Source organism: Schistocerca gregaria, chromosome 2 (assembly GCF_023897955.1).
Source record: "Schistocerca gregaria isolate iqSchGreg1 chromosome 2, iqSchGreg1.2, whole genome shotgun sequence".
Classification (NCBI taxonomy): Eukaryota; Metazoa; Arthropoda; class Insecta; order Orthoptera; family Acrididae; genus Schistocerca; species Schistocerca gregaria.
This window is the reverse complement of record NC_064921.1, coordinates 517,658,353-517,802,531: the sequence shown is the minus strand read 5'-3', so window position 1 is coordinate 517,802,531 and position 144,179 is coordinate 517,658,353. Positions and strand designations below refer to the sequence as shown.

Sequence of the window (144,179 nt, the reverse complement as noted above, 5' to 3'; positions counted from 1 at the left end):
ACCATGCTCATTTGTTCTTCCTAGTGTAAACAATGACATCACGGTTAAGTTGCACAAGTTCAAACAAAGAATGCACCAATACTCTTATTGTTTATTATTTAACTTCCAGATGTTGATATGCGGCGCCTTTCATGTTGCTACCTCTGCTTTCTCCTTCCCCCTGTCCTCCACTCATCTAGGATAGCTGGGTGCTGTATAAATATTGGGTGGCTGAATTACTATGATTTATGATGTCACACACTTTGACAGCAGAGTGTATGTGAGAAAAACGATGGAGCGTTATCCTATTGCTAAATTACTAAAATTACTATGATTTACGAGCCAGTTAGCTTATCACTATGAATTATTACGCAGTACGCTATTCCACTTGTCTTAATATAATCTACGGCCGCCATCAAAACGTGGTCATCTCTATATTTATGCCACTGTTATGTTAATTATTATAATTTATAACCCAAAAGCGACTTCATGGCTGCCAAATGACATTTTCTACAATGTACGACCGCCTTCTACATCTGCATTAACAGTTTTGGGGCACTTAGTTACAGTTTTGGTGCAATTTGTTGAAATTTTTCCGATTTTCTCCGGTACTCCAATGTGAGATCACCTTCCATTTCTATATCTACAGTTTTGGGGCAAGTGACTACAGGGGGCTATTTGTTGCAGTATTGTCAGTTTTCTCCCAGTACTCCAAATAGCCATATTTCAAAATTATCTTCGAAAGACTCGCACAAGTACAAGAATTTTAGTGTTAAACTATTACTCACGTTTTTTTTTTAATGCCCACAGTTATACTACCACTGGAACACTATAGGAATAATAACATCTTTCTTATAAACAACCAGAATTGAAGGAGAGTTTCTTCGGAAGTCAGTGACATGTATTCTTGGTGCACACTGCTGCAACCGGCCTGCCCCACAGTCATCATTGTCCTGCGACAAGCTCTCCTAAATGCTTGCTAGTGCAAGCGCAAGCAGTTCGAGAGGCCATTGCCGGTACACACACAGAAAAATGTCTCACCTCACTCAACACAGCAGTAGCAAGAACAGATTTCACATTGTTCAAGCCTACAGCACCATCCAAGGCAACATCTAAATGAAGGCTGGTACTTCCAGAATGACGAAACCATCTACGATTATAAAACTCATTCGAAGACAGCACTTGTGTGAAACTTATAGCAGCTTTTAGTGTGGTCTGCATTCTGCTTATACTATGTGATCAACAGTATCTGGAACCGAGCTAGGTGGCGCAGTGGTTAGCACACTGGACTCGCATTCGGGAAGACGACGGTTCAATCCCGTCTCCAGCCATCCTGATTTAGGTTTTCCGTGATTTCCCTAAATCGTTTCAGGCAAATGCCGGTATGGTTCCTTTGAAAGGGCACGGCCGATTTCCTTCCCAATCCTTCCCTAACCCGAGCTTGCGCTCCGTCTCTAATGACCTCGTTGTCGACGGGACGTTAAACACTAACCACCACCACCAACAGTATCTGGACATCTATAGCGTGCTGTGCTCTTGCTGCAACTATGAGAAAGCAGCCCTGTGTGTGAGGGGTATGGGCGAGGTACGGCGGTCTTTCTTTTTCTCAGAACACATTTAATTTTAACAGTCAGAATTTCGTGACAATATTCATCATCATGTCTTGTCCATGTCCTATTTTTGTACGTAGTCTCCATCACGTTCGATGGCTGTACGCCAACGTTGTGGAGGAGCATGTATTCCCTGCTGGTAAAACCTCTTGTCCTGTAGGCATAGCCATGTTTTCACTGCATGACTGACGCTCTCGTCATTCTCAAAATAGAGAATCTTTAATCTCCAACAAGTCAGATGAAATGGCCTTTCTTTGAAACTTGTGGTCTTCTGTGAGCATTCGTGGATCCCATCGTGAGCACCTCTTTGAATATCGGAGAGTCTCGACCATTGCAGACGCACTCCCAATGCTGACCGACAACTGTAGCGCCAATTGTCGAGTTGTGATGCGCCGGTCGGCACGAATAATGGCATCCGAACGACTCAGCATGACTGGAGCAGTGGCTGTGACAGCACGTCCCGAGCGTGGCTGATCATAGGGCTCTGGTTTTGCATTTCCTGAGGCTCTAACTTTCTTTACGCATCTCCCAGTTGTACTTCTATCAACTGCATCATCACCATACACTACACACAAACGTTTATGGGTGTTCACCACTGTTTCTTTATCTGCACTCAAGAATTCAATAACAGCACGCTGCTTGTAACGTGAGTCGTTTGTAGACGCAATTTTGCCAGAACGGCTCAAACCTTCGCCGGCGTATAGAACAAACATCAGGTGTGAAGCACCAGAAAGGACGTTTGTCTATGTCTAATAATGGCTTTTTAAAAAATGTGGGTCATTACTTATTGAACGACTCTCGTACAATGTGTGCACAAACAATTAATCCCACACTCCAAACCCAGAGAACAGATAACTCTTGTCTCTCCATACTGGCCACTAGCCATGAGTCAGTGTCTGACCTGAACACCACATGTAGTTAGTGGTCATCAGTCTTAAACACGTTTAGTTTTATAACTTGTCTTCTTAATCACTGGGGATATTTCCAGAAATGAGACATGACCTTGATGTATTATCTTTGTAGCAAGACTCGTACAATGACCATTTTTACGTTGGCTGTGCCATATTTAAATGGGTAATAATCGCCATGCGAGTGTCATTGCGATAGCTCATTGCATGCAGCCAGGGATGCTCTGAGTTCGAAACCTGTCATGAGTAAGTCTCTTAAAATTCATCTTTTCTCAACACACGCACACACACACACACACACACACACACACACACACACACACACACACTGTGGTTGCAAACTTTGAAAAAATATTGGAGGTCCTGTAGAATGATGACGTAGGGACTGTAATGATCACCACCAAGTTCATAGGTCTCCAGTGGAGACGCAATTAGGTTTCCCTCACTGGTTAAACATATCTTATATTATCCCCAAGCGTTGCAAGAAAATTATGTAATCAATAAGTCCCTTACTTATATTATGTTCCAAATACAGAACTTATGTTGTTACTGTCTTATAACAGCAATTTCTGTTCCATTCGCAAATGGTGTCCGGAAAGAATATCTGTAGGTAGACCACCGTATTAACTCTACTTTCCCAATGTTGTCATTTTGCGAGGTGTGTGTAGGAGGAAGTAATATAAAGTTACTTCATAAACAAGTCGATCAGTTACACTTCTTTCTCAAGACACTGTTGTTGTGAGCAGAGTGTAATCTCTTAGAGGTGTACAAACCTAATGCCAGAAAGAGGACATTTGTACTTGGCTTTACAGAGTAGACTCCAACGATACATAGAACAGCCAATACTCAAGAAGCATCGCATTTTGCCCCCCTTTTAGCTGCCCTTAGTGCACAGTGTGATCTACGCTGTGCATACACTGTATAATCAAATGTATCTGAACATCCATTAGTGGACACTCATACAGTAAGTGTCTGCCAGCCAGAATGCAGAAAATGTTTAGGTCTGTTACGGAAAAAACTTAAATTGCTCTAAATTATCCAGAGTTTGATTATCTGATCAATGATCAAGTGCATCAATAGATAATAGAACATTAAAACTTCAGCGAGCGCAGAGAACCACATGGCCAACCTACAAAAAACGACCTTTCTCAGTAAATGCTAAATTTCAACATTACTCCTCCGTCGTTAAAGCGGAAGCAAGCAACATATGCAAGTGAATCACTGTTCAGACTAAATACTCAGGCGACAACTGACAAATTGCCGAAAGTTGATAGAAGAATACTCCGAACAATGATCAGTAAGAAGCACCAAGTTAATGGGCAGTGGAGACTTTTGCCCAATTCAGTAGTGTATAAAGAAAGTGAATCCATTACTGATACAATGCGGAAAAGAAGGATTGCATTTTTCGGCCAGATATCTCACCTACCACATACTAGAATCCTGAAGCAACATCTTGACTACTTCTGGAACAGTAAAACCAAAAACATCTGCTTTAAAGAAGTACAAATTGATCTGGATAAACTGAACATCACGACACACCAAATTCAACACAGAGAAGAGAAACTGCTTCTGAAGAACAAATACATTCGACTGACATTCAAACCATCAGAACGGAAGAAGTATGTCGAATCTGCAGAAGAACGAGCAGCTAGATCACAGCGAATGAAGAAGTTTTGGGAAACGAAGAAACTGCTGACTGTTAAGACTTAAACTTAATTATTGTAGACTCTGTTATATTATGTTTGGTTTTTTTGCTCTAATGTGGGCGTAAACGATGTAAATAAATAAATATCCAGAGTTGCTATGGGGCGTAAATCGGTAGATTAACATGTACAGACAACCAAATTATTACAATTTCAGCAAAACTGGATGGTCTATTGATTGGAAAGAGCTTCGCAAACTGAGCGAGTCAATAATCCGTTCCTCTGGTGCTTACGCAAACAGGTATTCAGATTGGCATTAATTGACAGAGTTGTCAACGAGTTCTCCTCCCACTCGGATAATTCCATCGCGGTGCGTCTTTCTTTTTATCTTCGAGTGTACATAAGTCACCGTTCTACTGATTAATTAGCGATAATCACAGCAGAATCGATATTTCCTCTTTGGTGCATTGACGACAGCAGCTCTGCAGGGATTAGTTGCCCTCTCCATTATTCCATTGTTCCATTGTAGTGTGATAAACTCTTCCACAATACGTTGGAAGTTATGATGGACTCCGTATGTTTTTGATACACATATGGTTTATCTCCAGTCGGAATTCTGTGTTGTGTTTGGGTATCACCAGTAATGTGCCATGGTAATTAAATAGGTCCTCGAACTCCAACAGCAGCTTCTCCATAACCACTCTCTCTGTTTCCTCCCACGTTTATGTAGTTATTGCTGTGTGATATAGAGTACTTTAACCATTGCCCGCTCTCCAAGGGCGATGGAAGTAAATCCTCCTTATTAGCTGTAATTCCTTATTGTGGTCCTTTCAAAACATGGACGTGGGAAGATGTAACATACTATCCTGGATTTCTTTGGTCATTTCAAAACATGTACGTGGGAAGATGTAACATACTATCCTGGATTTCTTTTCTCAACAGTAAAACCCTCTACATAATGCACAGCACCTTTCTTGTAGCTTCTACGACAGAACTTGGTTGTTGAATATCCTCAAAATATTCTCGTGCTGGATAAACGATCTTGTTACAAAACACGCAACTCTCTATTGGCTCTTCTATAAGTCCAATCGGCGAGAATGTAGGTAAAGGAAGGGTAATAATTCTCTAGAGCGACGATCAGATAGGCCTTGGTGCTGCACATTTGATTGTATGCTGCTTAGTGTAACATGCACAGCTCTATATCTCCAGCCTCTGTGTACCGATATCATAATGGGGGAAAATACACTGCCCTTCTTGTACCATATACCACAGGAGTCGCGCCAACTAAACGCTTGCTCTGCATCGGATCATCCATTAATCGACGCTGACGAGCAATGACCTCCACTCCATCACATTTACATACATTGTAACCATCTTCTCTCAAGCGAATCCAAATGAGAATAGATCTTTACAAACAATTTCTTGCATTCTTTAATATTACTACATTAGTGTATTACTACATCCATAGATCTACTGATCTCTGCTAGTACTCCAACGATTGGTCATTTTCCGTTGGTATTAATTATCAACGCTGACACTATTTATTCTTCAATCGTAGCGAAAATTTTCCATACACTGCCTTTAAAGTAACAGGTAAGCCATGCTCACAAACCTGCAATGGTCTGCTCTCCTTCCCGTAGCAGTTGCTATTGCCTGCTCTTGCAGTGTACTCCATATTTCGTTCTCTCCTCCATTTCTAGTTTTCTTTAACATATAAAACACACTTAAAGAAGCGCTTTCTTTGACTGGGAATGGTTCAAGTCCATGTGACATATTCGTCCTTTTCCTAAGAGCTGTTTGTGGGAACCAGTTATAATTCGGTAATATCTACATTTGACTATACTACGGAGGGTAGTTCCTAAAACGATGTTGGTCTGTTGTTGTGGTCTTCAGTTCGATGAATGGTTTGATGCAGCTCTTCATGCTACTCTATCCTGTGCGAGCCTCTTCATCTCCAAATAACGTCTGCAACCTACTGCAACTTCTGAATCCACTTACTGTGATCATCTCTTGGCCTCCCTCTACCATTTTTACCCCACATACTTCCCTCCAGTACCAAACTTGTTATCCGTTGATGTCTCAGAATGTATCCTATCAACCGATTCCTTCTTCTAGTCAATTTGTGCCACGAATTTCTTTTCTCATCAGTTCTGTTCAGTACCTTCTCATTCGTTACGTTATCTATGCATCTCATCTTCATCATTCTTCTCTAGCACTACATTTCAAAATGTTCTATTCTCTTCTTCTCTGATCTGTTTATTGTCCACGTTTCACTTCTATACGTGGCTAAACTTCAGGCAAATAGCTTAAGAAAAGAATACTTGACACTTAAAACTTTATTCGATGTTAAAAAATTTCTCTTCTTCAGAAACGTTTTTCATACCTTTACCAGTCCACACTTTATATCCTCCCTACTTCGGCCATCATAAGTTATTTTTCCATCCATATAGCAAAACTCATCTATTACTTTTAGTATTTCATTTCCTGGTCTAATACTCTCAGCATCACCTGTTTTAATTCGACTACATTCCATTATCCTTGTTTTGCTTCTGTTGATGTTCATCTTACATTCTCCTTTTAAGACACTATCCATTCTTTTCAGTTGCTCTTCCAAGAGCTTTGCTGCCTCTGACAGAATTACGTCATCGACAAACCTCAAGGTATTTATTTCTTTTCCCTGAACTTTATTTCCTACTCGAAATCTTTCTTTGGTTTCCTTTGCTGCTTGCTCAACGTACATATTGAATAAAATGAGGGATAGGCTACAACCCTGTATCACTCTCTTCCCAATCTCTGCTCCCCTTTTATGCCCCTCGACTCTTCTAACTGCTGTCTCGTTTCTGTACAAGTTGTAAATAGCCTTTCGCTTCCCGTATTTTACCCCTGTTACCTTCATAATTTTAAAGAGAGTATACCAGCCAATTTGTCAAGTGTACAAATGTTTTGCCTTTCCTTAACCTATCTTCTAAAAGTAGTCGTACTGTCAGTAATGCCTCGCGTGTTCCTACACTATGTGATCAAAAGTATCCGGACACTCCCAAAAACATACATTTTTCGCATTAGTTGCATTGTGCTGCCACCTACTGCCAGATGCTCCACATCAGCGACCTCAGTAGTCATTAGAAGGGACACGTACAGCACAAAAGCGTACAGGCCGGCTGACTTCGTCTGTTGACTGACAGAGGCCGCCGACAGTTGAAGAGGGTCGTAATATGTAATAGGCAGACATCTATCCAGACCATCATACAGGTATTCCAAACTGCATCAGGATCCATTGAAAGCACTGTGGCAGTTTGGTGGGAGGTGAGAAAAATTGGATTTCATGGTCGAGCGGCTGCTCACAAGGCACATATCATGCCGGTAAATGCCAAACGACGCCTCGCTTGTAAGGAGCGTTAACATTGGACGATGGAACAGTGGAAAAACGTTGTGTGGATAGTCGAGTCACGGTACACAATGTGGCGATCCGATGGCAGGGTGTGGTGGGTATGGCGAATGCCCGGTGAACGTCATCTGCCAGCGTGTGTAGTGCCGACAGTACAAATTTTGGAGGCGGTGGTATTATGGTGTGGTCGTGTTTTTTATGGAGGGGGCTTTCACCCGATATTGTTTTGGGTGGCACTATCACAGCACAGCCCTACATTGATGTTTTAAGCATCTTCTTCCTTCCCATTGTTGAAGAGTAATTCGGGGATGGCGACTGCATCTTTCAACACGATCGAGCACCTGTTCATAGTGCACGGTCTCTGGCGGAATGTTTACACAACAATAACATCCCTGTAAGGGACTGGCCTGCGCAGAGTCCTGATCTGAATCCTACAGAACACCTTTGGGATGTTTTGGAACGCCGACTTCGTGCTAGGCCTCACCGACCGTCATCGATACGTCTCCTCAGCACAGCACTCCGTGAAGAATGGGCTTCCATTACCCCAGAAACGTTCCAGCATCTGATTGAACGTATGACTGCGAAAGTGGAAGTTGTAATCAAGGCTAAGGGTGGGCCAACACAATGTTGAATTCCAGCACTACCGATGGAGGGCGCCACGAACTTGTAAGTCATTTTCAGCCAGGTGTCCGGATACTTTTGATCACATACTGTATATTTGCCCGGAATCCAAACCGATTTTCTCAGAGGTCGGCTTCTACCAGTTTTTCCATTCTTCTGTGAGAATTCGTATTAGTATTTTGCAACCATGACTTATTAAAATGATAGTTCGGTACTTTCCACGCTTGTCAGCATTTGCTTTCTTTGGAGTTGCAATTATTACATTCTTCTTGAAGTCTGAGGGCATTTCTCGTGTCTCACACATCTTGCGCACCAGGTGGAATAATGCTGTCATGGATGACTCTCCCAAGGCTATCAGTAGTTCTGACGGAATGTCGTAAACTCCCGGGGCTTTGTTTCGACTTAGGTCTTTCACTAATCTGCCAAATTCTTCTTACAGTATCAGATATCCCACCCTATCCTTATCTACGTCCTCTTCTCTTTCTATAGTATAGCTTTCAAGTTCATTTCACTTTATATACCCTGGATATAATCTTTCCACATTGCAGCAATCCCTTCTTTGCTTAGGACTGGTTCTGCATCTGAGCTCTACATATTCATACAGATGCTTCTCTTTTTTCCAAAGGCCTCCTGTAGGCGGTATGTATCCTTCCCCGAGTGAGGTATGCTTCTAAATCCTTACATTTGTCCTCTGGCCATTTCTGCTTAGCCATTTTGTACTTCCCGTCAATGTTTAGACGTCTGTATTTCCCTTCTTAAATTTTCTCCTTTCGTCAATTAAATTCAATATCTTCTGTGTTATTCAAGTATTTGTACCAGGCCTGGTCTTTTTATCTGTTTGATTCTCGTCTGCCTTCACTATTTCAACTCTTAAAGCTACCCATTCTTCTTCTGCTGTGTTCCTTTTCCCTGTTCTAGACATCTGCTGTCTAATGTCCCTCCGTGACTCTCAACAATCCCTTGTTCATTCAACTTATCCGTGTGCCATATCCTTATTTTCCCACCTTTTTCCAAGTTATTCAGTTTTACTCTACAGTTCGTAACTAATAGATTGTGATCAGAGGCAACATCTGCCCATAGAAATGCCCTAAAATTTAAAATCTGGTTCCGAAATCTCTGTGTTAGCATTATATAAGCAATCTGAAACCTTCTGGTGTCTCCAGGTCTCTTCCACATATGCAGCCTATTTTCACGAGTCTTAACACAATTGTTTGTTGTGATTAAATCATGCTCTGTACGAAATTTTACCAGGCACCTTCTTTTTCCATTCCTTTCCCTCGATTCCATACTCACCTACTATTTTTCCTTCTTTTCTTTTTCCTGATGTCGAATTCCAGTCCACCATCAAAATTAAAACTTCATCTCTCTTAACTATCTCAATAATTTCTATTATGTCCTCTTACATTCCTCCAATCTCTTCATCATCTGCGGAGCTAGTTGGCATGTAAACTCTTGCTACTGTCGTGGATGTTGATTTTGTGTTTATCTTGCCTACAATTATGCGTTCACTATGCTGACCATAGTAGCTTATGCGCATTCCTACTTTCTTATTCACTGTATTCACTTGAGTAGGAGTCCTGTTCCCCCTGCCGCCGAACATCACTAATCCTCACTATATTTAACTTCAATAAATCTACTTCTCCTTCTAGATTTTCGAACCTAGCCCTCCGTTAAGAGATCTAGTATTCTACGCTACGATCCGTAGATCGCCAATTTTGTTTCTCCCCGCCCGGAGATCCGAATGGGGGACTATTTTAGCTCCGCAATATTCTATCCAAGAGGATGGCATTCTCATTTAACCATACAGTAGACCTGCATGTCCTCAGGAATAATTACTCTTGTAGTTCCCCCTTGCTTTCAGACGTTCGCAGTACCCGAACAGCAAGGCCGTTTTGGTTGATGTTACAAGGCCTGGTCAATCATCCAGACTGTTGCCCCTGCAACTACTGAAAAGACCTCTGCGCATCTTCAGGAACCACATATTTGTCTGCTCTCTCAACAGATACCCCTCCGTTGTAGTTTCACCTACTGTACGGCTATCTGTATTACTGAGGCACGCAAGCCTCCCCACCGACGTCGAGGTCCATGCTCCATGGGAGGGGGGGGGCTAAATCGATGAACATTGCAAACTCCTAATCTGTTTGTGTTTTGTTTATGATGATCCACTAGTAGTGATCTGCTCCTCAACTGGAGCGACAGTAAAAAAAGATCATAACACTAAGGAGGAGTTATGCGACAGGAACGAAACTTGGTAGGCGTGTTCCTACAACTGAAAGATCATGTCTTTTCAAACTTCGCGCCGGTTACTTAAGAGAGGCGCTAGTAGCACCACTATAAGGATGAAAATCATGACTGCGTTAAATACATACTGTAGCGGTCGTAATTGTTAGTTACCTTTGAGGTTGGACGTGCCTTTACGATGACAGAAACGCTGTACCAGTACCACACTAAGTTTGAACGTAGCCATGTAATACAGCTACGAGAAACTAGATGTTCCTTCTGCGATACCACAGAAAGAGTTAGCAAGAATGTAGCCACTGTACATGATTGCTGGCAGCAGTTTTCACGAGAATGCACAGTCGCAGGAAGACCGAGCTCGGAAAGGGCACGTGGCACCAACGAGAGGGGAAACTGTCGTGTTTGGCCTACGGCTCTGGTGCATCGTACTGCATCTGCAGCAGCAATTTGAACAGCAATTCGCACAACAGTGACACAACCAACTCTTCGATAACTTCAAGGACAGCTCCGAGGCAGTCGCCCTGTAGCGTGCATTCCAGTGACTCCAAACCACCGCCATTTGCGACTCCAGTGGTGTTAAGCGAGAGGTCATTGGAGGGCAGGATGGAGATCTGTTCTGTTTTCTCATGCAAGTTGATTTTGCGTCAGTGCTAGAGATAGCCGTGAGTTGGTAAGAAGGAGGGCAGTTGATGGCCTGCAAACAACCTGTCTGCGTGCTACACACGCTGGACCTGCACTTGGAGTTATGGTCTGGGATGCAATTTCGTAAGACAGTAGGAGAACTTTCGTAGTTATTCCAAGTACGTCAGTCTGCTGATTCGACCTGTTGTGTTGCCACTCTTTAACAGCATTCCCTACAGGATAACTCTCGCCCACAACCAACGTTAACATCCGTGTATTGGCCGAGCAAGTGTAACAGTCCTGAAACTGCATCCCACAAACTGATATACGGCATCTGTACATCACAGTGCATGCCTGTTCGCATGCTTGATGTCAGCAGTCTGTCGGTTATACCGGTTGTTAATGTACCAACATTCCACCTTTGCAATGGTTTTACGTTTACATAAGCTGTGATCCTGCAGTGTTAATCACTTAAATGTGTTACCTAGGCAAATGTATTCCGAAAATTTAATTACTCTACATTTTTTATTATTTGGTACTGCGATGTTTTTCCGTCACTGTATGTTTTAGAAAATGTCATCCTAGAATGGCAGATAGAAATGAACCACTCAAGGGTACAAAATGGAATATGTATATAAATCTTACCATCGATGGTCTAATCTTTTACGATGATCTATTGATCTTCTCAGATACAGCAGCAGAATCACCTGAAGAGACACGAAACGAAAACTGGGCTGTAAATCTCCTTGGAGAAGAAGTACTTCGTGACAAACGTAAAATCAGAGCCAAGGGAACTGGAGGTCAGAGTAAAAAAAATTAAGAAAATGGGAAATTTGAAATACTTGCCGGCAGGAGTGGTCGAACGGTTCTAGGCGCTACAGTCTGGAACCGCACGACCGCTACGGTCGCAGGTTCGAATCCTGCCTCGAGCATGGATGTGTATGATGTCCTTAGGTTAGTTAGGTTTAATTAGTTCTAAGTTCTAGGCGACCGATGACCTCAGAAGTTAAGTCCCATAGTGCTCAGAGCCATTTGAACCTTTTTTTTAAAAATACCTACGTGAATGGATAGAGCCTAACCTATCAAAGAAAGCGGGCATCGTGTCACGCATGTACAAATGGATATGACCTACCAACTACCTAAATGAATCTACAATAAGAGATCGAAAGCCTTACCAGAATAAGACGCTACTGCACTGCTATTGGGCCATAGGCTGTAAATACTGCAGACTCTCTTAGCGTGAACAAGAAAGATATCATGAGGGACTATAGGCTAACGAAAGAAAAAAATTACGAAAAATCACGGTCCCATCGGAGAAAACTGTGAGTATAGAAGGCGTCACAACCATGAACTGTTTAGGCACATGAAGAAGATAAGTGACACAATTCGGAAAGGAAGAATTTTGTGACAACATGACAGGAATGAGGTTAGGAAGGATATTAAAAAGAATATTAACCAGCTTTTGAGATAAGGGAACCGTAGGACATACTTCATCGAAGCTGATAAAGTTCTAATAGAACTGGAAATATCTCGTGCTTGATCCGTTTAAGAAAACGTTACGAAGACACAAAGATTTCCAGAAAAAACCTAAATGAAATTAGGAAAGATGTGAACCCAAAGGAGAAAAGAACAGCACTCGAAATGGATGTAGGAATACTGGGCAGCAGTAAAGGCTCGGAAAAAAAGAATGTTGAGTTAACGTGCTCCTTATTTCGCCGAAACGAAGAGTATGATAACAATAATAACGTTATAGCAGTCTACGTAGTTACTGCAATAACATGAATCCTATTATTATTCTGACACATGGTTAACAGCTCTCACAAAGTTTCTGCCAAAAGGCAGTAATAGGGCAATAAAAAGGATGACATTGGCTGTACTGAATGGAATAAACCTGGAGCAGAAGTTAATTATGCCAGGAAAGATTGGGAAATAATAGAAGTCTTCAAGAGAAGAGACACTGAAAAAATTCCACAGGATATGTAAGAAAAGGAGCAGAGCTGGGACACAAAAGAGCCTGCTGGTCTCAGGCGACGCGAACAATGGAGATTGCAGTGAACTGTCGCGCATATTATTGTGATAAAACAAATGCGCATTTTGTCGCATAACTTAAGGCAGTGGTGATTACAAAATACGGAAAACAGTTTCGCTCCTTAGGACGTATGAGAGTCTATAGTTTACAAACACCGCTAGCAGTCTTCTGCTGGAGTACACACTGAACAGCTCAGGAACACTAGTGTTTTGGCAATGAAAACCACATGTGAAGCAGTCGATCGTCCTCTTGCATTCCGGACGCAGTAAACTACACTTTGACTGCATTTTTACATTTTTCTACCGCTCATTTCTGCATCTGACATTAACAAAACAAACTGAACACTTTACTTAAAGTATATTCGCTAAGCTTGTTCGTATAACATTCTATACCTTCAATACAACACCGAATTTTGCTAAACAGGGACTAGAGCCACAGCTACATACATGACTCATGTCGTGGGAGGAGGTAGTATGGACCAAAACAAGAAAAAATTTCCGGTGAATACCTTAAGATCTATGAGCACTTGTTCAGTAGTCTCACTGTATCGAAGCTGAACTAGTGCTCATAGATCTTCAGGTACACAATTAAGGGCCCGTGTTTACTTGGCAGGTTTTGGTCGATAATACTATCTCTGAAAGTTTGTAGATTGAGTTCTGGTTACCCCTGTCTATATGTGCCATGTATGTAACTAATAATAATGTTTGATCTTGAAATAATGTAAATAACGTCAGTTTTTTAATGATTCGCCGCCAAAGTGAGGAAAAAGCAACCGCTTTTCTGGCTTGTGTCTGCTTACTATGGTTGTTATCAGTACAAAAATATCGAATGACATTTTTTGTTTTTCGTCTGCCGTTGATGATAAATGAGACTGAATAGGAGAAGAGGTACGATGGCGTGATGGAAAGTAATGCCTCCGATTTTTTTTTTTTTTTAGAAAACTCTTGAAGCTTTTTAAATTAAACAGACGTTATTAACATTGTACACCTTCATTCTTCACGCCTACATATTTATTTATCAACAAAGTCGTCCTGGCGACGGACATGTTTCTCCCAACGAGAGACCAGTGTTGATACCGTCACTGTAGAGTGGTTGACTTTGTTGAAGCCTCGACCTCACCTCTGCTTGCCCCGCTTCATCGCTAAAAATAAAGTCCTCGAAAGCATTCTTTAAGTTAGATGAAATTCGGATGGGTCCTAGACGGTATTGTTCGGAGGATGATGGCGACAGTGAATCCAAGGCGTCGGGTTGTCGTAGATGCCACAGCACTCGTGTGTCGTCTGGCATTGTCATGTTGAAGGAGAGGGTGGTTCATGTGCGGTCGAACTCTTCGAATTCGAAACTCGATTACAGCACGCTGTTTCTTACGCAGAGACATAGTTAATGACATATGGCCACGTTACACACTACTATTCGTATATCTCTAACGGCAGAGGACTGAAAATACGTAACCTACAGATATAAAGATAGAGAACGTTGATTACGATTGTTCTACTGAAAAAGCTTTAAGAATTCTCACATAAAAAGTTGGGAGGAATTACTTTCCAGCACGCTCTCGTACACACACACACACACACACACACACACACACACATACACGACAACGCACTACGATGGAAATTATCAAATTATCAGAATGGGGCAGAAATCGGCAGATGTGATGTATATGTACAGACAAACAAAGTATTACAATTTCAGAAACAATGAGTGATCTATTCAAGAGCAACAGCTTCAAAAATTGAGCGTTGTACGCCTCTGGCTTTTATGCAAGCACATATTCTTCTTGGCATTGATTGTCAGAGTTGTTCAATGGCCTGCTGAGAGGTATCGTGACGGATTCTGTTCAATTGGAGTATTACGTCGTCAAAATCCCGAGATCGTTGGAGAACCCAGCCTATAACGTATCAAACGTTTTCAGTTCTGGACAGATTCGCCCTCTTTGCTGATTAAGCTAGCGTTTGACATGCACTAAGGCAACCAGCAGAAACTCTCACCGTGTGCTGGAGTGCATTAGTTGCTGAAATGTAAGCCTAGGATGGCATGCCTTGAATGACAGCGTAATGGGACACATGATATCGTTGACGTACCGCTGTGCTGTAAGGGTAACGCGGATGATAACCAATGGGATTCTGCTTTGAAATCAAGTGGCAGCCCAGACCATGATTACTGGTTGTCGGGCCGTATGGCGTGCGACAGTCAGGTTGGCATCCCACCGTTGTGTAGGCCGTCATCGGCATGAAGTCTCATTGACTCGAGTTGAACTGTCTTCAGTGATGAATCCAGGTTAGAACAGAGCCCCCATACGCTGCGAAGACGTGTCTGAAGACTCTCCAAATGGTGGTGAGATACCAACCCGACGGTCACCTATCATATGGCCTTACGGCCTAGAGCGATTGTCTGGAGTACCATTTCTTCCCATGGCAGTACCCCTTTGGTTGTCATCTTCAGCATCTCTACAACACAGCGGTACGCCGAAGATATTCTACGCTCGATTTTGTCGGGTAGCAGGGTCGCTGGATCTCTCCCAAACTGAGACCGTTTGGAGCATTATGGGCAGGGCTCTCGCACCAGCTCGAGATTTTGAAGATGTAACCTGTCAATTTGACAGAATTTGGCACGATATCCCTCAGGAGCGCATACAACAACTCTGTCAATCAACTACTTGCATAAGATCCAGAGGTGGACCAACACGTTATTGACTTGCGCAATTTGTGAAACTCTTTCTCTTGAATAAATTATCCCATTTTCCTGGAATGATAGTCGTTTGTGTTGTAACCCTCCACCCGTCACGTATCTGGTTTTGGTGTGTGTTCACCCCAGCTAATTGACTAACAGATCAACAGAGAGTGCAAAACTGCCGCAAGATCAGATAACGCAAAAAAGTAATATGGCCCTGTGACTCCTGATTGAACTGCAGTGGCAGTGTTGACATTAATTCATTCAGAATTGATCACTTTTAATTAAAAAGGGGTGCATATTGATGTTATATTCAGCTGTTGAACACCAGATACAAATGTTGAACATACAGTTAATTAACAAAGTGACTTGGGATTTCAACTACTTGATTGAAAACAGATGCAGTCGATTAGCACAAATTTATTTTAACTCCCGACCTTCAGTCATCACATTACATGATTCTCCTGTCAGGCAGTGGTAATAAATTGCCTTTAGGTGGAGTAAACCGCGATAAATCAAAATTAATTCCTATCGACTGACACAGGCGTAATGAGAAGTGCGAGAAGAATTTCCCAATACACGGCCCATGAAACCCTCGTGGAAACTTTGTCGACGTGATCCAACAAATTGATCAGTGGCCTAATTCAAGCAAGAGTGGGTGCAATATCACTGAATTCACCATGGCGGAGCGTCGTCGTTGTGAGGACGTCAGCCGGCCTCGTGGTGCTGCAAGGCTGTGCTCGTCTATTCACTCCTCGTTATCTTGCTCAGTACATAGCTGAACCAAAACTTTCTATCTGCAAGCTCAATCGTTCCATTTGCTAAGCTCTAAACTGCAGAGATGCTCACTCTTTCTCAGGCAAGCTCAGTAAAGAACGCCACGTCCACACTATAGGCAAGCTGGGAACGGAAGACCACTACTGAGACTTCTGCCAGTCCGCTCTTCACCTCGGTTTCCTCTCCAGCAAAATCACTTACGCCAATTGCAGCGCCAGTCGCGTTAATTATGTTTCGCTTCCCAGCGTCGACCAATGCCTGCTCTGGGAAGTGAACAAATTCCCACAAAATTTCCCTTCCTTTCAACTTCTGCTATTCAGCTCCTCCTAGGCCACCCATCAAGGTTAGCGTTTGCACAAAACACCAACTTTTCCGGAATTCTGATTCCCTGGAGAATACTTCAAATTCCGAGGTCTTCATTCCCATCGGAGGCCGGCGTATTTCATTCTGTCGCTCTTCACCTGATTTACTTGACACTCTGCGGGCCGCGAATTCAGTGTGAAGTTGCTATAGTCACGAACACACATATTTTGCTCTCTGCTGACCGCTCCACCGTAGCTTTGCGCGGCTTTCTCACAAGTTTCACTGAAAACGGGACGACGGACATTTATCAACAGGCGTACAAGTTCTGCGTCTGTTTCCTGGTACACCAGCATGGGGTCAACCACCCACTCACTGTCACTCATTGTAAGGCAGCTGGAGGCCGCTTTCTCAGAGCTTGAGCCGCCCTAAGCTGCCTATTGTCGCTTCCCTCCTCCGCTCCCCAGCCGACCACTGTCAACTGTGAATACTTCCCTGGGATAAACTTGCCTCCAGTAAATCGACGCGTTTCCACAAAGTTTTCATGTCGCGTGAATTACTTTAAAACCATCACCCGACATTAATTATTCCAATACGTCCATACTATACCCTCTAAAAGATGTATTGTGCCTTGTCAGTCATTTTTGTTCAGCCCTACTGTTCGCTCAACGTGAATTAGGTGATCTTTAATGACTTCATGTAAGGGGCATAGTTCTTGCCATACTACAGTGTGCCTGTATATATACATCACATCTACCTAGTTCTGTCCTGTTCAGATAATTCCTTTGTGGTGCGTTATTTTTTTCTTTCTTTTTTCTTTTTTTGTCTCAGAGTGTTTTTTCTCAAGTGGTCGCCTAATCGATAAGAAGAGAAACATAAAAGAAAAAAGCGTAATAAAAACAGTTGCTATATTACGTCCACGAGAATTATTTTGCAGCCGGGTGAGATGTGAAACAATGCACCACCCAGATGTCCACCCGCACGGCTGAGTAGGGCATATGACGTTGACAATACGATAAGAGAATAGCTCTTTACAGTGAAGTAGTAGTTCAGTTAACACAACAAACGCGTAATAAATTGCAGTGTGAGTTGGCGTGAATCAACAGGACGCGGCGGCGATTAGAGGGCGGCGGTGAGCGAGTACAGTGGCGGCGCGGCGGTCCGTTGTTTACTCACAGAGAGACGCCGGAAGGGAAGGGTGGCTGCGGCTATCTGCAGATACCCGACAGCCGGCGGCCGCTTCCTCCCGCCGTATCGCCCGGCGTAGGTTCACTTGCTGCGACCTCCGCCCGCGGTGGCTGCCGCTCCAGCACAGCGCCGTCCGGGAACTCTTTGAGTGATTAAAAACAAGTGCATTGTTTTCCTGCTACGTCGAGACACTTGTACCAAGGTCAAAATTGTAGGGAGCAGGAGAAAAAACTGCAGAGAATCGACGCTGTTGGTAGCTCATCCTCAAAATAAATGTAACGAATTGAGCGTGAGTAAAACAAGGAACCCATTACTGTGTGACGAGGCGATTTCTGACCAGTAACAGCCTTGTAATATTTCAAAGTATGAGTGCAGCACAGAATTATTTTTCTTTTCCCTGACGTGATACGTCGCAGCCTAAGTTCTTAGCGTTTTTGTTTTGCATGTTCGTATGACTGTCATTTTTTTTATTGCCGCCCGAGGTGGCCGAGCGGTTCTAGACGCTTTACTTTGGAACCGCGCTGCTGCTACGGTCGCAGGTTCGAATCCTGCCTCGGGCATGGATGTGTGTGATGTCCTTAGGTTAGTTAGGTTTAAGTACGCTATTGGCCATTAAAATTAGTACACCAAGAAGAAATGCAGATGATAACTGGGTATTCATTGGACAAATATATTATACTAGAACTGACATGTGATTACATTTTCACGCAATTTGGATGCATAGATCCTGAGAAATCAGTTCCCAGAACAACCACCTCTGGCCGTAATAACGGCCTTGATACGCCTGGGCATTGAGTCAAACAGAGCTTGGATGGCGTGTACAGGTACAGCTGCACATGCAGCTTCAACACGATACTACAGTTCATCAAGATTAGTGAAAGGCCCGTACAGGACCTGCAACATGCGGTCGTGCATTATCCTGCTGAAATGTAGAGTTTCGCAGGGATCGAATGAAGGGTAGAGCCACGGGTCGTAACACAACTGAAATGTAACGTCCACTGTTCAAAGTGCCGTCAATGCGAACAAGAGGTGACCGCGACGTGTAACCAATGGCACCCCATACCATCACGCCGGGTGATACGCCAGTATGGCGAGAACGAATACACGCTTCCAATTTGCGTTCACCGCGATGTCGCCAAAGACGGATGAGACCATCATGATGCTGTAAACAGAACATGGATTCATCCGAAAAAATGATGTTTTGCCATTCGTGCACCCAGGTTCGTCGTTGAGTACACCATCGCAGGCGCTCCTGTCTGTGATGCAGCGTCAAGGATAACCGCAGCCGTGGTCTCCGATCTGATAGTCCATGCTGCTGCAAACGTCGTCGAACTGTTCGTGCAGATGGTTGTTGTCTTGCAAACGTCCCCATCTGTTGACTCAGCGATCGAGACGTGGCTGCACGATCCGTTACAGCCATGTGATAAGATGCCTGTCATGTCGACTGCTAATGATACGAGGCCGTTGGGATCCAGCACGGCGTTCCGTATTACCCTCCTGAAGCCACCAATTCCATATTCTGCTAACAGTCATTGGATCTCGACCAACTCGAGCAGCAATGTCGCCATACGATAAACCGCAATCGCGATAGGCTACAATCCGACCTTTATCAAAGTCGGAAACGTGATGGTACGCTTTTCTCCTCCTTACACGAGGCATCACAACAACGTTTCACCACTCAACGCCGGTCAACTGCTGTTAGTGTTTGAGAAATCGGTTGGAAACTTTCCTCATGTCAGCACGTTGAAGGTGTCACCACCGGCGCCTACCTTGTGTGAAAGCTCTGAAACGCTAATCATTTGCATATCACAGCATCTTCTTCTTGTCGGTTAAATTTCGCGTCTGTAGCACGTCATCTTCGTTGTGTAGCAACTTTAATGGCCTGTAGTGTAGCTTCCAGTCGTCCAGTAGTGTAGTTCTAAGGCTACGGGACTGATGACCCCAGATGTTAATAAGTCCCATTGTACTTTGAGCCACTTGAACCATTTTTAGTTTGTATTTCATTGTTGCTATTTGAGATTTCACATTGTCGTGTTGTCATTTGGGGATGGTGAGTGGAGCAATGGACGATAGAAATGGAGTGCCAAGTGGAGAAATCGGATCATTTCCAACATATTTTTCTTAATTTTCTGTTTGAGATCAATAGAGGGGTGACGCCAGCGAGGGCAGCCAGAAACATTGCGCCATGTATTTGAATAATGCTACTGGACCGATCACGGCAAAAATGTGTGTTGCTACTTTTAAGGAGGATCCTATTGACATTATTTACTCTCCACGTTCAGGTTCACTTGCTGAAGGTCATTTAAATGCATTAGTTCTCAATGATCCATATCAGCACAACCGAAAACTGGCAAATGTGCTGATCTGTGATCATTCCACCATCGTGCCACATTTATATGCTTTGGGGAAGTACCGCATGCTCTAAGCGAAAATGACAGAAATCTGCGGGTGGCCATATGTGCATCTCAGTTTGCTCGTCAGCAATTGGCTCCTGAACAACACCGACTATTCCTATCCTGCAGCGTTACTGGTGACGAGAAATAGTGTCTTATATTAACATAAGGAAAAGAAAGAAATGGCTGAGCCCAAACAAAGAAAAAGTATTTCTCCGTACATAGACCTGCGTTCATCCGCAAAAGATAATGTTATGCATCTGCTAGAACAGCCAGGGCGTGCTATATTGCGAATTTCTTCCTCGAGGTGTAACCGTTATTACTGGCGTTTATTGGCAGCACCTGAGCTACTTGCAGACGCAGTCCAAAGGCAACGACCGAGAAGACTACGTGAAGTGGTGCTACTCAACGATAACGCCCGCCCGCATCCTGACAGAGTGACAAATAGCACTATACAGGAGTTGGGTTGCGAAGACATTCTGCACTCACCTTATTCACCTGATCTTGCTCTCACATTTTTTACTTGTTCCAGTCCCTATCGAACAACCTTCAAGGAACTTCTTTTCCGGATGAAAATGCGCTTCGAACATGGCTTGATGGGTCCTGCACCTCAGAATCACGTGATTTCTACAATTGCGGAATCTAAAAGTTAACCCAGCGCTGGCAGACTATTAAACGGTGAAGAACATATTACTGATGATTAAAATCTCTGTTATGTGTGTCTGTTGTGTTTATTAAACTTATGGAAAAACACTACGAATTTGCTCACCAACCGAATATATCTCGTTTAGTAAGCGGTATGCTTTTTCAGAATTTGGGAAATTGTAATTTTGTCGTGTAACTACGCGGTTGGGTGCTCATCGTGGCACCACAGTCGTGAAGTTAACGTCAGGGAAGGAAGTCATGTGTGCCACCTACCTCTGCATCGTTTATACTTCTGTGTGGTATCGTAATTTACTTGAAAAAGCTTTAGATCGGTTTCTCGACAGCTGAAACTGTGTCCTTCTGATCTTCAAAAAGTTTTGGTTATAAATCATGTTCCATTATGCGTTTATCATTGATGCTATGTCGTCATCCCTGGGAAACGGGCGTGTTCACGCACATAGCTCTCTACCGAGGCGTGTCAGTTATTCCAATGCACGATGTGAAGAAAGAATGGTCATTTGAACAAATGTTTATTGTGCATCGTGCATTGTACGAACTAACAAGGCTGAGTAGAGTGCTTCGTCAGTAAAGATGCCCATTTGCACAAGGTGCTCTTTATCCGCGTACACTTCTACTTTCGAAAAACCTACGTATTATGTGCTGTATATTCTCCACGATAATAACGAGACTACATGAGTGATAAACCCATAATGGAACGTGTTTTATAACCAACATTTTTTGAAGATCAGAAGATGACAGTTTCAACTGTCGAAACTGATCGTCAATGATAAGTACACTCCTGGAAATGGAAAAAAGAACATATTGACACCGGTGTGTCAGACCCACCATACTTGCTCCGGACACTGCGAGAGGGCTGTACAAGCAATGATCACACACACGGCACAGCGGACACCCCAGGAACCGCGGTGTTGGCCGTCCAATGGCGCTAGCTGCGCAGCATTTGTGCACCGCCGCCGTCAGTGTCAGCCAGTTTGCCGCGGCATACGGAGCTCCATCGCAGTCTTTAACACTGGTAGCATGCCGCGACAGCGTGGACGTGAACCGTATGTGCAGTTGACGGACTTTGAGCGAGGGTGTATAGTGGGCATGCGGGAGGCCGGGTGGACGTACCGCCGAATTGCTCAACACGTGGGGCCTGAGGTCTCCACAGTACATCGATGTTGTCGCCAGTGGTCGGCGGAAGGTGCACGTGCCCGTCGACCTGGGACCGGACCGCAGCGACGCACGGATGCACGCCAAGACCGTAGGATCCTACGCAGTGCCGTTGGGGACCGCACCGCCACTTCCCAGCAAATTAGGGACACTGTTGCTCCTGGGGTGTCGGCGAGGACCATTCGCAACCGTCTCCATGAAGCTGGGCTACGGTCCCGCACACCGTTAGGCCGTCTTCCGCTCACGCCCTAACATCGTGCAGCCCGCCTCCAGTGGTGTCGCGACAGGCGTGAATGGAGGGACGAATGGAGACGTGTCGTCTTCAGCGATGAGAGTCGCTTCTGCCTTGGTGCCAATGATAGTCTTATGCGTGTTTAGCGCCGTGCAGGTGAGCGCCACAATCAGGACTGCATACGACCAAGGCACACAGGGCCAACACCCGGCATCATGGTGTGGGGAGCGATCTCCCACACTGGCCGTACACCTCTGGTGATCGTCGAGGGGACACTGAATAGTGCACCGTACATCCAAACCGTCATCGAACCCATCGTTCTACCATTCCTAGACCGGCAAGGGAACTTGCTGTTACAACAGGACAATGCACGTCCGCATGTATTCCGTGCCACCCAACTTGCTCTAGAAGGTGTAAGTCAACTACCCTGGCCAACAAGATCTCCGGATCTGTCCCCCATTGAGCATGTTTGGGACTGGATGAAGCGTCGTCTCACGCGGTCTGCACGTCCAGCACGAACGCTGGTCCAACTGAGGCGCCAGGAGGAAATGGCATGGCAAGCCGTTCCACAGGACTATATCCAGCATCTCTACGATCGTCTCCATGGGAGAATAGCAGCCTGCATTGCTGCGAAAGGTGGATATACACTGTACTAGTGCCGAAATTGTGCATGCTCTGTTGCCTGTGTCTATGTGCCTGTGGTTCTGTCAGTGTGATCATGCGATGTATCTGACCCCAGGAATGTGTCAATAAAGTTTCCCCTTCCTGGGACAATTAATTCACGGTGTTCTTATTTCAATTTCCAGGAGTGTATTAATACAATAATATGATCTCGGCTCGAAAAAGTTCTTCCAAATTAATTACTGATCAAATCTTCCGTTTTATCAATATAAGGAACTTTAATCTTATCGTATTTTAATTGTTTGCATGTCATATTCTCTGAGGCAACCACCTGGATAGCCGAGCGTGTTGACACCCCGCTTCCGGCATACGGGAGACGGGCCTGCCCCGGATTGTGTCCAGCTTGCGGGTTAATGACGAGGGCTGGTGAGCTGGCCAGAGTGGATGTGGTTTTTAGGCATTTTCCCTCACACAGCTATGTAAATATCGAGCTGATACCTACTTCCCGCTTCAGATACACACTAAGCAAAAATTTAGAAATATGCTCTTGCACTTGATCTTGAGACTATTCTAGGCACAGGCAGATGATGTAAAAGAATTGCGTCGCGGGGGGAGTAGTGGTTTCAGGAAACGCAAAGCAAGAAGGAGATTCTCTGAGGTGGAAGTTGGGAACCGTGGCAGCGCTTGGCAGAGCGAACGTCGAAAACCGCCTAAAAACAGCACGCTCACTGGCCGGTGCACCGTTAATCCGCCAATCGGATTTCATCCGCGTCTGACCGACCTCCTTGTCTAGCACGCTTGCGCGCTGCGCTTTGCGTTACATGGGCAAGTCAACGACGAGATGAAACTTAAAGCCGGAGATTTAGATGTCAGACTGAGATTCACTGGAAGAACTCTCAGGAAGTGTAGCCCATGACACGAAGGAGGTACCAAACAACGTGTCGCAGTCGTAAGAAGCCGTAACTGTCCTGTCAAGGAAGTCGGTTCAAAGTCCCATCTTGTCATTCAAATTTAGGTTCTCCGTGATGCGGCTCAATCACCTGAGGTGAAAGCTGAACTGGTGACTTTATTAACATTCTACATTTTTGTTCTCCATGTCCACATACTTATTTCTCATCATAGTCACTTCGTCATAGTCTCTGCCAACGAGAGACCAGTTTGTTGATACCGTCACTGTAGAATGTCTGTTGACTGAATCATAACCACACATCTGTTGGGAGAGCTTCATCACTTTGCGAGTGAAGTTCTCGAAGATGTTCTTAAAAGTTTGGAAACAGATGAAAATCGGACGGGACCGAGTCGTGACTGTATGTAGGATGATCGATGACAGTGAACCCTAGACGTCGGATTGCAGCAGATGTTGCAGCGCTCCTGTTTGGTACCTGGCTCTCTCATACTGAAGCAGAGCGCGCTCCGTGAGTGGACTATCTGTTAGAATTCGTGCTTACAGTTTTCTGAGAGCTTCTCACGCACCGACTTATTAATTACGTTACGCACCGCCACGTTACACGCTGCTATTCGGATACCTCTAGCAGCAGAGGATTGCTACCTGCATCGGCAAAGCAGCGAAGTCGACCGCGTGAAATTCATGATATGTAACGCTCAGACTAATATTGGTAACAGAACAGAAAATTCGAAGGCATTACTTTTCAGCATGCCCTCGTATCTGTACGCAGCATCCTTCTTTTACAGTTTCCCGCCACGTTTCATTTTATTATACCTCCACCATCAGATGGATGCACAAGTTTGAAACACCTCGTGAAATAAGTCACCAGATGGTCATTCTTGTATGCGATGGCCTCGAGCTTTACCTTCGGGAGCTGCAAAGTGCTGTATCTAATTCGAAGAGTGCCGCATTGCCTCTAGGCTAATAGTTAGCATCAATGAAGAAATACTTTTATGTCGTTAATGAAGAAACATTAATTTCAAAACTACAAGCTAATAAATAAGAATGGCTGAAAATCGGTGTACGCAGTTTGCACAAGTTTAGTTAAGGGGGTATTCCTCTTTGACAATTTAAAAAATTCGATTTTTTTGCTTAAATTGTTCCCTGGAATGTCTGTTGCAGTGTTCATCGAAAGTTCCCCAGAAACTCCGTTATCGATTTCTAAGGCTATTTGTGAAAAAGTGTCTCCGATAACCATTCACAGCGGAGAAAAATAGTCGACACGTAAGTTCAACGACGGCCTAACAGGCATTATGAAAATCACGAACTTGCTCGAATTGGAGGTCGCGCCAGCCTGTTATAACTTCTGCACAAAAACGGACGAAAAGCGTATGAAGTGAGCAGAGTAGTGGATGACAGAAGCTGACAAAGAGGCCCGCGCGACCAAGACCACGGAGAAGATGTAAGAGGAACTCCTTTTGGATCTGGTAGGATTGCTGTGTGGTCCAGGGATAGCTTACTAATGTTATGTTTAAATTAACTGCAGAAAAGTAATCAAAGATTTTTAACGCTTTACTCTCGAAACCCTATTTCCCAAATTTGCACCGGCCGTTGTGGCCGAGCGGTTCTAGACGCTTCAGTCTGGTTCGAATGCTGCCTCGGGCATGGATATTTGTGATGTCCTTAGCTTAGTTAGGTTTAAGTAGTTCTAGGGGACTGATGACCTCTGCTGTTACGTCCCATAGTGCTCGGAGTCATTTTTCAACCAAATTGGCGGGAAACATAGCCAGATAACGGTACATACGATTTGCTCGGAACTTGATGCCGGCATTCTCAATTGAATTCTCTATCAGCGTACATAGCCGTTTTGTGATATCTTCAAAAGTCAGTTATCGGTGCACGCTTTTATCTCGATTTTGTGGGCGAAGAAAATGACATTCGTCACCATCTTATTAGAACTTAATATTTTGCAATTATCCTAAGTATTCTGATAGAAAGTGCATTGGAAATGACTTATTCGAAATTATTTTGTTACAGATCAAACTGAAAGACTTCGGGAATTTCCGCTGATGATCAATGTTCCAGCTGTAAGTCGTCTATCCAGCTGGTGCAACAGTTACAGGGAGCATCCGATGTGGACACAGAAACGATTTCTTGAAGACAAAAGTGTAAGAAAAAAGCAATATCATCAGATTTAGCATTACTTAATTTTACTTGAAAAAAATCACGAAAATCATTTATTTTTCATGCTTTCAAAGACGGCTACCCCCTTGAATGCGTTTCATGCGTGAGGAGAATATTCCTGGTCTTCTCGCCTTGTATTATACTTGTCTAATATTGTCTTCACAACCACTACCGGAGCGATGCGTAGGGTTCTTGAAGAATATTTGTAGATTTTGCTTTCAAACCTGAATGTGAGTTTTACCAGTATTTAATACTTGGTAGTAAATAATTTTGAACAAAATGTAGTTACGTTACGGTTGTGCTGCTGTGTAGTGTTGTGTTGTGTTCTCTCAACTCATGGCGGAAGTTATTTGAATTGTTCACGTGCTGCGATTGAGAGACAGTACTTCGAAACAGCAATTCACTTCGATATTTAGATTTGATGAACTTCAGTGTTGAATGTAGCTATTCACTCACAGATACTATGTCCTTTATGATTGGCTGTGAAATGGGACATCCCGGGTTCGATTCCCGGCGGGGTCAGGGATTTTCTCTGCCTCGTGATGGCTGGGTGTTGTTTGTTGTCCTTAGGTTAGTTAGGTTTAAGTAGTTCTAAGTTCTAGGGGACTGATGACCATAGATGTTAAGTCCCATAGTGCTCAGAGCCATTTGAACCATTTTTTGAAATGGGACAACAATTCCCACAACACCAAAAGCAAACAGAGTTTCCAGGAATTTCTTCAAATCACTAAATCTGCCGTTTATTTCTTCAGCGATGCTAAATGTTTAAGATACGTAGATTTCCGTTTGTACCTGAACTTCAGGAAGGGTTTCACGGAGTTTCTTCAGACATTTTAAATTAGTAATTGATTTAGTCTCAGTGTTTCCGAAACAGTCTTTACTTGTTATGAAAGATAAACATACACTGAGCTAAATCAGAAATAAGTTGCCCTTGTAATCATACGTCAAATGTTTGCAAATTCTGAATAACATTCGCAGTAAAAGTCTTGTCTAACAGCCACCGTCGGTCATAAAATTGAAGGAAAGAGTTCTCATTCGAGACGGACCATTCGCTCAGTTGGAAAACATGAAAGCAGCCTTTCCGGAATTAGCCTCAAGTGAAACTATGGAAAACTTTAGTCTGTTTCAGGAGTGGTCACACCTGGCTCGGGAACTGTATGCGACTCTTGCCCCATTCAGATGGGGCTCTTTCCGGCTTCTCAGTGCTGTTCACGGCCAAGATGCAACATTTCTGTCACCTTTACACATTGTACGCGCCGCATGTTTTCGTTATCGATATGTTACGGCAGTAGTTCTAAAAATTCTCAACAACATCCGTCCCAGTACCAAAAAGACACCCACAATCTAAGTCCTTAATGAAAAAAAGTACAAAGACGAGCTTTATAATGTATACTGGTATTGCTTATTGAGATGGCCATCACTAGGGAGATTTTTCCAATTATTGGACCCAACGGAACAACTTCTACAGGAGAAAGGGAACTCTTTGGCTCAAATGGCTCTGAGCACTATGGGATTTAACATCTGAGGTCATCAGTCCCCTAGAACTTAGAACTGCTTAAACCTAACTAACCTAAGGACATCACACACATCTATGCCCGAGGCAGGATTCGAACCTGCGACCGTAGTGGTCGCGCAGTTCCAGAGTGAAGCGCCTAGAGCCCCTCGGCCACACCGGCCGGCGCTCAAAGTCTGGAAGAATTCCTATCATTTAACTGTTATTACGTCACTACATATTATGCGGCAGAGATATTCATGACTGAATGCTGAAAATGGCACCTTATCGCGTCATATGACTTCAAATTTCCAATCCGCTGGACTAACATTTTTTGGCCAAGTAAAACTCTTTCTCCGCTATGTAGACTCGAAATGGATAATTCCAGGTCGATCGACACCCATTCGCCACTGTGAGCTGGTTGCAACTAAGGATAGATGCCGTATGCCTTTCACAGACTTTCGTCTTTTTGTCACAACTTTTGTTTTATCCCGAGCCGCTTCTCCTTTACATTATGCTCCTCTTTATCTCGATGCCTTTGTTTTTGGTTGTGAATGATGGAACTTTCTCCAGCAGTCTAGCGTATATGAACATTCATCCCTCTGTCTCTCTCGGGTTTTGTGTCCTGTGTGTGTTTGTGTGTGTGTGTGTGTGTGTGTGTGTGTGAGAGAGAGAGAGAGAGAGAGAGAGAGAGGAGTCGGGGATGGCTTGTTCACGTCAGCACTTTCGCGCTGAAACTTTAGTTCTCTCCTGCCCACTGCGGTAACTTGAGTTTTTGCTCGCTGCGTAACGTGCATCGAACAGCGCGAGTTGTTTCGCGGGAGTATGACACGGAACAGGTCACAGGCGGCAGTAAACCGCCATGTTTATGCACCTTGCTGCTGCTCTTAGAGTTCAGTGCCCACCGACTCTCTTATTTTCGGGACATAAACAAGACCGCGTGCGTAGTATTTCTTCTGCTGGGATTAGCTTCAATAAATCCTTGCATAAAAAGAAAATATTGCGGGAACGAAACTCTTCACCGAAGGTTTAGACGAAAGTAATGTTTTGCGAGAAAGGCAGACAGCAAACCTTGAGCAATAAGCTTTTACCTGACGAATTTACAGCCAATATCTTCTGGGTTTCTGACACAGCTCTTTCTGCAACTTAACCCGACTGTCGCACAAAAATTAAACAACTTTAAAGTATTCTACTGCCTTTATTGTAAGTTAAGCCGATGACAGAAAATAAGAACAGTTTAGTGAACAAATCTAGAGCATATGTGCCGTGCATTGGAATTTGAGCCCCAATCCTTTTCTTTGGCGCATAGTGAGCTGCCAGTCACACCATTTAAGCAAAATTCGCGAACACTCTCAAAGCCTCACACTCTTCCCCCCCCCCCCCCCCTCCCACCCCATACGCGTGTATAAAGGGTGTTACAAAACTTTCAGGAAACATTCCTCACACACAAAGAAAGAAAATATGTTATGTAGACATGTGTCCGGAAACGCTTACTTTCCATGTTAGAGCTCATTTTATTACTTCTCTTCAAATCACATTAATCATGGAATGGAAACACACAACAACAGAACGTAACAGCGTGACATCAAACACTTTGTTGCAGGAAATGTTCAAAATCTCCTCCGTTAGCGAGGATACATGCTTCCACCCTCCGTCGCATAGAATCCCTGATGCGCTGATGCAGCCCTGGAGAATGGCGTATTGTATCTCAGCCGTCCACAATACGAGCACGAAGAGTCTCTACATTTGGTACCGGGGTTGTGTAGACAAGAGCTTTCAAATGCCCCCATAAATGAAAGTCAAGAGGGTTGACGTCAGGAGAGCGTGGAGGCCATGGAATTGGTCCGCATCAACCAATCCATCGGTCAGTGAATCTACTGTTGAGAACCGTACGAACACTTCGACTGAAATGTGCAGGAGCTCCATCGCGCATGAACCACATGTTGTGTCGTACTTGTAAAGGCACATGTTCTAGCAGCACAGGTAGACTATCCCGTATGAAATCATGATAACGTGCTCCACTGAGCGTAGGTGGACGAAGCTAAAATGAGGTCTAACACGGAAATTAAGCGTTTCCGGTCACATGTCCACATAACATCTTTTCTTTATTTGTGTGTGAGTAATGTTTCCTGAAAGTTTGGCCGTACCTTTTTGTAACACCCTATATATATATATATATATATATATATATATATATATATATATATATATAGTCTTGAGTCCGAATATGGTCTTCAGTCCGAAGACTGGTTTCATGCAGCTCTCTATGGTACTCTATCCTGTGCAAGTCTCTTACTATCCGAATAACGAGTAATTACTGCAGCCTTTAGAACCTACTTATTATATTCATGTCTAGGTCTCCATATAAAATTTTTACCCACTTCTCACTCTTCCCTCCAGTACTAGACTGGTCATTGTTAGATGTCTCAATATGTGTCCTATCATCTGATCCCTTCTTTTAGTGAAGTTATGCCACAAGTTTATTTTTTGTCCGGTTCTATTCGTTACCTCCTCATTAGCCAAATGATCTACCCATCTAATGTTCAGTACTCTTCTGGAGCATCACATTTCAGAATCTTCTAGTCTCCTTTTGTTTGAATTGTTTATTGTCGACATTCCGCTTCCTTAGAACGCTACACTCGAGACGAATACTTTCAGAAAACAATTCCTAACACTTAAATCTATATTCGCTGTTAGCAACTTTCTCTTCTTCAGAAACGATTTTCTTGTCATTGCCGCCCTGCATTTTATATCCTCCATACTTTGCTGATCATTATTTTCTGTCCAAACAGCAAAACTCATCTACAAATTTTAGTGTCTCGTTTTCTAATCTCATACCCACAGCATGTAGCTACATGTATATATACTGACTGGTTATAATGAAAGTGCACTTATTCACGGAAGTCCAGTGTCGGCTGTAATTATTGTACGGCAGCTATGCACATACACCATCATACCTATACATGACTTATAGCATACCAAGCTCGTGACAGTCCGTACTGTTCCTGTAACTGAGGCAACAGGAACTCACTCTCAGCAAAATTGTTCAAATAGCTCTGAGCACTATGGGACTCAACATCTATGGTCATCAGTGCCCTAGAACTTAGAACTACTTAAACCTGACTAACCTAAGGACATCACACAACACCCAGTCATCACGAGGCAGAGAAAATCCCTGACCCCGTCACTCTTAGCAAGACAGCAGTTACGGGTATGTGGGGCGAGCGTACACCAATTGTACAAAAGCATCCTGGTACCACTACGCAACGAGGAGTTGACCAGTAGATGCAACGAAAGGCATATCCGCAGCTATAGAAGGAGAGGTGGGGAGTGTTGTGGAGACAGTAGAGAAGCGCCAACAGCAGATGGGCCTCTCAGGTGAGCTAAGTGACTGCGAGCGCGGGCTTGTCATTGGAACTTACCTCAATAACAAATCCATCAGGGACATTCCATGTTTGTAAAGCTATCCATTACGACTGTTCGCGATATGACTGTGAGGTGGAAACTCGAAGAAACGACTACAGCTACACCAAGACCACGCAGGCGTCACGTACTGACGGACAGGGAGTGTCGAGTATCGCACAGGGTGGGTGGCAATAATCGCATGGAATTAGCTGAAGGGATCACTTTACAGTTCCATAGTGCCGCCAGCGGACCAGCTAGCACATAATGACTGTGTGTAGGGAGTTTAAAAAAAATAGGGTACAGTGGTTGATCGTCTGCTTGTTAGCCACACAATTCTGTAGTAAATGGTGAGCGATGGTTGGCGTGGTGCAAAGAACGATGCTACTGGATACTGAATATTAGTTATTTAGTTAGTTTCATTTTCCATGGCTTATTTGCATGATAAATCGTAGTGATGTGGAAGGAGTCATTTTATATTCACATCCCAAATTATTATCTAGATATGCCATCATGCTAATCATTCACAATATTATTATTATTATTAAATATACAGACGTGAGTTAGTAATTTTTACACGAGCTTTTACACATTAAAGTTATATACACGCGTCAAAAAAATTTTGCATCACCTCGGTTCCGGGAGTCCCGCAACCTGTACAAAAATTTGGAATAGAGATCAACATAAACACCATTTCCGCCCTTTGTATTGCTCATGAAAACCACACATTGCATGTTGTACCACAATATAGCGAGACATTCAGATTGCTATACACACTGGTACCTCTAATACCCAGTAGAACGTCCTCTTGCATTGATGCATGCCTGTATCCCTCGTGCCATACTATCCACAACTTCATCAAGGCACTGTTGGTCCAAATTGCCCCACTCCTCAACGGCGATTCGGTATAGATCCCTCAGAGTGATTGGTGGGTCATGTCGTCCATAAACAGCCCTTTTCGATATATCCCACGCATTTTCAGTAGGGTTCATGGCTGGACAACATGCTAGCCCCGCTAGTCGAGCGATGTCGTTATACTGAAGGAAATCATTCACAAGATGTGCATGATGGGGGCGCGAATTGTCGTCCATGAAGACGAATGTCTCGCCAATATTCTGCTAATATGTTTGCACTATCGGTAGGAGGATGGCACTGACGTATCATACAGGCTTTACGGCACCTTCCATGTCCAACAGCGGCGTACGTCGGCCCCACGTAATGCCACCCCAAAAACATCAGGGAACCTCCACCTTGCTGCACTCGCTGGACAGTGTGTCTAAGGCGTCCAACATGTCCGGGTTGCCTCCAAACACGTCCCCGACGATTGTCTGGTTGAAGGCATATACACCACTCGTTGGTGAAGAGAACGTGATGCAAATCCTGAGCGATCCATTTGGCATGTTGTTGGGCCCAGCTCTAGCGCGCTGCATTGTGTGGTGGTTGCAAAGATGTACCTCGCCACGGACGTCGGGAGTGAAGTTGCGCGTCATGCAGCCTATTGCGCACAGTTTGAGTCGTAACACGACGACCTGAGGCTGCAAAGAAAGCATTATTCAACATGGGGCGTTGCTGTCAGGGTTCCTCCGAGCCATAATCCTTAGGTAGCGGTCATCCACTGCAGTAGTAACCCTTGGGCGGCCTGAGTGAGGCTTGTAATCGACAGTTCCTGTCTCTCTGTATCTACTCCATGTCCGAACAACATGGCTTTGCTTCACTCTGAGACACCTGGACACTTCCTTTGTTGAGAGCCCTTCCTGGCACAAAGTAACAATGCGGACGCGATCGGACGGCGGTATTGACCGTCTAGGCATGGTTGAACTATAGACAGCACGAGCTGTGTACCTTCTTCCTGGTGGAAAGACTGGAACTGATTGGCTGTCGGACCCCCCTCCGTCTAATAGGCGCTCCTCATGCATGGTTGCTTACATCTTTGGGCGGGTTTAGTGACATCTCTGAACAGTCAGAGGGACTGTGTCTGGTACAATAACCACAGTCAACGTCTATCTTCAGGAGTTCTGGGAACCGAGGTGATGGAATACTTTTTTGATGTGTGTAAATTCTTCTACGGAGCAGAAAGAGATGTCAAGGAGAAACGTTATCAGTTTGGTTTCAAGTTTTACTTTGCCATCTGTCAGACTGTTTATATCACTGGGTAAGTGATCAAAAATTTTAGTTGCAAACATTATGCACCCCTATATATATGTTTTTGGATAGGGTCCGCCTTCAGCAAAAACACAGTTTTGTTTTATAACCCAAACATGTTTCACTACAGTTGCAGCATCCTCAGTGGGCTTTTATTTTCCATCTGTTAAAGATAAAGAACGTTCTTTGTTGTTTTGTATACATGTAGCTATTAGTTTTAAAAAAATGTAATTATAGATATTTGAAAAAACACATAAATTATGAAAATCCATACCTTTTTACCACATGGTGTGGTTTTTCTGACGTCTTGTGTTTCTACAATGACCGACAGTTTGTCATCTGCAACCACTTATACCTTAAAGTAGATAAATTGTTTAAGCCAAAATTACGATTTGAAGAACTATGTTATTATTATGCCTGAAATTATTTAATTCTATGTGTGTGTGTGTGTGTGTGTGTGTGTGTGTGTAAAAGGGGGAGACAGAGAGAGAAAGAGAGGGAGAGAGAAAGGGAGGGAGAGAGAGGTTTTAGGTTTCAGGATTTTTTTTTTCCTGGTGTGTGGTGGAGGGGGTTTAAGATCTCTATAGGTTGGTTTTGTCTGTTAATTCTTTGAGGGCAGAGAACAGAGTGCCATTGCAGAGAGCTGTGTATTCATTTATTATTTGTTTGCCTTCTACTATGGCTTTTTGTATCTGGTAATTTTCTTCGATTATCAGTTTTTGTGAGGGGCTGTTGCTGCATTTGAGAATTTTCAAATCCGTGTTGATGTTTGTTGGGCTATGTTTCTTGTCCATGAGGTGTTCAGCAAATGTGGAATGACAGCTGTTACTTTTTAATGCTCTTTTGTGTTCTGTATATCTGGTATTAAAGTTTCTGGTTGTCTGTCCTATATAAACTGCTTTGCAATCCTGGCATGTTAATTGGTAAATACCAGATGTGTTGTGCTTGTCTGTGCTTGTGTTGGTTGTCCTTAGTTTTTTCTATGTTGAGTTGTCTGTCCTGTAGGCTATTTTTATCCCTTGTTTTTTGAGTATGTTGCCTATTCTGTGTACTGTTTTGTTGTTATAGGTGAGAGTGAACCATCTGTTTGTCATTGTGGGTGTTTCCTGTTCATGTGTGTTCATTGGTGGGTTCTGTGTGTTTGTAGGTTGAGGCTTTTGTTTTTGATTTTGTGTGTTGGGTGTCCTTTTTAATTTTGCTTTAATTTTGTGGTTTAGTTTATCTATAGTGTTTGTGTCATATCCATTCTCCACTGCTATTTGTCTGATTGTCTGCAATTCATTCTTGTAGTTGTTATCAGTGAGTGGGGTTTTGTTTAGTCTGTGTAGCATATATTGGAAGCTGGCTAGTTTGTGCGTAATTGGATGATTAGAGTCTTTGTGAAAAAAAAAAAAATCCTGAAACCTAAAACCTCTCTCTCCCTCCCTTTCTCTCTCCCTCTCTTTCTCTCTCTGTCTCCCCCTTTTACACACACACACACACACACACACACACACACACACACACACACACACACACAAAAATATCTCTGTCACCTCTGAAAAGGTTCAAAACAGCCGCCAGGAACACCTTCAACTGTTCCACTGTCAGCCATCTTGTTTTTACACCTCCAGCTGTTCCACTGCCAGCCATGTTTTGTTTTTATAGCTGATAAACAGTGAAACAGTGAGTGACAGTGACAGTGGCAGTGGCAACTCAATATTCAGTGTTTGACAGTGATGAAGACGAAAAAAGAGTAAGTGAAACACCTTGTAAATAGACACTCACTCACACACACACACACACACACACACACACACATAGAATTAAATAATTTCAGGCATAATAATAACATAGTTCTTCAAATCGTAATTTTGGCTTAAACAATTTATCTACTTTAAGGTATAAGTGGTTGCAGATGACAAACTGTCGGTCATTGTAGAAACACAAGACGTCAGAAAAACCACACCATGTGGTAAAAAGGTATGGATTTTCATAATTTATGTGTTTTTTCAAATATCTATAATTACATTTTTTTAAAACTAATAGCTACATGTCTACAAAACAACAAAGAACGTTCTTTATCTTTAACAGATGGAAAATAAAAGCCCACTGAGGATGCTGCAACTGTAGTGAAACATGTTTGGGTTATAAAACAAAACTGTGTTTTTGCTAAAGGCGGACCCTATCCAAAAACATATATATTGTTAAAGCAAACACGGAAAAAAAGAGCTTCAATACCAAGATGATTATCATGCACCCCTTTTTGACAATCTTAACGTGGAGTAATGAATGCCCTGTTTCTTTGTGGTATTGTAATTATGCACACCGTCGTTGCTTTTGAACTGCTGTGGATTATTTACTATAAACTTCACGAGAGTAGAAATATACTGTGAAGCAGTAGTCAGAATGCACAACTCCTTAAACAGATGTGTAAAAGAAGATCGTGGTGAGCAACACATATTATTCTTACAGTACGTTTTTGAACAATAAAGTTTTTATTCCTTAATGGTGAGTTACACCAGGACATTATTTCAGATGACAGTTACTGAATGAATATGTGCAAAATTTGTCCACTTACTGATTTGTCTCTCCCGAGCATTTGCAATGATTCTAAACGATAACGTGACTGAACTAAGCTTTTTAGAAGTTCTAGATTGAGCTTTTTCCAGTTTAAATTCTTATCGATATGGACACCTAAGATTTTTAAGTTTCCACATTATTTATTATTTTCTTACCAGGTCTTAAACTTGTCATTGGTGTCGTATCCCTAGATGTGCAGAACTGAATATGTTGTCTTCTTAAATTGAAAGCTGATACTATTTGCAGAAAACCTGTCAATTATACTTTTAAGAACCTTGTTTACCATTTCTTCTGTTGATGTATGTGTGCTTCGACTGCTTACAATACTAGTATTATCTGCAAAAAGATTTAATTCTGCTTTCTGCATATTAGATGGAAAAACGTTTACACATACGAGGAACAATAGGGGACCTAAGATTCAGCCCTGGGAAATCTCCACTGATTACGTTGACATCGTTGCAAAATAGAGCTTTCTACAGTCTTATTGTTAGATAAGACATTATCCATTTCTAGGCTATACCATCAATCGCATAAAACTTCAGTTTATCAACGAGAATATTGTGAATCATGCAGTCAAATGTCATAGATAGGTAGCAGTAAATACTAACCGTCATTTTTTTATTGTTTAATGCTTGTAAAATCTGACGATTGAACATGTAAATAGTAGAACAACTTTTCTGAAGTCCGGACAGTGATTTGCTGAAAATGGTATTGTCGCTTAGGCGACATACTACGCTAGGATACATCACCTTCTCAAAAACTTTGGAAAATTATGTCAGCAGTGAGAGAGGTCGGTAATAATTTATATCTCTATCTCCTTTCTTAAATAACTTATTTCAATCTCTATGAAAAAATGCATTGAGTTAGTAATGTATTACATGTGTCAGATAATGCAAGACTTATTATGTAGGGACAAATCTTTAGTACTCTATAGGTACCACAATAAGATTCAGGCGAACTTTTATTTTTGGGAGAATATAGTAATTTTCTTAATTCCAGAAGGAGAAATTGGTGATAAAGTCATATGACTGAATTTTATGAGGGTTCCTTTTCAACATACCACTGTGATTTTTCTCTTCAACTTTGTCAAAAAAAAAAAAAATGGTTCAAATGGCTCTGAGCACTATGGGACTTAACATCTGTGGTCATCAGTCCCCTAGATCTTAGAACTACTTAAACCTAACTAACCTAAGGACATCACACGCATCCATGCCCGAGGCAGGATTCGAACCTGCGACCGTAGCAGTCGCGCGGTTCCGGACTGAGCGCCTAGAACCGCGAGACCACCGCGGCCGGCCAACTTTGTTCCTATACTTTCTGCTGTGTTTAGGAAGTGCTTATTAAATATATTTGCTACACGTGACTCATCATTTACAGCCCTTCAATTCAGCTCAATATTGATGTTATCCTGTTCTGTGCCGGCCAGAGTGCCCGAGCGGATCTAGGCGCTACAGTCTGGAACCGCGCTACCGCTATGGTCGCAGGTTCGAATCCTGCCTCGGGTATAAATGTGTGTGAGGTTCTTAGTTTAGTTAGGTTTAAGTAGTTCTAAGTTCTAGGGGACTGATGACCTCAGCAGCTAAGTCCCATAGTGCTCAGAGCGATTTGAATCTGTTCTGTGGCTGGTTGTCCTGTCTCTCATTTCACTATCCAAGCTAATATTATAACTGCGAAAGTAACTCTGTTACGTTTTCACGATAAAAACGATGATCCGATTTTGATGCAATTTGGTATGGAAAGATATAGGCTACCTTAGAAAGTATACCGTCCCATACATTTATTGATTTGAAGAATATAACGCCTAATATGGAGCAATAAGTACTCTTTGAAAAAGCTATTTACTCTTAGGCGTTTGAACTTTATCATAGTCGTGAAAATGCATTTATTGTTTGATATGTTCTACATAATAAGATTCAACGTAATGAATACAATTCTTATGCAGTCCTTTACGTGTTTAATTCATATTTCCGTACAAACATCAGCGAAAAGCCGAATTTTAATCTCTCTGCGTCTTGCGTCTGTTGTACACTACTGGCCATTAAAATTGCTACATCAATAAGAAATGCAGATGATAAACGGGTATTCATTGGACAGACATGTTATACTAGAACTGACATGTGATTACATTTTCACGTAATTTTTCATGCATAGATCCTGAGAAATCAGTACCCAGAACAACCACCTCTGGCCGTAATAACCGCCTTGATACGCCTGGGCATTGAGTCAAACAGAGCTTGGATGGCGTGTACAGGTACAGCTGCCCATGCAGCTTCAACACGATACCACAGTTCATCAATGTAGTTACTGGCGTATTGTGACGAGACAGTTGCTCGGCCACCATTGACCAGACGTTTTCACTTGATGAGAGATCTGGAGAATGTGCTGGATAGGGCAGCAGTCGAACATTTTCTGTATCCAGAAAGGCCCGTACAGGACGTGTAACATGCGGTCGTGCAGTATCCTGCTGAAATGTAGGTTTTCGCTGGGATCGAATGAAGGGCAGAATCACGGGTCGTAACACATCTTAAATGTAAAGTCCACTGTTCAAAGTGCCGTCAATGCGAATAAGAGGTGACCGAGACGTGTAACCAATGGCACCCCATAACATTACGCCAGGTGATACGCGAGTAAGGCGAGGACGAATACACGCTTCCAATTTGCGTTCACCGCGATGACGCCAAACATGGATGCGACCAACATGAGGCTGTAAACAGAACCTGAATTTATCAGAAAAAATGACGTTTTGGCATTCGTGCACCCAGGTTCGTCGTTGAGTACACCATCGCAGGCGCTCCTGTCTGTGATGCAGCGTCAAGGATAACCGCAGCCATGGCCTCCGAGCTATAGTCCATGCTGCTGCAAACGTCGTCGAACTGTTCGTGCAGATGGTTGTTGTGTTGCAAACGTCCCCATCTGTTGACTCAGGGATCGAGACGTGGCTGCACGATCCGTTACAACCATGCGGATAAGGTGCCTGTCATCTCGACTGCTTGTGATACGAGGCCGTTGGGATCCAGCACGGCGTTCCGTATTACCCACCTGAACCCACCGATTCCATATTCTGCTAACAGTCATTGGATCTCGACCAACGCGAGTAGCAATGTCGCGATACGATAAACCGCAATCGCAATAGGCTACAATCCGACCTTTATCAAAGTCGGAAGCGTGATGGTACGCATTTCTCCTCCTTACACGAGGCATCACAACAACGTTTCACCAGGCAACGTCCGTCAACTGCTGTTTGTGTATGAAAAATCGGTTGGAAACTTTCGTCATGTGAGCATGTTGTAGGTGTCGCCACCGACGCCAACCTTGTGTGAATGCTCTGAAAAGCTTATCATTTGGATATCACAGCATCTTCTTCCTGTCGGTTAAATTTCGCGTCTGTAGCACGTCATCTTCGTGGTGCAGCAATTTTAATGGCCAGTAGTGTAAGTCCTGAGACGCGTGTGGTCATGTGACTAGCGTTGTTGATTTTCAGTCCTACGGTACCGGATTCGGTTCCCGGCGGGGCCGTTTTTTTTCCCTTTTTGACTGAATGGACAAGTGTTGGATTCATCTTCATTTTATCATCATCGACGCACATGTAACCGAAGTGGCGTGAAATAAAGACTTGCAGCATGCGCCCAGAAGGAAGTGGGAAGACATTTCTTATTTGCTGTTAGCCCAAATTCGTAAAAATAAGAATTGTTGCTGCAGTAGCCTCCTCTGAAATAGCTGCCACGCCCCTCAGTTGTGTTCGAATTCCCGCATTCAGTACTTAAGCTGCCGCTGGACTCAGCGCACGTAGGTGTACCTATTTGTAACATCAAGGAAAAGAAAGATACTGGACGACTGTACAGCGCTTTGACAGACTCTGCCCTTAATAACTAAAGAAACACCGCAAAATCAAATAAACGCACGTTTAAAGGCGTCGGTGAGGGATGTCTTTCTGAAAATCGGGGTAGATCGTATTGATTACGTTACACCGTGAATTCTGTAATATTGTTCACAGTGCGTAGGGGTTGGGTAGCAATGTTTATCCTGCAAACAAATATGGGAAATAACGAATGACTGTGTGAAAGGGCAATTATGGAGCCGGCTAATGAATTTATACGATGGCTGAATGAAAAATTTGTCAGAAGTAGAAGGAAATGTTGACGAGTATCTCTCTTTCGATAATATTATAGACACTGAACAGACCACCACTTACTCTATAGAGCTTCTTCACACTTTAGAATTATCAGGAGTACCTTCTCATAAACTGCGGTTAAAGGATGGTGTTCCAGTCCTCTTAATGAAAAATCTGTGTGCGACAAGAATGCGTAACGTTACGCGCTTCCAATTTACACATCTAAGCCAACATACTGTTAGGGCTGCTTTAATTATTCGCTCAGCTCAAGGAGAAAGTGTTTTGATTTCCCGGATCTCTGTTTTTTTGCCGGATTGGCCTTTTCGGTTTACAAGATGGCAATTCCCAATAAGACCTGATTTTGGAATGACCACAGGTAAAGCCAAACAGAACGCTGTCAATGTTTCTGCTTGCTTTCAGAAAAAATGTGTTTTTCTCCCAGACAACTCTGTGTGGCGTACTCACGTGTATCCAGCCCACAAAATCTGTGAGTCCTTGCAAAAGAAGGCAAGACCAAAAACATTGATTATAGGCCTACAACTTTGTTACATTTTTGAAATAAATAATTTATAAGAAAGAAAAGTAACTGTAGTTTTTAATATTTTAATTAAGATTCAACATATGGCAAAAAATAAAAAGACACTCATTATGTACCTATATATAAGCACTACAAATATTTGTTCCTACACAAATACATTTCTACACCACTATAACCCCAGATATTTATACATTATTGGCATACTTCCTCATGATAACTCATCATAACATGACTACTGATATGCGAGCGAAGCTGCGGGTGACAGCTAATATCCCGTATAGCCTTAAGTCTGTTGTGGGTATTATCAATTTCTCACATTACGTGCATATAACTTCATTTTTTAATAACATTTTCTAGTAGTTTTGTAGCGTGCAACTACTGCAGGATCTGTGCCTGTTATTGTCAGCATGGCAGGAAACGAGAGATCTGGAGTGAGAATCACTCCGTACCCTGTGCCAATCCGATGAAAGGCTTTAGGTTTGGCGAACGCCTGGATAATATTACCTGCCTTCATGTGAAGTCCCAACAGTTAAGTTAGGAGGTGGTACTGTTATGGTGTGGGGGTGTTTTTCGTTCTTGGTGTGTTAGCCCCGTTACTGCGCTAAATAAAACGCTAAATGTGTAGGAATATGAACACATTTTCCAGAGTTGTGTTCTGTCTACACTACAGAAACAATTCATAGACAATGACTGTTTGTATCAGCATGACAATGCACCATCTCATAACGCAGCTCGTGTAAGGCAATGGTTTGTGGACAATAACACTCCTGGCATCAGCTGGCCTGCCCTAAGTCAGAACGTCGACTTCGCTATGCACGCCGGCGTCCAACATCAGTGCCTTCTCTGGTTTCGGCTCTGGAAGAATAATGGGCTGTTATTCTTCCATAGACATTCAGACACCTCACTGAAAGTGTTCCCAGTAGAGTTCAAGCTGTCATGAAGGCGGACGGTGCACGCACGCCAACTTAATGTCCACCAATAGTTACCCAGATGCTGTCGATCAGAGCGTGTGTACCAGTGTGGAGTAGTCAACTGGACTGCAGGTCAATGAAGGGTCACTGCTTTCTCTGTCAAGTCAGCGGTTCTAGGCGCTCAGTCTGGAACCGCGCGACCGTTATGGTCGCATGTTCGAATCCTGCCTCTGGCATGGATGTGTGTGATGTCCTTAGGTTAGTTAGGTTTAAGTAATTCTAAGTTCTAGGGGACTGATGACCTCAGATGTTAAGTCCCATAGTGCTTAGAGCCTTTTGAACCATTTTGTCAAGTCACAGTGTAGCTGAATGACTTATGTAAGTCATGCTTTTACTTTGTAGTCAGTCATTCGTCGTCCAGCAGATTTCTTCTCCTTCTTCTCTACACTACAGCTTTTGATGAACTTTGGTCTCCCAACAATCTGACACCATGTATCTGTGTTCTCTGATTTTCTCTTCCATCCTCAGATGTGCATTTTGTAAAGTCAACCATTATATTGCCTAGTCATATAGTTCTTGATCGGGCCTTCTTCCTGCTGGAATACAATTTGCCTTTTATTATTCATCTCCCATCATCTCTACATGTCGTAACAAATGTATGCTTTGCTGTTTAATAAATTTTACTATATCATTACGTTGTATAAGTTTTCGTATGTCATCGCTGTACCTTCCTCTCGAACACTCTGCCTCTCTCATAGGCCCATAAATTACTTGCAGTATTTCTCTATGCAATGCTATTATGTTGTGTTACGGCGTAAAGTCGAACGGCGGCACGCCAGTCGGATACGATAGAGCAGAGATGGCTGTGAGAAGACGTCAGCCAATCGTACGCTGACCGACCCGTCTCCAGGACGATAGCGTTACAGCAGCGGCCCCTATGCGAAGAGGACATAAGCACGGAGCCTGACTGGTCGCGGTCAGTTGAACAGAAACTTCAAGGTTAGCGAGTTCCATAGCAGCATCGACACTAGTTATTTTGCTTGCACAATCTATGTAACACGGACTTGGGAATTGTTTATACTGAAGATATTTCTTATTTTGTCTGTCGCCCTTTGCTTGCGACACATCTGTGTAACACAAAGATAAGTATCGTATTTTTTTCATTTTATAATAAAACGCATTAATACGATTTGCTTGAATGTTGTCCAGCGATCCAGAAAGCAGGTTTCCTAGACACCCCATCTTTGACGACTAGGATGGATTTAACAGCTTGTTTGTATGCGCTTGTCTCATCGTCAACATTTCTGACCAGTGTGTAACAACTGCTCGAACAAGGGAATAGGGATGTATGTTATTTTCTGGACACGAGTAAAAAAAAATTACTGTAATTACAGAATTCTAAGTCTGTATCTTGTCACAGATGCCTATTCTTTTAGTGTTTCATGCAATGCTGGCAACATTTTCCCCATTTTTTTTTTAAGAACAACTGGTCGGAAGTGTCTGTAATTGGCCGGAAACCACATTGGTCCACTTCTGTGGAAGCTATTTCTCTGGATGATATTGTGTCCATGAATCAGGTGGTACATGTTAAAATTTACTCATAGATTTGCCAAGTTTTCTTGTAGCTCTGTGGCCGTGTGGTTCAATTGACATGATAGTATGTGTAATGTACATGCGATATTGTTTGGCAGAAAGTCGAGGGCCACGGTAAGAGGAAATTGCCCTGGGTACAAGCTCAATACGAGCAACAGAGTCCTAGCCGCACACATTGTAAGTAGGCTGTTTGGGTCTTTATGTTGGTAACGTCACGTAGTGCTCTGTATGAAAATCACTGGCTGTGCTGTGTGCAGTCTATGGCCAGTTGGCATTGTTGGAATATTCGCTATTGTAGTGTTGGGAAGTTGGTTGTGAACAGCGCGTAGCGTTGCGCAGTTGGAGGTGAGCCGCCAGCAGTGGAGGATGTGGGGAGAGAGATGGCAGAATTTTGAGAGCGGACGATGTGGACGTATGTCCATCAGAAAGAATAAATTTGTAATACTATATATACACTCCTGGAAATGGAAAAAAGAACACATTGACACCGGTATGTCAGACCCACCATACATGCTCGGGACACTGCGAGAGGGCTGTACACGCAATGATCACACGCACGGCACAGCGGACACACCAGGAACCGCGGTGTTGGCCGTCGAATGGCGCTAGCTGCGCAGCATTTGTGCACCGCCGCCGTCAGTGTCAGCCAGTTTGCCGTGGCATACGGAGCTCCATCGCAGTCTTTAACACTGGTAGCATGCCGCGACAGCGTGGACGTGAACCGTATGTGCAGTTGACGGACTTTGAGCGAGGGCGTATAGTGGGCATGCGGGAGGCCGGGTGGACGTACCGCCGAATTGCTCAACACGTGGGGCCTCAGGTCTCCACAGTACATCGATGTTGTCGCCAGTGGTCGGCGGAAGGTGCACGTGCCCGTCGACCTGGGACCGGACCGCAGCGACGCACGGATGCACGCCAAGACCGTAGGATCCTACGCAGTGCCGTAGGGGACCCCACCGCCACTTCCCAGCAAATTAGGGACACTGTTGCTCCTGGGGTATCGGCGAGGACCATTCGCAACCGTCTCCATGAAGCTGGGCTACGGTCCCGCACACCGTTAGGCCGTCTTCCGCTCACGCCCCAACATCGTGCAGCCCGCCTCCAGTGGTGTCGCGACAGGCGTGAATGGAGGGACGAATGGAGACGTGTCGTCTTCAGCGATGAGAGTCGCCTCTGCCTTGGTGCCAATGATGGTCGTATGCGTGTTTGGCGCCGTGCAGGTGAGCGCCACAATTAGGACTGCATACGACTGAGGCACACAGGGCCAACACCCGGCATCATGGTGTGGGGAGCGATCTACACTGGCCGTACACCTCTGGTGATCGTCGAGGGGACACTGAATAGTGCACGGTACATCCAAACCGTCATCGAACCCATCGTTCTACCATTCCTAGACCGGCAAGGGAACTTGCTGTTCCAACAGGACAATGCACGTCCGCACGTATCCCGTGCCACCCAACGGGCTCTAGAAGGTGTAAGTCAACTACCCTGGCCAGCAAGATCTCCGGATCTGTCCCCCATAGAGCATGTTTGGGACTTGATGAAGCGTCGTCTCGCGCGGTCTGCACGTCCAGCACTAACGCTGGTCCAACTGTGGCTCCAGGTGGAAATGGCATGGCAAGCCGTTCCACAGGTCTATATCCAGCATCTCTATGATCGTCTCCATGGGAGAATAGCAGCCTGCATTGCTGCGAAAGGTGGATATACACTGTACTAGTGCCGACATTGTGCATGCTCTGTTGCCTGTGTCTATGTGCCTGTGGTTCTGTCAGTGTGATCATGTGATGTATCTGACCCCAGGAATGTGTCAATAAAGTTTCCCCTTCCTGGGACAATGAATTCACGGTGTTCTTATTTCAATTTCCAGGAGTGTATATGATGACTTTGGAATATTATTAAGGTAAATGCATTGTTTATTCTCTGTCAAAATCATTTGCTAACTATGCCTTCAGTAGTTAGAATATTTTATTTAGCTGGCAGTATTGGCGCTCGCTGGGTATTGCAGTAGTTTGAGTAACAAAGACTTTTGTGAGGTAAGTGATTCATGAAAGGTATAGGTTATTGTTAGTCAGGGCCATTCTTTTGTAGGGATTATTGAAAGTCAGATTGCGTTGCGCTAAAAAATACATATTGAGTGTCAGTTTAGTGTTGATCAGAATAAGTAAAGAGAGAAATGTGTGAGTACTTTCATTTCTGCTCAGCTGTTTGAAAATCAAATAAAGTAAGGGGTTAACCAGCACAGTAAGTGGTAAATTTTTCTAAGGGGATGTTTCGACATCAGCAACCTCACTGTTAGGCGGTAACTGGGCCAGCGATGCTAATGCAGGCCGTAATGTCGGCGCCATCTGACGCACGTAGAAGCTGCTGTGACTCCTCCTGGTCAGGCGACAATACATATTTCCCTACTTTATCCCAAGAGGCAACAACGCTCGACCAACCAGGACAAGAGATGTTAGTTCTTTTTAGCCGCGTATTTAGATCAGGAATGAGTTCGATTAGGAGGCGTGAGAGCGTTATAGAGATGCTCATCGGACTCTAGTGGCATACGCAAGGGAGGTTTTGAACATCACAGAGAGATTTACTGTAAAATTTCTGGTGAGTGTACGTTCCAAGAATATTCAGGTAGCATATTACTTCCTGCCACTTACAATTCGCAGAATCACCGAGATGGGAACACCAGAGAAATTCCACTTCATATGAAGGCCTACCGACAGTCTTTCAACCTGTGAATTATTCGCAATCGAAAAGGAAAGCAAGAAAATGGTACCATAAATTATCTCCGCTGCACACCAAAATATGGCTTGCAATGTGTAGAAAGGTATTCACACCTAAATATGGCTTGCAATGTGTAGAAAGGCATTCGCCTTCAGTGGATCGTATACAAACCATCATTATGATCATCACTTATCGTTGTAGGTACTGTCATATCCCTTGGTGCGACCTAGGTACAATCTTCTATAATGTTAGGCACATTATTTTCCTCTTCAATTTCTTCTAAGCGGTCTTCGCTTGAACCGCTCTGCTGGGATCATCTTCAGGACACCAGAGTCGCGTTCACTTATAAAAGGGAGTTTTCCCGCGCTTACGCGGAAAACGTGGGGTTTCTTTGTAAAATTCTTCCTGCTACTGTTGGTAGGTCATCGTCAATGGATAGCGAGCGAAACAAGCAAAGCAAGGGCAGGAGAATGTTTATCAAAATGTTATTGCAGTGTCACAGAGATGGTTTCCTGGTCATTATTTGTATTCCTCGCTCACTGTGGCTGTGCATTTACTTCCTTGATGGCGGGAAGCGCCGATACTGAAAGACGGTTTCCCGACTGAAGTTATTCGTTCTTGGAAATCTCTATCGCTTCTAGCATCTTTTTCTTCTATAAATGTTGGTTTCCTTCCCAGAACACGTACGACGTTGGAACCAGTGCCTGTTGTTCCGCTGCCGCAGATATCACGCTTTTTTAATCTCATGTGGCGTTCCTGATCCTCAACACGTTCTTTCAGAGTCCTTCCCTTTTCGCCTAAGCGGATGCATTATCTCCACTCTGCGGGAGTTTATGAAGTGGCATGCAACTGTGGCAGAGTGTATACAGGGTGTTCAGAAACTTGTCAGGGTGTTGTAGGGTAGTTTGTACTGAGAAATAATTGAAAGAAAAAAATTCGGTACGTTTCCGAGTTAGCTGTCAGTGAAGTTAGCCAGACAGGGCGTCGCGAGCGCAAATGCAAGCGGTGCGTTAGATACAAATGCTGTGTCTTGTGCTCTTAGCGTAGGTGATAGAGCACGAGAATGCTCAGACTTTGGCTCAGGTTCTTTCCCTACTACCGTCCCACGTCCAATTTTTATATCGCTCTCTTTTTCGGTTTCCGGAAACCAAACGAAGAACACGTTTGGCGCCACAGTCTCTTGCGGGCCGCTTGTAACGTGCAATGGCCTGATTTGCCAACTGAAGTATAATTAACTCGGAAACGATGCAACGTATCAAATTTTTGTTAGCAATTATTTATCAGCACAAGATGCTCTGCATAACCGTTACGAGCATTTCAACCTTTTTTTTTAACCACCGTGTATACTCTGTCACAGCCGCACAACACTTCGTGAACTCCCGCACAGTGGAGGTAATCAGATGCATCCGATTTGCGTCGAAAAAAGTCTTTTATGTTGTTCTGAATGAAAAACTTGGTCTGCATGACATTTTTCCGTAGAATACTGCCGATGCGGTCAATAACTGTAGACACGAACGAAAACCTAACGGAGTGAGAAGTCGGTTCCTCTTCCTTATTAGCATAGTTAATGTATTTCGTTGGAACGTTCTGTGTACGAACAAACCATCCTAGCCGTTGGCGTTCATTATCTTCTATAAGAAATGCAACTCCGATTCCAAACTGTTACTGTCACTGATACGAAAGACATGTGAAGACAGTATTGAGCACTGTTTGCTTCTGCGCTGGGTTGTGGTGCGAAGTAGCACTTAAATACCTAATTATATTTGTAGGATTTCTACACACTGTGTTGACAGATCTTCTATAGACCAAGGCATCTAGGAACGGGCACCGCCTTCACTCTGCTTCCAAGACGTTGATATCTGGATAAATCTCATTCAAGAAAATGTGGAAAATGCGAAGCTCTTCTTTCCAAGGTGAAGTTGACTTTGGGATAAATCTCATTCAAGAAATTGTGGAAAATATGAAGCTCTTCTTTACTGTGGGGCCTTATCACAAATGTGTTATTCATATCGCAGAGTCTGTTTAGGCGAGACTGAGAGCACCGTAAAGCAACGCATAAAGGAGCAGGAACGCAGCGTGTTGTTAAAACAACGTGTGAAATCTGCGGTACTGGAATATCAGGAGAAATGCGCCCAGTACGTCGATTCCAACAAAATATCGACATTTGTTGATGAAAAGTCTGATGAACGATTGACCTTTCTAATGAAGCAATGTAACTTCAGTAGAGGAGACGGCTGTAGGCTTGCAACTTCGTGCTTCCCGACATCAAGGAAGTAAACGCGTAGCCACGGTGCGCGAGGAATACAAACAACGACCAGGAAGCCTGCTCTACCGCACGACAACACTAGCGGGGGACTATAATTAAACTCTCCCTATTTAACACATTATAACACTGGAACTAATTACTGTACGAGGATCAAACTTGTTAACATTAACGTCAGGGATATGAGGAAGATAAAACTGCAGAATCAATTCAACTGAAACACTTTCAATTTGCTGCTGCGGTACATCATACCATTACATACCGGTACCATTACTGCTACAAAAGGGGCTCAATATGGCGCCCATCACTGACCAAAAGAGTCTTAAAGAGCAGGATTGCATTTTGCACAGCAGAACGAAGCATGTACATAGGTATGCTGTCTGTCTCTCTTGAAATGCTGCGCTTCGGATCAGCACATGTGTGAATGTTGGCCTGGTAAACACTGTTCTTCAGGTAGCAACACAACCAGAAATCACAGGGAGTGAGATTAGGTGATCGTGCCGGCAAAGGATTTGGAAACGATCAGCTGATAATTCGATCGTTTCCAAATGTGTTTCGGAGAAGCAGGTGAACTTCACGGGTGATGAGCGGTGGGGCCCCATCTTGCGTGAAAACTGTTGTGTCCAATGCGTCTGTAGGGCGGGTATGGCATGCGGGCGAAGCATATCCAGTCAGATCGTACGTCTTTGGTCCTTGAGTGCCAGCCAGTTCAAAAAAGAATACGCCAATGATGAACGTAGCCGTGAAGCCACACCATACGGTGACAAGTCCACCATACACAGGAATTTCATGCGCCGTGACTGGAGGTGAAGATCTCCACACTCGGTAATTCTGTATGTGAAACTCATCCGTCACAGAAAAATGAGCTTCCTCTGCCCATAGGATAGTCCAGGGCCAGCCCTCGTCAACTTCAATCCTTACGACAAAGTGGAGAGCGAACTCAACTCGTCGTCGCGCGTACTGTGGTGAAAGCTGTTGTATGATATGGATCTTACACGGACACCATTTGAGAATGGTTCCAAGTTACCTCCGTACAGTGGACCGCGGGATGTTCAACTATAGTGACACAGCACTCGCACTGCCTGACGATCGGGACTCGTGCGCAGCGTTGTCTGCCGTAGCAACAGAGATTTCATCAACCACCTGTGGTGCAACCGGCCATCGGCCTCTTCCCGGAGCGACGCCCAGTTCACCAGTTGATTCAAACTTCTTCATCATGCTGCGCACATCGGGTGGAGAAAGCCGGCGATGTTCTCGAAGTGCAGCTACAGCGTTACTGTTGTTTTGATAATAGAGCTTCACTAGTAATGCCCAGCTCGTTTTGTCCAAGCTTATGTTGACACTTCAATAAGTGCACTGAAACTGGTAAGGTGTGAGAGACTATAAATCACGATGACCGACCGAGCGAGGTGGCGCAGTTTTTAGACACTGGACTCGTATATGGGAGGACGACGGTTCAATCCCGCGTCCGGCCATCCTGATTTAGGTTATCCGTGATTTCGCTAAATCGCTCCAGGCAAATGCCGGGATGGCTCCTTTGAAAGGGCGCGGCCGACTTCCTTCCCCGTACTTCCCTAATCCGATGAGACCGATGACCTCAGTGTCTGGTCTCCTCCCCCAAACAACCCCCCCCCCCCCCCCCCCCACGATGACCGATAACGACACCTGTTGGCCAAATTGGAACTGGACGGTGGCGTTGTGACGCTTGGAAACCAGGCACCCCATGCTCTGGACATTAATGCTACCAAATATGGTACTCGTACGGTTATTAGTTTACGTGCTATAACGTGTTAAATAAGGAAAGTTTAATTACAACCACTCTTGCTGTGCCTGTTTCGCTTTCTGTCCAGTGACGATGGTCCATCGAGACTAGCCGGAAGAATTTTATCCAGTAACTCGACTTCTTCAGCAAAAGCGCGAGTAAATTCTTTTTTACAAGTGAACAAGACAGTAGTGCTTCGGCTAACGGTGAACGCAAGAAGATCCCAGAGGAGGGGTCGAAATGTCAATCGTGTAGAAGAGAGTGAAGTGTAACAAGACTCGGCTTGACAGCATAAAAGATTTTACCTTCACTGAAAGCGGCCACATAAGCCTGTAGACTTTTATTGATATTAACTGTTCACACTTTGAAAACATCTCACAAATTCAGTTACAAATTCTTGATCTGCAGCTTCGTTGTTCTTTTAATTTCTCATTTACGTCCAAGCACATTAGACGCAATTGTTTAGTTTGTATTTTCAGGTTTCCTCTTCGTTTACGGGTACTACGTTGTGTAAGAATCACCATTTACATGGTTAAATAACGAAAAACGTTGTCATTTATAATTCTTCCGTAGGGAATGACGCAAAATATACAAGCAAGCCAAATGGTTCAAATGGCTCTGAGCACTATGGGACTCAACTGCCGTGGTCATCAGTCCCCTAGAACTTAGAACTACTTAAACCTAACTAACCTAAGGACATCACACACATCTATGCCCGAGTCAGGATTCGAACCTGCGACTGTAGCAGTCGCACGGTTCCGGACTGCGCGCCTAGAACCGCGAGACCACCGCGGCCGGCACAAGCAAGTCAAATTTGTGATTTATGACGGTACCACATTTCTATACGACCCCATTTCGACATGATCGAAAGCATCACGATTGCCTGTGCAGAGGAAGCAATTTTTTAATAGTTTTGTTTCCTTTGACATCTAGGTAGTAAATATTAGGTTATCCAAAATTCTGCAAAACACTGCTTGGTCTCCACTGCTTATGGCGAAGGGTAGAGCACTTTCCTACGATTTGTTTCCATCGTATATGAACTAAAGAAGTGTGTCATCTCTTCTTTGTTTCTAGACTGGGTATTTATAATCTTCTGTAGCAGATTTCAATGATTTGCGACAGGAAACAATTGATGATTATTTAGAATGTGGCAACTTTCATGTTTTACACTGATAGACATGGTCCAGTCACATTAGTGTGACCACCTGTCAAAAGCCTCAATCATCACCTTTTGCAGCCCGGACTGCTGCAAGACGTGCGAGAGAGTGTCAGTGAGGTTCTGGAAGGTATCGACAGCGGTGTGGAGCTATGGCAACTCTAGTGCTGTGGCCAGCTGCGTTGGATTTCTCGATTGAGGATCCATGGCACGAACAGCCTGATCTAGGTGGTCCCACAGATTCTTTATGCAGTTTAAATCCGGGGAGTTTGGTGGCCAGGAGGGGGGGGGGGGGGGGTACGGTAAACTGATCCCACTGTTTTCCACCCAAGCGCGCACACTACGAGCTGTGTGGCACGTTGTATTGTTCTGCTGGTAGATGTCATCGAGCAGAGGAAAATCAAGTTGTAAGTAGGGGTGGACATGGTTCCGAAGGATAGACGCGTACTCGTGTTGACCCACTGTGTCTTCTAGAACGACGAAATCACCCAGGGAATGTCACGAATTCATTTCCCGAACTAAAACGCTCCCTCCTTCCGACGATTGTTCCAGGGCGTTTGCCATCTGTCCGACGGAGTATAATGTGCATCACTCAGTGGATGTCCAGTACGTCCAGTTGCGGTATTGGCGCGCAAATTCGAGCCTTCGTCACCGGCGAACATCAGTCAGCATGGGTGAATTAACCAGGAATATGTTGCGGAGACCCATACGCAGTAACATTCGCGGAATGGCTGTCGAGGCGTCGCTGTCGGTAGTCCCTTAGTTCATCTCGGCCGTCAGTCGCTCAGCAGTTGTACGTGTATTCGTCTGTACACATCTCTGCATCCATTTTTTTTGTTATTGAGTCTCGATTCCCCCCGAAGGGGGCGGGCTGGCAGCAGCTTAGTATGCCGCTCTTCAGCCTACAGAATTTGTTTTAAAAAGATGAAGATAATAACTAATAAAAACAGGCGATAAAATCGGAGACTTAAATGGTAACATGGCGGAAAGTCGTGGAACTTAAAACATAGAACAAATGGTTGATGATGCTAATAAAATACATATGAAGCAGACAGGTAAAATAATAGGCAGACAATTAAAAAACACGGCGACAGTCGCAAAAGATATAAACTTCAAACCGAGCGACAGCATGATTTCTGTTCGCAACACTTTGAAAAGACAAACAACACTGAACATTCACTTGAGCACTGCACTAAATGTTGGCTCAAATATGTCATACCACAGCCGAGGGCAGATGGGGGGGGGGGGGTCCTGGACAGATGATGGGAAAGAAAAGAGGGAAGGGGAGGAAAAACGAAGGGGGAGGGGAAGGAGCCAATGGATGACGAGGACCCATAAGAGGGGGGGGGGGGGCTGGGCAGACATGACAGGGAGTGGGGAAAGAAGGTTAGGAAACAGGATGGAAGGGGGGGGGGGGGAAGAGGGAGCCCAGAGAAAGGACAGAGGAAATGAGGGGGGGGGGGGTGAGGATCACAGTTGATAGGAGCAATAAATGGAGGGAGACAGGGCATCATCTGGGAGGGGGAGTTGACGGAAGGCACCTTCGGAAACGAGAAGAAGGGTGTAGAGATGGAGGATAGGGGGGACACAATAGTGAAGGCGCAGCAGAGGGCGGGGATCGGAGAGGAGCAACCAGGGGATGAGGGGGATCAAGGCGGCGGAAGTTGTAGAGTATGCAGATATGTTTGAGGAATAGGAGCAGATGGGGAAAAGGAATGAGGTCGTGGAGGATCCACGTTCTGCACTCGTTGTTCACCCCTGTCACTTATCGCTCGCAGTGCGCCACAATCTTCGTGGCACCACTTTTGGATAACGCTATTTTGTCATACATGGTGTACTTTAACCACGGCAGCACGCGAAGTTTACAAATTTAGACATTTCGGAAATGGTTCCAGCCTTGGCCCAGAAGTCAATGATCTTGCCATTTTAGATGTCAGATAAATCGCTTCGTTTCTGCGTTACGACAACTGCACTGTTTTCCTCGGTCTCCCGACCTGCTTTACATACCCTCCACCGCTAGTGCTGCCACCCGCCGCCTGCAAGTACAGATGCATGCAGTTAACTTTTCCTGGTATGAAATGAACACGGTTGTTTTCCAACACTTTCTTCTTTTCTAATTGCATGTTGACGTCGATCGTAGACGGTGTTCACTTTAAAGCGACTGGACAGCGTAGATTTCACTTTACTGTTCAATCTTTTGATCTTCGATTTTTGTGCAGATTTTACGGCGTTTCTGTATATTATAACGTAGGATGCATGCACCTACAGTTTTCGCCACTCGGGTTTTAATTTCTCATTCTACGACGCCTAGCTTCGTAGCGACGCTCCAATGCTCCAAAGCGACTTATGAGTTTACTTATTCTACTGTAGTTCCAGGAGCGTTTCAACCATGGTAACTCTCGACTTCTTAAACTTGTTTGTGCTGATATTCAGTCTCGCGGCGATGTCTCCTCTTTCTCCCCTTGACGCCTACGTTGCTGACTCCTGACTAAAACCGGAGAAGCAGGCTCATGTTCTTAGGAAGCAAGAGACGCAAATTCGTGCTGGATTTTTATCACACCTGGTCACGCGGTAACTGCGGTGTATATTAAATGTCACGCTATTAACGTCGCCAGACAGATATACAGTTCCATTTCGTTTGAAATGAGCACAAACGTACAAACAGGATAGCTCTGCGACAGGTACTCCTTATCTCACATCTGAACGCAAACGTTGGAGCTGTCTCGGACAACTGAGGTCCGGAGTTGGAAGATTCGATTAAACTTAGTGCGCCGTTTCTCCTTCCTGCAAGTACAAATCCATGCAGTTACTTTCTCCGGTTAAGAAATGAACGCGGTCGTTTCCCGACACTTTCATTTTTTCTAATTACCCCGGGCGGCTACGCAGCTTGGACCGTCGATAGGTATCTCGAGGCGGGCAGTACGGGAACCGCGCCAGCTGCCGTAACGAATGGCTGCTCAGCACACGGCGCTGCGTTCCACACTGCTGATCGACACACGGATTGCAGTGACAGCCAGCCGTAGTGCTGATGCCACGACACTGCAGCAGTGCGTACTGACCTTGTATCAACGAAGTTCGTGCCGCAACACGTCATGCCTGAAGCTACACGAACACCACTCATGTGGCCTTAATCCCATTGCTGCCTGTTGGTCCGGTGTAGTGTGCGAAGGGATATTGCGTGGCTCAGTAGTGAATAGTCTTAAGATCCGCACTGTTTTCAGACGGCTTAAGGGAGTGCCACACAGACCGAGTATTGTTAGATGTAACTTTGGACTCTTTTTCGGCCTTTTAAGTGAAAGCCTAGAAAATGACACGTTTCGCATTTCACGTCTAATTTTCTTTTGCATGCAGATTCACTAATAAAGATTTGGCGAAGCCACTTTAATCTACAACGGATCTGAGCAAATCATCCCTGCCATTAACATAAATATCTCACTTTAACTTTTCCGTAATTCATATTCCAATAAAAAAAAAAAAAAAACATGTTGTTGTTGTTATTGTCTTCAGACCAGAGACTGGTTTGATGCAGCTCTCCATGATACTCTATCCTGTCCAAACTTCTTCAAGTAACTGCTAAATCTACATCCTTATGAATCTACTTTTTAAGCATTGCTAAGGAGGGAAATGTAGTGGTTTATATTTGTTAAAATGTTGTTGTTGTTGTTGTGGTCTTCAGTCCTGAGACTAGTTTGATGCAGCTCTCCATACTACACTATCCTGTGAATGCTGCTTCATCTCCCAGTACCTATTCATCTCTTGGTCTCCCTCTGCGGTATTTACCCTCCACGCTGCCCTCTAATATTAAATTGGTGAACTCTTGATGCCTCACAACATGTCCTACCAACCGATCCCTTCTTCTAGTCAAGTTGTGCCACAAATTCCTCTTCTCCCCAATTCCTCTTCTCCCCAATCCTCATTAGTTACGTGTTCTACCCATCTGATCTTCAGCATTCTTCTGTAGCACCTCATTTAGAAAGCTTCTATTCTCTTCTTGTCTAAACTATTTATTGTCCACGTTTCACTTCCATACAAGGCTACACTCCATAAAAATACTTTCTGAAACGACGTCCTGACACTTAAATCTATACTCGATGTTAACAAATTTTTCTGCTTCAGGAACGCTTTCCTTGCCATAGCCAGTCTTCATTTTATATCTTCTCTATTTCGACCGTCAACAGTTATTTTGCTCCCCTAACAGGAAAGTCATCTACTACTTTAAGAGTCTCATTTCCTAATCTAATTCCCTCAGCATCACCTGATTCAATTCGACCACGTTCCATTATCCTCGTTTCGTTTTTGTTGATGTTCATCTTATATCCTTCTTTCAAGACACTGTCCATTCTGTTCAACTGCTCTTCCACGTCCTTTGCTGTCTCTGACAGAATTACCATGTCATCGGCAAACATCAAAGTTTTTATTTGTTCTCCATGGATTTTATTTGCTACTTCAAATTCTTTTTTTGTTTTCTTTTTTACTAAAAATCATAACCTATGCAAATTGTTGCCGTTCTGTTACTTAATTTCTCTAATTTAGAACTGAAAGCAGTTCGAAAATATTTCAACATAGTACGCAGAAAATGTAGAGCAATTATGTGGATAAAAAATTATATTCTTGCAGGTCAAAAAAGTACAATGGTATTGTCTTCTTTATTTTTCTTTATTTGTTAATTTGTTTAAAAAGTAATTACTTCCATCCTTAATGTAAATAATTTGAAGGATGTACTGATGATGTTTAAACTTTGCGTTGCAACTTATTGTATTTCAGCTCATTAAATGATTTTAATTTTAATAAATGGTGACTTGCTGATTTAGAACTAAAAGCAGTTCGAAAATATTTCAACATAGTGCACAAAAAATGTAGATCAATTATGTGGAATTGCTAGCTTGTAGATCCAAAGTCTTGGGTTCGATCCCCAACCAGTCCTAGGATTTTACTTCTTGAAATGGTTGCCAATGAGAAAAATGTCGAGTTGCGTCGTAGCTCTAATCCATGTTCGATTGTCGATCCCCTTTTAATTAATTGGACGAGTTACTTGTAACTATGCCTTGTCAAACACCGCTTTTCAAAACAAGTCATGGGTTGATTACACGTTCATCCTTATTATTTTCATGTTCCATGGACCATATTCGCAATATTTTACTTTGATATGGGGCATACCTGCTAGCATACAAATATTACAGTTTCCTACAGCAGTATGTGTACCTGTTTACTATTTACATGGGAGATTTTCAGTTTGCGTTTACGAATACATTGGCATATTTCCGGCGGCTAAGGCAGTTTTCTATTACTTTAACATTTCAGTCCTTCCACACCACCACCTAGGCACACACTCTTTAACACTGTCATCTTATCATTATGAATGCTTAATCAAGGAAGTTATTTTTCTTCCATATAGAAAATCATTTATGTATTAAGTTTGGTTGCCTTCCCTATACCGAGACGCATTCCTACGAATGCTAGGGGTGTGCTAGCTAACAGCACTTTTTCTAGATAGTAACTCATATTTGTACCAAATTTGGCTGAAATTAATTCAAGCATACCACAGTTATACGTTACATCCTTCTCCTCTTTCCAATCACCGCCTCACTTTAGATGTTGACCGTCGCAGTTCGGACCAGTGACCTCGAAAACTATATTCGATACTTATTGCAGTTCTCGATTTTCTTTACAAGTCACCGCTTTCACAGGCGCACACACACACACACACACACACACACACACACACACACACACACACACATATATATATATATATATATATATATATATATATATATATATTGTCCCATTTTTTTACAGTCGTTAATACAGGAAAAGGAGCATTTAGTTACTTAAAATATGACATTTCTTCTACACATGCACGAAGTTTCGAAAAATTCCGAAAGATAGCAGAGCCGTAGTTAACCATCAAAGTGGCCCCCTAGCAAAAACACTCTTTACAAGCAACGTGCTGTATTTAAATTCCTGGTTACGGAAAAAGAAAGTGTGGCGAACATTCATGTACGTTTGTTTGCAGTGTACGGTAATGATGCAGTTGACAAGAGTGGTTTTGGGCGTTGGGTGAAAAGTGGTAAAACGTCAGGAAGCTTTGAAACTGGTCTTCATGATTCGCAACGTTCGTGGCGTCGAATCAGCGCTACACAGAGTTCATCATTTTGATTTCCTCTTTCTAATAACGTCATTATACATTCATGAACTGAGCTCCAAATAATCCAAACATGTGAGATTCATAGTAAGCACTTCATAAAGTCACCAAAATTAGCACAATAATCAATCTACTCTTTGTTGAAACTAAGCATATACTACCGTAATGAACATATAAAACTACAATACAGAACACAAGAAATCCCTAACTGAGCATCAGGGTAATATCATTTCAATCCATGTCTTCTTATCATTGCAAAATATATCACTAAACTTAATTTTATCCATTGTTTGCAGGGTTTCTTTCCTGACTGTATTACTTTCGTAGTAATAAAGAATAACAGTCTTCAGGAACAAATCGTGATTTTATTAAAACGTTCGATGCATTTCGAGCCCTGGGGGTTCATTCTCAAGTGCTCTGACAGTCTACAGCAATTTTACATTTCTTTTAATTCTGGGCCTGTCAAGGTCACGTTGTGGTGTTACAAAATGCCACATTGTGACATATAAGTTTAAAAAGCTATGATAAATCTAAAAGTTACTTACTGTTGGTAGTATGAGGTGTATGGTTCTGTAGAATGTTTAGGTACAAATACACACTTTCTAATAAACAACACATTTGCAGAAATATTTTAACACAATACATTATCAAACACCATTTAAAGGAAGTTAAAGAATTTCGATGGTGAAGACCATGCAATTAACGAATGCGCAGATATTTGCAAGGTGTTACATTATTATTTACATAGCTGTCCTTAATAATACAAATATTTGTGAACGTGGTAGATGCGCCTATATTTTATTAAATGGTTACATTATTAAATACTTGTTTCTTTAAGGCAAAAATAAACTTTTAAAATTACTGAAAAAATAGTGTCTGCTGTTACACTGTAATTTATATACTCCACTTTCCTCTGTCACTGTAGCGTCTATATTTACTGCGTGAGGTAAGTGGTGTCGCATTTTGTTGTTTGTGGGGAAAGAGATTTTAATATTGATGTTTCTACATAAGTTAGCAATGTTTTGAGATGATATGCCTAAATAGGTAATACTTGTGGATAAATGTACAGTGTTAGATTCTTTTCCTGTAGTGCTTCTATTACTGATGTACGCCTGTATTTTGTTTGATAGTTTGTCAATTGATTTTTCAGAATATCCATTATTTCTTGCAGTTGTCTAGTTGATATCAATTTCTTTAATGGTAATCTATGTGCCCTGTTCAGCATAGATCTAAATGTAGCACACTTGTGTGTGTTTGGATGATGTGATGATTCGTGCATTGTGATATAAGTGTAAGATGATTTTCTATAAATTTAAGGTAGACACTAAAATGGCATCACCTAGTCACCGAAAAGGAGATATTCAAGGCAGTTTTCTGTCCTGGAAAAGTTATGATGTCACCATTTTCGGATAGTGATCGAGTCATCCCGTAGATGCGTTGCCATCAATTCCAAGGCATATGCAAAGTCTCTGAAGAAAATCAAGAACCATACCCCACGTGTTCAGTCTGACAAAAATCCAAAATTGCTTCAACACGACAATGTAAGCTCACACACAAGTCTCAGGAACCGAAAACACGTTCCCAGTTTGAACTGAACATCATTGCCTAATCCACCCCACAGCCCAGATCTGGCGCTTTCGGACTTCCATCTGTTTGAGCCAACTAACGACTCTTTTCGTTTTGCGCACTTTCAAGATGATGAGAACGGTATTCGTGCAGTGAAAATACGGATACAAGTAGAGGAAAAGAGATTTGTCAATAGGGTATGCATACTCTCACACAATATTGGCGTACGCAAAAGAACGTAGAACAACGTAGAAAATTAGTAGATGTAAAATAAGTGTTGACCGACGTTGTGACCAAATTCTAGGTCTTGAGAGTGAACAACTTCTGAGAGGAAATTGTGGAGGATTATTCACTGAACAACCGACATGGATTTAATATGGGAAAAAGTATGCAGAAACTGTTGTTAGTATGATTAACTGCTTAAATAGTTTCGAACAGGAGGTCTTCAAACACAATTAATATTTAATAATTGTTTCAGATTATTGTAGAGTGAATAATTTATAAGCGCGAAATCGTTCCAGAATGTTATTTCATACGGCGTTAACGGATAGGAGCGGGAGTAGTGAGCTAACTTTCGGTTCTAATTACCTAACTTAACAATCGCAGTCAGAAAGAAATTTGAACAATTACATAACTTAAAGGTATGTATAAACGGTAATTTTGAATTTTCTGTTAGCCTATACTTATTACCTCCCCTTTATATTTTGCGCTTATTGCCGAAGTCCATATTATCTCTCTTTTATATTTTGCGCTTATTGTTGAAGTTACGCTCTGATCCGCACAGAAGAGCATAAAAGCTTTTTTAGTGTATTAACTGGTAGTCCACTTAAAGAAGACTTATCAATGTTTGATAACCTTCGATGCACCACTGCGCATCAATGGTGGGCTGCATACGAAATTTGCCGATAAGTGTATTTAGGGCATAGAGATATAGAACGGAACGGAATAGGCTGAACAGGAAATAAGAGATTGAGAGAAGTAGGAGACCAATGAATTGTAATCGACATTTCTGTAGAAAGGGGAAGGCAAACAAAAGACTGCGTTTTATTGACAGGACACTTAGAAAATGTAACAGACCTACTAAGGAGACTGCCTACACTACTCTTGTCCGTCCTCTTTTAGAATACTGCTGCGCGGTGTGGGATCCTTACCGGATAGGACTGGCTGAGTACATTGTAAAAGTTCAAAGAAAGGCAGCACGTTTTGTATTATCCCGAAATACGGGAGAGAGTGTCACAGAAATGACACAGTATTTGGGCTGGAAATCATTACAAGAAAGGCGTTTCTCGTTGCGACGGAATCTTGTCACGAAATTCCAATCACCAACTTTCTCCTCCGAATGCGAAAATATTTTGTTGACACCGACCTACATAGGGAGGAACGATCACCACGATAAAATAAGGGAAATCAGAAATCGTACGGAAAGATATAAGTGCTCATTCTTTCCGCGCGCTGTACGAGATTGGAATAATGGAGAATTGTGAAGGTGGTTCGATGAACCCTCTGCCAGGAACTTAAATGTGATTTGCAGAGTATCCATGTAGATGTAGATGAAACCACAGACTGCACTGCAGACTAAGTGCTGACGTAGGAGTTAGTTGCAAGACTCTAGGCAGGTTGGTTGCAAGATCAGAGGGCAACGGAAGAAACGAGACGATGAAGAGCTATTGGTAAGGGTGTAAATGTGATCAACAAGTTAGTCGTGATCCCGATGGGTCAAAATGAACCAAAATACAGCGGTAAATAAAGGCTCGTTGCTTGTCTGTACTACGTGTATTTTAAATTTGTGGAGGCAGGAAGGAAAGAAGATAATTTGCTACCGGATGTCGCTATCAAAAATCGTAATAAAAGTTCCTTCAAGGTACGACAGTGAAAGTAACCAGACCTTCCTAAACTAGAATTCGTCGAGGATGTGAATTCTGTAGTGCTGTAGCGACCAGTGCAATACATACGGACGTCTCTCTCTCTCTCTCTCTGTGTGTGTGTGTGTGTGTGTGTGTGTGTGTGTGTCCCTGAGCCCATGCATGCGGATTATCTTCTATCAATTTGTGTTAGCATTTATATGGACTCATTTTAAAAATTTTAACCATCCTGTAATTATAAACGTGGGAGCTGTAATAAGCGGGCTTATAGTGTATACAGCGTGCACACGGGCGCATGAGAGGCTGCAGACTAAAAAGGCAGGGTGAAAAATTTTAGTAGCTCGCTCTGTCCAGTTTCCAAACTGTTGTATACCACAATAGATTCATGTTGTTGTGGTCTTCAGTCCTGAAACTGGTTTGATGCAGCTCTCCATGCTACTCTATCCTGTGCAAGCTTCTTCATCTCCCAGTACCTACTGCAACCTACGTCCTTCTGAATCTGCTTAGTGTAGTCATCTCTTGGTCTCCCTCTACGATTTTTACCCTCCACGCTGCCCTCCAATACTAAATTGGTGATCCATTGATGCCTCAGAACATGTCCTACCAACCGATCCCTTCTTCTGGTCAAGTTGTGCCACAAACTTATCTTCTCCCCAATCCGATTCAATACTTCCTCATTAGTTATGTGATCTACCCATCTAATCTTCAGCATTCTTCTGTAGCACCGCATTTCGAAAGCTTCTATTCTCTTCTTGTCCAAACTATTTATCGTCCATGATTCACTTCCATACATGGCTACACTCCATACAAATACTTTCAGAAATGACTTCCTGACACTTAAATCTATACTCGATGTTAACAAACTTCTCTTCTTCAGAAACGCTTTTCTTGCCATTGCCAGTCAACATTTTATATCCTCTCTACTTCGACCATCATCAGTTATTTTGCTCCCCAAATAGCAAAATTCCTTTACTACTTTAAGTGTCTCACTTCCTAATCTAATTCCCTCAGCATCACCCGACTTAATTCGACTACATTCCATTATCCTCGTTTTGCTTTTGTTGATGGTCATCTTATATCCTTCTTTCAAGATTCATAAGTCTGGTAAACGTCTATGAAATTTACAGGAACTGCGGCAGAGTTGATAATAACGACTACCTAATGCTTTCCTTGTTGGTTCCATTGTGAGAGAGGGTGCAATTGTTTGGTTCCAGTCGTCTGAACTTAGTGTGACGTGGTGTGAAAGTGGCGAATAACTAGTTTCGTATTTTCTTTAAATTGTAAAACGAAAAAGATTTGACAGCGGCTAACAACGAGACGTACTGCATCCTGTGGATTCGAAACTGACATGTTTAGCTTTTTATTTCCGGGTAATGAGTTTAGCCAGGACTGAAGAAGCACAGACGTTGAAGCACGCTCCTATCGACTAACTGAAATCATTACACAGGAAACCAGTGAGTAATGCGATAATACCGGAGTGAAAGAAGAACGTGCGCGAAACCGCTGATATTGTAGGCTTCTTAAATGGACGAGCGCACTACGCTGTTAACAGAAACCTGGAATGAAAAGTAACTGTGTCCGCTGGAAGCCACAATTTCTGGCTTTTGAGAAAGAATGGCTACGAATAACTTTTGTATACACAATATGGTGACATTAACGCAGAATTCGTAGGGCGCGTGCCTGTGGATGAATCATTACATTTCCAGCTACAATTGACCACGGAGATTTCACTGAAAAAGGCGAAGATTTTATGGAGTGCAAAAGTGATGGCGACTGTTTTTTGGGATTGCACTATTGCTGGATCTCTTTAAACAGGAGTTGAATACAAAGGTTTGCAAAAGGCAAAATAGACAACGCTCTTTTGCATGGAAGCGCTTTAGGCAATCAGGTAAAAGTTACAGTGGTAAAAACATATTATCTGAAGTCTGATTTTCTTTTCCACGTTACTCTCTTCATTTACTCCCATGTGATTTTTTTGTATTCTTTATTTTGAAAATTTCGTTTGATCGGAAGAAATTTTATCGAACATGTCAATGACCACCTCCACAGCGCAGGATTTGTAAACTTTGAAGACGCTATGTTTTTAGAAAAGGCGAAAACGGTCCAACCTTGCTGAGCCAAGTGCACAGTCTTCAAATAAGACTACGTTCACAAATAATGTTTTATTTTCGAATATTTTTATCATGTTTTCCTTAGACACGGCTATTTTAGAGCGTAATCTTGCGTATATTGAGAATTTCAGATATTTTATGAACAAAAATCCGCCGACTGCTCATATTTCTGTTTTTTGAGTTTTTATTTTCGATACATATTTCGGAACACAAAATCAATTGTTGGGATTTCCAGGATTAAATAGTCCATGGCGAAATTTCTCGAAGTCGCTTAATTTCCATTGCACACATATCAGCAACAAACTAAAGTATGAATGCACTGAAAATAAACATGTTACGTAATCAAAGATAATGGGTTAAAGCAATTCTGTTGTATAGATATGATACATTGGGGAAACAAGATTACTGTCAAAGAGAATAATTTTTTATTACTACGAGAAATTGTGTAAATTATAATGAAAAGGAAGTAATTGTTTCTGTAGGCAGAGAAACAACGGATAGAATCATTAGAGAATTTGGCTTGAAAGGGAAATCAGCAAACATAATTCGCAGTAGAAGTCTAACGCACATGACATTTTAGAGAAGTATCTCACCCATTTGAAACAAAAACTGATGTTAGAGAAGTGCACATCTTTATCACCTCTAATGTTTAACTGCATTTAAAAAGATAAAAGGATCTAAATTTTAGAGCAAAAAATGAGAAAACTGAACCATTAACTCTTGGAAGAAATTCAAACAGAATTAAGGTAAATTGACTGGATTTTGAAGACGATTCTGTAATACTTTCAGAATATCTGACAGAAGCAGTTACTCAAATAAATCTTCTGAAAAAAAAATGATAAGAAATCGTCTCAGAATTTCTGCTGACAAAACGAAAATCGTGGTGAATAAAAAATGCACCAAACTCCATATAAACACAAATAGATAAAACAGAAAGAGTCAGTAAATTTAAAATCTTTTGGAGAAATAATGCAGCAAAATGAAAAATTCTAGAAAAATTTGTAATATATGTAAAAACTGAAGAGGTGGAAAGAGCGTATGGTTTGACAAAAAAATCAGCGACAAGAAATGTATATCCATAAAAACGTGACTGCAACACTGAATCACAGTGGAATGACTACATTGCTTGCACTGATGTGAATGGTTAACGATGAAATGTAAGATGCACAGAATAGAGGCAGCTGAGAGACGGATTATTAAATATTTAACGCGTTCAGTAGGAACACTATACGTTGTGGGAACTGAGAAGTGACGAGGAGATTTACAAAAATGTAGAGGAAATATCACAAATAATGGCAATGAGAACATTAGTCTTCTTTGCACACCTATGCCGAATGGATGAGAAAAACAAATTGCCAAGGGCATAGCTTGTGCAACTAAGGAAACAATTAGAACATAACGACAACAAATAATTGGAAAAACAGAAAGTCTTTTGAAGAATAAGATATACTATGTTTAGAAGGCTTTCAAGGCAAAAGAAATAAGAAATCGGGAACAGCATGGAGAGAAGAAAAGACAACATAGGGAGAAGTTGTAGGAGTATAGGAAACCAGAACAAATAAAGAAGGGGAAATGAAGTTGGTCAATACTTTTCGAATGCATAGAAGAATATCAGGTGAAATAAGACTCTAGAATGGTGGAATACCTTAAGCCAAATTACATTGAAAGTGTTGGTAGTTCAGCGTATTCGCTGTCTATCTTCTCTTCAAGTATGTGATTTTGTTGCGTAATTCTGTGCCCCGAGCAGTTCTAGGCGCTTCAGTCCGGAACCACGCAGCTGCTACGGTCGCAGGTTCGAATCCTGCCTCGGGAATGGATGTGTGTGATGTCCTTAGGTTAGTTAGGTTTAAATAGTTCTAAGTCTAGGGGACTGATGACCTTAGATGTTAAGTCCTACAGTGCTTAGAGCCATTTTTTTTAAATTCTTCGCCTGAAAATTTCTAAATCTTTTAGGATATCTAATTCTCGGCTTTTATTTCATATATGTAGGAGCTTTTTCTGTCTTTAATATTGTCCAGTTTCAAGCAATGGGCAACTACTGCCGATTTATTTGACTGGAAGCTGTTGTTAACTAAAGCTAACACACAAAATTTCTGGCGCTATGGTACACATAGAAATGGTCGCAGTTATGACACCTGATCTTGTATACTAAGAAAACGTCTGTCTGCCCGCGTTATTTGATTTGTTGCGTGTCTGGAATAATAGCTTACTTTTTGTACTAAAGCTGATATTAATTCTAAATTGTTTGAATGTATTTCGCATTTTAGATGAGAGTTAGAAAAAACAAATTCTAGGCTGTGTAAGCGTTGTAATTTATTCATAAAATATGCATCTTGCACTGTCTCTGTATTCCACGTGGAATCATTATAAAATGTTTAAAAAAACTTCTAATTTTCTGCAGCTCCTTACTTGATGATAATGGTTAACATATCCGTTGAATAATATCAATCGCAAAACAGTAGTAACCTCGAAAGAAGGAAGCTGTCTAGACGGGGACTTATCCTAAGGTACCCTGAGTGCAGCCGGAGAGTGCCACGGTACTGTGGGGTAGGAGACCTAATGATATTGACGGCGATCGGCTGCGAGCCGCCAGGGCAATAGCGGACGCGTGCTTCGGCTGGTCAATAACCGTTGGAGCGTAACACTGCCATATCGAGCACCTAAGCCCCTAGCAGCGCCGCTGAAATTGCCTGTCAGTCAATGCACACCGTGTTAGACAACATGATCCTCAGATTTCACACACTGACACGTAGTCAGCTTCCACAAATCACATCGCACCGAATGATTTTCATATATATATATATATATATATATATATATATATATATATATATATATATATATATATATATATATATATATATAAACCAGAAGATACGTCCTATTGAAACGTCCCCTTAGAAAAATTATACACGACTGTGCTTAAACTGACACACAGTAATTTTAGCGCAACGCAATCTGACTTTCAAAAATCCCTACGAAAGAATGGCCCTGACTAACAATAACCTATACGTTTCACAAATCACTTACCTCACAAAAATCTTCGTTACTCAAGCTACTGCAATACAGCGAGCGCCACTACTGCCAGCTAAATAAAAGATTCAAACTGCTGAAGGCACTAACTACTGATAGGCATTGTTAGCAAATGAAAGATTTTGATAGAGAGCAAACAATGTATTTACCTTAATAGTCATATATATCAGTTCGTGACACCAATTCTTACAAATTTCAAAACTCCGCCATCTCTCTCCCCACGTCCACCACTGCTGGCGGCTCACCTCCAACTGCGCAACGCAACGCGCTGTTCACATCCAGCTGCCGCTGCCTGACACTACAATGGCGAGTGTTACAACAATGCCAACCAGCCACAGACTGAACACAGCACAGCCAGTGATTTTCATACGGAGCGCTACGTGGCGGCGGCGTTACCAATAAAAAAACCTAAACAGCCTACTTACACTATGTCCTCAGTAATGTGACACGAATTATACGAAAACGGTAAACTTTCATAGCCGGCCGCGGTGGTCTCGCGGTTCTAGGCGCGCAGTCCGGAACCGTGCGACTGCTACGGTCGCAGGTTCGAATCCTGCCTCGGGCATGGATGTGTGTGATGTCCTTAGGTTAGTTAGGTTTAAGTAGTTCTAAGTTCTAGGGGACTAATGACCACAGCAGTTGAGTCCCATAGTGCTCAGAGCCATTTGAACCAAACTTTCATAAATCGTAAAGCGTGTTGTTCTTGATGTATGAGATAAGTCAAAAATTATCTTCAATATTTCCATAACTTACATTGTTACTACTGACCTCTGTCCTCGTTTAATTTATTGTTATTGGCTGTCATGAATCTGCTATGAAATTTTGATGGTATTTCCTCCATTTGCCTTCCTTTTCTTGCAGACACACCATGACTGCTCCATTAGAAGTTTGCACCAAAGAGAAACAACGAGCGTTGATCCGGTTTTTGTGGTCAGTTTTCCGGTTTTTGTGGTCAAAAGATGTATCGGGGGCCCAAATCCATCAGCCGGCCGGGGTGGCCGAGGGGTTATAGGCGCTAGAGTATGGAACCGCGCGACCGCTACGGTCGTAGGTTCGAATCCTGCCTCGGGCATGGACGTGTGTGTTGTCCTTAGGTTAGTTAGGTTTACGTAGTTCTAAGTTCTAGGGGACTTATGACCTTGGAAGTTAAATCCCATACTGCTGAGAGCCATTTGAACCATTTGAACCCAAATCCATCAAAGATTTTTGTCACAACACGGGACCAGTGTCTTGACTCAACGGAAGTGTCTACGAATGATCTGAAAAATTCAGAAATGGTCGCACAAGCGTTACGCGTGTGAAGGAGCCGGACGTTCATCTACGGCCGCAAATGACGCACTTGGCATGGTTCAGCAACCTCGGAATGTTTCGTTCGCAGTTCGTTCGCTTCACGGACAGAACGGCGCCTATCCAAACTGAAACTTCTAAGTATACTGATAGACTGGATAACAAAGAAGTGAGGTGTAAAATCTGTTTCCAAGAAATTGACGTCTTCGGAAAGGCTTTTTCAAACATACGAAAACATTTCAGAGCAGACCCCACAACGACAGCAAGGTTAAATTATTTACTTAAAAAGATGATAAGAGAGCTTTACATATGAATTAGTATTAATTTCCAAATATTTAAAAATGGTGATCTGTAATGAAAACAAAAACATTGCTTGATTTAACTCTTGCAATGTTATATTTAAAAATCGTGAAAATCGACTACGTCTCTCTATTATAGATCTTAAAAACAGATGCAGGTATCGATACTTTTCTGGCAATAGGACTCCTACCAATACCTTTCCATTCGATACCGTAGCCTCAGACACACCTACATCGGCTTAGAGGACAGACTTTCGCACGCGCCTAACTCAATGGTATCGTCCCGACCTATGCGTATTTGGACAGTTTGGCTGGAATCAGTGTTCCCAATTGTTATCAGGTTATACGCTGACGATCTACAGCTGTATCTAACTGCAAACCTAAGAAACTTGTGCACGGCCAACCAGAATATAAATGCTGCTTTACTTGCGTCGTCACACCGGGCGTAAAATTAGGTTTGAAACTTAACCCATTTAAAACACAAGCAATTTTAGTGGCTTATAAAAGACTGATTACACTTCAATACAGAGAGTCTCTTCCACTATTAATCCTAAACGGTACGGGAATAACCTTTTCTTCTTCTGAAAAGAACTTGGGCATAATTCTGGACGATCACCTACACTGAACACACAATTGCAGTCTGTAAGAAGGTGTCAGCGTCACTTCACTCATTACAGAAATATAAAAAAGTGTTTCCTTTTGGGCTTAAAAATAAGATTTTAGAATCACTTATACTCCCTATATTCAACTATGGTGATGCTATTCTCCAAGGACTTTCATACGAAAGGTCCCGCAGGTTGGAACTCGTGATGAATGCTTGTGAACCATACATTTGTGACATTCGCATTTTCGACCATATCACTCCTTCCTACAGAAAACTATCACGGCTATGTGCCAATAAGCGTAGAGAATACGATACCCTATGCTTGCTTTATCGTCATCTCAATCAATGCACTCCTTCTTACTTATCGTCAACTTTTACACTACTATCTGAATAGCACAGTAGAAAACCTCGCTCTCAACCCACTAATATCCTCTCTGTACCAGCACATGACTCTGTCACATTCTCTACATCATTCTCCGTATCAGACTCTGCAATAATCTTCCACAAAATATCGGAGAAACCAAATCCGTTCCAAGCTTCAAAGACCAGCTAATTGCCTACCTTCTATCACAATAGCCATCTATCCCATATTTACATCCACAGCTTAGTCCTCAAATGCCTTCTCCACCACAACTCCCGCCCCCCTACCCCCCCTACCCTCCCCCCTCTTGTCATCAGAGTTCTCAGATTATATTTTATTGTTTCCTACCTTCTACTGTCACTGTCATTTCGACGGCCGGAGTGGCCGTGCTGTTCTAGGCGCTACAGTCTGGAACCGAGCGACCGCTACGGTCGCAGGTTCGAATCCTGCCTCGGGCATGCATGTGTAAGATGTCCTTAGGTTAGGTAGGTTTAATTAGTTCTAAGTTCTAGGCGACTGATGACCTTAGAAGTTAAGTCGCATAGTGCTCAGAGCCATTTGAACCACTGTCATTTCAATCTTCTCCTTCGTCTAAATCCTTTTCCCTCCTGATAACTCTAATCACACACTCAAATGTACTAATTTATATAATTCTTTATACCATTCACTATTATTACACTATGTGATCAAAAGTATCCGGACACCTGGCTGAAAATAACTTACAAGCTCGTGGCGCCCTCCATCGGTAATGCTGAAATTCACTGTGGTTTGGGCCCACCCTAGCCTTGATGACAGCTTCCACTTTCGCCAACATACTTTCAATCTGGTGCTGGAAGGTTTCTTGAGGAATGGCAGCCCATTCTTCACGGAGTGCTGCACTGAGGAGAGGTATCGATGTCGGTCGGTGGGGGATAGCACGAAATCAGCGTTCCAGAAAACGTCCTAGATTCAGGTCAGGACTTTGTGCATGCCAGTCCATTACAGGAATGCTACTGTCGTGTAACCACTCTGCCACAGGTCGTTCATTATGAACAGGTGCTCGATCAGAATTGCTCTTCAACAGCGGGAAGCAAGAAGGTGCTTAAATCATCAATGTAGGCCTGTGCTGTGATAGTGACACGCAAAACAACAAGGGGTGCAAGACCCCTCCACGAAAAACACGACCACACCATAACACCACCGCCTCCGAATTTTACTGTTGGCACTAAACACGGTGGCAGATGACGTTCACCGGGCATTCGCCATACCCACACCCTGCCATCGGATCGTCACATTATGTGCCCTGATTCGTCACTCCACACAATGTTTTTCCACTATTTAATTGTCCAATGTTTACGCTCCTTACTCCAAGAGAGACGTCGTTTGTCATTTACCGGCGTGATGTGTGGCTTATGAGCACCCGCTCGACCATGAAATTCAATTTTACTCACCTCCTGCGTAACTGTTATAGTATTTGCAGTGCATCCGATGCAGTCTGGAATTCCTGTGTGATGGTCTGGATAGATGTTTGCCTATTACACATTACGACCCTCTTCAACTGTCGGCGGTGTCTGTCAGTCAACAGACGAGTTTGACCTGTACGCTTTTGTGTTGTACGTGTCCCTTCACGTTTCCACTTCACTATCGCATCAGAAACAGTGAACCTAGGGATGTTTAGGAGTGTGGAAATCTCGCGTACAGACCTATGACACAAGTGACACACAAATCACCTGACCACGTTCGAAGTACGTGAGTTCTGCGGAGCGCGGATGTGGAGTATCTTGGCAGTAGGTGGCAGCACAACGCTCCAAATATGAAAAACGTATATTATTATCACTATCATTATTATTATTATTATTTTTATTGGTGTCAACTATGACTATTACCGCTGTTAATATTATTATGACTATTATTACTGTGAACTTCTCTGTGAAATCTTTTGTATGTGTTGTTCCTAGTCAGAAGAAAGAGAGGGCCTTAAGGCGCTAATCTGGTCACGGTAAATGAGCAATAAATAAAAAGTTTTCTCTGCTCTGTAAAGTATAAGGAAGCAAAGACTAAGCTGTGAGTGGTAAGTTAAGGTATTTGTTCTCTACGAGAAATGACCCTAAAAGGCTTCTTGATAAAGCACCTGACAAAAAAAAAGTGAAGTCCGCAGAACATATGGTCGGATGCCACTGTAACTTCGTACACGTGCACAACATTGGCTAATATGTAAATGTAATACAACTGCAATTCTCTGCGACAGCAGAACGGTCAAATGGTTCTGAGCACTATGGGAGTTAACATTTGAGGTCATCAGTCCAGAACGGTCACCAGAGTGTATTACTGTTGTTCGTGTTAAATATTGTTACCAGACCTGGTAGGGTATATAAGTAACGTAAACAGCGCCATATGTTTAGTGATCATCCGAAGGACACGGAGACGGCGCTTACTCATTTGAGACAGCGTTATCAGCATCTGACAGAGTTTGAAAGAGGACTCATTGTGGGTCTCCATTTGGCCATTATGTCGAATCGTGCTACATCCAGACTTGTGAGGCATTCGCATGTGACAGCTGATGCTGGACTGCATGGACACTTCAGGTCAGGCATACCCGACGTCAAAGTTCCAGTCAACCACGTCCGACAACAGCAAGGGAGGATTGCCATATTGTGCACCAAGCACATCGTAACCCCTTCACATCCGCACCTGGCATCCGATATCAGATAACGAACTCCCTCCGACATTCTGTGTCATCCCCCACCATTGATCAGAGACATTCAGCAGTCGGACTAGGAAGTTACCACACATATGTAGACTACCGTTAACAACACGACACCAACGGCTGCCTTTGGAGTGGTGCGTGACTGTTAATAAACGACTGTACAATCTGTTCCGCCATCAGTCGCGGTTCTGCGCTACCGCGGATGACATCATCAGGGAGTGTGCCCAGTCTTCCAATGATTACGCGAAGCACAGCAGCGACAGTTGTGGCGCCACAGTGTGGGAAGCCGTCGAGTACGACTTCAGGTCACGGTTTGTAGTGACTTTGGTGCTGGTGGTGGGGACTGATGACGCAGCGCCACATCAGCGACATCATGCGTCCTCATGTGTTACTGCTCATGCGACAGTCTCATTGTGCCAATTTTCAACAGGACGTTGCCCGTCCACAAATGATACGCGTATTTATGAACTGTCTGTGAGATGAGGTATTCCCCTTGCCACCAAGATTACATGCCCCCGACGGACCACATGTGGGACCAGCTCGGATGTCAGTTCCGTTCCTGTGGCAGTCTAAGCAGAATCAAGGACCAGTTAGCACAACTGTAGGCGAGCTTGTCTCAAGAGAGGATACAGCGGCTTTATGACACCCTTCTCAGCGGAATAAGTGCATACGATGTGTTATGAACAAAGTAATGAGACCGACAACACTACGAACGATCTGGCAACTCTCTGTTGTTCTGCCTGTGTAGACCTGTGTCTTCATCCGTTACAGATGTCCAGTCAGAGTTTCAGCCACCACGTTATCTATGAAAGCGTCATCAGCGAAGTTGCGTCGTTTTTTGTGTGTGTTGCGAAAATGAAACAGCACAATTTAGAATGTGATTCTTGAGTTTCTCCCGGCGTATTTGATAATCAAAATATCCACGGGTGTACTGCCGGTCTACAGTGTCCAACGGGCACAATATTTCGGCGATCATACTTGTCGCCATCATCAGGCGAACTGACGGACTGAGCTCCTGTGAACGTGCCGGTACGGAGATCAGTACGCTATGGCTGCTCAGGGGGAACTGGCTTCGGTCGCGGCATGCTATGTTATGCTATCAAATTTGTAGAGTGCCTACTCGCTTGTTGGTACCTACACTGAAGAGGCAAAGAAACTAGTATACCTGCCTACCATCGTGTAGGGTCCCCGCGAGAGCGTGTAAGTACCGCAACATGACGTGGCATAGACTCGACTAATGTCTGAAGTAGTGCTGGAGGGAATTGACACCACGATACCTGTACCTTCAGGACTGTCCATAAGGGTACGAGGGGGTGGAGATTTCTTCTGAAAAGCACGCTCCAAGGCATCCCATATATGTTCAATGATAATGTCTGGGGAGTTTGTTGGCCAGTGAAAGAGCCACGCTGTAGCAATTCTGGGTGTGTCTGGTGTCGCATTGACCTGCTGTAATTGTCCAAGTCCGACGGAATGCACATCGGATATGAATAGATTCAGGTGATGAGACAGGATGCTTACGTACGTGTCACCTGTCAGTGTCGAATCCAGACGTCCCAGGGGTCCCATGTCATTCCAGCTGCACACACTACACACCATTACAGCGCCTCCACCAGCTTGAACAGTCCCCTGGCGACATGCAGGATCCAAGCATTCATGGTGTTGTCTCCATACCCCTAGACGTCCATCCACGCGATACAATTTGAAACGAGACTTGTCCGATCAGGTGACATGTTTCCAGTCATCAACAGTGCAATCTCGGGGCCAGACGAGGCGTAAAGCTTTGTATCGTGGAGTTATCAAGGGTACACGATTGAGCCTTCGGCTCCGAAAGCCCATATCGATGATGTTTCGTTGAATGATTCGCACGCTGACACTCGCTGACGGCTCAGCATTGAAATCTGCTGCAATTTGCGGAAAGGGTGCACTTCTGTAATGTTGAACGATTCTCTTTAGTCGTCATTGTTCCCGTTCTTGCAGGATCTTTTCCTGACGGCAGCGATATCGGAGATCTGATGTTTTACCGGATTCCTGATATTCACAGTTCACTTGTGAAATGGTCGTACGGGAAAATCTCCACTTCATCGCTACCTCGGAGATGCTGTGTCCCATCGCTCGTGCGCCGACTATAACACCATGTTGAAACTCTCTTAAATCTTGATAATCTGCCATTGTGGCAGCAGCAACGGATCCAACAACTGCGCCAGACACTTGTTTTCTTATATAGGCGTTGTCAACCGAAGCCCGTTATCTCTATATTTGAATACGCATGCGTATACCAGTTTCTTTGGCGCTTCAGTGTAACACGACCAACTTTCTCTCGAAAACCAGCTGTGTTGATATAACCACTTCGTTCGGGCCAATGTTTATGCTGCACAGTTTAGCTTGGGCACCCGAAGACTAAAAATGGGACATTGTGCCTAACGGTACATGCCATATCAGAGTCACCACACTTGCCATTAAAAATTTTCACAGTCAATTACTTCTAAGAGATACGAAAACGATTCTAAAGGAGACACAGACTTCATAGAACTGAAAGATTAATAGTTTCTGGTACAAGGCACGGTACATGTTCCTACTCTTATTTCGGTTTGTTGAAACATGGACGATAAATAGTTTAGACACGAAGAGAATAGAACCTTTGAAATGTGGTGCTACAGAAGAATGCTGAAGATTAGATGGGTAGATCACATAACTAATGGTTCAAATGGCTCTGAGCACTATGGGACTCAACTGCTGTGGTCATCAGTCCCCTAGAGCTTAGAACTACTTAAACCTAACTAACCTAAGGACATCACACACATCCATGCCCGAGGCAGGATTCGAAGCTGCGACCGTAGAGTCGCACGGTTCCGGACTGTAGCGCCTAGAACCGCGAGACCACCGCGGCCGGCACAACTAATGAGGAGGAATTGAATAGATATGGGGAGAAGAGAAATTTGTGGCACAACGGACTAGGACAAAGGATCGGTTTATGGGACATATTCTGAGGCATCAAGGGATCACCAGTATAGTGCTGGAGGGCAGCGTGGAGGGTAAAAATCGTAGAGGGAGACCAAGACATGAATATACTAAGCAGATTCAGAATGATGTAGGTTGCAATAGGTACTGGGAGATGAAGAAGCTTGCACAGGATAGAGTAGCATGGAGAGCTGCATCAAAAAGTCTCAGGACTGAAGACCACAATAACATTGCTTTTCTGAGGTAACCATTGCTTATACCTGTCTTTGCTAACGACTCGCTTCTAGTGTTGATGGATTCTCAATGCCGTCCACGAACATCACAACAGTAACGTATTTATCGAAATCTTCACGGGACGCGGCCATGTATCGTCCAGCCACGTCTGACATCGAGCTACGACACCCCACTACCCATTGACTTGCTCACCACTCCGTAACGGTTGGCACCAAACCGAGCTTTTCGATCACTGGGGGTTCCCTTGGCGGCAGTGCTGCTGCACTAGGCTGCTACGTGTAAGCTACGGATGTCGGTACTGAGAGAATAACTACACATGTAACCTTTAAAGTTTTGTGGGAAATTTGGGGAATCTGCGAGAGTGGTGTTTGAATAGTTGAAACAGGCCTGTGGGGAACATTCCTTATCAAGAACACAAGTTTTTCGCTGGCAAAAATCATTTTTGGAAGGTCGAGAGCACGTTGAAGATGATCCTCGCTCAAGGAGAACTTGAACTTCAAAAATTACGAAATCGTCGAATGTGTGCGTGCTCTTGTGAGGTTGTTACTGCAGGACCAATTGTCAACCACATGTTTTACAAGGATGTCCTTGAAAGGCTCAGGAAGAGGGTGAACCGAGTGAGACTGTACGTCGCAGACAAATGGATGCTGCATCGTGTGAACGCCCCATATCAAATGGTTCAAAAGGCTCTGAGCACTATGGGACTCAACGTCTGAGGTCATCAGTCCCCTAGACTTAGAGCTGCTTAAACCTAACTAACCTAAGGACATCACACACATCCATGCCCGAGGCAGGATTCGAACCTGCGACCGTAGCGGTCGCTCGGTTCCAGACTGTAGTGCCTAGAACCACATGGCCACTCCGGCCGGCTATTATAGATTAAAATAAACCCTTTAAGTACAATTGCCTATATTTCCTAACTAAAATTATTAATCAATTGCCCAACTCTGCCCCTAATTATGACTGCGCAGTTTAATATCACTAACGTCAAAGACTGACACCATCTACGCACCAAACACTAGAAGATGCTACTTTCAAAGATGATCTACGATGGTGTGGAATCTCTGTGGAAATAAACTAACATGATCACAGCTGTTTAGATTTATAGCCCTAATAAGCCGAAGCAATTAGCAAAATCAGCGTATGTACTGCGTCCGGTTTGTCGAAGTGATGGTTCTCGTACTCGTCTGCGACAATTGAAGTACTTCAGCCAGAAACAAACGCTTTCAAACACTAGGTTGCAGAAGGCGGTCCTGTGACTAATATACTCTAATACTGTCTTCTCCCCTCTGCGTTGTACAAACGATAAATGCGAACTCCCAGCCACAAGAATGGAGTTCAGATAACGTCTCAACGTACGTATATGCAGAAGTGCTCTCCATTACTGAAAGCTGCGTACTCAACGACGATTTCCAACCCGGAGGTGAACTCCAGAATCGTAAAGGTTCGCAACAGTACAGTGCCTAACTGTTCTCACTATAAACTCTCCTGAGAGCAAAGACAGTAATTCCGTTTGTACCAACAAAGCTGATACCGAGCGATCGTCACCAACGGGCGCTCACAACGGAAGACCTCGTCTCTTCACTGCTGGCTTCCCAGCAAGGCTCGGCTCCCCGCTCTCGTAATTCTGAAAACGAATTATATTCCCGAAACCACGGAATATTCTCCCTCTCTACAGACTCTTCCGAACGCCGACCAACCATATTTTAGTCTTTTGTCGTCCAGCGCGGCAAGTTTGCGAGGAAAGACCTATACTCGTCCAATGGTACGGTTCCGAGTAAAAATCCTTGGAAATAATCTAGCCTGCGTGGTTTCCGAGGTGCCGTTTCTTTGTTCCTCTCACCTGCGTCCAGGATTTGCAGAGTTCCCGGTTATCCTTTCGGTCCTGCTACAATCGCGGCTGGCCGTCACCCTATTGTGCTCCAAAGCTCAGGTGCCACAACGTCGGTCTAGTTACTTCCTGTTTTTAAGCAGGACCAATACCTGTGCGGGCCTTCCACCCAGAGCTTGAGTTCTGCCTGCCGATTCATCTCCACTGGCGTTCTATCCTCTACTAGTATTGGCAATCATTCATTACGACGTTCTGATAGTAAAGACAATCCGCCACCTTTCATGCCAATAAGCGTTAACAATTTTTTACATGGCGTACGTGACAATGTCAGGCTCCTTTAAATAAATATGCGATGTACAACCTATCAAGTGACACCTAATTGTGGTTGTAGTTCACAGCAAAGTATGTGGATGAGTGCTTGTAAGGTGCGAAATTATAGCCGCCTTACAACTTTTATCACACGCCTTGTAGGCCTAAATCCAGGCCAGCGGGGGGGAGAAGGCGGGAGCCAACGTCTTACTGGCGTGTTCACGCTGCTAAGTTGATGTTAGTCACCGAAATAACGTTACATGTTCTCTTAATCCGTGGAGTTTCATTTCGTTTCCTCCTCCCTTATTGGGTACTGTACTTTTTGTCAGACTGCGTAATTAGAGAAGAGCGCTCCTTAAGTGCATCTACATTTACACCCATACTCTGCAAGCCACCTGACGGTGTATTGCGGAGGGTACCTTGAGTACCTCTATCGATTCTCCCTTCTATTCCAGTCTCTTATTGTTCGTGGAAAGAAGGATTGTCGGTATGCCTCTATGTGGGCTCTAATCTCTCTGATTTTATCCTCATGGTCTCTTCGCGAGATATACGTAGGAGGGAGCAATATACTGCTTGACTCCTCGGTGAAGGTATGTTCTCGAAACTCCAACAAAAGCTCGTACCGAGCTACTGAGCGTCTCTCCTGCAGAGTCTTCCACTGGAGTTTATCTATCATCTCCTTAACGCTTTCGCGATTACTAAATGATCCTGTAACGAAGCGCGCTGCTCTCCGTTGGATCTTCTCTATCTCTTCTATCAACCCTATCTGGTACGATCCCACACTGCTGAGCAGTGTTCAAGCATTGGGCGAACAAGCGTACTGTAACCTACATCCTTTGTTTACGGATTGCATTTCCTTAGGATTCTTCGAATGAATCTCATTCTGGCATCTGATATACCGACGATCAACTTTATACGATCATTCCACTTTAAATCACTCCTAATGCGTACTCCCAGATAATTTATGGAATTAACTGCTTCCAGTTGTTGACCTACTATATTGTAGCTAAATGGTAAGGGATCTTTCTTTCTGGTCGACACAGCTGCAGCCGTCGTACCTCGTCTAAGCTCTCGCGCCTGACCGCTCGCGGGTCGCTGCTCGCTGTGCAGTGTACGGTATACAGTAATACAGTACGCTGCGATGAGGCGCCCCCAGGCGACCACCCGCCGGCCTTCAGGGCAGGCGGCGTTGGCCGTATATGGCCGGCGAAAGCTCTGGCGCGGGCGAGCAGCCTTATAAACAAGTCCTCATGCGCGCGCCGCGTTTCCCAGAATTGGGCCCGCTCGTTAGCGAATGGCACCGCACAGAATAACAGGTTCCAGCGGCGTTTCGTAGCGCCTCGCCTCACCTGGCACGTGCCCACCGGCGGCGGCTTAATGGTGCAGACCACAGCTCCAGCAAGAGAGAGAGAGCGCCGGGCCGTGACTAAGAGCGCCGGCATCCGCGCGTGTGGAACAGGAAGTGCAACCACCAGCTCCACTGACTCACTGCACTGCTCTGCGCTGCACTTCACCGACCACCGCGGCCCGTCTGCAGCACTGAGCTGGTTAATCACTCCTCTGCTACTTTTTCAAACAAATAAATGGTTCTAATGGCTCTGTGCACCATGGGACTTAACATCTGTGGTCATCAGTCCCCTAGAACCTCGAATTACTTAAACCTAACTAACCTAAGGACATCACACACATCCATGCCCGAGGCAGGATTCGAACCTGCGACCGTAGTGGCCACGCGGTTCCAGACTGAAGCGCCCAGAACCGCACGGCCATTTTTCAAACAGTCTGTCTCTCTCAGAACGAGATTTTCACTCTGCAGCGGAGTGTGCGCTGATATGAAACTTCCTGGCAGATTAAAACTGTGTGCCGGACCGAGACTCGATCTCGGGATCTTTGCCTTTCACGGGCAAGTGCTCTACCAACTGAGCTACCCAAGGAAAGTTGGTAGAGTACTTGCCCGTGAAAGGCAAAGGTCCCGAGTTCGAGTCTCGGTCCGGCACACAGTATTAATCTGCCAGGAAGTTTCAGTCTGTCTCTCAATCATTCTACACAAGCAGGGAAAGACAGCAGCGGCTTCACTCCTCGCCTCGGCCCCCCCCCCCCCCTCCCCCACCAAACATATCTCTTTCCAAGCCGAGCACCAACAGTTGAAGACTTGAAGTGGGATACGTTGAGAGGGTCAAAACTGAGTATCTTCGTTTTTGTCGCGTAAATCGCTCAATATGCCATCGCTAACGTGACATGTTGGAGGTGCAACGTAACTATAATTAAGGTGCAACTGCTCACGGAGGTATACAGTAATGGGCTGTAATTACTTGTGGCAGCGCCACTTGTTAGATGTTCTAATGCGTTAATGCAGAACAGATAGGCACTAGAAAAAAAAAAAAACTTCCGGCTATGGCCACCAAGTGCAAATCTGACGCTGTAAACTGTTTGTACGTCAATACGGCATCGACACTGTGATTTGACGACCCATAACGCGAGTGAACTGTATAGCTATCGAGAAGAGAGACTGTACACTGTTAGTGAAACCCAATTTTGTTTGTTAACCCAAACATGTTTCACTGCAGCTGCATTATCTTCAGTGGGCTTTTATTTTTCATCTGTTAGAGATAATGAATGTTTTTTACTGTTTGTATACATGTAGCTATTACTTTTTTAATCGTAATTACAGATATTTGAAAAAAACACATAATTATGAATTCCTACCTTTTTACCACATGGTGCTGTTTTTCTGATATGTTGTGTTTCTACAGTGACTGTTTTGTCCACAGTTTGTCATGTGCAACCACTTACACCCTAAAGTAGATAGAGTGTCTAAGCCAAAATTACGATTTGAGAATTGTTATTTCTGTGCCTGAAATTAATTAATTCTATGTGTGTGTGTGTTTGTGTGTGTCTATTTACATAATGTTTCACTTATGTTTTCTTTTTCCTCAACTTCATCACTGTCAAACGCTATATACTGAGTTGCCACTGTCACTGTCTCTGTTTCACTGTTTACCAGCTGTAAAAACAAACATGGCGGGCGGTGGAACGGTTCAAGGTGTAAAAACAAGATGGCTGACAGTGGGACAGTTGAAGGTGTTCCTGGCGGTTGTTCTGAATCTTTCAGAGTTGTGTGTGTATGTGTGTGTGTGTGTGTGTGTGTGCGTGTGTGTGGTGTGTGAAAAGGGAGAGGGAGAGGGAGAGACAGAGAGAGAGAGAGAGAGAGAGAGAGAGAGAGAGAGAGAGAGAGAGAGAGTGACGGTAGGTTTTAGGATTTGTGTGTGTGGGGGGTGAGGGGGGGGGAGGGGGGAGGGGGGGGGGAGCTCTGTACGTTGGTCTTGTCTAATAATTCTTTGTTAAAGCAAACACGGAAAATAGTGCTTCAACCCCAAGATGATTGGTTAGTGAAACTATTTTATGTGAACTAATGAAGTGCTGCATTGAGAGAGTATTGCGGACTGAGGAGAGGCTCGATCTCATTAAATGGTTTAAAGAAGATGATAATGAAATTCTAAAAAACGGATGAGATTGGTGTGAAACGTGCAACAGGACGGAGTCATATCCCTGTGCAAGTTACAGACGAGGTTTCTGTTTCTGTAACTGACCATGCAGCACATGTCCTGTGTAGTGCTACCGCTCGTGCAGTGTCACAAACATTTCCAATGGTTCAAATGGCTCTGAGCACTATGGGTTCAAAATGGTTCAAATGGCTCTGAGCACTATGGAACTTAACTACTCTGGTCATCAGTCCCCTAGAACTTAGAACTACTTAAACCTAACTAACCTAAGGACATCACACACATCCATGCCCGAGGCAGGATTCGAACCTGCGACCGTAGCAGTCGCGCGGTTCCGGACTGCGCGCCTAGAACCGCTAGACCACCGCGGCCGGCGAGCACTATGGGATTTAACATCTATGGTCATCAGTCCCCTAGAACGTAGAACTACTTAAACCTAATTAACCTAAGGACATCACACAACACCCAGTCATCACGAGGCAGAGAAAATCCCTGACCCCGCCGGGAATCGAACCCGGGCGCGGGAAGCGAGAACGCTACCGCACGACCACGAGCTGCGGACAAACATTTCCATACCATGGTCATCAGTACGGAAAGACTTTCGTTGTATATTACACTCGTACCCGTATAAGAGCCAGACGGTGCAGCAACTGAAACCTCATGATCCCTAGCAACGTTCTGAGTTCGCTCGTCTGTTTCCGTCATGGATCGAAGTTGATCACAAAATTCTGAGGAGTGACGAAGCACATTTTGCACTACACGGTGCGGTATATACACAGAACTGCCGAATTTGGGGTAGTGTTAATCCGCTTATTGTGCACGAAGAGCCATTGCATTCTCTGTATGCCACTGTGTGGTGTGGATTCACAATCACTTTTTTTCTCGATCGGTCTTGTTGGAAGAGAATACACCCAGAGCGCCTGTCAGATGTACCGTGACGTCCGCACGTTATCGAGACCTCCTCGTAAAGCCTGTAATTTCTGCTTTGGAAGAGCGCAGCCGTGCGGAAACTACTGTTTCATGCGAGATGGCACAACATCTCATGTCGTTTGTCCAGTGAAAGATCTGCGTAATGCAAACTTCCACGAAAGTGTTGTCTCCTGAGGTTTTCCAGATGCATGGACTGCAAGGCTGTCTGATCTGAATCCATGTGTCTTTTGAGTCTTGAGATATCTAAAAGAATGCGTTTGCCTTGGACACGTTCGGTTTCTACCTGATCTCAAGCTCAACATACAGGAATTCGTTGCTTAGATTCCACCGGAACTGCTGGAGCAGCTGTTGATCAATTCGTTTTACGGATGCAACGTCTCGTCGGCGTAACCGGTGCCCATACTGAACAAATTCTGGAAGCGGCGGTTAATAATAAAATTGACATATCCCACTCTCACTTGTTTTAACTTTGCTCCCCATGTCCCATTCCTAATCCATTACATATGGAAAAATTTCTGTGTGTTTGTGATGCATTCACAGCGCCAGATTTGCACCTGGTGACAAAAATTGTGATTAACTTTTTTGCCAGTGCATATCGGTTCCAGATTAACACGTTAGAAGACCTGCCAAGTTTCGCTGCTACATGATAATTACAGCCCGCAATGGACCTCTCGGAGTAGCTGCACTTAAATTATAACCACGCGGTACCATAGATTCTCGTAATACTTCAAAACAAAATACCTCTACTAGACTTAGCAGTGAGTAAATTCCTATGTTCGTGATATGAGGAACGATGAATCTGCCGAGCCCGTATGAACGTGGCGGTAAACGTGTCATAACCCGCTTCTCACTCGCTCTCCCACAAGCAACAAACAATAGTACATTTTACTTCAATGCAGTCATTCTCGACGTTAATTTATTGTGTCCATTTCTTTACGATGGAAAGGAAAAGCAAGGCATGATGAGAATCATGAAGATGAATACTGATCTAAGAGTTCAAGGAAAGTCTTATGCAACAAGCAAAGGGACGGCTGTTGGTCAGAAAGAACCACTACAACGTGAGTTGAAATCATAATTTAACTGCATGTTGCCGAGCGTAATGAAATACAACAAAATATCGCGTAATTTTCGGGTTTCAAGTGTTATGATCTATTCTCCGAAATACTATTCTCCTTTCATTGACCAACAAATTAAGTGCTGAAAGAAAGAAGGACCAGTTAATCATGGCTGGCAATTTGGTTTATCGTTGCGTCAGTGTACATCACTGACGCAACGATAAACCAAATTCATTCTTTGTCACTGCTCAGAAATAAGTCGGGTGATGCTGTACGCATTCAGTGATGCCTTAGGAGTGAAGCATGGCACTTACATCTCTAAAATTTCACCTACATTTTTAAAATCCTAAAATAATTACACTTTTTCTGTTGTAACTGATGATGTAACTATCATAATCAGCTATTCTTAAAACAAAATCATTTCTTATTTGAATCTGCCATTGTTTTTTCCGGTTTTCTTGCATGCTGACATTTCTCCCTTTCGGCGTTTCCCATTTCCAGTCTGCAATTTGGGATGTTCGATGATCATCGATATCTTGGGAGTTTAAACATCGATATTTCAATTTCGATACTGAAGTCTTTGAAACGTAGTAATATCCACATTGATCTTCGGCATTGGCAAACGCGGTCTCTTGTTACCACTGTCAACAATGTTTTGGCAATTTAAACGAATCGTTTTCTGATCATACTTCCTACCAAATGTGCCCACGGGGGTGGGCTTTAGGTGGTGGAAGTGTGGCGGCGAGGGGAGGGGGAGGTGTAAAGATAGAGCAATATTTTTAGCGATAGCGAATCAAATAAAAGTACGAGTGTTGATCTTTGAAGACTGAGACTTTTTTTCTACAGATGTTTGTTACTATATTTCAATATTCTTATGATATTTTTCAAAGTACTCTCCTCCTACTTCAATGCGCTTTTTATAGCGTCTCTGCCAGTTCTCGAACACGTGGTGCAGACAATTCTTTGTCAAGTTCTTGAGGATGGCTTCACTTTTCTTAAGCACTGCTTCAGAGTTCTCACATCGAATGCCCCGACGCTCTGCCTTTAGTGAAGGGAATAAAAGAAATTAAAAGGGTCCAAGGTAGGTGCTATAAGCCGGATGCAGTACATATGTAATTTTGAACTGAGGCAGAAACTGTATGACCTCATTTGTGACGTGATGCCATGCATTGTCATGAAGAAGTCGCCACCCAGTCCAAGAATGTTCTGTCGTCTCATAGCAGTGTGCTTCCTCAGTTTAGCCGATACTGACATGTAGTACACTGCTGTAAGAGGAATGAGGATGGGAACTGCATGCTGGTAAATCATTTCGTGACAGTCAAAAAATGTGATCACCATCACTTTCCCTGCAGAAAGAACAGCTTTAGCCTTTTTTTGGTGTTGGAGAACTTGGTGAATTCCACATTATGCTGGCTCGTTTTCCTTCAGGATCATAATAATGTAGCCCTCTCATCACCGGTGACAACTGATTCCAGAAACGCATGCTTTCCATCAGCAGAGAGATGCAGTACCTCACGGCTTACCTCCATTCGCGCAGCCGTTTGTCTGGGAGTCAACAGACGTGGCACCCAACCGTTCAAACGAGGGTCATATAAAGACGATCATGCATAATCTAAAAGACCCTGCCCTATGACATTCTATTTATTTATTTACACGTCTGGTTCCATATGACCAATTTGAGGAGCAAATCTCCAAGGTCATGGAACGTGACTGTACACGAAATTACAACATAAAAGTTGTTGTTGTTGTTGTAGTCTTCAGTCCTGAGACTGGTTTAATGCAGCTCTCCATGCTACTCTATCCTGTGCAAGCTTCTTCATCTCCCAGTACCTACTGCAACCTACGTCCTTCTGAATCTGCTTAGTGTAGTCATCTCTTGGTCTCCCTCTACGATTTTTACCCTCCACGCTGCCCTCCAATACGAAATTGGTGATCCCTTGATGCCTCAGAACATGTCCTACAAACCGATCCCTTCTTCTGGTCAAGTTGTGCCACAAACTTATCTTCTCCCCAATCCGATTCAATACTTCCTCATTAGTTATGTGATCTACCCATCTAATCTTCAGCATTCTTCTGTAGCACCACATTTCGAAAGCTTCTATTCTCTTCTTGTCCAAACTATTTATCGTCCATGATTCACTTCCATACATGGCTACACTCCATACAAATACTTTCAGAAATGACTTCCTGACACTTAAATCTATACTCGATGTTAACAAATTTTTCTTCTTCAGAAACGCTTTCCTTGCCATTGCCAGTCTACATTTTATATCCTCTCTACTTCGACCATCATCAGTTATTTTGCTCCCCAAATAGCAAAACTCCTTTACTACTTTAAGTGCCTCACTTCCTAATCTAATTCCCTCAGCATCATCCGACTTAATTCGACTACATTCCATTATCCTTGTTTTGCTTTTGTTGATCATCATCTTATATCCTCCTTTCAAGACACTATCCATTCCGTTCAACTGCTCTTCCAAGTCCTTTGCTGTCTCTGACAGAATTACGATGTCATCAGCGAACCTCAAAGTTTTTATTTCTTCTCCATGGACTTTAATACCTACTCCGAATTTTTCTTTTGTTTCCTTCACTTCTTGCTCAATATACAGATTGAATAACATCGGGGAGAGACTATAGCCCTGTCTCACTCCCTTCCCAACCACTGCTTCCCTTTCATGTCCCTCGACTCTTATAACTGCCATCTGCTTTCTGTACAATTTGTAAATATCCTTTCGCTCCCTGTATTTTATCCCTGCCACCTTCAGAATTTGAAAGAGAGTATTCCAGTCAACATTGTCAAAAGCTTTCTCTAAGTCTACAAATACTAGAAAAGTAGGTTGCCCTTCGTTAATCTAGCTTCTAAGATAAGTCGTAGGGTCAGTATTGCCTCACGTGTTCCAACATTTCTACGGAATCCAAACAGATCTTCCCCGAGGTCGGCTTCTACTAGTTTTTCCATTCGTCTGTAAAGAATTCGCGTTAGTATTTTGCAGCTGTGACTTATTAAACTGATAGTTCAGTAATTTTCACATCTGTCAACACCTGCTTTCTTTGGGACTGGAATTATTACACTCTTCTTGAAGTCTGCGGGTATTTCGCCTGTCTCATACATCTTGCTCACCAGATGGTAGAGTTTTGTCAGGACTGGCTCTGCCAAGGCCGTCAGTAGTTCCAATGGAATGTTGTCTACTCCTGGGGCCTTGTTTCGACTCAGGTCTTTCAGTGCTCTGTCAAACTCTTCACGCATTATCGTATCTCCCATTTCATCTTCATCTATCATCCTCTTCCATTTCCATAATATTGTCCTCAAGTACATCGCCCTTGCATAGACACTCTATATACTCCTTCCACCTTTCTGCTTTCCCTTCTTTGCTTGCTCTTAATATTCAAACAAGTGGTCCCCTTTTCTCCAAAGGTCTCTTTAATTTTACTGTAGGCCGTATCTATCTTACCCCTAGTGAGATAAGCCTCTACATCCTTACATTTGTCCTCTAGCCATCCCTGCTTAGCCATTTTGTACTTCCTGTCGATCTCATTTTTGAGACGTTTGTATTCCTTTTTGCCTGCTTTATTTACTGCATTTTTATATTTTCTCCTTTCATCGATTAAATTCAATATTTCTTCAGTTACCCAAGGATTTCTACTAGCCCTCGTCTTTTTACCTACTTGATCCTCTGCTGCCTTCACTACTTCATCCCTCAAAGCTACCCATTCTTCTTCTATTTTATTTCTTTCCCCCATTCCTGTCAATTGCTCCCTTATGCTCTCCTTTAAACTCCGTACAACCTCTGGTTCTTTTAGTTTATCCAGGTCTCATCTCCTTAAATTCCCACCTTTTTGCAGTTTCTTCAGTTTTAATCTACGGGTCATAACCAATAGATTGTGGTCAGAGTCTACATCTGACCCTGCAAATGTCTTACAATTTAAAACCTGGTTCCTAAATCTCTGTCGTACGATTATATAGTCTATCTGAAACCTGTCAGTATCTCCAGTCTTCTTCCATGTATACAGCCTTCTTTTATGATTCTTGAACCAAGTGTTAGCTATGATTAAGTTGTGCTCTGTGCAAAATTTTACCAGGCGGCTTCCTCTTTCATTTCTTTGCCACAGTCCATATTCACCTACTACGTTTCCTTCTCTCCCTTTTCCTACCACCGAATTCCAGTCACCCATGACTACTAAACTTTCGTCACCCTTCACTATCTGAATAATTTCTTTTATTTGTTCATACATTTCTTCAATTTTTTCGTCATCTGCAGAGCTAGTTGGCATATAAACTTGTACTACTGTAGTAGGTGTGGACTTCGTGTCTATCTTGGCCACAATAATGCGCTCACTATGCTGTTTGTAGTAGCTTACCCGCATTCCTATTTTCCTATTCATTATTGAACCTACTCCTGCATTACCCCTATTTGATTTTGTGTTTATAGCCCTGTAGTCACCTGACCAGAAGTCTTGTTGCTCCTGCCACCGAACTTCACTAATTTCCACTATATCTAACTTTGACCTATCCATTTCCCTTTTTAAATTTTCTAACCTACCTGCCCGATTAACGGATATGACATTCCACGCTCCGATCCGTAGAACGCCAGTTTCTTTCTCCTGATAACGACATCCTCTTGAGTAGTCCCCGCCCGGAGATCCGAATGGGAGACTATTTTACCTCCGGAATATTTTACCCAAGAGGACGCCATCATCATTTAATCATACAGAAAAGCTGCATGCCCTCAGGAAAAATTACGGCTGTAGTTTCCCCTTGCTTTCAGCCGTTCGCAGTACCAGCACAGCAAGGCCGTTTTGGTTAGTGTTAGAAGGCCAGATCAGTCAATCATCCACACTGTTGCCCCAGCAACTACTGAAAAGGCTGCTGCCCCTCTTCAGGAACCACACGTTTGTCTGACCTCTCAACGGATACCCGTCCGTTGTGGTTGCACCTACGGTACGGCCGTCTGTATCGCTGAGGCACGCAAGCCTGCCCACCGACGGCAAGGTCCATGGTTCATGGGGGGGGGGGGGGGGGGGGACATAAAAGTACCAACAGATAAAATATTACTTTCATTCGCTGATTCTCAAAGACAATCACAGGAGCTGTGTTGATTTGAGTTCAATCACAGCGGTAGCCCAAACACCAGACCCATCTTACGTAACACGAAAAAGTCTGCTTTCGTTGATGTCTTTAAAACATCCAAACACTGTTGCACAAAATAGTCCATATTCACTGTACGCTTGCTGTAGCGTTTCCTAAGTTTCAGTGGCTGTGTGGTTTAAACGAACTAATTTTATTGCGCTTCTCGTGTCACCTCCGTTGTTTGGTACGCAAAATACAAAGATCGTCTACAAAATAGAGCATTATTATGCTGCTGTAACAGTAGCGTGAACGGAAACTGCATGCTAGTAAATCGTGCTATGACATTCGAAAAATGTAATCACCATCGCTTTCCTTGCAGATAACAACAACTGTAGCCTATTTTGGTGTTTGAGAACCCAGCTCTTTCCGCACTGCGCGGGCGTCGTTTTACTTCAGGATCATAATGATGCAGCCATGACTCATCACCGGTGATAACTGACTCTAGAAACGCGCCCCTTCCATCAATAAAGAGACGATGGACTTCATGGCTTGTCCTCATTTGCACAATACTTTTGACAACCTACTAATATGAGAGTGCTGCCGCCTGTGGACATTATTCATAAAAACCCGCTTTTTTCATAAATTCATGGCACAAGTGGATAATTATCACGGAAGTTACAGGACAAAACCAGCCTCAGTCTTTATTGATCAGTCCTCTCAATATTTCAATCACAGTGTTTACAAACCATCTACAACCTGCACCAAGTTTTCCAAATATCTCAGAATGTGCTCCAGAACTGTAACGAAATGTTTCCTCTTGTCCGTGCCAACTTAGTACGTTATTTGTACGTGACTGATGCGCAGTCTTTTAAAAATGCTGGATATCTATATACGAGATACATCATCAGTTATGCGACATATATACCAATACATAGACAGAGAGCTACGATTGGCAGTGAAGATGGGCAACACATTGGTGCCTTACAGGCTCGATTTAGGGGGGAGCATGATAAAATAGCACAAGAAAAGAATAATTTCCGGACTGTAATAGAAACGGACCTACCAACGAATTTCACTTATTTTGTGGGCCTTCGAGAACTTAAACAAGATCCACCAGAAGAACGGAGTCACATAATCGGTACTACCTATCCAAAACTATACAAGTGTTCTTAAATGTCTGAGCTGTATAGTCATACCGTCGGCTTCTGAAAACCGTTCGGTTTATCAACAACTCTTAGTAAACTGAAGGTGAAACGTCTATCAGAAATGTTATTAATGCAATGTGTAGACAAAACGTTGTGGGCTATTTAATGTTAATTATTGCTGTATTTATTTATTACCGTAATAAATATGATATTAGATGTATTTTTTTGCTGGTTTTTACGCCAGTTTATAAATTAACCATTTGGAGTGGAATCGATTATTAGCGAACAGATCTTTCGACGTCGATGATGACATCGATATCAGCATATATATTGAGGGACCCATTCATGAGCCACGGATGGCAGTGATCCGTCGCATGCGATATCACTGTTATCGCTCGCTCATCTCGACTCCGCCACACACCTGCGATTTTCCAAGCAATATCAAACAGAGTAACGAACGCCACTGCGTCGAGAATTTCTGCCGTGGAAAAGGATCTGCAGTCACCGTTCACCTCTGTATACGCATGAACACTTGAAATAAAAAAAAACGGGAATTGTAATTTGCTATAGTTGTTATGAAACGGTTTTGGCGGGAACTCGTAGATTACTTTCCACATTATATTACATTTTTGTCCGGCGCCAAGTGGGTTGTGTGTATCTTTCTAGAGCACTACTAAATTCGTTTTACATTTATTAGCCATCAGTTCCTTTTTCATTCAGTAGTCTTATACTGCAGTTTATCTGCAGGTAGTCACAGTGCACAGCTTGTTTTGCACTCTCGATGTGTCTATAGAAATGCTGTCAATAGCAGCACTGCTGATTACCATAACCATTGTTGTAAGTTTTAGGATGGGCAGCTTGATCATACGAAGCGACGAGGGACTTGATTACAGATGTGTAATAGATTTGCCCTGAATATTTAAATAAAAATGTGCACTTAATACAGGGTACCCCAAAATAATGCATACACTCTTTGAAACTGAACATATCTTTAATGAAAGGGGTTAGAAATAACAGTTTTAGTGGTGTTAGGTGCCTCATGGTCTGACTTAAAGGTGGTAAATGTTCAAACTGGTATCCGTCCATCGCAATACACCGTCGACAACGACTTACGACTGAGCGACGTGCCAACATTATTGTTTCCAACGGAATAGCATCACACGCTTGCTCAATTTGGTCTCTAAGATCATCCAGTGTGTGTGGTCTCGCAGCGTAAACTGTTATCTTGAGAGTGCCCCACGGAAGAAAGTCTAGAGGAGTTAAATCTGGAGATCGAGCGGGATACTCCACACTCCCTCTTCGTCCTGTCCGTCTGGTGGGGAATGTTCGATTGAGAAATGCCCTCGCATCCAGATAAAAGGGAGGTGGCGCCCCGTCCTGTTGAAAGTAATAATCTTCATACAACGCTAAGACCAGGAGTTATCATTTCCAACATTTCTAAGTACGAGTCGCCCGTGACAGTGTTGTCAAAGAATTACGGCCCGATTAATCCTCTAGAAGACAGTCCACACCAGCCTTCTGGTGGATTAACATGCCTTTGCTCGGTTGCGTATGGATTCTCCCTGACCCTGGAGAGGGGAGCACTGTGGAGTAGAATAGTTGAGGAAGAATTGCAATTCGTAAACGTGATAAATACCGGGACAGATCTCACTGTCTGGAAGAGGGTGTGGCTGAAGTTGCATTGAGAACTTCTGTCACATGCACTGTATCTATAAAGTTTGAATTACGTCATCATATTACGAGAACACATCATAAAACACAAGATAAATGCAGCACTCTTAACTAATTTAATTAGTATGTGACGGAGAGGACACGAACTTATGAAACTGAATTCGTGCTTATTGCACATATCAGTAACGAACACCATCTTGTCAAAACAGAGGCGAGGCTAGCGACACGCTCTGCTTTCTGGGAAGTGACGTGTGAATGACGTGTCACTCAATGCTACGGATTTCGTCGTAATTCGCTATTTTTGTATTATAACTTGCAGTATGCCGTTCCAAGGCAATGTTCCATTAAAGTTTTATCAGAATCATGTCACCCTTACTACCACTTCTTGTAATTAAATGCCAGTTACTGATCCATTAGCAGTAAAGGCCTGTAGAGATAATAAGGTGAATAACACTGAAAAGTTGCACGACTTCTACTTACTGTGGTGGTAAAGGCCGTGGATGGTTGAGGCGGGAGAAGTAGGGTCACGTCCTCCTAAGTGCAAATACTTTTATGTCATCTCACTATTTTTAAGACATTCAAGGTGTTTCTTATGAATGTATTACAAGTATGTTCCGCAATATTCAATGTTATTTACAAATAAGGATAACGTTTCTTCGATTCTGTGACTTCTGTCTGATTAGAAGATGAAGGATGAAAGTGCTTCAAGTGAAACGATCCACAATGACATTTATATTCTTACTTGTTGCAAATATTTGGCCGTTTTTCCGAATATATAACGATTTCCGAGGATGTGGCTAGGCAGTAGCCTAAGAGTACAGCTCACATAGCTCCGAGTGAAACAATCATCAATGACATTCATATTCCTTGCTTGTCACAAATATTTGGATATTTATTTCCGAATACGTCGGGATACCCTAAGGTGTGGTTAAGCAGGAACCTAAGAGGACAGCGAGGACTGATTTCCGAGCATCCATTCACCAGCAGAAGAAGCTGATGTCAGTATCATGCTCGGCTTACTCAAAATGGACTGTTGGACACAAGCACATCATTTTGACGTCACATGCGAGTAAGCCAAGTGTGTGAACAAGGGGCAGTCTGTTCCAAGTTATTTATGCCAATTCCGAGGACTACTTCCAAGGCTTGTGGCAACGGCCTTTCCGCAGTGGATACACCGGTTCCCGTGAGATCACTGAAGTTAAGCACTGTTGGGCGTGGCCGTCACTTGGATGGGTGACCATCCAAGCCGCCATGCGCTGTTGCCATATTTCGGGGTGCACTCCGCCTCGTGATGCCAATTGAGAAGCTAGTCGACCGAATAGTAGCGGCTCCGGTCAAAGAAAACCATCATAACGACCGGGAGGGTGGTCTGCTGACCACGCGCCCCTCCTGTCCACATCCTCAACTCAGGGTGACACGGCGGTCGGATGGTCCTCATGGGCCACTTGTGGCCTGAAGACGGAGTACTTTTTACTTTACATTTAAGGCTTACGCAGGTGTCTTGATGCAGAACATTCGCTAGCATAGATAAGTATACTCTTACGTGCTCATTGCAGGGGGTCTCAGACGTCACGGCCTGTAGTTTTTACTAGTATTCTGAAATTTAATAACTCTCAAAAGCTTTAACAGATGTTAATAGATACTGGAATGAAACCTTAACCAAATAATTGGCATATGGTGACTTCTACATGACAAAAATTTAAAAAATGTGGAATACACAGTAAAGTGAATATTGATTTTTATCTTACATACTGCATTACATGTAATTTTTATACAGTATTCAAAATAAAAGTCAAAACAAATTTTTTTTTAACTATTAACTTTCTGAGACAGTAAATCAGGAATATTTACCAATTTGTTGTTTTGTGTATTTAAAAAATATTTTTCAGAAGTAAATTTTTTTTCTAATAATTTGAGAACACATGACATGTTCCAGCTTAAAATATTTAATACATTATTGAACAATGTAGTTTACTGTATAGGCAAGCACTGTATTATTCTTCATGCCAAATTTTGTTTTCGCATCTTTAACATTGGATGAGCTAATGATACCTAAGTCTGTAAAAGGTTGATTGCAATAGATTGAAACTAAAGATTTGCATGTCATTTACTTCTCATGCCAAAACATTCCAGCTCTATAATCTTGTTAATACTGAGTGTATTTTTGATCTTTTTCAGTTGTCTCTCTTGTCTTTGTTATTCCGGCCTCCTTTGTGTGCTTTCAACAGCTTTCTCAGTTTCGGCAACACGTTGCCTGCCCACTCATAGCAGCCGTTTTTTTTTATGTTGTCCCAAGTTTTGATGCCTAGTCAGCTCAGTTCATGGGTTTTAATCTCTTTATTATTTCATCATTAAGTCATATTGTGACGTCCATCATACCAACCCGAAAAACTAACGTGCCAAAAAACAGAACAGTTTTATAGCAAGCGTTCGCAAGTGAAACTATTGAAATTATCTTTCGGAGTCTGTGTTTTGGTATGCAAACATTTTTCCTGTAATTTAGTATCTCAAAGACATCTGTACATTGGCTTTAGTTCTGGCATAATAGTTTCTGGCCTTGGCTGTGTCTATCTCCGTTTGCTTCAGACATATTATACTGGCGTCATGAAGTGTGTCCGTTCGGGCAGACGGCATGCTGTGGATGCTCATCGGTGGATATTCAGTGAAACAGACGACGGCCAAACCATAGTATTCTGTGAGGTTTCTGTGTCTGATTTGGTGAGTCTTCCTTGTCCACCAGCTACTTTGCCATCAGATAGTTTGCTTCCTGTCATGGCCTTGCAGAGCTTCTTAAGTCTTGCCCACATTCTCTTCTGAACATGTCCTATACGTTCCACACTTTTCATTTCACCATACGATTTAGCAAACACAACACTACTGAAGCCTCTAGAATAACCATCACCAAAGTAGTGAGTGTATCACTCACCACGTCTAGCAATTGACCTACTAAAATAGAGATGTATTTAACAAAGACTGACGAGAGCAACAGAGCCTAACGTCACTTTTATTCTTTTTATTAATGCTGTGTACTCGTGGGTTTGCGCCGCGTGGGTAATTCTTAGTTTATTTTAACCTTGATGCATGTGCTGACTGCAGTGGAACCATTTGAAACTGACCAAAGGTAGAAATTGCAATAACGGATTTTGTAATGAATGTTTTGTAATGAATATTATGAAATTTACGGGACTGTAAGACCACAAAAAATACAAATATGTGTGTCTTGGATTTTTGTGACTTCATTAATTAGTACACCATCGAAATGATAATTAAGTTGTCAGTCATCAAGAATGAAATACGGTTTGGCTTAAGACACAACACTCATCTTCCAAAGGAGAGAAGCAAATAGAATGGGTGTCAGCGGAATTTTTCGAATATGGTGATTGAGTATCCTGCGCTGATTCCCCCCCCCCCCCCCCCCCCCCAGCCCCCCAGAGCTACACAGTTCCTTTTCGGTCAAATGAGCAATGAGCAACTGTGTTTGTGAATGTCGCGAAACTTTAGGTATCTGGTGCCACTATCGGTTTCTTCGCTGCGCGAAATCGGTTGACAAATTCACCGAAGTTAAATCTGTCGCATAGTGCTTTAAGTTTCCAGTTGTCGATTTAAACGTTGATCAAGAATTTACTGATTAGCCTGTGAATGAGCCGCTTGATGGGACCTTTGTGGGTCCTAGTTTTTGGCGGGAACTAAAGGAGACTCGAAGAGGAGCTTCATGGCTTCCTGGAGAAAAATTTCGGAATTCAGGGTCACGAATGTCTTGCATTTATTACTCTTTCGAAAACATTTGATTTCTTATCGTTATTAAAAGTATAAATGTTCGAAGTTCTTCTCTTAAGTTGAACTTGTATTTTACTTGCCGTACATAACTTGAGAATTATGCCACGTTTCTTTATGTTTGTAAAATGTAAAATTTAGTGCGCAGTCAGCCAGATGTAAGCGACCTTTTACGTTGCACTGGAGTGCAGCGGGCGGACGGAGAACAGCTGCCTTTTTCTTCCTTCTGGCTGCTGATAGCGTAACTGTGACTCAGGATGCGGGCAGCTGACCCCTGTTTATGGCGCCCAGTTGCTTCATCCGCTTGGGAAGCGAATCATTTTCCAGCAGAAAAAAAAGTTATCAGTAATAATATCCTCTTTCCCCGCTGTTGTTTTCTGAACCTGAAAGTCTTAACTCATATTGGCTTTTGTTCCAGCACTTCGCATGCCCTCGGGAAAAATTACGGCCGTAGTTTCCCCTTGCTTTCAGACGTTCGCAGTACCAGCACAGCAAGGCCGTTTTGGTTATTATTACAAGGCCAGATCAGTCAATCATCCAGACTGTTGCCCCTGCAATTACTGAAAAGGCTGCTGCCCCTCTTCAGGAACCACACGTTTGTCTGGACTCTCAACGGATACCCCTCCGTTGTGGTTGCACCTACGGTACGGCTATCTGTATTGCTGAGGCAAGCAAGCCTCCCCACCAACGGCAAGGTCCATGCTTCACGGGGGGAGGACTGAAACACCTAATTCCCCATTTTGTAGTCTATTATTAATAGTAGACTATCCTAATGGCAAAAATTTTGTGGCCCTTGATGCACATACCATGACATTGTTCCAGTTCACATGCAACCTGAAACTTTTAAACAACTTGTTACAGAAATTTCATGGTGTGCATTTTTTAACTAGCTTAGATCCCAGGTTATCTTATTGGCAGATATTATTGTCTAAAGAACCTTGAAAGAAGATATCTTTTGTCTATGCTGATAGAAGTTATAGTTTTTGTGTATTATCATATGGACTTAATGTGTTCTGGTGTGTTTATCACTACTTTAGACGCACTTCTAGGACCAAACCTGTTACGTGGGAGGAATACAGTGATGTACTTTATAGGATATTGAAATTTTCACAGGATGGAGTGACAGCACACCTATACAAAACAAAGTTTGATAGACCAGAGATTAAACTCCTGGGGTATATTATCTCTTCCTTAGGAATAACACCAGATCCTAGCAAAAAAGTGCAATAGAAATGTTTCTAACTGATAAGACAAAACGACAGTTAAAAGCTTTTATTGGTCTCTGTTCACTTTTTTTCGATTTGTATCAGATTAGTTATCCAATAGCCCAGTGTGGTTAAGTATGTGAAGAAAAAATGCAGTTGGTGATAAATTGTCATTAAAATTTTAAAAGGTAGTGCCTGGTAGTAATCTATAGCATATCATTCAACTTTACTGTACTACATATGACATATACATTTTTTTCAGCTACCATTCAGAATTTAAACTAGTATTTCCTTTTTCTGACACATGTTATAACTGTAGCTCCCTTTTACAATGGTTGCCCAGAAAGTAATGCACAGCATTTATTACTTCAACAATTCTTTATTGAATATAATGAGAATTACACACACAAAAGAAAAGTGTTTTATTTATACACCTTATTTTTCCATGTAATCTCCATCCTGTTCTATGGCCTTTCTCCAGCATGAAACAAGAGCTTGTATGCCCTGTCAGTACCAACCTTTGTTCAGGTGGCGGAGCCACTGCTTCACTGTGTGAATCACCTCCTCATCGTGCTCAAAATGTCTTCCACGAATGGCATCCTTTAATGGTCCAAACAAGTGAAAGTCTGTGGGGGCTAGCCGTCGATGGTCTTCCCGACAGCTGCAAATCGTGGAGCTCCGCCGAACGCCTTCTGATGACCTCATTCTCCATACCCAGTGACTAACTGTCGACAGCAGATGCTTCATAGACTTCGCACAAGCGTTTGTGAATATTCCGCACAGTTTCTTTTTCTGCAGTAAGGAATTCAATGATGGCACATTGCTTGTAACATACATCACCTACAGACGGCATTTTGAAACTGTTCTGCAGCTACGCTATCTGTCGGAAGTGACGGAAACTTAGTGCGTTCATTCAGGAGACTTCATATAACACATATGTAACGTTTCGCTTTCGTATCATTGTTTTCGGCTGAGAAAAAAATGCGGTACACTACTTTCTGGGCAACCTCGTAATTGCAATTCACGTATTTAATTTAGTTATAATGCAGGCATAGTTTAGAACAGCATTTCTAACTTTCCGTTACGTCATTGGAGACTGTGTTTGGCCAGTGAAATCTAGTGGTCACACCCACTCAGCTGTTTGCACCAGTCTTGTAAGCGCAGTAAGCAAGTGATGACCTGACATTATGAGAAGTGTGTGGTTACTATTTTATGACGATTTTACTCCACGTGACAGTGCCACTAATGCCATTGTATTTCAATTGATTTATCTGTTAACCTCATGAATGAGGTATGTTTTGCTAACTTTCCAATGAATTATGGAACTGATTACACTGGTCAACAGTCATTTTGCATCTGGGGTGTGATACATCAAATAGAATGTATTTTTTTGTGTAGAATCCGAATATACCTTTTAAAATGTTCTATCACGTTCCAGATTTCAGTTATTAAAGGTTTTTATTTTTCCTATTCAGTATTTCGCTTTTTGCTGTTCTTCTGTTTTGATGTTTAATTGTTTGTTTTTGATTTGCAGAGGAGAGCTAGAAGATCTACAAATCGTCAGCAAATGGTTGGTGTGGTAATCCAGTGGTGTAAAAGAGATCCTCAGTGATTGTTTCCTGTGAAAGATAGTGCAAACGTTTTGTGTTTAAAACTCACACTAAGAAAAATGGCAACTAGTAAATCTCGTTGCTGTCTAAACCACCCCGATAACTTTTGTTATGTGTGTAGGAAACCCACTCTAAAAGCCCAAAGCAAAGCAGTCACTGATTTGGTTAAGAAGGCATATAAAGTGTATTTTGATTGTCCTGTTGGTGATCAAGATAAAAATGTATCACTTCATACTGCCTGCATAACCTGTACTACAGCCTTAACCGAGTGGTTGAAACGAAAACGCAAAGCCATGTCATTGAACATATAAAAGAGTACTGCCCTCAATATAATGACACTTCGCCTCAGCTCTTTAATCAAAAAGAACTGAAAGATTTAGTTCGCGATCTAAAACTTTCGAAACAGCAACCCGTACTCTTGGGGTCGAGACTGCAACAACGGAACCTTCTAGCTGCAGGGACAAAAATTTCCTGTTTCAGATCAAGAGGTGCTTTCTTCGCTCAGTATTTCGATATGCAGAACTCAGTGTGTACATGTAGAGATGTCAGCAATCTGATGATGCAGCTCGATGTACAACATAATCCACAAGAGTGGCGAATATTTACTGACTCCAGTAAAACTAGTTTGGAAGCAGTACTACTGCATAAAGGCAATGCATTTCTATCGGTATCATAAGTTTCTTTCATGTCTACTGCGTAAGCCAAAGATAAATTTACAGGCTGGAGTCTCGAAATACTGCTTCTTTTTGTGCCTTTGAGACAGCCGTGACACCAAGAACCACTATACAGTCAAGGAACGGCCTCTTGTCCCTGTAGCTAGAAGGTTCCGTTGTTGACGACCTATAAGGAACTCATATACTCCTGGAAACGTAAATGTGTACTATACCACAGTGGTTGATCCCGATAAAATCATTTTGACTCCCCTTCATATCAAGTTGGGCCTTATCAAGAGTTATGTAAAAGCTCTGGATAAAGAAGGTGAGACCTCCAATCACTTAAAACAAAAGTTTCCCAAATTAAGTGAGGCAAAGCAGAAAGACCACAAATAAGAAAATTGCTGAAAGATCCAACCTTTGATACAAACTCACAGATATCCAATGAGCTGCTTGATCTTCTTTTAAAGAAATTGTGAAGGGCTTTTTGGTTAACAGAAAAGACAAAAAGTATGTTACCACTGTGAATGATTTGTTGGATAACTATAAGAACATGGGGTGTAGAATGTCACTTAAAATTCACTTTTTACATTCTCATCTTGATTTCTTCCCAGAAAATTTGGGAGCCGTAAGTGATGAGCTTTCATCAAGGTATTCTTACGATGGAACACCGTTTCCAAGGCCATTGGAACCCTTTGATGAAGGGTGACTACTGCTGGGGTCTTGTTATGGAGAGTGATGAAATGGCAAACAAAAGAAGAGTTCCGTTGTCGCATTTTTTCAAAAACCAAACACAATTAAAATTGAAAATATTTTCTGAACTAATTTGAACCTTTAATTGACTTCATGCCCATGTATACATACAAAATAGTATTGATTTTAAACATTCTTAATGTGTATTTTTGTTTGCTTAATTGTGTCAATTTTCGCTATTACCATTTTTTATTCCACTGTGTATCTAGGAAATGCGACGCATTGAGGAAAACTGATTTTACCAGCGTATTTAGCACCCCAAAATTAGGTAAATCCACCCATTTACAAAGCTGATGCAGCAAAAAAGTATGAATTTGTTAACTAGTGACAGTTGATAGCTTACCATTACTTACATCTTTTAAACCATTTGCACATTTCTGTACTTAGATCAATCTGAAGATGATGAAAACGACTGAAACGTGTAATTGAATAAAAAAATATTTGTGATCAGTGAATGTTGTGGCATTTATTAATATTTTGAAACCCGTTACCAAAAAATAAATAAATAAATAAATAAAACTGAGGTTTTGACTACCAATGATTTATCTGAATTAACGGCTTCAGAAAATAATTATTTCAATAAGTATCAACTTACAGTAAAACACGTTTTTAAATCAAACTAATAAGTATAAAATAATTTCTCCTGGTCCCTTCCAGATTCCTAATTCCATACAGATAGTCCTGAAAATTATTTTATGCTGTTCAGTCGACTGAATAGGTGTTATATCAAAAGCTGACATTTATTTACATGATTATTTTAGTAAACAGAGCATATCCAATGCAAATGGAGGCTGTAGTACGTTGACTCAGTTTCTGGTAGTCTCCTGTGTTCCTTGAGGACATTGAGTCACCTCAGGGCAGTAAACGGCTTTGCCGGACACTAGCACGTCGCCAACCTCCTTCTGGGCAGCATTCCATTAGGCCATTGTATCATCAAATATATTTCTGTCATGTTCCAGCTTGCACGCTACTTTCCACTTCTGCCACGGCACTCACACTTTTTTTTAGTACAACCATAGCACCTAACATTAAACATGTTTTGTTTCGCAAGTTATGCATGACATTGTACACTGAGGTGACAAAAGTCATGGGATGCCTCCTAATATCGTGTCGGACCTCCTTTTGAATGGTGTAGCAACAAGTCGCTGGGAGCTCCTGCAGAAATGTTAGGCCATGCTGGCCCTAAAGTCGTCCATAACTGCAAAAGTGTTGTCGCTTCAGAATTTTGTGCATAAACTGACCTCCCGATTATACACAAAAAATGTTGAATGGGATTCACGTCAGCCAATCCGTGTGGAAAAATCTTTCGCTCGAATTGTCCAGAATGTTCTTGAAACCAATGGCGAACAATTACAGCCAAGTGACATGTCTGGAAACATAGGTGGTAGGAAAAAAAAGCAATCAATAATCGGTTCAGTTGGACCAGAGGAACCAGCCCATTCCATGTAAACACAGCCCACATCATTATGAACTCTCCGCCACCTTGCACACTCCTATATTGACACCTTGGTTCCTTGGCATCTTAAGGTATGTGCCACATTTGAACCCTACCATTAGCTCTTACAATCTTCAATTGAGACTCGTCTGATCATACCACGGTTTTCCAGTCGTCTGGGAACCAACCTATATGGCCAAGAGCCCAGGAGAGACGCTGCAGGCAATGTCGTGATGTTAGCAAAGGCACTCACATTGGATGTTTGCTGGTATAGCCTTTTATACAAAATTTCGCAGCGCTGTCCTAACGGATACGTCCGTTGTAAGTCCTCCATGTTCTCTGCTGTTATTTCACGCAGTGCTGCTTGTCTATTAGCACTGACAACTCTACGCAAACGCCGCTGCTCTCGGTCAAGTGAACGCCGTCGGTCGGTGCGTTGTCGGTAGTGTGAGGCAATGCCTAAAATTTTGTATTGAGACTGTGAATCTCAGAACATTGAATTCCTTAACGATTTCCGAAATGGAATGCTCATGTGTCTAGGTCCAACTACCATTTCGCATTCAGAGTCTGTTAATTCCTGTCGTGTGGCCATAATCGCGTCAGAGACCTTTTCACATGAATCACCAGAGTGGAAATGACTGCCCCACCAATGCCTGACCTTTTATACATTGTGTGCACCGTACTACCGCCATTTGTACCGGGTGATTGAAAAATCAGTATAAGTTTGAAAACTGAATAAATCACGGAGTAATGTGGATAGTGAGGTAAAAATTGACACACGGGCTTGGAATGACATGTGGTTTTATTAGAACAAAAAAAAGTTCAATAAATGTCCGACAGATGGCGCTTCATCTGATCAGAATAGCAATAATTAGCATAACAAAGTAAGACAAAGCAAAGATGGCCGGCCGTTGTGGCTGAGCGATTGTAGGCGCTACAGTCTGGAGCCGCGCGACCGCTACGGTCGCAGGTTCGAATCCTACCTCGGGCATGGATGTATGTGATGTCCTTAGGTTAGTTATGTTTAAGTAGTTCTAAGTTCTAGGGAACTGATGACCTCAGAAGTTAAGTCCCATAGTTCTCAGAGCCATTTGAACCAAAGCAAAGATGATGATCTTTACAGCAAATGTTCAATAAATCCACCATCATTCCTCAACAATAGCTCTAGTCGAGGAATAATGTTTTGAACAGCACTGTAAAGCACGTCCGGAGTTACGGTGAGGCATTGGCGTCGGATGTTGTCTTTCAGCATCCCTAGAGATGTCGGTCGATCACGATATACTTGCGACTTCAGGTAATCCCAAAGCCAATAATCGCACGGACTGAGGTCTGGGAATGTGGGAGGCCAAGCATGGCGAAAGCGGCGGCTGAGCACAAAACCAGAATCACGCATTTCCTCGAAGAAAAAAGGCCCGATGACGGTAGATGTGGTAAATCCAATCAATACCCTGACTTTCTCGTCGTGAAATGGAGTTTCCACGAGAGTTCTATGATTTTCGGTAGCCCAAATTCTGCAGTTGTGGCCGTTGACAGACCCTCGGAGAGTGAAATGAGCTTCGTCGGTCCACAAAACGTTACTCAACCAATCGTCATCTTCCGCCATCTTTTGAAACGCGCACACCGCAAGTGCCCTCCGCTTCACTACCGGTAAATCGCCAGGTAACAGTTCATGATGCCGATGGATTTTGTACGGATGGCATTTGAGGGTACGCCTCAGTGCCAACCAAACTGTAGTGTATGGAATGCCGGTGCGACGTGCGACTGCACGAGCGCTGACTTTCCCGTGCATAGACGATCCCGCTACAGTCTCCATTTCTTCCTGAACTGTCTCAACAGCATTACGCCTTGTGCTCGGTCGGCCACTACTGGGTCCATCGTCTAAACAACATTCTCGCCACAGCTGCATTTGTCAACGGACCTTTACCCGTTCGAATCCTCTTCCTATGACGATAGGATCGTAACGCTGAACTAGCACATTCCCCATTCTGATACTACAGCTTCACTAAAAGCGTCTTTTCAGGTAACGTCAACATGCTGCGACTGCTGACGCATCTGATTCTCTCTCTCATTACAGCTCCTTTTATACACGATAGTCATGCGCAGTCACTGACTGTCTGCTGTCCAGCGCCATCTGTGGGACATTTTGTCAACTTCGCTTACTTTTTTTTGGTTCTAATAAAACCCCATGTCATTCCAAGCATGTGTGTCAATTTTTACCTCTCTATCCACGTTATTCCGTGGTGTATTAAGGTTTCAAATTTGTACTGACTTTTTTGATATGTGCATATCGGTATCCCATGAATTTTGTCCCCCCTCAGTGTATTAAGAACTTTAGCTTCGTAACCCATTACTCTCAATTAATAGACTAACCGATCTCTGCAATCTCTGTCCATTAATTGCAGAGCTATGGCCACTTGTAGGAAATGGTAATTATGACTGCGAAACACGATAGTAATTAGCACGCACAGCTTGCAGCGAGCAGGGCGGGTCGGTCGGCACGGGCAGCTGTGGCGGCCACCTCGCGAGCGGAGTCTTTGGGGAGAAAGGCAGGTCAGGGCAGATGGCGGCGCGGCGCGGCGCGGCGCACGCCTGCGCACCGCAGCAGCAGCCGCCCAGGGCGGCGAAAGTTGCACGCCCTGCCCTGCCCTGCGCTGCCCTGCCCAGCCAGCGCTGGAGTGCGTCCCGCCTCCGCCGCCGCCGCCGCCGAGCCCTTGTCACGTGCTTCTTCCACACCAGACTGCACTGGTGGCACACCGTGCAGGCCTTTACCGACAGCAGCCGTCAACTGGATGTACTTTGACTGTAATGGATACTTTGATCACTCACAAATAAAAACTTTTCTAGTTCTCTCCTGGCTCTCACTTGGGTGTTTCATACATACTATTTGATGGTAAAGTTCCGTCAAAATACACAAATCAAAAAAAGTTTTTCGTCACCCCGGCTCCCAGAACTCCTGAAGATAGACGTTGACTGTGGATATTGCATCACAGACAGTCCATTTGACTGTTCAGAGATGTCGCTAAACCAGCCCAAAGATGTAAACAACCATGCATGAGCAGCGCCTATTAGACGAAGGGTGTCCGACAGTTAATCAGGTCCAGTCATTCCACCAGGAACAAGGTACACGGCTCGTGGTGTCTGTAGTTCAACCGTGTCTAGACGGTCAATGCCGCGGTTCGATCGCGTCCGCATTGTCACTTTGCGCCAGGAAGGGCTCTCAAAAAGGGAAGTGTCCATGTGTCTCGGAGTCAACCAAAGCGATATTGTTCGGACATGGAGGAGATACAGAGAGACATGAACTGTCGATAACATGCCTCCCTCGGGCAGCCCAAGGGCTACTACTACAGTGGATGACCGCTACCTACGGATTGTGGCTCGGAGGAACCGCGACAGCAACGCCACCATGTTGAATAATGCTTTTCGTGCAGTCACAGGAAGTCGTGTTACGACTCAAACTGTGCGCAATAGGCTGCATGATGCGCAAGTTAACTCTCGACGTCCACGGTGAGGTCCAACTTTACAGCCACGACATCATGCAGCGCGGTACAGATGTGCCCAACAACATGCCAAATGCGTGCACCGATGAGTGGTACATATGCCTTCAACCAGACAATCGTCGGAGACATGTTTGGAGGCATCTCGGACAGGCTGGATGCCTTAGACACACTGTCCAGCAAGGTGAAGGTTCCCTGCTGCTTTGGGGTGGCATTATGTGAACCGACGTACGCCGCTGGTGGTCATGGAAGGTGGCGTAAAGCCTGTATGATACGTCAGCGCCATCCTCCTACTGATAGTGCAACCATATGGGCACCATATTGGCGAGGCATTCTTCTTCATGGACGACAATTCGCGCCCCAACCTGCACATCATGTGAACGACTTCCTTCAGGATAACGACATAGCTCGACTAGAGTGGCCAGCATGTTCTCCAGACATGAACCCTATCGAACTTGCCTGGGATATATTGAAAAGGGCTGTTTACGGGCGACGTGACCCACCAAGCATTGTGAGTGATCTACGCCGAATCGCCGTTGAGGAGTCGGGCAATATGAACCGACAGTGCCTTGATGAACTTGTGGATAGTATGCTACGACGAATACAGGCATGCGTCACTGCAAGAGTACGTGCTACTGGGTATGAGAGGTACCGGTGTATACAGCAATCTCGACCAACACGTCTGAAGGTCTCACCTTATGGTGGTACAGCACAATGTGCGGTTTTCATGAGCAATGAAAAGGGCGGAAATGATGTTTATGTTGATCCAATTTTCTCTACACATTGCCAAACTCTCGGAACCGAGGTGATGCAAAACTTTTTTTAATGTGTGTATTAGACTATTGCATGGCGTCGTGTAATGCTGACATTCTTTCGCAAAAGTTGGGGAACCTGTTGCGACTTACATGAGAATGTGTATGAAAATATGGTTGTACAAAAATCCATCAATATTTCACTGGTTTCAAGCATGTCATGTATATTTCTCGATTAACACTGTAACGTTCTTTATAAAATTTGTGTTTGTTTAGCAACGAATATGAAATGCAAATGTCTGTGTTATGCAAATTTACTGTGTGATGTGTTGTTCAGCCAATGGTGCGCTTAATCAGTTTTACTGTAATCCGAAAAAATTAAACAACTTAATGTGGAAAAACAATACGCTGTGGCCATACCGAAATCAATCTCTCTGAAATTTACCCAGTCTCTATGGTCCAGTACAACAAACTAACAAAATTCCCTGTGCAAATAAACAATGAAATAAACTTTCCTTAGCTCTAGAGTCACAACGGATGTAATCATGGTATTCTGTTCTCTCCACAGTAAGCATAGGAAATATTCGATCTTGACACACCGAAGTGCAATGCCCGCCGTAAAATAGTTTCATACAAATAATATCAGCAGGTTCGCTGATAAATGAATAACTTTGCACATGCACAGTGAAAATATTGTGTACTGGCTCAGCGGTCTGCAATGAAACTGTTACAAACATTAACGCTTTTCTGATCTTGGTACATTAATATTTTTTTATTCTGATTGAAAAATGATTTCTTTTGGAAAAATATTCATTGGATTTAAATAAACACGACATGGAGGAGGATAGGTACCGACAAGGGGATATGCTAAGACCGAATGCTTCAGTTTGAAAATTGTGTTCAAAGCAAAGTTTTACCTTCACAAAATCTGATAGGCAACAATTTACAGTAACTTCAAAATCAGTGAACTTCTTAGCTGTTCTACAATTCTCACTTACTGTCGTATTTAAAAACGCTTGAATTATTGCATTAGGAGAAGTCTGACATGGTTTGGCAAAATAGATTCCAAAATTTAACTTAGTTGGATCAGGATTATAAAATACACAAAATATTACAAATCTGATTTACCTAACCATTCTACACGTTAAGTCTGATGAAAAATACTTGGTTCCTACATTCAAGGGTCAGAATCGTAAAATTCAATCAAAGTCACATTTCACATTGCTGCATACTTAAAACTCAATATGCTAAATTTCATTACCTTACAAATTTGTTCCAGTTTCTTTCCCTTTTGAGTTAAAGTATAAATTCACTACTCTTCTATAATTGCCATGGACAATGGTCAATATTTGTTAACGATCAGTATCACTTCAATTCTTAACAATCTTATTGCTTCATAAGTTAGTAATACACACTTGACTCTTTTACGGAAATAACCACGATCTAACATTTACTGGTTCTGTGTGAGAACAATAATATCATTCATCACTTCATTTCATAAAAACTGTGTTATGCTGCGTCCACAGACTAACAACTAAATTCTTACAGCTAGTCACCAGATTTAAATCTTACATCCTACCTATAGAAGAGTGCACCGGCAACTGCTGATGCGTTCCGCAGGCTCCTACTTACAATCGGTTCCGCCCCTCAAATAACACCTTTGGTTCAGAGGTGTCAAACATACAATCTCACCTACATATGACAACCATTTCACGTCATTTTTCATGAGTTATATTACAAACTCGGGCTCCACGTACAAGCGGACCCCTCACAACATGTATAATCTGCCAGTACATTATGATTTCTGAGGTCATGTACATGACTTCTCTGTTTTGGGATTACTTCGACCAGTGATCATTGTTATCCAAAGATGACATACAGACAATTTATTACATAGTGTTAATGCCAATGACAGAATGGAAGTAAGGAATCGCTATATAGACGAAGGCTTATTTGTAATTATGAATGTGCCTACAACTAAGGAATATGAATGTCAGTCATATATTGCACAAACTGCAAGCTGTTGTAGTTCAGGTGGTAACTCATGTATAACATGTCAACTACCTCTGGAAACAACGGTTGAAGTTTGTTTGGCCACAAGTTGGCTGGTTGGTTGATTGCTTCTGGGGAGTAGACCAAACAGCGAGGACACCGGTCACATCAGATTAGGGAAGTATCGATTTAGGGAAATCTTGGAAAACCTAAGGATGGCTGGACACGGGTTTGAACCGTCGTCCTCCCGAACGCGAGTCCAGTGTGCTAACCACTGCGCCACCCCGCTCGTTTTGGCCGCAAGTGCCAAATATCGACTTAATAAAAGAAGAGTCAGTAACCTTAGTTCTGACGGCACCGGATGTTATGAAATGAGGATTTAGGTTTCAAAAAAGGTTTAAATGTGTGTGAGTTCCTAAGGGATCAAACTGCTGAGGTCATCGGTCCCTAGACTTACACACTACTTAAAGCAACTTAAACTAACTTAAGCTAAGAACTACACAAACACCCATGCCCGAGGGAGGACTCGAACCTCCGGCGGAAGGGGCCTCGCAATCCGTGACATGGCGCCTCAAACCACGCGGCCAATCCGCGCCGTTGATTTAGGTTTCAGATGGATGAAATTTAAGGTACTATGCTCAACTAAATTTGGAGCTATGTGTGGTACTCCATCCTTCTACCTTTCTTTATGTTTACAAATTTGTTGGTGGATCGTATACTGTTTGTTTTACGTAGCATAGTAAGTTTTTTCGTTTATGGGGCTTAATGAAACTCTAATGAAAATTTTAGAGCAATGTATTCATACCTGGGTGTCGAAGTTTCATTGTGTTTTTGAAATATTGACCACAAACTGAATGGTAGCTGACAGGTGTGGTGGAAGTATAGGCCGGTCAGCGTATCCCCAGTTCCATGGTAACTTTCACCTCCCAAAACTTTTTCCAATATTTTCTCCACATTTTATAAAATGTATTGCACTAAATAGATTATAATCCTTTCTTACAGTCTCCTATGTTCACTAACATAAACATCACATAAGTTGAAAAACAGTCACGATAATTACATTTGAATCTCAAAATCGGTCAAATTACTCCACCTTTACGGTACATTACAGAGCATTTAGCGTACAGCTCTACATACACCCTATTTGGTCAAACTGATCAAGACACATATTAGTGGACATTAATATGGGATGTGTGCCCACCCTACGCCTTTATGACGGCTTGAAATCAGCTGGGGACATGTTCAATGAGGTTTTTCTGGACATTTGTGGTGGAAAGCCAACCCATTATTCCTCAAGAGAGAAAACCAGAGCAGATAGTGATGTTGCACTTCCTTCCCCATCGTTCCCTAATCCGATGAGACCGCTGACCTCGCTGTTTGGTCCCTTCCCACGAATCAACCAACCAACCAACCAATGAAGTCGACTAACTCGTTCCAAAGGTCTTCTACTGGGTTGAGGTCGGTACCTTGGGCAGACCGGTCCATTTCAGGAAAGTTATTGTCCACAAACCATTGCCTCGCAGATGCTACTTTATGATGCATTGTGATGCTGATACAGTCATTGTCCTCGAACTGTTCCTCCACTGGACGCTGTGCACAATGCTGTGAAGTGTTTATACCCTTCCGCATTTAGCGATTTCTTGAGCAGAATAAGGGGACCGCAACACCGCCTGCTCCAGGCTTCACTGTTGGCACTAGCCATATGATAAGGTAATGTTCTTCAGGGATTCGCCGAACCAAAGGCCTTCCATCGGATTGTAACAGGGTATAGAGTGATTTATCACTCCAAATCATTCGATTAGAATCATCCACTCCCCAGCTGCGTTGTTCGTTAGACCACCTTATGAGTCACTTAGCGTTGACTGCAGAAATGTGTGATTTATGAGGAGCCTTCGACCATTGTACCCTGTTCTTTTTAACACTGCACACACAGTCATTGTGCCAACTGGACTGCTGGTAGTACTTTGGAAGCCCCGAGTGATTCTTTCCGCCGATTTCACTCGCTTTTTAACAGCCAACCTCTGCTATGCTTGAATGCCCACGTCGGTCAGTGCATGAGGGTCGCCTGGTTTTCTTTTAGCTGTGGTTGTTGCTTCGCGTTTCCACTTCACAATCGTATCTCCAAGAATCGAGCTGAGCAACTTTACAAGGGTTGAATAGGCTGTGATGGATTTGTTGTTCAGATGACATCCAATGAATAGCTCACTTTCGAAGTTACTGAGCTATCATAATCAACACATTCTGCTACTGCTGTTTCTCTGCTTGATAACACAACACTCACCGCCTCCTCTGATACTGGTGAGTGCGCCTCTCGTGACACCTAATGGTAAAGATCGCATTACACAGTTGTTTTCGGGTACCTTTTATCGGATAGCGTATATGGAGCGCATTAGTTGCACGTCCATGACCCGTGCTCTCAGAATCTGAAGCAATCATACGGTGTATGGCAGGGTTCTATTTTGGTCCTGAGCAGTTTCTGTTATATGACGGGTAGTAGTAAGATCGCAGGTATTAGATGCGACCATGAAATTTGATAACGATGTTAGCCCTTCTCTGTATACTCATTCTTCAATAAGACACATTTTTTTCGCATGGTGGATAACTTGGCGAAGATCTTGGTTGGAGAAGTCTTCATTTCGGCTATTCAGGAAACGTACGTCGAAAATCACCTCTTTGGCATTCTGGAAATGCCTCGCACGGAATGGTTCCTTCATCCGAGGGAAGAGGAAAAAGGCACTGCGTGCCCTGTCAGGTGAACGGCTGTAAAGAAAAACCTGAAGTCCTACACAAGTAGCATTTGTGACTGCGTCCCTTTCACTGTGAGCTGTGGCGTTGGCATGGAGTAGAGATACTCGTTTGGACAGCTTCCAGCTATGTTTCTTCCTGACAGCATCCGGTAATCCCGTCAGGAGTTTTGGGTACTGGCCGGCCGGTGTGGCCGAGCGGTTCTAGGCGCTACAGTCTGGAACCGCGCGACCGCTACGGTCGGAGGATCGAATCCTGCCTCGGGCATGGGTGTGTGTGATGTCCTTAGGTTAGTTAGGATTAAATAGTTCGAAGTTCTAGAGGACTCATGACCTCAGAAGTTAGGTCCCATAGTGCTCAGAGCCATTTGAACCTTTTTTTTGGGTACTGAGCTACTGTACATATTTGCTCTTACGAGCATAATCTGTTATTGCCACACCATGACAGCCCCACAGAACGCTTGACATCAACTTGCTCGATGACTGTTGTGTCTTCGCCTTTTTCGGCAGTGACGAATCAACATGTATCTATTGCTCTCTTTGTTCCTTATTCTCGAGTTTGTAGTGATACACCCAGCACTCGTCCACGACAAAAATTCATCTGGATAGCCTGAAAGTGTAAAATATTCCCACTACGGCCTCGGTTTGGCGAACCTTCTGAATGGATGTGAGCAATCGTGGCAAACAGCGGGCGGATACTGAAAAATGGACCATGACTGATTTTCATTTTTTCCTCATCGCCTAGGTTACGATACGCCGGTCTTCCAGCAACTCCGCCTCAACTTCTCTTACGGTTTCCGTTTATTCACAGAATTTGTCTGACTCTTCGTCCTCGTCATTCAGACTTGTTTAACCACACTGAAATCATCTGTTCAAATGATTCAAATGGCTCTGAGCACTATGGGACTTCTGAGGTCATCAGTCCCCTATAACTTAGAACTACTTAAACCTAACTAACCTAAGGACAAAACACACATCCATGCCCGAGGCAGGATTCGAACCTGCGACCGTAGCACCAGCGCGGCTCCGGACTAAGTGCCTAGAACCGCTCGGCCACGTCGGCCGGCGAGATCATCTGTGTCACCTAACAGTGACATATGATGGTGCATTGTTGCTGTACTCTTCCATCAATTTTGTATCGTGTGTTGGAGTGTTGTTCTCCCTGAAATGTAGGAAACGAATAACTACACGCTATTTCACTCTATCAACGAGCGTTTTTTGGCTTAGCTCATGGTACTGTGGCGCGTATGTGTACTCTATCAGGACTTCAGATATGTACCTGAAATCACAGAAAAAATTAATTGTGTAATTTTTGTTTTTATAAGCTGATAATGGGATGATGTCGCTGATATACACCTCTGTCATCCAATTGTCAATCTCGTCTGCCAGTGGTAACCTTGCCAAGGAGACGAGGCTCTAACGACTGAGTATTGGCGGTATAATCATAACATCGAGTACAAAAGAAACGCTGTACCTTACTCACTTACGTGAATTACGAGCTGTGGGTGTTAAAGCTCACAGATGGCAGTCCCATCACCAGTCTTACCTTCGATGGACCAGTACCCCATTCCGGGATTCAATAAACGTACTTGCAGTACTCAATCTAGCATCAAAAATATGGAGTATCATAACAGGAAATTTGCTTAGTAGAGAAGTGAAGAGCATCAAGAAGGAGAAAAGCTGATAATTAAAACCACATTACTACTTTTTGTAAATAAATGATCTTCCACTTGCATGGTCAGTGGATACAAATTATGCTCTTTTTTGCAGGTAATTCAAATGTAAGGAATAAAGAAGAGTACGAACCTCCTTACTGGAAAGAACGATAAAGAAATATTTGAAAAAGGCGACTAGATTACGTTTAAATTTTAACATTCAGTATTTACAATTCAGTACTTCTCATGGAAATTCACTAGGTATAGAAACAGTCTACTCAAACTATGAACTACAAGAAGCTGAAAGTGTAGAGTTTTTGGTAATAGAAATGGGTCATTACCCTGACAGAAAAAGCCACTGTCAGGAATTAATGAAGCACCTTAGTAGAGCTACTTTTCAGTGATAATAATTACCACCATATTTGTTTTAGAAATGATGGAACTAGTTTATTCAACATCTTAACATTCAATAATGAGTTAAAGAATTTATTTTTGGGGACACTGAATAAGATGTATTCAGCAAGCTGCCAGAGCGTATTAAATGTCATGCGCTTAACGTGATGGAGCTTAAGACTGAATTACAGAGCTTTTATTTTGGCAGCTCCTTCTACTCCGCTAATGATTATTCTCACAGCAACTAAAAAAAAGTTTACTATCTTTTTAGTCGTCACTAATACCGTGAAACAATAATCTTTCGAAATGTTAAGTCATTTAATTGTAGTGCAACTAAATAAGATGTTCTTGTTGAAGCTTATGTACGGACTCGAAATGATGGACCGATACGTCTCTATACTACTTTGTCAGGTACTGCTTCGAAATTAGCTACTTTGTATTCTAACACACACGCGAAACCAACGTATTAATGACTAACACGATTTAACGATAGAGAGTTTCGCGTATAATCGCTGAAGCTACAACAGGGCTTCATTTCACGTAACAAAATTAAATCCGTTTCACTGGACTGCCAGGTAATGTTTGAAACTGCTTATCTTCACAGTGTTTTGTGTTGGCGCATCGGACAGTGCTATAGCATTTAGATTTCTGGAACATGATCTCCTGGATGTTTCAGAAATTTGACTCCGTCGTAATGGTTGAGCGCGTGTTAAGTAAAGTGTATTTAGTGTCGCATTCTTTTCTTGGTAAAGAAACAAACGAAACCGTTGATATCTGGCACATAGTTCTCATGTACTTATTTTCTTCAATAAATTTCCCAATCTTCTCATACCTATCCACGCACCTTGAGAATTGTGTATCTTGAAGATTTCTCAACGGATAGAAAATTCCATCATCTTTCGGGTATGAATTCGGGACAGTATTATTTCTTCTTTCGATATTTCAGCTGATAACGTTACTGCCGTTTTGAAGGTGAGTCGCTTGCAGAATTTAAATCACCTGATACAATACTGTGGAGCAAAGTGCGTACATTTGGGGTAATACAGTCAGCAACAAGATGATCTCTTTTTACGAAAGTCGGGAATGTATGAATTTCCTCATCAGTGAGGTAAAATGTAGAAAGGGCAAACAACACGATTGTACAAGAAGCGTGCATCGAACACCATCTGTACGTTAGCCTTCTACAAATCTGTTATGGCTGAACATTGTATCTCCACTGACCACTCCATGGATTACGAAAAAGTGAAGATGCTGGCCACAGTCTCATCCTATTCAGATTCACTAATCAAGGAAGCTGCGGTAATACGATTAGCAGACAATCTATTCAGCCGAGATGAGGTTATCTAGTTCGACAAATCATGGAATCCTCTCATGTCATCAGCGAAAGAAGCTGTGTTAAATGCATGCAAGTCTGGTACGTCAGACAAATTTATGTTAAAGAGCGTCTGTCCCAAAGGGGACCTTGTGAAGATAGGGAGCTTGAAATGATGAAGAGGGATCTTATCCGTTCTAAACAGCAAATTTCCTTATCCAACTGAGACAAGGATGGAAACAGCTTAGACATGTTATAATCGAAGATGACATGACACACATCTATCATATTCTCTATATGCCACTGCAAGTTGCAGTGAACCTAGAGCAGATACTGAAAGCGTAATCCAATGCGTACGTATATGGTTCTTTTACCCTATTCACATGTAGTACGTGCGTGAAACATACTCCGCGTGGAAAGATGGAGTGAGGTTTAATCACGTGCTGCTACAGGCTAGTCATTTTTCACTTTCCATTGGTGCATGTATCAAACGGCACTCAGTGTCTCTAATTTCACATCCGCACGACTCATAGCTTGCAATACTCACTTCACCACTTCACTTTGGGAGTTTTACAGGCCGAGAGAGCTGTGTCGCTAAATGGTTCAAATGGCTCTGAGGCCATCAGTCCCCTAGAACTTAGAACTACTTAAACCTAACTAACCTACGGACATCACACACATCCATGCCCGAGGCAGGACACGAACCTGCGACCGTAGCGGTCGCGCGGTTCCAGACTGAAGCGCCTAGAACCGCTCGGCTACATTGGCCGGCAGATGTGTCGCTAACTGTTCGTTATGGTTATTCAGGTAGTATGCTCCTCCTTTTCCGCTGCTTTGGTAGCTAAAAGCTGTTGGGGCTATTGTTTTCCCTCTCTATTATCACTGCAGCAACCTTCGTACGCTCTGTACCTCTCGTCTTTCCCGTATAGTCATTACGGATTTAGGTAGAAATTTGATGGATACAACGCAGTTCTTTGACAGTCAACTGTAGATAATATTCCCAAGCCGGCCGCGATGGTCTCGCGGTTCTAGGCGCGCAGTCCGGAACCGTGCGACGGCTACGGTCGCAGGTTCAAATCCTGCCTCGGGCATGGATGTGTGTGATGTCCTTAGGTTAGTTAGGTTTAAGTAGTTGTAAGTTCTAGGGGACTAATGACCACAGCAGTTGAGTCCCATAGTGTTCAGAGCCATTTGAACCATTTTAATATTCCCAAGCTATAGCCGCGTGCCTACAGAACTTCTCACATTGAATGAAAATGTGTAGAGAACTTTGGATTATGCAAGGAGTTGACTGGAATTTAATGGTTAGTTTGTATCCATTTCGAGACGCCGAGTCAAAGATCTCTTATCACTCTTTACGACCCAAGACTAAAGAATCTATATTTATTAAATGTATCGTCAAACAACTGCGAAAATGAAAACCCCTTCTTCGATCTAATTAACAGGTGCATAACGGTAGTATTTATCAACTGTTAATCGCAACTGTAAACCGTTACCAAGGTGAGAGGCAAGTATCCCGGATCTATGATATCGTCGCCCACGTCAGAGATGCTGTGATCTCATTACAACGCTGATAAAGAACGTCTGCGTGTACAACGCTTCCCAGATGTTATCGTCTGACGATTGCTAGCGTATCCAGTACCGCGAATAGGCCACGATACGTATCGTTGTCTTCGCGAATTAAAATGTCTTACTCAGCTTAATGAGGGGTGCACTGAAGTTAGCGTGATGTAACTGTCTACGGCTAAATCGCCGAATGGTGCCCCCTTACGAAGGAAAACTCTTTCTTGCTGTATGGTCAACTCAACAGCGCGTTTGTTACTAAAGTAACTGAGTTTACGTTAGACAGATCATTGTCTCGGAAAGTTCAACAAAAGAAATACTTGACCTTTGGTGTTTACTGAGGAGTTTCGTAAATTGTTTTAAAGTGATACAATTTTTCCTTTTAATTTGACTTACAGAATACCCATGTTTGTCTTAATGTTACCGGAGTGTCATCATGCTTCTCTGATATACATTTATATGAGGCTTTTGTCGCAATTACTTCGTTTCTATGTTAATGCGTTGTCTGTTTTGTTAAAAACATATTTTCTTTGTAAGATTCCCACGTAGTAAGGTTTAGTATCAATTGTCTTCTGGAATTTTCTAACGAGCAAACAGCGAATTTTATCTCAGTAATGATTCGAATTCATTTTCGTTCTGAGATAACGTTTGTGGAAATGGCAACATAGTCGCGATGTGTGGTGCCAGACTTTGATAGTTGGCCATATGATGTATATGACTCCATGTCGCTCTTTGTTGTACAACATTCTAATTTATCTACCAAATTAAGTAAACTATTAACCTCACTGAACGAATTTTTTTTTAAATTAATAGATAAGATTAAGACGAGAATTTCAGATTTTACATCGCCCGTAGAAACATACGCCGGTAAAAAATGGACGTGTTTTTCTAAATGTATGACTAATTTTTCTTGGAGACTTCTGCCGCGACCTTTGGAGACTGCCGTGGATGTAGCGATATCCACATCCAGTGTGCACTGTGAATCGTGAGCATTGGAGACAAGTAGTTCAGTCTTTCAACGTCACGGAAGAACAAAGTAAGTTGCACAATAGCGATTTCCATTGTTTTAAGAAATGCTGACTGTACTCAGTACTTTCAGCACTCAGCAGCTGTTCCATTCTTACAAGCAACAGGGGGAAAAAGTGGTCGAAGCTCTTGAAGCCAGACACGTGCGAAGGTGCTACGCGCATCGGAGAACTAGCCGATATATTTGGAAAGGTTTTACGGTATCTCTTGAATCTGTATTTGTAAAACACGTCCTGCATCATTTAAACAGTATTTCTGTTTCAGCGATTTGTTATCGTATGTAAATCACAGAATTACTTCATTTCTGTGTTAATGTGGTGTCTGTTTTGTTAAAAACATATTTTCTTTGTAACATTCCCACGTAGTAAGGTTTAGTATTAATTATCTTCTGCAATTTTCTAACGAGCAAACAGTGAAATTTCTCTCAGTAATGATCCTAAAACAGAGTTCGGTTCATGCTCCGCCATATGCAGAGAGTCGTATTAGTTCAGTATCAGCCTCAAGAATTGAGTTAGTTATAAAAAGTCCCCCAATCCCACGCTGGAACCCGAAGAAAGTTCGCTGGAGTAAATGTCAATCCCACAACGAGAAGACAATAAATAGGATATCCCAGATACCTTAGAAGTACAATAGATGTATAAACCTGTTACACAAAGCGGCTCGAGTATTTTTCCTCGTCGGGTTAGGAAAGAATACGCCCCCTTCTGGACTTCGGAGTGTGAAACACTAATGGAGCAGCTTCAGAATGGAAAGGACAACATATCGGTACCATGACTGAGAAAAGCAGGAGCAGGTGGAAGGAGGCAATGGAGTGTCTAGATTTTAGGCATTTCAGTAGGAAGAACTGCGGCTTGCTTCAGAAATTAGGCGGTGTCACAGGGCCTCACACACCACTCTCATGTCCCAGTTACACCTGAGATCATCACTGTTTTGGAACAGACCTCCAAAATTCAATTATAAACAGCTGAAAAGAAAATCGAATAATATATTATCTGCAGCGAAGTCGAAACATTTAGGCCCGTGCCCAGGTTGCCAAAGTTGTTCCTTCAAAACTGCAGAAACTTCTTTGGGAAGCGCTTAGACATACAGACTCGACCTCTCCCCATGCGATGTCCATGATTTTGGAGCTCTGAAGAAAAACGTTCGTGGCCGTCGATTTGCTTAGGACGAAGAAGTGTGCATCTGAGTACAGTCGTGGTTCCACAGGCCACCAGAGCCGTCTTGCCCGACAGTAGGATAAGTGCATTTAACAGGTACGGTGATTACTTTTGAAATAATAAACAGTTTACTTACTTTTTTCATCTGACTGCACGTCACACTTTGAAAATTAATATAAATTAATATTTCGTAAGTACATTCGTAACACCGTAACTCGAAAGAATACAAGTTCCATCAAATGCGCATAACATGCCATATCGTCCATTCTAAGATTCTGCTCTCATCTCCATTTCCACATAACCATATTATTAATTTACTAAGGAACAAACATCGGTGCGATACTAATTTCATATATCTCGCACCACCTCGTTTATCATAGTTAACGCAGTTGAGACATTTAGTCATCTCGGATTACATAACGCATCTTAATCTGAAATCCGTGACTGCTGCTGTTCTTAGACAGCAAGTCAGAAACGCTTCCGTGTTTTTTTTCATATAGAATGTAATGCGCGCCTATTTTTACATGACTGAGAACTTATTGTTCCCTCATACAATTCACATAGATCATGCAACTTGAAGTTTCGCGGTATTAGCACAATATTCTGCTATGATACAAGAATGACATAAAACACCACAAAAAAAAGAACGACTCACATATCAATAATATTTGTACGTGCATCACATTATTCACTCGTGAGATAGCGCAACTCTGTTGCACCATGTTATCACACACTCTGAAGTTTTGGTATTAGTTTACTACATTTACATTTATTTGTACATCCATATTCCGCAAGCCACTTTACACTGCGTGGCGGAGGCTACTTCTCTTACCACGATCTTTCCCCCTTCTCTGTTCCATTCGCGAACAGCGAGTAGGAAAAATGATTGTCGGTAAACCTCTGTGATTATATCTGATTTCTCGGATTGTGTCGTTACGATCATTTCGCGAGACGCATATCCGAGGAAGCATTATGTTGGCTGACTCTGCCCGGAACACACTGTCTCGGGGTACTAGCTACGACAAGTGAGAAGAAAAACAATAATGAAAGTTCTGGTTTTCCCCGTTTTCTAACAGAAGAGTCAAGCTAATCCTTACCCACTAAAAATACATCTTTTTAAAAAATCAGATAAAAATTCGCTTCACGCGTTTATAAGCTCTTCCGATCTGACTATGTAAGCGTAGACTAGCTGCGTTTTTAATTCAAAGAAATCGTATCGACAGCAGTTGAAAGACATATACCATATAAATTAGTAAGAAATGGAACTGATACCCCGTTGTAGACGAAACGGGTCGAACACTGTTGCAGAAGCAACGAAAAAAAGTATGCCAAATTTAAAAGAACGCCAAATCCCCAAGATTGGCGAAGTTTTATAGAACTTCGAAATATGGCGCGTACGTCAATGTGAGATGCTTTTAATAATTTCCAGAACGAAACTCTGTCTCGAAATCTGGCAGAAAATTAAAGGAGATTATGGTCATATGTAAAGTACACCAATGACAAGACGCAAACAATATCTTTACTGCGCGATAATCATGATGATGTCACTCATGGCAGTGCCATTAAAGCAGAGCTACTAAACTCAGTTTTCCGAAATTCCTGCACAAAAGAAGACGAAGTAAGTACTCCAGAATTTGAATATAGAGCAAGTGCCTACATAACTGACTTGAAGTAGATATCCGCGGTGCACCGAAGCAATCCGGTATACCAGTCAGGTTCCTTTCATAGCATGCTGATACAGTAGCTCCATACTTAGCAAATGCATACAACCGCTCGCTCTTCGAAAGATCCGGACTTAGAGACTGGAAAGTTTCACAAGTCACATTAATACGCAAGAAAGGAAATAGAAATAATCCGCTGAATTAAGGATCCATTGATATGGATTGATTTGCAGTAGGATTCTGGAAATATACTGTGTTCGAACACTACGAATTACTTAGAAGAAAACGATTTTCTTACAAATAGTCAGCTCAGATTGACAAAATATCATTCTTGTGAAACATAACTAGGTCTTTAGTCTCACGAAGTAATGAGTGCTGTCGACAGGGGATGTCAAATTGACTCCATATTTTTAGATTTTCGACACCGTTCCTCACAAGCGTCTTCTAATCAAATAGAGTGTCTGTGTGGTAACGTCTTGGATGTGTGAGTGGATTCGTGATTTCCTGTCAGAAAGGTCACAGTTCGTAGCAACTGACGGAAAGTCATCGACTAAAAGAGAACTAACATCTGGCGTTCCCCAAGGAAATATAGCCCTTTGCTGTCCCTGATCTACACAAACGGCATAGGAGACAATCTGAGCAGCCCTCTCACATTGTCTGCAGATGATGCTGTCAACAGATGATCAAACCTAATTGCAAAATGATTTAGACAAGATATATGTATGGTGCAAAAAGTGGCAGTTTAAATAATGAAAAGTGTGAAGTCACCCACATGAATATTGAAAGAAAACCGCTAAATATCGATTACACGATAAATCACACAAATCTGAAGGCTGAAAATTCAACTGAATACTTAGGGATTCATATTGCGAAGAACTTCAATTGGAACGATCATATATATAATGTTGTGGCTAAAGCAAAAGCGCCCATCTACATAGGGAGAAATAATCATCATGATAAAATAAGAGAAACTAGATCTCGCACAGAAAGAATTATGCGCTCATTTTTCCGGTGCGCCATTCGAGAACGGAATGATAGAGAAATAGCTAGAAAGTGGTTGGATGAACCCTGTGCTAGGCACTTAACTGTAAATTGCAGGGTAGTCATGTAGATTTAGATGTAGACTCCTGTACAATTACAGTGCATAGCTCAATGATTAGAGCACGTATCCGTGGTTTGAAAAATATGGTTTAATCGCTTCCTATGTTGATGCACTACCTCGTCGAAAGTACGACTATGGCCGGCAAATTTGGAGATAATTAAATCTTGCATGAAAAAACATGGTGCCATTTAGGTTATACGTAGCGACTTCAGAAAGTAAGTTACACATATTGTCCCACGCTAAGACCATTGCTCAACAGGAACAGACAGAGGTGAGTACATAATCCGGTTTTCCTGCGGACACATTTCTGCTGCGGTACGGTTAACAAGTACATCACAGTGCCCGAGGGAAGTGGCGCGCCAACTAGAAACGCACAACAAAGTTAAAGATAGCGGAAGAGTAAGATTCTTGAAACTTCCTGGCAGATTAATACATTGTGCCGGGCCGAGACTAGAACTCGGGACCTTTGCCTTTGGCGGGCAAGTGCTCTACCATTTGAGCTACCCAAGCACGACTCACGCTCCGTCCTCACAGCTTTACTTCTGCCAGTACCTCGTCTCCTACCTTTCAAACTTTACAGAAGCTCTCCTGCGAACCTTGCAGAACTAGCACTCCTGAAAGAAAGCTCACATGGTAAAGCACTTGCCCACGAAAGACAAAGGTCCCGAGTTCGAGTCTCGGCGCGACACACAGTTTTAATCTGCCAGGAAGCTTCATACAGCACACACTCCGCCGCAGAGTGAAAATCTCATTCTACTAAGATTCTTGACAGTAAAACGCCGATAAGGACATTTACTCAGTGGTCCACCGTGAAATTCTGGCGGTGCGTGGTCCAAATACAACGTCGCGTCCTGATGCAGTGAAGTGTTGGCAAGAATTTGACCAAGGCCGCGCAGATATGAGTGATGTTGATTGGGAAGGGAGGATAATGACATTGCCCACGGGCGACACTGTTTAGGCAACAGAGGAAGGTTGGGGGCGGGGGGAGGGGGAAGAAACGTGCCAACGAAGAGGACGCTCACTCAGTGGTTCTCGAATGGTTTCGTGACGAAGGAGCGCATTTCTGTCTTCGAAGGTTTGAATGACTGGTAGAACTTTCCGACCGCTGTTAACAGAAACGTTGGTGACTATATTGAAGAATAGTGTCATGAATCTGTATGTCTCTGGAGTGTAGTCCCCCATTCAACAGAATTTACTTGGACTATCATAATAATACATAACTTAATTAGTGAAGTCATCTCATACGAGTGTAGCTGCGTACAGGAAAAAGTATTCAAAATCTGAGACAACTGTTTCATCTGAATTAGACATTCAGTAGCAAGTGACAAACATCTACAGTCAATATGCAGCCTACACCACGCTGCAACAACACTTCAATAAAAATGCCACTGACTTGCCGAAAGACTTAAATTTATTTGTTTTGCCAAATTAGAAGTATAACATCAAAATACAACTTCTGAGAGTATTCATTAAATGCCTTTCACGAAAATAATTCTAACCAGCTGTACTCCTCGCATAAAATTCTGGAAATCTGTCACTAGACCCTCTGCGAACTGCACACCTGACCCGGTGGGAATACGGCAGACAGACCGCGCGTAGCTCGGACTGCGGCCGCTGTTTACATGCGACACGCACAGACGCGCGCCGCACTCGGCAGTCTCCCATAAAGCAGGGCTGCGGCGGGCTGGAGTCATGCATTATTGAAATACGGAGCACCCTTTTACAGTCCCGCCTCAAGGAACATGCCGTATTATAGCCCGGAAGCGACTCTGCTGCAGCTCTATGGCTTTACTGCTATTATATAGCAGCCAACGGCCAGAATGTGAGGATTGTGCTATGCAGTTAATTCCAGATGAATCCGCGTAGGACAAGCACCACAAACCAATTTATATTTTCGCGGAATAATTGCCAGGAATAATCTCATTACTTACTACAGATTTTACACACTCTGCAATTAGCATATACTAAAGTGATGCACGACATTACATACATCGATGAAATTTAATTTATTGGCACTGAGCCATCAAAGGCCCCGCTAAGCAACATTGCATAGGGAATCTTCGTACATCCGTATTTAAATCGGATAATTGTGGGACATCAGCTGGTATAATTTTTATTAGCACTGAAATTCCTCCAGCTGTACCTAAGATTTCATATTTATTTGGCTACTAGTTTCGACGTCGCGCCAACGCCATCTTCAGGCCCGTACCTTTTATGATATCAATTGTGTGTGGCTGAGTACTAGAAGTCCGCCGCGATACCGATACGTGCTCCACATGGAAGGCGGGCAGACACTAGTTACTGCCTGCCTTCCATGTGGAGCACGTATTGGTCTCACCGCAGACTTCTAGTACAGCAAGGTGAACATATACACATACATGATAGGGAAGAGGAGCAAAATCCGTTTCAAGCATCGTCAGTTGAGTCCCATACTCCAAGGCTAGCACCTCTGTTTTATTCAGTCCGGGGTACTGGAACAGATCGAAGTTGTCTGCCACACTGCAGACTCACCAGGCATTTCGAATAACACAAACAGCTCCAGGCTGTAGTCTCCATGAGTTGCGACATGCATCCTCTTTCCATCCTGCTCCAACAGCATTATTTGCTGAAAAGTATTCTCCCTCTGCTCATCAATTATCACCTCCTTCCATTCCTTGTGTAGGAGGCTATGGTCTTGGACCTTAGTTATATGCTTGCAGGTAATACATTTACTAAAATCCTCTCTGTGCAGACCAACATCTTGTCAATTGAACACAACAGTACCTTGCACTCCAGCCTTTTTCCCACCAGTTCACAAGTGGGGATAGGGGCACAGAAATTGAGGGTTGGTGGGAGTGGCCTCAAGACAGTGTCAGGCATCTCCTCGTGGCAGAATGATTGTCTAGGGCCATCGGCGTTTAAATTTTCAGGCGAATATGTATACATGCTGTTGGAAAAAGTGGGGGTGGTGTATGGCAGAATGTGCAGGGCAGAAAGTAGTGAATCTGGCTGTGGAGTGTGAACTATCCAGCTCCCTCAAAAATAAATAAGTAAATCCATTGCCTTACGTCCTTTCTCTTCTGCAGCTCAGTACAATCTCACTCTTTTTCCTATCAGTTTCTATATGGGGAGTAGATGGGAGAATTGGGGGATGGAAGAGCTGGTAGGATTTCCCAGGAGGTGGAAAAGTAGCTCAGAATTGAATAGGGAATGAATGACAATAATAGGTGTCCCTCTGCACAGAGGATTGTGGGATGAGGGGGAGGAGGGGAGTGGGAGGAGGAAGGGGTGCATTAGGGGTAGCGGAAGTGTGGGGGTTCCTCAGAAGGATGGACTGTACCCAGAGGGTCATAAATCAACCCCTAGGGGATCATAAATCAATTAGCACAACAAAAGATTAAGGGGAGGTAGAGGAGGATAATTTACTCCTAAATGTGTGCTTGCCCCTTAATTTATGCAACCTGCACAAACAAAATACTCCAGTATCAGCTTGACCCCAGTGCTCAACTATTGCTCTCTTTGTCATTCAGGAAATCTGTCCATCAATCCCAGAATGAGTAGGTGGAAATTAATGTCTCTGTAAGAGAAAGTTTGGAAGAAATTATTTCTATTTTTCTAGATGTAAAGAGCATAACAGTATATTCCAAGACACACAGAGGTGTTCTCCAAATTGGCATATGAAGTCTACTATGTGTCGCACTGAGTGTGCATCTTTTTTTATTTTTCTACTTACACAAAAATTTGGCGTTTGCAATGTAGTCCGCATCTAGATTTCTTTTCAAAATTTGAAGCAGAGAAGATTGAGTTAATGTCCTGAAGAGTGCAAAGTTAAATTTTATCAAGTTATAACTCAGCCATGTCATACTTAAGATTTTATATTTGGGATATCTCTTTATTTATATGCTTATATGATAAAATCAGATGTTTCAGCTGAGACGGCTTTGTAAATAGATGTGTCTGTGTAATTCATGGACTTTGATTACTTTTGTTGCTCTGTTAACAACTGTTATATGCCACTATTCTTTTATATGCTGCCACAAACGACTGGAGCTGGATGATACTAGTGGCAGGAACCATGGAAGATACTCCCTCATCACCAACCACATGGCTTACTTATGAAATGGACGCATACTGTACAGATTTTTCCTGTACGTTTTGTAGAATTTTACACCCATATGAATGTTGACAAGCACAAAATGATTTTTCAGCATCCTAGGTAAGCAGACAGATACCAACTTTTCAGATGACTGTGCAAGGAAAAACCAACGATGCAACCTCAATACAACATTGCAACTTAGTTTTGGTTAGGAATACACCAGTAAATCCACGATTCCTCACAGAATTGAACTGCCAAGTATGAAACAGTTTCAAACTTTTGATTACTTTACAAATGAGTTAATATGTTAGATATTGGAGGTTAAGCGTGTAAACGAGAAAAAGTTTAGAAAAGGCTTGCAATTACGTTTAAATGTGGTTACAAGTCGCTAAGTGTTCATATTACCAAACGTAGGATGAATATTGTCTGGGAATTTTCCTCTCCGTTTTAAGCAAAAGTGAGCTTTTCACAAATCTAAATGTTTATGAATTCGTATATCTTGAACCACGTGTCTTAAAATGATATAATTTGGCAGGTACACTCAGGGGTATGTGTGGACACTGTCTGCAAAATGTCCCGTGGATCGACTGATCAAAGAAGTAATGCACTGAAGCGCCAAAGAAACTGGTATAGGTATTCGTATTCAGAGATATGCAAACAGGCAGTATATGGCGCTGCGGTCGGCAACACCTATATAAGCCAACAAGTGTCTAGCGCAATTGTTAGATCGGCCACTGCTGCTACAATAGTAGGTTATCAAGATTTAAGTGAGTTTGAACGTGGTGTTATAGTCTGAGCATGAGCGAAGGTTCAAATGGCTCTGATCACTATGGGACTTAACTTCTGAGGTCATCAGTCTCCTAGAACTTAGAACTACTTAAACCTAACTAACCTGAGGACATCACACACATCCATGCCCGAAGCAGGAGTCGAACCTGCGACCTTAGCGGTCGCGCGGTTCCACACAGTAGCACCTAGAACCGCTCGGCCACCACGGCCGGCATGAGCGACGGTACCATGAATATCAGGAATCCGGCAAAACATCAAATCTCCGACATCGCTGCGGCCGGATAAGGTCCTGCAAGAACGGGATCAACGACGACTGAAGAGACTCGTTCAACGTGACAGAAGTGCAACGCTTCCGCAAATCACTGCAGATTTCGGTGCCATCAACAAGTGTCAACGTGCAAACTATTCAAGGAAACATCATCGATATGGGATTTTGGAGTCGACGGCCCACTCGTGTATCCTTGATGACTGCACGAGACACAGCTTTACGCCTCACCTGGGCCCGTCAACTCCGACGATCGACTGTTGATGACTGGAAACATGTTGCCTGGTCGGACGAGTTTCGTTTCAAATTGTATCGAGCGGATGGAAGGGTACGGCTATGGAGGCAACCTCATGAATGCATGGAATCTGTATGTCAGCAAGGCACGGTTCAAGCTGGTGGAGACTCCGTAATGGTGTGGGGCGTGTGCAGCTGGAGTGATATGGAACCCCTGATACGTCTAGACACAACTCTGACAGATGACACGTACGTGATGATCCTGTCTGATCACCTGCACCCAATGTCCATTGTGCACTCCGACTGCCTTGTGCAATTCCAGCAGGATAATGCGACACCCAACACGTCCAGAATTGCTACAGAGGGGCTCCAGGAGCACTGTTCTGAATTTAAATACTTACACTGGTGACCAGACTCCTCAGACATGAAAATTATTGAGCATGTCTGGAATGCCTTGTACCATGCTGTTCAGAAGAGATCTCCACCCCGTCGTTCTCTTACGGAATTATGGATTCATGGTGTCATTTCCCTCCAAAACTACTTAAGACATTAGTCGAGTTCATGCCACGTCGTTCATGCACTTCTGCGTCCTCACGTGGGCCCTAAGCGATATTAGGCAGGTGTATCAGTTTGTTTGGCTCTTCAGTGTGTATTAAAACGTCGTACTTGATGCGGAAGTTTTACAGCAAGAACAGCGAAATATAGTAAGAGATAAAACTTTTTTCTTTTCATCATCCCCTGTCGGTGTCAGCAAGAAAAAGTTACGTAATGATTTGAAATTACATGTAAAGATTGTTGAAAGCCGCTACGTGCTCCCATTCTCAAATACTAGGTGAATGTGGTGTGGTATTTGATCGCGGTGATCTACATTGCCTCAAGACATACACAGTTTCTAAATGTAATAATTGTCCTACTGTGTTACATCTTTAACACAGGACTATACTTCTTAATGAGTAGATTAGGACGGCATTATTTATTTTTAAATTCGGTCAATATTTATACGAAATACTTAGAAATAAAGTTTTTGTTGCTCCGGGAAGCCGTTACATAGGCAATTTGCAACTGAAAAATGGAACGTTTCGTGTTTGGAAATGGCACTGGGTTATACGTTACATTCTCTTCTAACATTGTCCTGCCTTGAGAAGAAAAACGCCTGTAGTAAATTTCATTCGCGGACGACGAGCAAATATGTCAATCTTCCAAATTGTCACGAAGCGTTGTCACGATTTTTTCAGTATGCCACATGACGCTGTTAGCATGGCTAGCTGATACTAACGGTCACTGTGTCATGGGTGACAGTATCCATTTTGACACAGCTGCCTAGAATAGATAAACGTTCACGTTTTTCTCGCTTCAGTTTCCTTGGATGTTATCACAGCCATCTCTTTACGAGATGTGCGTGAGTGGAATAACGCCTTCTGAGAACAGGTTTGCTGCGTACTTAGTTTTTGTAAGGATCGCTACAGATATCCCGAGGTGACAGCTCTAGCACTGAGGCCAATGAGTTCCGAGAATACTCACATAAAAATGTCCACGGATCACGAATTATGGCGTCAGCATGGGAGCTGATGTCATGTTCCCAGCGACAATTAAGACGAAATTTTTGGAGGGAGTCATAATTTTTGTCACTGTTTTTATTACACACATCGGTTATTTCGCTGAACCTTCGGCAGAATGAACACTGATTTCCGTGGTCTTGATAAGAGCAAGTTCTGGTAATTCGATTTATTCGTTGCCTTTCTTCTTAGCCTTAAAGACAAGACAGTATCCGATCCTGTTGATTTGTAATGTACATGGAATAATAGTACAGGATCGTTTTCCGGACAGTAGTAATACATCAGTCTTAAAGTATGTTTCGACTGATAAAAACTAGTATTTTCCAATATTTGACTTATGTTCACGCTAGAAATCTGTGTAGCATGTAATACTTCATATTAAAACGGATGTTCCGATTTCTGTTGTGAAGTACGGAATTTTACAGGGCGCATTGTCAAGCGCGTACTGGACAAAAACCTACGTTGGTAGGTTGCGACCGTGGGTTCTGGAGCGCTCTGTATTACCTGCCATTCCTTAACACATGCCACATAACATTAGGTGACGTTATACACGATACTTTACTGGCAGAGGTCATGTTCGATTCTACATTCTTAACGAATTGTACAATTTCATGTGGGTAATCTGTTATATAATTTCTTTTCAGTGATATGTGTCGTTTTTGGTGTTGCAATATACTGAAATAAGAGCCTGTTATGCTGAACGGAAGTAATCTAATTTTATTTTTTCATTCGTTGTGGTGATTTTGGTAATCTCCCAGTTGCTACATAAAAACGTAATTGTAATAGATACTACAAACAAAAAACAAATTGCATAGTACGCATAAATACACCATGCGATCAAAAGTATCTGGACACCTGTTACCGTACTTTCTTATGAGGCGTCCAGCTTTTGTGACGACTTGAACTCTGCTTTAAATGTCACGTCTAATAGGCTGTGGAGGAGCGGCCTTTTATTGAAAAGGCTGTTTATGTAAGGATAATTGATCATTTTATATCATACGATTTGCTGTCAAATGTACAGTTCGGCTTTAGAAGTCGTTTAACAACTGAAAATGCTATATTCTCTTTTCTCTGTGAAGCACTGGATGCGCTAAACATAACGTTTCGACCACCTAGCGTATTTTTTATTTAACTAAGACATTTGATTGTGTTGATCAAAAAATATTGCTCCAGAAGTTGGACCATTACGGAATACGGGGAGTAGCTCACAATTGGTTCACCTCTTACTTCAGCAACAGGCAGCAAAGTGTCATTATTCACAATGTCGATAATGGCTGTGATGTGGGATCTGAGTGGGGTACTGTCAAGAGGGGGGTGCCCAGGGGTCAGTGTTGGGGCCGCTCCTGTTCCTTATTTATATAAATGATGTGCCCTCTAGTATTATGGGTAACTCTAAAATATTTATGTTTGCTGATGACACTAGCTTGGTAGTAAAGGATGTTGTGTGCAACATTGACTCGGTTTCAAGTAGTGCAGTACATGACCTCAGTTCATGGCTTGTAGAAAATAAAGTAACGTTAAATCACAGTAAGACTCAGTTTTTACAGTTTCTAAGACACAATACAAAAAAACCTGACGTTTTAATTTCACAGAACGGGCATATGATTAGTGAAACTGAACAGTTCAAATTTCTAGGTGTTCAGATAGATAGTAAGCTGTCGTGGAAAGCCCATGTTCAGGATCTTGTTCAGAGACTTAATACTACTGTTTTTACTATTCGAACGGTATCAAAGGTGACTGATACTTCGACACGAAAGTTAGTCTACTTTGCTTATTTTCATTCACTTATGTCATATGGTGTTATGTTTTGGGGTAACTCTTCCCGTTCTGAAAGGATATTTTTGGCTCAGAAACGGGCGGTTCGGGCATTAAGTGGTGTAAGTTCACGAACCTCTTGTCGACCTCTGTTCACGAGTCTGGGTATTTTGACATTGGCCTCTCAATATGTATATTCCTTATTGTCTTTTCTTGTTACCAATATTAGTTTATTCCCAAGAATCAGCAGCTTTCACTCGGTTAATACTCGGCAGAAATCAAACCTGCATTTGGATCGGACTTCCTTAACTCTTGTGCAAAAAGGTTTTCAGTATTCTGCTGCATCCATTTTCAATAAGCTGCCTCTCCAATTCAAAAATCTTAGCAGTAATCCACGCTCTTTCAAATCGAAAATGAAGAGTTTCCTCATGGGTCACTCCTATTCTGTCGAGGAGTTCCTTGAAAAATTAAGCTGATCCTTATTGTATTGCTGATAGCGTTTGCTTAAGCTTATGGACTGACTTTTTTTGAGGTTCATGAACATTTATTTTTACCTGTTATTAAGTTTATGTTGTAATTTTATGTACTGACGGGTTCCATGACCTTGGAGATTTGCTCCTCAATTTGGTCCTACGGAACTTGACGTGTAAATAAAATGAAATAAATCCTCCGTCAAGAGCAAAAAACAGAGGGGGCCCTGATGCTGGACGCTGGGTTCTGGAACGAAGTTGACGTTCTAACTCAACCCAGAGGCCTTCCATTGGGTTCAGGCCGGGGCCCTGGGCAGGCCTGTCTACGTTAGGAATGTTATCGCTCACAAACCGTTGTCTCACAGGTACTGTTTTATGACAGAGTGTACTATCATTTTGCAACAACCAGCCATCGACTCCTAACTGTTCCTCTACTGTACACAGCACACAGTGGTCTAAAATGTGTCCATACCTTTAAGCAATTATAGTTTTCTTACCCGAAGCATGGGAACCAGACAGTAGCCACGAAAAACAACGCAACACCGTAACACCACCGCCTTCGAATTCACTATTGGCACTTCATATAACGGCAGGTATTGTTCTCTAGGTGTTCATCAAACCCAAATCCTTCCGTTGGGCTGTCACAGGAGATACCGTGATCCGTCACTCCAGATCACTCGTTTCCAGTCATCGCTCTTTACACCACCACAACCGTCGCTCAATACTGACAACAGAAATATGTACAGCTGGGCCATTGTACTCCATTCTCTTAACTCCCTACACACAGTCACTGTGCCAGCTAATTCACTACGATTCAAAAGTAACATAATTACAGTGCCAGAAGGAAAATGACATTCATTACTCCCCACTGAGGTAGTCTGTAGCACAAAAAAGGGTGCACAATGCTGCAACAAAAATGTGTGATCACTTATACAGTGATGTAAAATATCTGACAGACAGCAAAGTAAAATTTGAGAAGAAACTGAGAACGTTTCTCCTTTACAACTCCTTCTATCCCGTACAAGAATTTCTATTACTATAATGTGTAAAAGGTGTTGGGTAGGAATAACTAACTCTCGTCTGTATATATTTTTTGTAATAAAAAATAAAATAAAAAATTAAAAACTTAGAATTGTTCAGAATGTAACTGTACGTACAAATTAACTTTCGAAGTGAATATAACATGACTCGTTCCACATCATTACGATGTATCGCGCAAAGTGAGTCATGGAACATGCAGCAATAACTAATAACTAATTAAACGACAGAACCATCATTGCGAATATACTCCTCCACAACAAAAGCATGCTATTCACTTATCGACGCCAGTGCGCCTATTGAAAATGGTAGGTATACCGCTATTGATCGATACCCCCGCCAAATCAGTATCCAGAACACGGCGCATACAGCGGCCTCTTCATTTACGGGAGGTCTTTTGGCCGTACCCTGTATTTAGAATTTGACGATGCGGTGGTATTATATCGAACGCCTTTCGGTTACCTATGAAGACGAATGTACCTCTTCATCTGTCTTTGTTGTTTGCAAGATAATGTGTGTGAATAAACTAGGCCGTAGTTTCATCTGAATTCCTGCAGATTCTTGGGGAGAAGCTTCTTTTTGTCTAGGAAATTCATGATGTTCGAGCTTACACTAAGCTCTAGGACCCTGGGGATGTGAATCCTATCCGTTACCCTCTCTGTAAGCAGGAGTGACCTGCCCTCTTTCCCAGTCAAGTGGAACTATTCTCTTAACGCGAGGCTCTCGATATATATGAGCAACAAACAGGGGTGAAACGTGGTATGTTCAGTGTACAATCTAAGCGGAGTTCCGTCAGGGCCTGGCGCCTTATTCACCTTGACTAGTTCTAACTATTTTTGCAGTACTACTTGAGTTATCTGATGTGTAGTTGTTCATATACACTACTGGCCATTAAAAATGCTACACGACGAAGACGACACGCTACAGACGCGAAATTTAACCGACAGGAAGAAGATGCTGTGATATGCAAATGATTAGCTTTTCAGAGCATTCACACAAGGCTGGCGCCGGTGGCGACACCTACAACGTGCTGACATGAGGAAAGTTTCCAACCGATTTCTCGTACACAAACAGCAGTTGATCGTCGTTGCCTGGTGAAACGTTGTTGTGATGCCTCGTGTAAGGAGGAGAAATGCGTACCATCAATTCACGACTTTGATAAAGGTCGCATTGTAGCCTATCGCGATTGTGGTTTATAGTATCACGACATTGCTGCTCGTGTTGGTCGAGATCCAATGACTGTTAGCAGGATATAGAATCGGTGGGTTCAGGAGGGCAATACGGAACGCCGTGCTGGATCCCATCGGCCTCGCATCACTAGCAGTCGAGATGACAGGCATCTTATCCCTATGGCTGTAAAGGATCGTGCAGCCACGTCTCGACGTTTGCAAGACAACAACCATCTGCACGAACAGTTCGGCGACGTTTGCAGCAGCATGACCTATCAGCTCGGAGACCATGGCTGCGGTTACCCTTGACTCTGCAGCACAGACAGGAGCGTGTACGATGGTGTACTCAACGAGGAACCTGGGTGCACGAATGGCAAAACGTCATTTTTTTGGGATGATTCAGGTTCTGTTCAGTGCATCATGATGGCTGCATCCGTGTTTGGCGACATCGCGGTGAACGCACATTGGAAGCGTGTATTCGTCATTGCCATACTGGCGTATCACCCTGCGTGTGGTATGGAGTGCCATTGGTTACACGACTCGGTCAGCTCTTGTTCGCATTGACGGCACTTTGAACAGTGGACATTAAATTTCAGATGTGTTACGACCCGTGGCTCTAACCTTCATTCGATCCCTGCGAAACCCTACATTTCAGCAGGATAATGCACGACCGTATGTTGCAGGTCCTGTACGGGCCTTTCTGGATACAGAAAATGTTCGACTGCTGCCATGGCCAGCACATTCTCCAGATCTCTAACGAATTGAAAACGTCTGGTCAATGGTGGCCGAGCAACTGGTTCGTCACAATACGCCAGTCACTACTGTTGATGAACTGTGGTATCGTGTTGAAGCTGCATGGGCAGCTGTACCTGTACAAGCCATCCAACCTCTGTTTGACTCAATGCCCAGGCGTATCAAGGCGGTTATTACGGCCAGAGTTGGTTGTTTTGGGTACTGATTTCTCTGGATCTATGCACCCAAATTACGTGAAAATGTAATGACATGTCAGTTCTAGTGTAATATATTTGTCCAATGAACACCCGTTTATCATCTGCATTTCTTCTTTGCTTAGCAATTTTAAAGGCCAGTAGTGTAGTTTTCCGAAGAGGGGCCGTCAGATAAAAACTCGTAGGACAATTTAAAAATAAACTTATGATTCAGATCGTGGTTGCTAAACAGTTCTTTGGCAAAGAACCGTAACACGTCATTGTGATAGATGGATAAAACATTCGACCATGTTCTGAACAGGTAAGGTTGCCCGGACTCGTGTATTCGCGTCACTAGTAAACCCGTTCCAGATGGACCGCAGAACGCGTCACATTCCGGCCTTGCAAAGGTCAGTCCGGTAGTGGGAAACCCCGGCGACAGTGCTGGCCGGCCGCTTCCTGGTGAGGGCCACGCGGGTCTCTATCTGCCACACGTCACTCGGCCGTGAGCTGGTCGCCGCCAGGAACGCGTCTCGCAGAGCTGAGAGGTCGCTTCCGCTGATGCCGTTGCGCCACCTCTTTCGTCAGAACTATCACGTAAAGCAACTGATATCCGGTTGTGATCGAGTGGTGAAATATCTCGGGCTTTCTGCACACACGGCCTCTCAGTTACGTCATGCAAGGAAATCAGTAGATACACATCGCCTGTGTGCTTTAAGCATTGAAGCTAACTTACAGTTATTTCATACAATTAGAAAAGTACAAGAATATGGACCTGCTCTAAGAACTAGAAATATGCATCCACGCTGTCTCTGCACCTCAGTGCATTTTCAGTGAGTCACTGGAGCTCTCTTACAAATAATTTCTGCAGATTTTCATTTAGCTTTTAACGCAAGTGAAACAACACAGAGCCCTCAATCAGAACCCTGAACTTGAATATTATTACTTTACTTTAAAAATTAGTTTGTCTAGTACTTGCACCGTTTTTTTTAATCATCGGTCTTTTGACCGTTTGAAGCGGCCCTCCACGAATCTCCTGCGTCAACCTCTTCATCTCAGAATAGCACTTGCAACCTACGTCCTCAATTATTTCCTGCATTTGCAACCTACGTCCTCAATTATTTCCTGCATTTATTCCAATATCTGTCTCCCGCTACAGTTTTATGCATTCACCCCTCCTTTCCACTTTCGTTCATTTCCAGTGAGTTGCTGGAGCTCTCTTACAAACTTGCACTACTTAACACCTAAAGCTAGAAGAAGATAAACAGAGACCAAAATCAACATACTAGCCATTGCCTCTAGGATTAGCCTAATAACAAATATTATTACTATTTATGCTACCTCTGTGACGCTGTAATTCTTCTTCCTTAAAGCTAAAGTGCAAGTAAGCTGTTTATCATGTAAATTCTAAGTAAATAAAATCGATAAGAGCCAGTCAAATAAAAGCGAGACAGATGGTAAAAAAGGTAAGTAAACTGTTTAGTATTCCAAAAATATTCGCCATAACTATTAATACGGTTATCCCACTGTCGAGACCGTTATGGAAAAAATATTTGCAATTGTCTACGGAATCATGATTGTATCCACCCCTTCATCTGTAACAAATCGTCCGCCACGAATGTCTTTCTTCAGGGCTCCAAAAACATGAAAATCGCATGGGAGGAGGTCAGGTTTGTAGTATGGAGTATGTGTAAGAGTTAAACTCCTCCCAACGAAACTTCTCCAGCATACTCGAAGCAACCTTAGCAACATGTGGGACCGCGCGGAATGGCCGAGCGGTTTGAGGCGTAATGTCACGGCCTGTGCGGCCGCTCCCGCCTGAGGTTCGAGTCCTCCCTCGGGCATGGGTGTGTGTGCTGTTCTTAGCATAAGTTAGTTTAAGTAGTGTGTAAGTCCAGGGACCTAAGCAGTTTGGTCCCTTAGGAATTCACACTCATTTGAACATCTGAACAACATGTGGATTGTTTCGATGGAAGTTCTGCTGGGAAACCCTTGTCCCTTAGAAATCCTCCGACCACAATCCCGATCCCTTCCCGCGCTCGTTTTCAAGCAGCAGGTTGCTGACGGTCAGAAGAGTTCTCACTGATTAGAAAAAATGCGCCAATCATTCCCGTATTCAAGATAGATCGTCGAACAGATGTACAAAACTGTAGGCCTAAGTCTTTGATGTCGTTCTGTTGAAGAATGTTGGAACATGTTTTATACTCTCGTATTGTAACATTTCTGGGTACCGAAAATTTTCTTTGTAGGGTTTAGAAAGCAACGATCCTGTGAAACCCAGTTCGTCCACTAAACAAAGAAAGCAGCAGATAAAGGCACCGCGGTAGGTTCCCGTGTTTCTTGATTTTATCTCAACGACATGGTGGATAACACGGGAAGTTTCGCGGATGGCTCTGCTGTATACAGAGAAATCACAAAGTTGGAAAATTGTAGCGAAATGAAGGAAGGCCTGTACAGGATCGACGCTTAGTGCACGGATTGGCAACTGACCTCAGCATAAACAAATGTAACGTATTGCGCAAAATAGGCAGAAAGATCCGTTATGTATGACTGGACGATTGTGGAACAACCATTGGAAGCAGTCACATCCATAAAATACCTAGGAGTTTGCGTACGGAGTGATTAAAATTAGAACGACTACATAAAACTAATTGCAAATAAGGCAGATGTCACACCGAGATTCATTGGAAGAATCCCCAATAAATGTAGTCCATCCACACGAAGGAAACGGCCCACAAAACCCCAAATCAACTGGTACTTCCATATTACTCTTCAATCTTGGAGCGTACCAGATAGGGTCGATAGAGGAAATAGAGAAGATCAAAAGAGGGCCAGTGCATTCCGTTACATGTTCATTTAGTAAGCACGAAAGCGCCACGACGGTGCTCAGCGAACGGCAGACGCTGAAAAAGATGCGTTCTGTATCATGATGTCGTTTATTGTTGAAGCTCAGAGGTTACCGGTTCCTGAAAGAGTCAAGCAATGTTTTGCCTTCTCCAATGTATATCTCGCTAAAAGACCACGAAGGTAGTCAGATAGATTCGGTCCACACCGAAGGTTACCAGTAATTGTTCTTCCCGTTAACTACTCGCCACTGGAACAGGAAAAGGAAGAAGCGAAAGTGGCACACAAATATCAAAAGGAGTATAGATGTACATATAGATACCAGGTAAAACCTTCCTCTGCAGAACAGTGCTTTGTTTTTGGCAGCGCGAGCAATACGAAGCGCTCTTCCGTAGTAGAACCACAGTAGGAGCTGTAAACTCCTGTCCATAGAAAATAGTAACGTGAATGAGCTCGTAGTAACGCCCTGACTGTGTATTCCGCACCACACGTATGATCTCTCCGATGGCACCGCAGTTACGTTGTTCAGGCGTCCGAGCGCCGGCGCAGAGTGACGAAACGTGCAGCACTCGACACACTCCGCTTTCTCGCTGGCACGTACTACTCTCGGAAGAACGAAACCGCGTTTCGGGCGATATGAGGAAGTTACTCAATCGTGCACATACTCCCCGACAACTTCGCTAGGCGCTCTTACGTAAGTGCTTGTGTGAACTGCTAAGTTGTGAAAGATCCATCGAAAGCAACGATGCCACAAACCACTTGTTGTGGTACGTGGTCCAGTGAATGAACCATTTCACTCATTCCCGACCGTGATTACGACGCAGAACATCCCACATAGTTCGCTTTGCAACTTAGTTGCTTCGGCGACGCTTCGCTGCGTTCCGTTCCATTGCTCGAGTAAAGCTGTGTTGTGAGGATGACTGCGTTTGCACAATGTGTTGAGCTCGTCTTCTCAACGAAGAGAATGGAAGTGAAAGGAAGGAATAGGTTGTAAGCCAGTTCCAAAAAACAGCTTATTGGTCCTAAACAACGCCACTGCGTATTTACTAGAGGTAGGGGTGTAAATGTAGAAACCCAGTTTGTTTTTGCTGTATAAAAGAAATGTTTACTTCTCTTTCAGCTTCAAAAATTAGCCAAAGCTAATTCATAATGTTTCAGCAATGACTGTAATATCATGAAACACAAAAACTATATATGTTAAAAATTAAAAAAAACATTTTCTGCTTGCACAACAACTCACTAATTTTTCAAGAAGTGCGGTAATGTGGAAACGCTTTAAAATTGTGGGAAACTGACTACTTCAAACGAAAACTATTGAAAATGTTAGAAACTATTTAAATTTTACATCAAATTTAAATTATACAAAAATATTTTTAAACGCAACTGTATCAGAAAAATGCTTCATAAGCGAAGTTCACTTGCAAAAATCGTGTATGTAAATATCTCCTTCATTTCCGGCACACAAAGAGTGACTCCACTCTTCACACACTACACACTTAATCCACAATTCTCCCCGAATGTGTCTGGAAAATGCGCCTTCACAAAAAACACAAATTGCATCTTCTTCAGTAGGTTTTTCTTCCCCAACTGCGAGATCCAAATGTCACTCGCCTGAAGAGGCAGTTGGTGCATTCGGCTCTTCATCTGAATCCTCAGATAACTTAAGCCATTTTTTGCACGGTTTTCTAGGAGGAGCTTCGCTTTTTTCTTGCTTTTGGCAGGCTCCTTAGGAAGCTTCTGTTTACCCTTTAGTAAGAAGTCTTCAAGGCGTGTTTTATAAGGCGAAGATGTCAAAACAGCTGATGAAACTGGCTTACGACCTCTGTTGGAAAACCGTCCTCTTTAGAGGAGGGACTGGCATGACATCTTGTGGAGACACGCACGTATTTGATGAGGTATTTGACAACGATGTTGACGTTCTGTTTTATCCATTTCAATGAGATACTGCATCAACTGTTTCTCAATAGCATCAGGTAGTGCAAGCTTACGTCCAAGTCTCAAAGAAACACATTCTTCAGGTGACATATCACTATGCACAAACCTTTGAAGTGTCGTCTGAGGTACACTGAAAGCTTTTACTGCTCTTCTTAACCCCAACTGCTAGCCCTTGAGGCTATTATAGCCTTAATCATGTTTTCAGCAGCCCACTTCTTCACAATAGCTCTTGGTTTCCGATCAGTTAGCTTTCGTGGCATCTAAAAACAGACCCAAAACGTTTTAGAAGTAATGTGTTTGATGTTGGTATTGTGGAAACGTTTCCACAATGCCATCGTATGTATGCTTCCACATTAGCTGCACAATGGCCATTTTAAATTTCGGTAGATTACATTAAGCAACTGTCCATTTAAGGTTGACAACGGACTGCTAAAACCTTCTATGCAGCTCCCTTTATAAGCTATCAGACGTAAAGAAAGATAACTACAAAGTATACAGACAGATATAATAGCACAACTTACCTCGAAAAAGGTTTAGAAAATGCGCGAACGAAAATTGCATCACTGTCACGGGGTCTGTTGCTGAACTGACTTCTAACTGTCTACCGTGACAAATAGTAACTACTGCAACAATTTCTTGCTGCCCCACTACAGTGCAACACTCTGCAGGTCAGATACTAGACGTTTCCACATTACCCACACTCTTCCACATTTACACCCCTACCTCTACGTCCGTCTGTTTCTTAATTGGCATCAAGCAGTGTAGTTGGTGAAGACTTCAGCAACTACGTAACGGTGAGTCATACATTTTGCATTAGACCTTTCGCAGCTGACTGTGAGCCTCACGCTACTTCCGCCTGTGTAGACAAAATGGTTCAAATGGCTCTGAGCACTATGGGACTTAACGTCTGAGATCATCAGTCCCCTAGATGTTAGAACTACTTAAACCTAACTAATCTAAGGACATAACACACATCCATGCCCGAGGCAGGATCCGAACCTGCGACCGTAGCGGTCGCACGGTTTCAGACTGAAGCGCCTAGAACCGCTCGACCACACCGGCCGGCCCTGTGTAGACACTACAACTGATAATCGTTCCAAGACTGGAGGAGAAATCTCTCTAGGATAGTACTCTCCTTTGTCATCGTCATTCACTTCTGGAAGGTGAGTTAGGGAAACGTTAAGTACGATTTTCTCTATCCTGAGATGCTGAAAGGCCAGGATCGGTAAGACACTGTCTCATCCGAAGGTGAAGGAAAATGGAACTCACCCTCACTATTGCTATTCATAAGTAACTTTACCAATCCGCTCTTGGATATCTCTAGCCTGCTCCCTAACGCACCCCTAGGCTGCTACACTGTAACCCCGCGAAAGAGAATAAAAATTCTTCTGCCATGTGTGAGCAATATTAATACATGATCCTTTAGCTTCTCTCGGCGTACCTCACGAAAAAATAGTTCACGGATGGACGGTCGGGCGCCAGTGCCAGTGGACACAATACTTCTGCAAGCGAACATGTCGCCAACATGAGGTGCGCTGATGAACAGACAACTTAGGGGTTTTGTCTCTTCGCCTTCCTGCGATCTGCTATTTTAACCTCCGTCTGCCAGTAGCACGTCCTCCCTCACTCCTCCTAGCTTCTCACTCAGATCCACATGCTGGCGGCACCTATGCTGTTTCTTCGCTTGACTCCGAAATCAGTTCGTTATGGAGTACCTCGTTTCTCTGCTTAATCAAAGTAATTGTTGGTTACCAGGCCTTACTAAGGATGTGGCCATCACGAGTGATAAGCGGTTCCCTTATTAGAATCTTAATAGATTCTTTAGTGACACCGTTCAAGAAGTTAGACGTCTGTGTCCGAACCTTAGTCTAGTCATTCTCCCATTCCGTGTAACTCCTGTAGGCAATGTTCTGTGACTTGTTAGGGTGCTGCAATCTGATGTACCGTTGGTGTTCTTGGCGACAATCTTCGGCAGTACCCACCGTCGGACGTATATATCTGTTGCCACAATTACAGGGTAACCCGTAGATACCAAATATCCGTAGTCCATTGTGGTCTTTTGCTTTACCAAGCAATGTCCGTGTTTTAGCAGGTGGGCGGTAGGCTATCTTCACTTGGTATTTCCGGAGAATTCGTCCTATATTCGCGGACAACTGCAACAAAATGGAATTAATGCCATGACCGCAGCCTCCTAAGGTTCCTCTCCCGTTTCTGCCGGCTGTACAGTAGGTGTAGGACGTAGGGCTTTCCGATATTGCCATTCCTGGTAGCCGTTCTTCTGGAAAACAGTCCTCAGATGTTCAGGTCCTTGGTTGACACTGTCATTCTCAGACAGGACGCGAGCTCTATGTACCAATGTTCTGAACACGCCATTCCTCTGGATAGATGGTAGTAGGTAACCGCATACATGTACAGGTCAGTGTGCGTCTCCTCCCGCTACAGGGCATGCGCTTCCTCCTATCAGGACATCCAGAAAGAGGAGTACTCTATCCAGTTCGATTACCACGGTAAAATTGTTTTGTGGTGTATGGAATTAAGATGTATGGGGAAGCCATTCAGCTTATCACTTCCATGTGACCGTGTGATGAAGGTACAGTCTACATACCGGAAAAAACAGGTAGGATTTCACTGGGTTGATTCCGGGGCTTCCTCCTCGAAAAATTCCAAATACATGTTGGCGACAACTGATGAGAATGATCTCACCATGGCTACTCCTTCCGTCTACTTGTAGAAGCCATCGTCGGAAAGAAAGTATCTCGACGTCAAGGTATGCCTGAAAATGTTAGTTGTCTCTACGTCACCGAGCGAGGTGGCGCAGTGGTTAGCATGTAAGTAGGCTCTTTAGGTTTTTTTATTGGTAACGTCGCCGCCACATAGGGCTCTGTATGAAAATCACTGGCTGTGCTGTGTGCAGTCCTTGGCTAGTTTCATTGTTGTCTGCCATTGTAGTGTTGGGCAGCGGCAGCTGGATCCTAACAGCGCGTAGCGTTGCGCAGTTGGAGGTGAGCCGCCAGCAGTGGTGGATGTGGGGAGAGAGATGGCGGAGTTTTGAAATTTGTAAGAATTGGTCTCATGAACTGATATATATATATATATATTATGACTATAAAGGTAAATACATTGTTTGTTCTCTATTAAAATCTTTCATTTGCTAACTGTGCCTATCATTAGTTAGTGACTTCCGTAGTTTGAAACTTTTAGTTAGCTGGCAGTAGTGGCGCTCGCTGTATTGCAGTAGTTCGAGTAACGAAGATTTTTGTGAGGTAAGTGATTTGTGAAAGGTATAGGTTATTGTTAGTCCAGGCCATTCTTTTGTAGGGATTTTTGAAAGTCAGATTGCGTTGCGCTAAAAAACTATTGTGTGTCAGTTTAAGCACATTCGTGTATAATTGTTCAAAGAGGACATTTAAGCACAGTCGTGTATAAATTTTTCTAAGGGGACGTTTCATATGTCGACCCTTAGCCGAGGATACCTCACTGGAATCTTCTGATTTTTTCTTGTAGTTTGTGTAATTAATGTAGATTTTTTTATTGCTAGCGCGTAATCATAGAGAGAATTTCCTTTGTAGTTGTAGTCTTTCATTGTTGTACAGTACAACAGTTGTGGCATGCATGTAGAGTTGCACCAAGTATTTCGCAGCTGCGCTTGCAATTAACTAGATATTATTTTCAGTGCTATGTTAATTTGTTCTCTTATTTTTGTTCTTCAAATTGTGTTTTTCTGTGTTGTCGTGTGAAAAATTGTGATAATAATGGCGTGTGAAAAACGTAATACTAGGCTCCAAAGTAAACTGAGAAATGACAGTGAAGACGAAAGCAGTGTGTTAGCGCCACCATGTAATGAATTAACTAATGTTCAAAGTAGTAATTTGGTAATTGTGTGTAGGGAAATGGAGTGGGTTGCAAATAATGGTGTAGGCAGTGAAACAATTAGTGAACAGGGAAGCGTTATCGATCGATCGGTCGGCAACAGCTCGCCTCAGAATTCCGAAATGACACGACACAATCTTGCAAATACTGTAGATTCAGATTTTGCGTCCTCACCGTTTTCTCAAATAAATCAAGACACATTTTCTGCTTTTCAAAATGCGAATATTGCTGGTTCAAATGCACTGCTGAGTAGCACTGAGGAATATGTTTCAGACACCAGTGCACTGTTATTACAGTTAATGCAACAAATGGGACAAAGGCTACAAAAGTTAGACACAACGCTTGAACAAAATCAGAAACAAATGGGACAAAATCTTCAAAAAGTTAGACACAATGGAACAAAATCTTCAAAAGTTAGACACCTTGGAACAAAATCAGAGACAAACACAGCAAAAGCTTCAAAAGTTAGACACAATGGAACAAAATCAGAGACAAACACAGCAACAGTTGGACACAATGGAACATAATCTTCGGAAGTTAGACACCACACTTGAACAAACACGTGAAGATTTAACTACTGAGTTACATAACATTGAATCGAAATGTTAAAAAATCTGTAATGACGTAAAAACACAAATTTGTGAGCATTTTCAACCTATTTTTTCGCGGCATGAAAACTCATTACAGAATCACGAAGCAGCCATAAAAGAATTGCAAACTGTTGTTCGTGAAAATCACGACACCTTGCAAGCTAAAATGGACTCAGTTGCATCCACCGATTCGGTTACGCAACTTGCAAGAACTCAGGAAAACTTAAAGGACACAGTAGATTCGATTTCAACACAAATGGACACTCTGAAACTTGGTTCAGAAAAACACACTGAGGAAATGTGTTCACTATCGGAGAAAGTAGCCGAACTTTCGGATCAGTTCACTAATTTATCTACGAAGGTAGATGATAATCTGAATGACACAAAACCGGTAGTCTTTAATGACACAGAAGAGTTCGAACAAATTAGGAAATTCAAACAAAATCAGAATCAAATTAATACGCAACACCAAAGAGAAATCCGGGAAGTACAAGATCAGTTGACACAGGTAATACAAGAATTACGTATTTCAGAGGACACTCGCACTCCAATACGGGAAGAGGGACATAAAAATACGGAACTGCCACAAAATAACAACACAGGGCACTTTGGAGATTATGAAAGAAATTGGCAAAGTACACCGAATTTTGAGATGGAACCGCCGAAACGACGTAACAATGACCGATATGCGACCAGCCGACTCGATGATTTTGACTATAAGCTGTTCATTACTACACGTAAATTCAAAACATTTAAGAATTCTGGCAACGACATTCATCCACAAGCGTGGCTCCATCAATTCTCTCATTGTTTTCCTCCCAACTGGTCACTAGAACACAGATTAGAATTTATGTGTGGCTACTTAGAGAATGAACCAGCTGTAAGAACGCGATCGGTCATTCACGATTGCCACAGTGAAGGAGAATTTTACCATGCCTTCCTCTCAGCATATTGGTCCCAAGCCACACAAGACCGAGTAAAACATGGCATCATGATGATGAAACATTTCGAACAATCTGAATTTTCCACTCTTGTGAAATATTTTGAAGACATGTTGCACAAGAATCAGTACCTGTCAAACCCATACAGCCCATCAGAACTCATCCGCATTTGCTTAATCAAATTGCCTGAACATTTACGGCATATTATTTTGGCAGGCCGTTGCAAAGACGACATTGAAGCTTTTCAGGGACTCTTACAAGAATTAGAAATTGACACTGACAATCGCGGAACGCGAAAACAGGAACACAACAATTACAGGTCACATCCGTCGCAATTCCGCGATGAAAGAAATAATAACTGGACACGACAAGGCTATTCTCACAATACAAATCGTGACCAAACAGACACCACCCGTATGACAACCGTTGGCAGAGTAGTAATAATTACAGGGAAAGGTCATCTCTCCGCGGTAGTGACTATCACAGAGACAATCAGAGAAACAGACAATATGGCAACCAGAACTATTATTATCAAGGGAGACACAATAACTTCAGACGCAACAGTTCAGCGCGCAGTTACGATTCAGGGAGAAATTCTCCACCACTTAACCGACAAGAAAGAAATTACAGAAACTACCAACGAAACGACAGACCTGAATTCCATCAGAACTGGCGGGATTCAAACAGGGCGGGGCCCTCTCGGCAAGGTGAATTTGTAGAAGTTAGGTCTCCTAATCCCAATAACGACGTGCGACAACAAAGAGACAGACAATGACTCTCACCGCAGGCAGCCACGTGCGCCCGCTGGCTCCGAGAAAAATATCGTAAGACGCTAGCCTTGAGAAAAATTTTAGCATTCTTTACCGTCCTGTACCACATGATAATTGCGTTGAAGTTGAAACTCTGCGTACTAGGAAGAGTAAAGGTTTACACCACATTTCCATGTAAAACCGTTTATTGAAAGATAATCTGCTTTTTAACTTTGTCTTTGCCATAAAACTTTTCACTTCACATTTCTAGTATGCTTTGTCACACTGAGAAACTGTTAACATGCAACAATGTTTTGAAGTTAACTATACAGTCTAGAACCTAGGGAACATTTTTAAACAGAAATTACGAATGCATTGTTATAGTGAACAGACGACACAGTGTTGTTATTTGTACATTCTTGCTTGTTAGTTGCACGATTACGTAACGACTATAAGTCTTACATACTTACAACATATACTGTTAATGAGGTTTTAATGCAACATTTTGGTTCAGTTGAAAAGACATTCTTTATTTGAAGTTCTTTCTGTGAGATTAAAGATGGCTTAGCGTTTGGTTTCTTTGATAGCTACACGATTATATCACGACGCTACTAATGTGTGACACAATTTACAATGTGCTTTTGCGGTGTATCTGTTTTATATCTGCACAGTTTTTCTGAATTTTTCTGGAAAGTAAAACATGTTTTAGTAGTAACGTTTGTGGTATAGCTACAATGAAACAGCCTTTTCTGTAGCACAACAATACGTACAGTACAGTACTTACTTCATCACGGCAATAAGCGTAATAACTAAGATATCTATGCGCAAAGCATTTCAATTTCGTTTATCATGAGGTAAGTACATTGACTTCTGCAGAACTTAGCTTTCGAAGGACAATAACTACGACACTTCCACAGAGATTGTCTTACAGCAAGACGCACATTTAGCGCTACAGGACACGCATTAAACTATTTATTTTTCAACATATTTGAATTACAAACAAAGTTTTCCGTGATACATTTCATTCCATTGCTGTAATCTGTAACACCTGAGGATATAATGACATTATTCCTCAGGGGGGTACACGCTTACTTTGTGTACCATGTGTGTGGCAAGCACAAGGAGCCCTAGCTAATATGGTATTTGCTTATACAACTTTACACATCGGTACCATATTTCTCCAACACAGAATTACACAGCTACCTGGTTATTTAACAGGGAAACAAACATTTTTTTGCTAAGTCAGTGACAGATGTTTACGCAATTACACAGTTGGATAACTTCACACTTACGAAATTGTATTTTGTCTGTACTTTGTGAACTGTTCATATTTTTTCAGAACCATTGTGATACTATAGGAGCTTTGAATGACATATTTGGTATGAGATTATGATTTTTAAAGTATGTTTGAGGCAGATGACACTTTTGATATGAGCAGAGATTTTTTTTTTAGGTTTTGAAATTATTGGAGGAAGCTACGGAGATTTTGAGAATTTGACTGTGGTGTTATGATGTTATTATTACGACGACGATGTGAATTATGCTGCTGAGGTATGTTTAAGCTGATGCTATATGAGTCATTTGGTTATACTACGTATCTGTTATGATGAAATATTGAAGAAGTGTCGACGAATATATATATGTGTAATAAGGTAAGAAATAATGAGTAGTGGTTAGGGACTCTGATTTGTGAAAAAGGATGTTGGAAACCGAGAATCGTATTTTAAGAGTTATGTGTATATGCGTGAATGTATCACTATGCTGGCAAAAATTTTTGGGCACAATTATATTTAAATGATTTTATTTCTACAGATTTGTAACGCAAATTCTTGACCTGTGATTTTTTTTTATATGAGACTGCCACTGTAGCGGAAACTGGTGTCGTAAATATTTCGATAAGACAGTTAAGTGACCACCTGCATGTAATACGTCGTGGGCACCCAGCTGCGCGACAACCACCTGACAAAAGAAAGCCATTAGTGTGTGCCTGTCAGAGGCACAGGTGAAAAAAAAAAGAGGCCATTATCCTCACTATTGAGATTCCTTTGTAGAAAGCATCGCAAAAACGACACGCTCATTACTTGGAAAGATACTTTCTTACATCTGCACACCTGATAATGACAAGCGTCTTTCTACGAGAATTGAGAGAATTTCTACTAACTTATGAAATGCCACATCACTATTGAATGATATTTTTATGCTTTTTACATAAATGCTTATTTCATTTGATATCTGTTTTCCAGCTGTGTTGCAGCATTGGTTTTATAAAATAAAAGTAAATGCATTTGCTAATGTGAAAACTTTCTGTCGACAGATCTATTAAATAATTATTTTATGATCCACATTCTTCGAAAAAGGAGCTCTTGGAATGGAAAGAGCAATAAGAAGCGACTAATAACAGTAACTGTATATATAATTTTCTTTTCAAGTACTTGGTAATTTGTTGTGGCATTAGTTTTTGTGGTGCACCACTTTAATTGCATAGACATTAAGATGTGAATAGACATTGTCCTTATCTGCATTGTTGTCTTTAGTGTAACATTTTTTCTGATTGAGCTTTGTCATGTTTAGGTATAAGTCATAGCATTTGCTGTGGCTGTTTGCCATTCATAGTGCTACTGAATGTCACTTTGTATTACTAGGTTAAGCCAATTTTATTACTGATTTATTTTTCTTGTTTGCTGCGCATTGCCTTATATTAGTTGTAATATTGCTGCCTTTTTTTGCCAATTTCCATTTTTTAACATTGCTGTTTGTGTAAATTGTTTTGTGCTGCTGCATTGCCTTATCCCTTAGTTAATCATCTGAGCTCAGTAGATTTAAGTTAGCTTAAGAGGGGGTAGCCAATATAAGAGAATGATTTGCGATGGATTGGAAGAAATACATTGAGAAGTTATATGAAAAAAGCACAGAAATCAGGTATAGATAGGACTTTTTGGAAATAATGAAGAACGAAGGGAGATCTCCGAGAAGTAAAGAAAGTTTTGTTTGCAAAATACTGCAGTAAAACAAACCCTGTCCTTTCCTTGTGTTATCCCACTATGTGTTTGTGTACTCTTGTGTATTTATGTTCTTCCTGTCTTTATATGTTTATCTGATAAGACTTATGTTGTAGAATTTTCTAAGATTCAGCTACGTTCACTATGATGAGGAATACTGTTATCCTCAAATATAATTTGCACTAATAATATGTCATTTTCTTTGTAAATATGTTTAGAAATTATTTATTCTGTTCTGTTTTAATGCTCATGTGTGAAGTTGATGTTTCAAAAGTTATT

At 42.8% G+C, this 144,179-nt stretch overlaps 1 long non-coding RNA gene and 1 pseudogene across 1 annotated transcript; both read left to right on the top strand.

The window, feature by feature from the left end:
• Positions 1-34,807: 34,807 nt before the first annotated feature.
• LOC126336199 (uncharacterized) lies at positions 34,808-97,864 on the top strand. The gene is made up of 4 exons (XR_007564911.1): positions 34,808-34,880; positions 35,027-35,107; positions 35,219-35,573; positions 95,928-97,864. It is a non-coding gene; the product is annotated as an uncharacterized LOC126336199 (long non-coding RNA).
• Positions 90,562-90,679, top strand: LOC126337361 (5S ribosomal RNA; annotated as a pseudogene).
• Positions 97,865-144,179: the final 46,315 nt, after the last annotated feature.